Below are 144,179 nucleotides of genomic sequence, written 5' to 3'. Positions count from 1 at the left end.
TCTTTCCACAGGCTTGCTCCTCAAATCATCCACACTAAAATTGTATTGTTTTCTGTTTTGATTCTCCTATGCATCAACTACATTTTGTTTGGCAACCTGGTTGGTAAAATTAATAATAATTTAACCTTGATAAGGTAACATGTGTTGGGGCGACTCACTGTGCAATTCTTTATTAACTGGAACAATATATTGTTTGTTAGTCTTTCAACAAGATTAGTTGACAATGGAGAAACATTACCATCCTCTTCCTGTTGCCGCTAACTGTGGCACTCCTCCCCCCCACCCCCTTTGCATTTACGTTACAACACCACTGTTAAAATCATCTGCCCCCTTAAGTGGTTGCCAGTTCGTGCGCTGGCTAACATTGCTAGCATTAGCTCACAAACAAAATGAACCTTTTAATGCTAACTAGCTTACATTAGGGCAGTACAGCATACTGTATGTAGCCATTCTTACAATCTTTTCCACAAACTGCCAACTACAGAGACTCTTGATCGCTGATGAAACACAGATACATGACACCAACGGCTGACAAACATCAGTAGGAGCTGGGACCAGCCATCAGAATTCTAACACTGGCAACAAAACAATCATTTTGGACCTGAAAAACTGATTCACAATCATAATAATGTTTTTAAAGAAAATAAATAATATTATTCTGCACCTTTCTACAAGCTCTGTTGATGTATTATTTTAGAAAAATAATTTGTCTACATAAAAATGTTATCAGTAAGACATTTAAGTCACCAATTTCTCACAATCAACCCACCTCCACAAAAACACATGCAAGTAAAATCACAATACAAAAAACAAAAACCTATTGATCCGTCACCAATAATTTGCATGTTTGCTTCCATTTTCAAGCAATGACATCAGCGACGCTCAAAGTAAACCTCTACATCTGCACAGCTGCCCTTCATCCATACCCACCCACTCAGACCAGAAATCAAAGCCCCAGTGTATTGCATCATGCTTAATGCAACAGTAAATCAACAGTAAAGCACAAAAGCTGGCTGGCTATACCATCTCTGTGTCATCTGAAATGCACAATATTAATACCTAAAATAATTTTTCTATGGAGGCCATCACAGATCAAATAAAGCTATACAGTAGGGGGCCACCTATGGACTCCGACTCATTGTATATCCAGTTTAAGTCATATGATTAGTTAACTATAATCATACAACGAGTGATTTGGTTATTCACTCTTATGATTTTCGTGTACAGACTGCGCTGAAGGGTTCAAGTTCATCTATGGTAAGTATAGCATAAGGTAAATCAAAAGTCAAACCAAGCTTTAGCAAGCAGCTACATTGTTGTGACTTGCTTGTGTGAACATGTAACATGTTCCTTAAGATTGCTACATGTTTAAACTGCAGAAAAGATAATGGACCTACCCGGTGGTATGTTTGCGAAGTTGTTGCACCTAGTTGGTGATCACTAAAAGTGTCACAGAATGGGCAAGTAACGTGAATATGAATATATTTTTTATGTCTCTCACGGCTAGGAGATGTTTATTGTAACACTATTCCCAGAACCTAGAAGACACATTGATGCTGGTTGTTTGCTGTTTGGAAATAGCAATGGGAATCAACAGAAAGTTCACCTGGCAGCAGATGAAACTCAGCAGCACTGAGGTAGTGAGCATACTTAGATTCTTAGTACTGGTGGCACGTACTCCTTAAATCAACTACACTGACACAATCAGCAATGGTGTCTGGTGGCAAATATCAAGCGTGATGATACAGATGGGACTAGTACCCGACACAATTGTGCACTCAGGAACAGTGGGGCACCGACCTTGTCACAGCAGGGTGGTGAAAGACCCTGCCAACATGTGAATACACATCTGTAGCTCCACAGGAACCAGTCCTGGCTGCTAATGAGCTCCAGCTCTAACTGAGGTGACAAAGCTAGACAGCGCTGGCAATGTCACCTGGACAGGTGCGACCTAACAAACCTGCTAAACATTTCTGTAAAGCATATAAGGCAGTAGACTCAGTCACTATACTTGAGTACAATTTTAAGATATTTCTACTTATGCTGCTTTATGCTTCTACTACAAATATTTAACCTTTCACTCCACAACATTTATCTGATGGACTTATATATTAGATATTTTGGGGATTGTAATTATTAAAAACAAAATGTATTGAATTAATTACTTATGATGAATTATTTCAAATTAAGGTAGTTACACTTACGTAGCCCTACCTTAACAGCTGCAACATTAAACTAAGTTAATGCATCCAAAGAGTATTTCTACTCTGTGGTATTGCTAACTTTACAAATATAAAAGATCTGAGAATTTCCTCAACCACTGGATCAAGGAGAGCATTTCCAGCATACTTTCCACCAACAGATTAATATAATAATCAAACAGTAAGTAAGCCTTCACCTGTTTCAGCTCAATTGGTTTTGGATAGTTTCTCCATTTATTAAACCTGAGAGGACAGCACGTGGCAGGACTGCAGCTTCCTCTCTGTTTTTTCTCCAACCTTTTATGCTGTCCCCCTTTCCTGCTGATCAGGTCCAATCAATGTTGGTGGTACTCTTTGCGTGCCAAGGCAGACATCTGTGCCGGCCAGATCCTCCAAAACCGTCAAATGAAAGCAAACAAATGCTCTCCCAGGAAATAATGTGTATGTGTGTGTGCATGTGTGTGTGTGTACTTATGTATTTGCGTGCCTGAATGGTTAATCAAGTGGCTGGCTGAGGAGAGAAACTACACCAGAGGGACAATGCATCTATCGCTTGTTATACTGCTATACCTGTACTGAGTAATGCTGGTTTTCTGTCCTACTAGCTTGTTTTTTGCAGCTAATCAGGCAGATTACTGGGCAAAACAGAAACCAGCAGGGCTCTGGGTCCTGTAGATACTAAACTGGAAAGCCTTGACAGTTGAGACTGTTGAATATCTGAGCTGTCATTGCACAGAAGCACTGAGACAGATGATCATAAAAGACATAATTAAATAAATACATCATTAGACGCCAAGACACCTCCCCTTATGTATTGTTTACCGTTATTACAAACGCACAGAAAATTCTGTCTATCATTCATAATATATAACGTAGTCAGGCTTTAAGACATAAATTAATTAATCACAAATCTATTGGGGCAAGCAGACAAATCAGCAAGTTATGCTGTGTAATTCATACTTGATGTTCTGATAACCCTTTCTGCACATCATTCTTCCATCCTTGCCCATATTATATCTTGGTCGGAAAAAAAAATGTGAATAGAAATGCAGTATTTCATGACTAATTTAACACAGAATGTCAATGCATCTCCCTCTACAACATCTGTTCATAAATGACTATGTAAGGCGGTGTGTTTCCAGCTTCACATTATCATGTTAGTGATGTAAGTGACTGGCGGCGGCGGTGATGGCGGTGGTGTTATATTCTGCTGGCGTGCAGCTGCCTATCTTTAAATTACGATGACATGCGCAGGAGTGGGAGAGATTGAGATGTGGGAGGGAAATGAGGAGAAAAGAAAATGGGAGGGAGAGGGAGAACGTAGATAGCAAAAGACAAAAGTTGAAAGATGGAGAAAGGCGGAGACGAAAGGAGGGGAAAGCAAAGAGAGAGCCAGGGAAAGGGTAAAATAGAGGTGAAAAGCACTGCTGAAGCCTGAGCTGCAGTAACTTCAAAGCAAATGATGTTCTCCTTTTTATACAATGCAAACACGCACACATACACACGCGCGCACACACACACACACAGACACACTAACATGCATATATGTACACACAGAATTGATTTCTTCCTTCCTCGGAGAAGGAGGGCAGCTGTAACTAGTGCTATTGTTGGTGTTTTGTATGCATTCACAGACAAAACCATGATGAAGCCAGTGTGTCAAAACGGTTCCTCCTCACTGTCGAAAAAATTCAACATCAAAGGGTGAGCAAGTGTTGGGGTTATGGAGCTCTTCATGATTTTGTTAGCATCTTGCAAAAAGAAACATTCCGTCTCCAATATTTCCATAACCACCACTCCCATTCCTGCCTTTGTAGCTGCCTGTCTGTCTGTATACTGTCCCATCAATCTCTATGTGGTCATCCTGCTAATCTGTCTATCTGTAGCTGACTAAAACACTTCCCTGCTGTCTACCTCAATGCCTACTTGCCAGTCTGTTGGCATAATTGTTGGCATGCTCCCCATGGCTTGACAGTGAGTAATGAGTAACACATGATCAAACACTCAAGGAGAAAGTGAAGATTTTGCAATAATTAACAGCTTTTTACCTAAAGTGCAAGAACACTTAATTGGACTTTATGAACTTGAACACCATATGGGATCCATCCACATTAAATTGTGACGCTCCGTGGCCAGATGTTAAGACCATCTGACCACCATGCTGCACAGTGTTTGCCGCATGACGAACCTATTGAAAAAATACAAAGGGATCAACAAAAAGGGCTACTGACATAAAGCCAATGCAGCATCACCAAACAGTCTGTACAAAACAATATGTTGTAGAATAATTTCAAACTAGTGTCATTGGTTTTTGACTTTCAAATTATTGCTTTTTTCATTTTAATGGCATATTTTTAGTTAGTGAAAATGAAACAGAAATCAGACATTCTAAATGCCACAGAGAAACCCTGCAGATTTTATTCTGTTACAGTGTTATTGCGGGAGCACTGTATTTTCTTAAGTGCATCACACACTGGCAGCCTCAGTCGATATTTCTAAAAACACGTATATACAGTACACTGATGTACACAGATGTCATCTTGTCTTATCAATATCTTCCTGTGGTATAATTTTAAGTCATTAGCTTAAGGTTCCCTTTTAATGCTATATTTTATAATGTTGTTCAGAAAAAAAGTCCCATCAGGCAGCTTTATATAATTTTGTGTTTCTGACATCATCATCACAGTCTCTCTATTCATCTTCAGAAGAGGCTTGAACATATATATACATTATGCACAATTTAATATTATGTTTTCTGTGTTAGCATTGATTTTACCTTTCATTTGTATTTCTCTGTGTATTGTGTCTAGAGATTCGTCTGCTGGGTCCCTATGTTCTGCTCTGCGATTATAATGAACAAGTGTTAATGATGAAACGGTGCTCTGGCATAATTGCCGCTTTCTCTTTGATGAAAAGTTCCTGGTCTGACACGCAGTGGGTAGCTTTCTGTCCTCCACAGCGAAGCCATGCGCATTCTCCGTGTGTCTGTCTCAAAATGTCCTTGAGCACAGTGAGGCAGAGCTGAGGTATGAGCTGTGCCCACTGCACCACCAGCAGCAGCAGCAGCAACAGCAGCAGCACTGGCATACAGCCCCCCCTGCCTGTGACAAATAATAGTGCAGGATACTTCACTGCTGCTCTGCACACCTGCACATTATAATTTCTGGTGACAGGTTTGCTAATGCTCATGGGTCTGTATCATGACATGAAGGGCTTCATTTCAAAACATGTTTGAAAGCCGTGATCCAATTCTTATTTGCACAAGGTGTTCATGTGGGAGGGACAAAATAACACGAACAGCTTATGATGTGATGCAATCTTCACAAAATCACCACTAACTACAGAATCAGAAATGACAATCACCAGCCAACTGTTATATATTATATATAAGCTTTACAAAGACAGCATTTACAGTAGATTAGATTGTGAATGTGCTGATTATTGTCTGTCCACTCCTTGCTGCCTGTGTATGTTTGTTAAGTCAGTGATCACTGATTGGTTCTTGATGCCGCAATTCCTAAGGCAGAAATGACAAAAATGAAGGCCTCCTTTGTGCATGACCTGACAACAGTGTGTCCGAGCACATACTGTTTATGTTTCAGTGATGCTTGGGAAATCAAATAAACTGGATAAGCTGTCTTCCTATATTTTTCTTTCTCTTTTCATTTGATTTATCTATATACTTAATTTGTCTAAAGCTACAAAAAACATGGGAAATAAAATAATAAATATCAGCTGTAGTTGGACAATGTGCAGGGAATCCCCAAACACACACAGACACGCATTAGATAGCAGCTGCACTGCAATACTGCATTGCATTATCCAAAGGCGCGTTAACTGACATTGTCTCTGAGGTGAATTGTTATATAACAACCACATGGAGAGCCTCCTTTCAGCCACCATCAGTGCTCTGTAATTGGGTTGAAAGCAGTTGTCATGCTAACTAAGCGCAGCAGACAGACTCTGACGAGGAAAAAGGTTATTTTGGAAACGAATGAAGGAGCTCGAAAAAGGACTGCGGCTCCAACTCATAACAGGAGAAGGGAAAAAAGGAGAGAGAGGGATGAGTCAGAGAGAAGGAGAGAGAGAAAAAGAGACACGTACAAATACGTACATCCATCTGTATGTGTGCTTAGCCTATGTCGGCTTATAGATGGTGAGGGTGGTTTTAAAGAAAAGCCAGGCAACCCCGATAGCTGCAGGGGTTGCTGTGTGTGACTGCAGAGTGTGATCGGTAAGCGAGAAAGTGAGAACTGGTGATGATATGCTATAGCTGTGAGCTGACTGGGTTACAGGATGGAGGACAAGGCACTGAGCGATACACGCCTTTGGTCTAAATAGAGAAGCCCTAATGGACCCCATCTTTCACATCTATGAAAAATCCTTTCCTGAAGAGGACAAGTAGTGCCTAGATCATGTGTTAAGTTGTGCCACTGTGGGCGACTCATCTCTCCCTCACTCTCCTCCGTACTTCCACCTGCCTCCTTTGCCTCTGCAGCACGCAACACCAATTCTGGCTAGAACGCGTATGTCACCTTCCTCTTACTTTGTTAGGTTGCTTAACATTCACCTGCATATCAGCTTGTAATCTGTCTCTTTTCCTTTCAATTAAACATCTTTCTATTAAAAGTGCTTTGATAATTTGCATCAAACAACCACCTTTGATTGTTCTGTCCTTGTTGCTGTCATAAGGAGCTCTGCTGTATTCATGGCCACCTGAATACTTGCCCTGGGTGTAAATGGCATTATACAGCGTAAGCAAGATTGTCAGGCTGTGGAGTTAGATATGGAGAGTGCAATCCTGCCTGGAGCGGCGATGTGGATGCACATTAACAACTGTAACCAAATAAATATGGGCATTTTATAGCCATGCATATTGAAATGTAAGAAGCAAATGTAGCATGAAAGAGTGAAAATTATTGAAAAACTAGCTAACCCAAATGTTGTCAGAACATAATGATCTAGTAATGAATAGTGGTGTAGTGTTAGTTTAATAGTATTGAGGATGCTTTGGTGCTTTAACAGGCTCTGTAGGAGATGATCCTGTAAATGAGGAATAGCAGTTTTGCTATCTGCTGATGAATTCTCCAATCACACTAGACTCCCGGACCAATTCCCCCCCGGCCATGTCATCTAGCTGTCAATCACCACGCACATGAATTTAGGGGAGTGGAACCCTGGTACATGTTAAGATGTGTATATGATGAAAGAATGGCATGAACAATAAACAGTTAGAGACGAAGAAGAATTAAACTTGATATCAGAAACTACAGGATAAAGAGGATGGGTTTATATTTTCAGAAAAAATATCATTAACACTGATCTCCTCTTTGGGGGGAAAAAATCAAATTCTAGGTAGTCGGTATGGTATCACCCAGGTACTGTAAGTCTTTCCTGTAACGAGAGCCAAGGACACAAACAGTTCCAATTTTACTGTTTACACTCCAAACAGTGCAGTAAAGTATTAAAGTACTCATGAATCAGTGCCAAGCACATGACAGGTACAGGGAAACAAGCAGGATGTTTGACTTTTGTTCAGAGAGAACTAAATTGGTGGGACTCCATGCTATCTTCTCTTACAGAATACGGTGCGATAAAACATGACATATGGTATATCTTTTAATATATACTAATTTAGAAAGCTGTATGTTTTTTGAGCCATATTAGCAGATAAAAAGGAATGACGATGTCGGGTTAGGTCAGTTGGTTTTTCAGTGTACTACTTAGGTCTAGAACAAAATATCTCCAGAAAATTTGGTACAGATATTCATGGTGGCCTGAGGAGGATATTTCACCGGATAAGTTATCACTTATCCGGTGAAATACATATCTCTACCTTAGAGCCAGAAAAAAATGTCATCAGCACAATGCCTGGCAGACTCAGTTAAAACACTGCGTACAAAAAACGTAAGAAAAATGCACTAGGGTCTACTTTTTCCCTGTTCCCTTTGTAATAATGACATCTTTCACACCCTTTGAACTCTGTACTCCCATCCAGCCTCTGTATCATAACCACTTGCAACATAGTCAAACCTAAAACCTGAGTCTGTTTTAATCTGTTTCCCCACCACAGTCACTACCTTCAGTGAATAATGCATCAAACAAGTGGATGACAAATGTGCTCATGGGGATTTTACTAATCCACACACAGCGTGACACATGGTGCAGTCCACATGTAATATGGCTCACAGCATAGTAATGGCACTTAGTGTGACACTTGCTTAAGAGGGTTGCTAACCAAGAAAGGTCCTGCAAAACAGACTGAGTCATCATCATTTTCGAGGTTGAATGTTCAAAGCTTGTGTGTAATGAGGCAGAGACTGAATCTCAAGTCCAGGTTTTGGGTTGAATCCATGATATAACAGTAATGGTATGCAAAAGGCTCTGAATACTCATATGAGCATGTGTATTTACACACAGACTGACATTTTGTATTTCTTTCAACACTAATGCCATCTAGGTTTGGAGTAAGCATAGCATGTATATGGGGGATTTAGATGAAAAGTGATTTATGTCAAACCCAGTTAATTTTGTTTCAGTCGTGTTACTTCTGCCACACACTGTCTGTTGTGCAGCTGGAAAAATGGTCAGAAGAGGTAATGAACAGTATGCGCTGATGAAAGGGAGGGGGAGAACTTAACCCACATAGCAAAACTGTACCAGACATCCTCATCCGGCACACTCGAATGATGGCCCAGATTTGGGCCACTTCTGGTTAATTCGGTTCACTCTTGGCTGGTATGTGGCCAGGAGCAGACCACCCAAGTGTGATCATTCCACGTGATATGTGGGCCAGACAAACGTATCTGGTGTGGGCCTGATTTGGCCCGCAACAATTTTGCTATTTGGGAAGCCGTGTTCTTCCCTCTGTAAATGTCACCGAAAAAGAAATCTGCACAGTCACACACAAGAGTGCTGGCGTGCACTAGCCCGCACATTTGCATACAAAACAAAATACGTGTGTGTTTTCAGGCCACATTCAGAAATGTCTCTGATGTCAAGAGCTTGCTAATTATTTATCATAATTATGATGATAATATTTGTGGTTTGGTGAGCACTTATCCACTTACGGTATAACAAGATTACTCATGATGGTTCTACCTACATGTATACTAATTAGCCAGAGCAATTATCTGTGTCAGCAAAAACAAAACCCACTTGTTAAAAACTAAATGAGTTTGACCCCCATCTTCTTCCATTTTGTTTCCCCCTGGGCCAGGATCCTGACCTCAGATTACTTATCTGTTCCTAGAACATGAGCCTTTTTTTCATTTAAGCAGTCTCTTGCTTTTCAGCACGACAAGCTGCTTAATCTGTGTAATCACAAACAAACAAAGAGGTGAAATATCAGTCTGCTCTATTTTTCTACTTTTCCCCCTTTCTAACCCTCAGCTCTCCTTGACTGTTGTCTCCTTTAGGATTTTAATAATTTAAATATCCATTACATCAAGCTGTTAAGACTTGCCCAAAATCAAGTTGTAAAAATCAAATGTTCAAAATAATGTTGATACTCTCAGATGGACTGGAAGGCAAGTGAATAAAGCCTCTAATCCTCAACATTACGAGTTAATTTGTGCCAACTGTCTGACATCGTTCCAAACTAACACCGGCTCTGTCTGATCCTGAACATCAGCCACAATAAGCAAAATGTGGCTAGAATTGGCCTAACAAATCAGATAACATTTACATCATCTGCTTTGGGTTGTAACATCAGTCATACCAGAGGGACAGTCACTAAATCAACACAACATTTTCCACCATTCTTGCTTGATACTTTTGTAGCATTTTTGCCCAATGATCTGTTTGTTTCTGGCCCTCTCTTGCTGTCTGTCTACAATGACTCTACATTTGTTTTCATTTTTACCACTTTCCCTACTTGGATTTAAATAAACAACCCTGCCTGTCTGCCTGCTCTTGCTTTGAACTTCTTGCCTCTGTACGCTTGCCTGCCGCTTTGCCTGCAAGCGGTTCATTATATAATGCCCGATTCTTCCTACGGGGCGACATTTGGATATTGTTAGGATCCTATGCTGGGTGGGGGTTGACATGTTAGTGTTAGGATTTGGTATCAGTAAACTTTCTGTGTGATGGTGCCCCCTAGCATACAGGACTAACCAAACGTCTGGCCCTTGTGAAGAATTTGTGTCATTGTTTTTTGGAGGACAGGCGTTGGTTCAGACATGGGAAGAAAAGAACTGATACTGGTGTTCGAGGTCTCTTTGAAAAATAGGACAACAGGCATGAGGCCTAGAAAGATAAACTAGCTTTCAAATCAGCTGTCTACAGGGAGATAAGGAGGAACTGAAATGGTGTAATATAGGCTGCAGTATGCACACAGTAGAGCATGTCTATCTACTGTTAATAGAACAAAAGAGAGGGCTTACAAAAGACTCACCAGTAGCCATTTTAGTCCACCAGAACACATTTATCCCATTTCATCCTGAATTAGCATCAGCTGCACTCTGTTATTTTTCAGATGTTCCAAACCAGAACTGAATAAGCATATAACAATGTGTCACACAGTTTGAATGTCTTAATTAAGTATCATCCATGTCACAAATTAGACAGTACTGAGGACTGAATGACAGTGAAACTTAACTCTTTTGTCTTTTTAGGGGATTTGGGTATACAAATGAATGCTGTGCATTATATTAAATATTTAAGCCATACATCCACCCATGCATTTGTATCAATGTATTTACTAAGGGAGATCACACATCTCTGATTTTCAATACTAACCCACACACAAACCGACACATGCGCCTGCACACACATTAACTTTCTGCGGCAAGGTCAATGAAAGACAGAAAGAAAAAAAGACTGCTGAGGCCCTCTCCTTGCTCCAGATGAGCCTGTACAAATCATGAGGGAATCATTGGTCTAATTAAATTCAACACATGCAGGTTAAGTCTGCTAGAAGGGGGCTAAAGACACAAGGAGGAGAGGAGAGGAGTACAAAAATTAATTTGAAAGGAGTGAGTAAGTAACTGTAGTCATTTTATATCTTGCCTAGGTGCTCATTAAATAAGACAGCACACTCTGCAAAACAGCCTTAAGATTAATGGTATCATTTTGGTTTGGTATCATTGTATCAGAACAGTATTTTTCATTCCACGTGTCATCATACAATTGTCATATTATCAGCCCATGTTGTATCACAGATTGTTAATATGAAAATGTGTCTACCTTTTTTATCTACCATTTTACATTAAATTACATCCCAGGTGGAAAAATCTCTACTACTGAATAGCAAACAAGTAAAACATTTTTTTAGAAATGTGCAATTTTGGACTGCCGTTCTATAGCATGTGTTGAGATGGGCACAGTACCACAGGTTTGTTTTTATGGCAGTGCAAATATGGCTATGAAGTGTCACATGTTATCAAAGTATGAGCTGGTGATGACATGGTACAAGCTGATATCACTTTTACTGGATTTACCACCTTACTATTGCTCTAGGCAATACCCAAATGCAAACAATGACGCTTAAACGCATGTCAAAACACATCATATATTGTTAAAGTGTAGCACATCCAATTAATAACTAAAAATTAAAACAGGCTGTTAATGCTCAACTCCAACAACCCCTGTATCTCAATAACAATTGTATTTTATGTGCATTTCAATGTTAACAGATGAAAAATGACTATTAAAGTGACAATGGTATGTGATGCTCTTTGAAGATTAATTTGAAATGAATTTCATGATGAAATTGAGAATCTAACTAGCACTATGCCATTTACGCCTGCTCATCAAACATGCCCAATAAGGTTAACCACCCATGTCCTGATTTCCCATCACACTGATGTGAACAGAAAGGAGAAAATGTTTTAAACCAACTTCTACAAAAAAGTAAATGTATTTACCCTCATACACTGAAGAGTATAAATGTGATAAGGAGCAACTCAAACATATAACGACTCTAAAAACCTCTTCAACCATTCGCCAGGTAACACACAAAAAACATAATTCTACAGAACTATTAGTCACTGTCTCTGTGTCACACATGCACAAACACACTCCATGCTGTCAGATTCAGACGTAACAGGTGACTGTGACTCAAAGTCACCTGGATAAATTTAACGAGAAAAACGGAGATGCTTATTATTGTATATTATGGTTAACAACGTGACATTAAACTCAAAGCAAGTGAGTATCAATGTCAATTCCATGCCAACAGTTGCTCACATCCTGCCTTTCAACCCAGCTGAGTTTATCTGAGTTACATTTTCTGAGGTAGTCCCAAAATATTTTATCTCCCCAGAAAAAAGGAAACTCTTTTTGACAGGTTATTTTCAAAATTTCTGAGCATTGAAACTAAAAAAATATTATATAACTTGGTGTTCGTAAGCTGCACATACAGTAAAATAAATATAACATTGGTCCAGCTGTCTCTTGAGGGAGTGCAGGCAATCCACTTTTTAATTCAATACATTAATTTTTACATGAAATGATACATACTTTCAACATTCAAGACTAGGGGGAAATAATAAAGAATGCAAAATCAAAAAAAAAAAAAAACATCTAAAGGTCTATATTAGTAAGCACATTACATTACACCTGAGTCATTTTTAATTAAAAAGCCCATCATCTTACATTTTTCTCAAAGGACTTTGAAATCTGTACAGCACACAACCAGTCATTATCTTTAGTCAATCAGGTCTGTAAAAAAGAATCGCGGTCCACCTCATTGCATTTGAACATTAGGTTGAATTAGGAGTAAGAATTGAATTCAAACAGCATGACAGCCTTCTCCCTCTCAGATGCTAACTATACATTCCCCTCTCCCCCTCCACACCTCTCCTTTTCTTTCCTCTCCTCTGATTTCTACCAATTCCTCCCACTAGTAGACAAGCTAACAAAATCAAAACGAGCTATTTATAATGATACCAAGCATCATCTATCATTCTCATCCTCTCGTCATTTGTTATTACCAACAAGACAAGAAGAAATAAATTAATACTTACTGTATCTGTCCTTGGCTCATGTCTTCTATCTAAAGATTTTTTTGGTGGAAAACTGACTGTCAAGTCTGCCTTAGCACGATGTTTGTCGCTATGCTACACAGAGGTGATGATGACACAGCAAATTTTAATGCACTGCGACGCCAACAGATTCTCTCTTGACAATATGAGATATGACAGAGCAGAGCAAGGTATGGATTTTCTCTGTAGGCTGTTGGTTTTTCATGTTCAAATCTTTTTTTTTTTGTAATGATTGTTTAAAATATCATGACGCATTTCAGGAGCATCAAATACTAGAGACGTATATTTTCATGTGTGTGCATAGTGTGCTTTTGCATGGAAAAAGGGACCTTGGTATTCTAAAACTGCAGGAGGTCAGCTGGTTAAAGTTCACTACAAAGTACTAATACAGTTATACAGCTGAACTGATGGGAAACGTAAACTACAAGTGGTGGCTGTATTACCCATCCTGAGGTTATAAAGAGTACTGGAATATACCACTATCCTATAATACCATAAATGTGTGGTTTACATATGTAAAATTGAGTTAAGGCGTGACGTTTTAGAGGATACTGGGAAAGCTGGTATTTAATTGTTTTCATCTCTTTTTTGCTGCTAATTTCCATCATTCCTCTGTGTGCACTTTAGTGCGTATGAATGTCTTATCACATGTACAGTATATTTTGTGTGCTTTACAATTGGACATAAAGAAACATAGTGAGAGAAAGAGTAATGGACAGAAAGAGGACTGACACACTGCTTCTGAGCTGTCTGGCTGTCTTGGTGCAGTGGAGCTGATGCTTGAGGTCACACAGTCATCCCAGCCCCAACAGAGGCACAATCAATTTCCTATGACAGCCTGTCTAACAGTGTGGCTGACTGACTAAATGTATGACTGACCGACTGAATTGCTGACTGAAGGAATGCATGAATGACTGAACAACTTGGTGGCTAGGTAGATGGCTGACCGGTTGTTTGAGTGACTGCCTACGACTACTCTCTGAATGGATTTCCCCTTTTTTTGCAGGGGGGGTGCACACACTGACTAACTGTCTACTGGACTGACTGAAGTCAGCCAACCAGACAACAAGCCAGTGACCCCGTCAGTCACTTGATGTAATGATCAGTCAGCTGATCGGACATGCACGAAAACAGTCAACTAACCACCCAGTGAAATTAACGATTCATCGTCCGCTGACTGTAATCAGCCAGATAACCAACCAACCAGAAAAGCAGACAGCAGACTGATCAAGGAGGAGAGGTGATAATGTTCCCCATTAATCCAGTCACCATGCCAAGTAGTCAGTTAGCTAATGCGGTGAAGACAGCTAGCCAGCAAACACACATGATCAGTTACGGCAGCGAAGCCTGCTGCTATGACAGAACCAGTCAGTAAGTGTGACAGAGAAGAGCGACCACAGACTTCATGCTGCCAACAGATGGCCCGCCTGAGTGAGGAGGTGTGACATAGAACATCTTCATCTAGAGAAATTACAAGACATGGGGATTCGATTGCTCCCAAAAATCTGTTTTAAATAGAGCATGGACCTACACAACATGCATGATATATATGTGCATGCAGATATACTATTCGGATGTGCAACAATATATCATCTATATGCAGACAGATTCACAGAGATCAAACAGATCTCTCAATATAAATCTATTCTGCAGGAGACTTATTTCTACCACGGATTTCCCTTGTCTCTCCTCTGCCTCTGTGACAGATCAACTGCTTCTCAACTACCTTGCCTGCTGAAAGAAGGTTACAATATCATCCATGTTCTGTATCCATAAAACACAGACACACACGGACCAACCTCACATCACAGCCTCCCGGCATGCAATTAATTTACGCCAACAGAATGAAAAAAACGACTAACAGAACCAGTAAACACATATAAGCTGTTCATTCATTCACACCTTACACAAGAGCAATGTATACTTACATAGCAGCAAGGTTATCACCACCATCACCGTGACGTGAAAATCCTTCCACCTAAAAACGATAATGCAACGGCACATGCAGCAGTGAACCACCACGGCTGTGTGCAGTATGTGTGTGTGTATGTGTGTGTGAGTGAGTGTAGGTGTGCGTGTGTGTGTGGAGACTCGCTAAGCTGCACACTCACTGCTACTGCCTCAGCTGGGGCTGTCTCAATGCACAGCCTGTACCATGTCGGCAGGCAGCAGGGGTGGGCGTGTGTGTGTGTGTGTGTGTGTGTTCCTGTGTGTGCGTATGATCAGTGCTGCATAGCAGAGAGGCTGCTCTTCTTTTGACAAATGCTGTCCCTTGGCTGGATAGAGAGACAGAGATAGAAAGATCGGAGGATAAACTGATGGATGGACTGATGAGGATGGTGAGGGATGAGAGGCTGGCAGCATGAAAGAAAGGAAGGAAGGGACCAGATAGATATTCTCTCCATCTCTCTTTCTCTACGGCTCTCTCTTACTCCCTCTGTGTGACATTTTGCCCTCAGAGCAGAGCAGGAGGTCTGCACATGCACGCAACCTCATTTCAGAAATGAGTGGAGAAGGAAGAGAGGTGGAGAAAAAAGAGGGAGGTAGAGAGATAACATAGATGATGTAGAGGAGGGGGAGATGAAGAGAGGCACTGGAGCAAAAAGGTAAAAGGACTAAGAGAAGGAGAGATAGAAAGGAGAAAACTGGGGAGGCAGCAAAGGCAGAAACAAGAATGAAAGATGTTAAGGTAAAAAGGTAGCAACTGCACGAGGGAAAACGGAGATGGAGGAGAGGAAAGAGGAGGAGGGGAGGGTAACTTTCAAGGACATGGACCGTTGTCAGGCTCATTCTTGTCTTCCGCAGATCGGGATACCCACACGACACACGCAAACTTGCATTTAAGCTCACCCCAGTGGACATGATGGCTGCAGGACATACTGCTTTGGTGTGCTCCTGCATGTGTGTGCAAGTGTCTATGTGTGTGTCTCACTCACGCACAAATGCACCTGTTCTGCCCCAGCCAGTCATCTGGCTATCCAGCAAGCCAGCCACGGCAGAGGAGGATAACAGCTTTGTGTCATGTTGCCGTCACGTCACTACTCCACATTTCATCCTGTCACAGCTTGCAGGGAGAAGAGGGGAAAGGAGGGGAGAAAGAGCCTTACTGTGTCAAAATCTTACCACCCTCTCCCCCTCTCTCTTATTTGTCTTCTGTTTTTTTCTCTCTCTCTTTCATTTGTCAGTGTCTATTTGTTCCGGGTCTTTCTCCCACTCTGTAACACTCTCTCTCCCTCCTGTTGTGTCACAGGTGTATTATGTAAATATCATATTTTGGACAGCACCAGCATCACTAGCAGCACCCCCCACTTGAGGTTATTCCCACTTGGATGAATACATGTTAAACAAAGCTGAGCAGTGCACATCCAGGCTCGGCGGGGACAGCTAATACAACACACAGCATGTGCTGACATACCTACAGTATTGTAGAGGTCTCAGTTTTCTCATGCTGTACAGTAAATGTACCTCTGCAAAAATGTTCTACTTTAAAGGGAGTTCATCCCTGATTATCTGACAAGTTTTGAGTCACAAAATGGAGCATTCAGCAAAATGTTTTCAAATAAGAGAAAAAAAGGGGGCTACTGTGCGGCTGTTCGGATAAAAGACTGGATTCTGTCATGGTTAATATCAAGCTGTCAGGTTTGCCTGCTTAGCAAGCCTCAACTACTGCAAACATCCCATTGTGTCTGGCATTAATCTGAGACACAATGTCTTGCACTGGACTTTAACTGTAGAGGGTCACATTAAAGCAGCTAGGGATTTCCATATTGAAGTACTCATATTAAATTATCGAATTAAATTATTAACGAGTACTCAAGTACTCTTAAAAAACGAACATAAGAATAGGGTCCGAAATGAACAGCCAAGTGAAAGTGTGGGTAGGGGTTAAGGTTAGCGTCACATCTTAAACACCACTGTCACCATTAATAGCTACGTTGTTGGCACTTGCAGATCAACCCTCAATTTCAGTGTGCTTTTCTCCTACATCTGCTCTACTTTCGTAGATTTTGTTCACCGCGATGGTAGCTTGTACTTCTGCTCAACAAACGCCATTACCCTTTTCTACAAAGCTTAACTAGAGCATTTCTAAAGGCATCATTTTCATGATGAGCTGGCTAATCTTCTCTGTCCTGGTGGCATCACAAAAACACGTCCTTATGCTGCTAGCAAATGAGGTGATGAGATTTCCTGTTAACTGTTTCTGCTGTTTTCTCCTTAAGGTTAATGATTGAACAAGTTGTTCTATCATAAGCAAGTTTAGCTAGCACTGCACACTCAGTTTGTTTGGCCCAGGGTTCAATTCCGACCTATGGCCCTTTGCTGTATGTCAAAATGTATGATAAAATAAACAATGAAAAGGCCAAAAAAATTATTTTGCGGGGCACTGTGCACAATTCTGATCCAATCTGATCAGATAAAAACAATCAATTAAATTGGGTTATCTGGACAAAAAAAAATTTATCAAATCAAACATCTTGACTCCAGCATCACCAGGAGAAAGTTGCCACAGCAGCTGCAGCAATGCAGGGGATGGCAGATTGAATAGAGAAGAACTGAACAGAAAAAAAGTGCAGGTGTTTGGCAGGCCAGAAATAAGCCTTTTTTGTTATTGTTGTGAGAAAATAACTTTGTACCAACTTTGCACAATTTAGTTCTTAAGTGTCAATTGTGTTTAGTGAGGAAACCTATTGTGGGGGGGAACAACTGTTACGACCATTTACCTTTGACAGGGTAGGGAAAAGGGGAGAGAGTTTCTGAAGGAGGGGGAGAGAGAGAGAGAAAGAGAAAGAGAAAGAGAAAGAGAGAGAGAGAGAGAGAGAGAGCAGTGATGGGGATCAGAAACAGGCCCTGAATATCAATGCAGCACGTCTGAGAGAATTCAGGGCTGCAGTGCACCAAAACCTGGGAGAAAGAGCACAAGAGGACAATAGCATCACAGGCAGCCAGAGCTGGAGGTACCAGTCCTGCACAGTCAAGACCACCCGTACAAAGACACCATGCTACTCCACCCACATGAATCATACTACCACCATGACATTCCCCTCACCTGGATTTTCAATTTGACTTTCGAATGTAAAATTGTGATTGTTAGTTTAGGTTTTAATAAAAAGTAAGATAGATGGGATAGTTTGTGACCTCAGATGTTTGGAGATATACCGTTGTATAGCATGCTGCTAAAGAGGACAATACCACACCTCGTTTTAGTGGATAAAACTCAAGCCATTTGACTTTTCTCTTTAATATCAAAGTCAGCTTCTCCCCACCCAAATCCTGCAGGTAGACCAATTTCAAATAGATGCTGCAGGCACGCCTTTGCACTCAAGAAAACACACACCCACATGTATCTACTCTAAGAGAAATTGATGCCATCCATCTTAATTAAATGACAGTCATTCAAGAAGCCTATTAGACACATTAGTATAAGGCTACTCATCCTCTTTGTCCTTCTCTCTATAAATGGCCTCTTCCCTTCTTCACATAAAAGCTCCATTTCCTTCCAGAAGGGATCTGTTAACCCATAAAGTCCCATGTTTACCTCGGGTCAATCAGACAACTCATATCCTGGTCACTTGCCACCAGCCAATAACCATTAGCTTTATTAATTGCGGAAGCTTTAGACCTTCTCCTGAGTGCTGTAGTAAAATATGGCTATGGATGGTGTCTGTGTGCAGCCACGCACACAAGCAGTTAATGAGATGAGTCCCAAAGGTCTCTAACCTTTCTCTATGAGAGGTCACCAGCACACACACTCTATCTTATCTAATACATTACTCACACACTGTATGTCTGGACTTCCTTGTAGCAATAATCTTAGACAGTTATGAAACATGAAAGCCCAGTGCCAAGTGGGGGTGGAAATTATAGAGTAACTTACAATGCAATACTGTCACGATACGTTGCCCACTTAAACAATAACATCACGATGTCATCACGACATCACTTGCGCCACCACGTGGAGTCATGAAATAGTGACTCAGGTAAGTCAAATTGGCAAGCAATTAGACCACTGGTAAGTTTAAAGAAAAATATCAATTTTGGGAGCCTGTGTATCGATAACATAGTGCAAGAGGAAGTAAAACGATACATTGCTGTATCGATATTTTGTCCCCTTGAGTCGATATACAACTGTGTGTTAAAAGTTAAAAGAATAAAAAATATTCAAATGCGTACTAGCATCCTGGTATGATTAGCTTTTCTGAAAATTTTCTCGGCATAGAAACATCTTGTCTGTTTCTTCAGTGGTACAGAACAGAACTGGGATACTAGTTTGCATACAAAAGCATCTGAAAGTTGGAGGGATATTTTGGAAACAGGAGGCAATTAATGCGAATGTTATTGCAGCCATAAAAAGTCATGTATTGTGTAATAGAAAAGCTGCTAATCTTGATTGTACAATACACTGATATGACTGAACTGACTGAACACAATAAAGCTGTTGGCACTACCAACAGATCAGGATGCAAACTACATACTCTGAATGTGATTTATTGCATGTCAACCATATAAATCTTGAATGCAATCATATTTTTTGCTCCCCCTTTCTGACCTGCATGATGACATGAGTTGATTTGTGCTCCACAATCATTCATTTGCCCCTGTGCCTTTTGGTGAGCATTGTATACTGCACAGAGAATAAATAAATTTTGAAAAAAAAAGGGGGGAAAGTAAAATAATAAACCATTTATGTTTATGGTTCATCAAAGCCTATATTTAAACTACAATACAGAGATTTTGTTATGGTGATGCACAATCATACTCTACATTACGACCACCAATCTACATACATGTAAGGCCATCGACTAATGATAGTCTTCCAAGGTGACATCTTCAAAAGGTTTTTTGTACGTGAACCACAGTCCAAAACCCAGAGATATTCAGTTTACAATCATGTAGGAGAAATAAATGCAACATATCTCCATGTCTGAGAGGAAAAGATAAATTAAAGAGCCAATTCTGTCGATCAGTTTAAGATCTGCTCTAGATTATGATGCAGTTTTAGCATAAAATATACAAAATTTGTCAGTGAATATTGATAGCACATCCCACTCAGAAATGTATGCGAGAGTCCTGTGTCTACTCACTGCTTTGAAACAGAGAAGACAAACAAAAGAAGCTGGGTGTTTGATATGTGGGCAAGCATACTGTGACTCATACAATCAACCAGCATGACAGGCAATACGCTACTGTGAGGGCCTCATCATACCATCCCATTTTCCTCTCTTATACCTCTCTACACTGCTGTGTCCCTTTTCTCTTTTCTCAGTCCTTGTTCCAAGAGTGATGGAGAGCTTCATCTAACTCCCCAAGGACAACCATAAGCCATAAGACTAATGGAAAAACACACGCAAGCCTGATGGCCGCACAAGAACTCAGACACCTTCATCCACGTACACACACAGAGCTAGCAGACAGGGAGACATCGTCCGACAGTTGGGGTGAACTCAGTCAAATTCTCTTTAGCTAAGCTTCCTGCATACCAAACCTAGAGGCAAGGGTAGGTAGAGGAGAAGGGGACATTACACAATGACAGATAGTGCAGGCAGTACATAAAACAGCAGCATACACTCACTCTGCCTTTTTGAATTGACGCTGTCATTTATAAAGGAGTTCTGTCAGAGAGAAAAAGTTTGAATTTGTCTGCTCAGATGTGCCAGCAATCTATGGTTTCTGCAGCGTAGCACAGCATCCCTGGTCTGAGTCCTATATGAGGCTGTTGTCATGCGATTGCGATCCCTTTTTCCCCTATGTTTGTAGTTTTTCTTTATTGTTAATTCAATTCAATAAATATGTCTTAACAAGCAGCAAAATTCCCTTTAATGCGTTTATGATGAATTAAGATATCAAGTTTTTAACTGCAAGTGTTCAATGTGTGTCCTTACAAACAGATGGCATGCACAGTACCTTGATGACATGACAAGAAAATATGCTTATGATCCAAGGAGACAAGATGACTGTTGGCAACTTGCCTGGCAATCTGACAGGTATCAACTTTCAAATTCATCTGATACACTATTTACACTATGTGATATTCCAATTATATAAGCGCGAGAAAAGTAAAAGACCAGTTATATACATATGTACTGTAGCTCTGATCCTACTAGCAATGCATAAATCTATATATTCAAGCTCTGATGGCAAATCATTAAAAACACTAAATACATGACTACTTAATGTGATTTATTAGATTCTAAATTGCTTTACAGATTAAATTATGTCCTATTTCTTGCATGTCCACTGTCAATATAAGATAAAGTAAATTGAATTCAACTAAAATGTTCCACATTTCTGCCTCAGCAATTTTAGCACATCAGTGACAGGCAGAACTCAAACATCACCAGGCTAATGTAGCTATATAAATGCAATAATTAACTAGTCCTTACTTCACTGGATTCAGTAAGGGCACTTTATTTTATCTCGTCAGTATGTCCCTTGTTAAATCTGAACAAAATGTTCACAGGCTTAAAGGCAGTGCAGAAACCGTGCAGAGAGGTTGGCAGCTCAGCAGTTGTGCTGGTGCTGAAATATTAATGAATTACAACATGGTCCATTCTTAACACCTAACAACAAGTGCAAACGCAGAGGTTTTAGAAGGTTGTAAAAGTCTGGTGAGGAGTAATTGTATGTGTGGGAGGAGGACTAATGCTCACTTTTGAGACATCCATGTCAAACGGAGCTTTTAGTTTTCCTTCGCCCATGTCGGTAATGGACTTCACACAAAGAGCACAGTTAAATTGCACATGGAGGCTGGGATTAGATAAACTAGCTCTCTACTTACACCTGGCATTAAAATTAATTTTAAAAAGTGTTGAGAAAAAAAGAAGTGGATTGGCAAAAAACACAACTTGTAAACCTTTCTTAGTTTTTGGATTGGTCACAAGCCATTGCTGAAGTAGATAAATAATAAGAGCTGTAAAGATTACTCGATTAATCAGTTGGTCGATCAAAATTACTATTTTTGTCATTTTTCAAAGCAAAAATGTGAATCACCTGCTGGCTGTAGCTTCTTAAATGTAAGGATTTGCTGCTCTTCTTTGTCATACATTATAGTAATTAAGAGTAAGAGTTGCTGGGATTAGGATTGTCGGACAGAGATTTTGTAGACCAAATGATTGATCTTTAAAATAATCATCAGAATGATAATGAAAATTATCATTAATTACAGTGCCAAACTATACTCATTAAAACTAAGAGCTCTTACTATTCTAGTCACGAGGAGACAAAAAAAGGAAGGTTTTGTTTTTATTTCTTATTCCACCGTGTACAGTAGGTTTAAATTGAATTCTAATTTCAACCACCCAATCCTTGCAGGGGAAACCCATCAAACCTTGCTGATGGGGGTCTTTGTTCCTGATTGGCTGACCCCTGGGAGCAGAGCTAATTCTTAAAAAAATATATATACACACACACATTGTTGTACTGATAATCTAACAAAGCTGCCTGCCTCTGAAATCTGCTCAGGCGGTTGGAGATTCATTGAGGTACAGACGAGAAAAGCTGGGTGTCCAAAGCCATTAATCTACCCAGGCTTCCTCGTTCCCCCCCCCACCCTTTTACATTTATCTCCTCTCCCTCTCGACACATACACTCCCTCCTAAATAGCCATATATTCAATTCTTATTCCCCCTATTTCCAGGGGAAATTAATGCCTGGTTGAGGTGAGGTGTGAGGATTAAGCTGTGGCAGAGGATTAATCAGTCTTGCATGTCTGTAAGCTGGACAATTCCAGATAGTTTATAAAAAGACTGGAACACGCATATGAATAGATAGAGCCAATTGTGGGTGAATATAGTTCATTCTCAGCTGAACACAATAGTCTTTCCAGCAAGACTGGACGTGTATTTTTTTTTTTTTTATAGCGTACTTTTGTATATTATTTTCATTATAAGGAGTAATTTTCTTGTTCCTTCCATCCTTGTACTTGTGAATTAGTATTAAAACAGGTTGTCAGTTAAGGATATGGACTATTTGCTAAGTAAAGGTGATTATGACTTAAGGGCTCTTAAGAGTAAAAGCAATCATTTCACTTAAAGGCATCAGGTTTAAGGTGTCATCCCACTATATATATAACACAGTTCTGTTCTCCTGAGGTTATCTATGACAGGTTTTCTGAGCCAGTAGCCATATATGTAATCCGAAGACACTATATTATTAGTCAATATTGCATCAAAAGGGCTGTCAGTTTAGCTAGAGACAAGAAAGGAAGGAAGTTACTTTGCAAATATGAGGCAAAGTACATTTTCAAAGTGCATTGGGAAGATAAACCCAATGCTTACACAAGGGGACTCACCAGAATTAAAGCAAACATTAGTCTATTGTCAAGAATTTGAAAATGCCCACAAGCTTTCTATTCATTGGTTTTTCTTTCACCCCTAAGTCATTTACCTCAAACCAGAGTTTAATCCTTCTACCTACAATGTAGCAAATGCACTAAATATTTACCATCTCCTATGTCAGATGCATATAGCCAAAAGTACCCTGGCTTCCCTTTCTGGTTGAGGAGCGAAAACACCACTCCTAAAAAGGTCAGTGAACTCTTGTAGGCAATATAGTCTTAGTATAGTCTTTAGTTCAGTACCTCAGTGAGCTGATGATGATCAGTGCATTGAGCGACAGTTCTCACAGCAATTGAGGTTGGTCCAGACAACTGCTACTACTAGTAAATACTACTAACTACTAGATGGATTGCAGTGAAATTGACATTGTGCCCAGATGATGAATCCTACTGAGTTTGGCCATTGAATACCTTTTCATTTAGTGCCACCAGCAGGTCAAGGATTACACTTATCCAGATAAATATCTCGACATCTACTAGATGGTTCTGCATATTCATGGTCTGAGATTGACATTAGGGGTTTGAGTGTAATGTCATGATGAATTGTTTTGACTTTGGTGATCCCTTGACTTGTCATCAAGTATCTGAGTCTGATCAAAATTTTCATTGGACCAATACTTCGGTTTGAAAAAATACCTGGACAACTGATGACATTCCTACTAGCCTCAGCATCTAGTGCAGATAATCAAATGTTAGAATTTAAACTACTCTGGTGAATGTGGTAAACATCATATATGCTACACATCAGCAGGTTAGCATTGTCATTCTGAGCATGATAGCATGTTGATCTCACCAAAAGACTGCTGTGCCAATCTCCAGCCTCACAGTTCGCTAGCATGGCTGGCTGTAAACTGTTGGTTTCGATGTAATTAAAGTCACAAAAATACTTTTAACTTATAATAAGTGTAGTCATTTATAAATAGAAAGAGCAGTTCAACTCAGTTCGGCTTAGCCAGAACCAAGTCTTTACAAGGACAATTAGATCTTCACTTGGATGTTAAACCATATGCTTCACCAACTAACAATAACTTCTTGGGTTGAGACTATTGCCAAAACAACCACTTGTTATACAGTGTCAACTACTGAGATACAATTTGGCTTGACTCTGTCAACCAGGCCAATGGCAGACAACTACTAAGTATAAACACATGCTTTATTTATGAGGTGATGTGTCTTGAATATGATGCTGAATGCATTTTAGTCTGATGCATTTGCTAAACAGACACCAGAGTGGTTTGGGTTTGTTTAAATAGGGATCAGCATTTTCTAACTCATCTCTAGAGTGTCCTAGTGCTACACACAGTTGACAGCGAGGAGGTTTTAAAGAGTATGTTGAGTACAGACAGAGTACAACACTTTGGAAATGCCTCAACCTCACTGTCCAATACAATTAACAGGAGAACTCACTGTGCTCACTATCGAGTAAACACAAATGCACTTTCACACTTCAAACTCCATCTAAAATTAGTTGCTTTAAAGTGAGGGGAACTTTTCAAGGACCATGTTTTGTTTTTTTAAACAGTCGATTAATCAGAGCCAAGTTGTTACACTGAACGATTGCCAGCTCTCTCCACTGCAGGACAGGACAGCAGAGACAGAGAGGAAGAGGAAGAGGTGGAGGGAAATAAGAGAAGAGAAGGAAAGAGTGCTGACAGAGAAACAACGCTCTCCTTTATGGAACGTCTTCAACCTTGAATCGGAAAGAAGCTGGAGACAGATTATCTGAGTGGATGGAGAAGACAAGTCCAACACATCCAAGCCTCTCTACATGCCTATAAAAGTGTCTTTTGCTTGCGTTCTGACTCTGTGCCTAGAATACATCTACCCACCTTCCAAATGGGTAAGCATGTATTACAGTGGTGAAATAAGCATAAGGCTAGGTTTAGTTTATTTATACGGCACCAAGGCAATTCAAGGTGCTTCAGAGGGACATAGAAATATATTGAAAATAAGACATCAGAACATTTTTAAAATTGCATTAAAAGACATAAAACAAAGCAAAAATTGCAAATAAATAGTTAAAGATTAAAAGAAATTGCATTTAAAAGGCAACAAGAATGGTAGAGAGTAGAACGCAACAGTCCGCTTTTGTACTCACTCATACAGTAGACAGCCACCTAAATACACCTGATGGATCTTTTTACATCAAGATCCATGCATAATTCCCTGTGAAATAAAATATCCAGTGAGATATGTAACACAAATTCTGGCAAATGTTAAACTCTGCCTCCAAACACTGCATTTGGATCAGATCAGAAGTATCCAATATACTGAGCATGACATATAGACAATTAAACAAGCATTGCAGTGCTCCCTTAAGCCAATCAGTGTAATTTAGAGAATGCCAGAAATGAATAATGGCATGCATTACTCCCCAGAGGTGTCTTTAAATTTGATTACCGGCATGTCAGCTTTGTGTGTGACAGATTGATGAGCAGACGAATCAATCTATAGTACCGCCCTCCATTTCAATGTGGGTTCAACTAGATTCTACTGCAGTATATTAATGTGGTGTGCCTTGGTATTGTATTTGGCAGTGGAAAAATGGTTGAAAACCTTAAGTAAAACTGTACACAACATGTCAAGCTTTGAAACATGACTCATATATACCGAAGATGTCAAAACTGTACAATACATCACTGAAATTTACTGGCACTCCTATACATTATCCAAATGAGTATAAAACTATGCCAGTGCAGGTTATGGCCATGCCACATTACCTAAAGTAAGAAATTATCAGTAATGCTCACAGTTATAATACTGGGTGTCCTCATCTGCAAGCTACAAGAGAATGACGTGCAGTTTTGAGAAAAAGCCAATACACCCCTGTACACAGTTTCTCTAAATGTGCTCATTTCACATCATATATATATGATGTGAAATGAACAGTGTTTTATTTGAAATCAAATGACTCATGACTTTTAATTACACTCTGATGTAGGTAGCAGAGTAAAGAGGAGACAGCACTATTTAGGCTGCCGTGCCGCATCCAGCCACTGACAAGAAAGAGATGCCGATATTAGCCACATGTCCATCTTACTGTCAAGTGAATTTGAAGCAAACTTTTGAAATGCAGCAAAAATAGGAAAAAAAGGAAAATGTAAATCCAGCATGTTTCCATGCACTAGTTTGGAGGGAATAAACTAGGCTACACAAAGCATAGTTTGTCAGAAGTTGGCAGTATAGGTTCCATTCTGCATGGCTGCAATAAACAGATTAGAAGTTGTGAAAATGAAACATAATCAGTTGTTGAATTATTGACAATCTTCAATATGCTTCAAAGAAGAAGAAACAAAACTGATTGCTACTACCAACCATGTTTTCGTGCTCCAGTGCCATCAGCAGAAACAGCTTCTTCATTCTTCATAAAAATGATGTAAACGCTGCTTATGTGCCAACGTCCCTGGCCCAGCACTCTGAATTGTTCAGGACATTTGAATTCAAATTAAGCATCTCAGTAAAGTAGACTGATGTTACAAAACCAACACAAACATCTGGTGCAAGGACCAACTACAATAATGTAGTGAAATACTAGATATGTAAGTGAGAGTGAGAATACTAGTTTGGCAGAAAGCAGGTGTTTGGAAAAGATAGAATGAGATGAAAAAAGTATAAACAAAAACTTTTGTTTTAGTTTTTGGTAGAAATAAATTCTTCTGTCTCAGATATTGTGATCCAATGCTTGAGTCCTCCAAACTTCAGTGATGGGAAAACAAACTGTCAAGATTAGAAAAATGAGCGTTTTCTCATCCTGACAGTCGGAACTTGATCGAGAGATATGCCTAGATTTTGATTGTGAATAGAAGAAAAAGGAAAAAAATACAAAACAGCGAGGAAGGAATTATTACACAAGAAACAGCAACAGTTATTCACAGCGACTTACAGAGAGATAAATGTTGCAGCTATGACCCAGAGTCGCATAAACAGCTAACAATGTCAGAAAGCTGTTGAGCAACACAAATACGTTTATAGAAAAATAGAGTCAGGGAAAGAGATGGATATATACTCTAAAATGAGAGTAAGTAGGGTTTTTTTCATGTCTGTAAAAGACTGGCGAGAAAGAGCTTTCATGCTTTCTTTTGTTGTTATCACACTTTGTGATTGCTGGGAACACCCATTTTGAGAATCCTCAATGGCGGTGATGGAAATAAGCCTCCAGTGACAAGTAATTTTTAATGTAACTACTCTAGATACGCAAAGAAGGTTTTCTTTTCACACCCTGCCAAAGGCCCCAAGCACTGTCATGCTAATGAAACACAGGGCAGCATGTCAGAAGCCCTGCAATGTCATTTAGCATATCATCAATTACAGTTGGTCGGTCTCACTAATAAATATTGAAAAGATGAGAATGACAGGAGAATAAACAGGAGGAAAAAGGCAGATAATCTCAAGAAATGAGCTTGTTTAACTGGATTCTGCTCTGACCTCTGGCACCATTCAAAGCACACACATACTGTACACACACACACACACACACACACACACGCACTCCTTACACACAGGTCCTGCTGGGTACGCACTCCACAGGGTCATTAATACCACTACTCACTGCAACCACTTCTGCACAATACAGAAGTGTATTACATACAGGGCATGTACACATTTTAAAGTTATGATATCTGACTGAATTATTTACACTACACTGTGGGCACGATAATGACAATACAAAAAACTTGCAATAAATTGAAGATTATTGGAAATTATTGAATTATTATTAAAGATGATTTAATAACTATAGAAAACTGTGTCTGCAGGTTTCTTTTAAAAAGTTTCATAATCTGTGAAAGTAATTTGCAAGTTGCTGTATCAGCTTGTCTAACTCGTCTGGAAACATGCAGTTCTGTAGTCTAGCCCATTCTTTTATGCAATTTAATTTGTTTTTGCTTTTTATTACCATTACTGCTGCTGCGATAACCTTTAGCTGATACCTTTTTGCTCTTTTAAAATTTGCATGTGTGTGTCTCTCTTTTTTATGTGACTTGTGTTAATATTAAAACTATGTTCCCCTGAGCAATCATGATATGTAAGAACACAGTGCATGGTACAATGCTTAGAGGTCCTATTTGTAAGAAAAGTCTCATTCCAAAATTCGTCAAAAACTGATGGTTTGGAATGGCAGCCGACCTGACCTTCAATCTTAAAGTGTCAGTGTTTAATCAGCTTTTCTTATAGGAAAGGGCCTTTAAATAAGATAAAGTTGGAGTATGATGAAAATGTTTACTCATACACTAAGATGTACACAAATTGAAACAAAACATATCAAACCTTTCCACCCATTGCTGCAGTCAAGAGTGTTCTGTGTATATTCAGCTGCCAAGTATCACTTCAATCACTTGTAGTGCAGAAACTGTGACATTTATGCAAAAATTGCTGCAATTTTGTTTGCATGGTTCTGCTCTCCTCTGCTGGAGTTTGGAGTTCTTGAGGATGCCACATTTTTGGGAAATATACTGTATGTCTAACAGTTTAATATTAAGTGTAATGTCAAAGGAAATGTGTATCATTTTGTTTGTCCTGTGTGATATCTAGGCAATGCATATTAATGACCATTTTCAGCTGTCATGGGATTTGATTTTCAAAGTTAATCTTAAACTAGATCTTCTAATGTATAACTATTTATTTCTTATCTATTTATAGATAATAGCAGTTAGAGCTTAGATAGTTTCTTAAATAACAATCCATATGTGTTATGTAATATTTTAAACTTGGACATGGGAATGTTGGGGTATGCACAGTATGTATCACTCTCTTTCCATTTCTACTGTTCTTGTGCCTGACACATTCCACTGGTGAAAGATTTCCTGCCCTCAAAAAGTTCTTGTTGCTATGCAACTGATCTGCCTGGCACTGAGTAATTTTGCTAGCTCACATAGGCTACACAGAGTGCAACCCTACACACACACACACACACACACACACACACACACAAGCAGCTCTTAGCCTACATCCTGTGCTTGTTAAAAAAGATTAAGCTAACACGAACAAAACATCTTTAATCTGTATTGTTTTTGACTAAATAAGCCTTTTGCATTACAGCTATTTTCTTTCTCTCCTGCTAAATGCTTTAACATTTAGACAGGGTAGAACAAATACAAACAAGGACGTGTTGCACAAATAAAACATACATAACACAGAGTGATTGTTGGCATTAACACAAGATTAGACCTGGCATGATTAAACTACATTTAATTTGGATAATTGCTTAAAAAATTATCGTGTAAGAAATGTTTGCTTTTAACGGGAGTTTCATTTCAGGCATTTTAAGAGGTATATCATATAACATGAGAAACAAGCACACAATTTAAAACAATAATAATAACTATGATTATGCTAATCCACCTTACACTGCAACAATGAAGTTTAAAGAAGTTTCTCAATGTAAAACACATTTTTCTAACTAAGACCATGCAAATCATTGTTCCTTGTGGTCACTCAGTTATGACACAGTCGTGGTCACAGCAGAGAGACACACACAGAGCTAACAGGAAGAATGAAAGGATGAAAAAAGAGACAGAGAGACAGAGGTAATGGCAGGGACAAAGAGAGAGAGGAAGACAGAGGCTAATCTTGAACGACACCTTCAAGGAAGTAATCAGACAAGAGCCCCAATCCTTTTAAGTAATAAAATTTATCACTCTGTCATTAGCCATTTCTATTCAAATGTAAGTCCTCAGGATGAGACTTGAATACTTACTCCTGGCTAAAGACTGTAGCTCAAGACGACTGCCCCTGATATACCGTCTTAATACAATCTATGTTACTGCTTCAGTGCCAGTTTCCAAAAAAAAAGGTCCTTGTAATATCCTCTGGCATCTACATTCTGCCATTTTGATACTGCATTACATTATTAGTCAAAACTGGCCTTAAATCCGTTCCAGTGGACATGGACTCAATGAAGTGAAGCTGTGCTGGTGGCAAGTAACAAAATAAAGTGTCAGTAAATGGAGGGGGAAAAAAAGACATTGCCTGTGAAGCGAGACTAGCTTCTAACTCCCTTCAAAGGAGGAGAGAGAGTCAGATTAGGTGACCAGGAAGCATGTGATGGAGAGTGATGGAGGCAAGAGGAGAGACGAGGTTTGATCTGGCAAGTGTGAGCTTCAGAGGACAGATAGCCTGGGCTACATGTTAACCAGACCTGGTTGAGTTGCAATATGCAAATAACACTGACTGGTGCTGCACAGACACACACACACACATACACACAGACAAACACATATACTTGCACACACACACAGACAGGCTGTGCTTCTTTCACTCTCCATCTCTTAGTATCCAACTATTCGAATACACACACGCACACTTACACACACACACACATGCACAGTGAAAGCAACTTGCTCACTCACTGGCTTGCTACTGCAGAGCTTTAGCCCAGCTCTCTCACGGTCACACCAAGGGCATCCGCTCCCTTGAAACAGTACATCACAGCTCATCAGAGGAGAGGAGAGGAGAGGAGAGGAGAGGAGAGGAGAGGAGAGGAGAGGAGAGGAGAGGAGAGGAGAGGAGAGGAGAGGAGAGGAGAGGGGAGGGGAGGGGAGGGGAGGGGAGGGGAGGGGAGGGGAGGGGAGGAGAGGAGAGGAGAGGAGAGGAGAGGAGAGGAGAGGAGAGGAGAGGAGAGGAGAGGAGAGGAGATCCATTTCATGATGATGATCACATGCATAAGAGAAATATCAAGAACTCTATAAAGACAGAGGTATGAAATGTAATAAAAAAACAATGACAATTAAAGTAAGAGTGGTAGAAATGGTGCAGGTAAAGGAAGGAAGAAGAGAAAACTAAAGGTGGTAAAAAGCAGAGAGAGAGGGCAGGATGTTGCTGGGTAATGGAGATGAGATGTTAATGTGCCTGCTAGTGATGCACTGCAGCAAAGTGAGGGAAGAAGGAAAAGAAGAAGGAAGAGGATGTGGTAGAGGATGGGCAGATTAGAGGAAGAGGGAAGTGAGACAGAAAGGGGGGGGTAAAAAAGTAAAGATGATGATATTGATATGCATTGGAGAAGGAGGGGAAGAGAAAGGGATGAAGAAGGAAAGGGAAGAGGAAGATGGTGAGGTGTGAACTTTGATGAGTCTGATCTGATGATACAGCAAGATGATGCTTGAAGAAACTGAAACTGATGTCTATGATGAATCTATAATGATGCTATTAGGACTGGATTTCAAGGCCAGAGGTATATTTCTAACCAGAGCAGTTTTGATTTTCTACACATTGCTAGGTATGGACTGTTGCATTTATATTCTTGCTGAACTCCGAGTGTCGTCGTCACATTCACATGTCTATCCATCTCATTTCCTCATTTCCATAATTTATCTTAACTCCGACTACAAACACTGGAATTGTGCTTATATTCAAAATGTATGATGATGTAAAAGTATGATTCAAATCTCCTGCTTCCAAATCACATGCCATGTAGTTGCAACATCGTCAGCATGACTCAAGCTAGTAAACAATGTTTCTTCTCCCATCACTACTGCTCACTGTCTAACTATACAAAATTGCTGAAACAATCTTCAAACAAAGTTGCTTGACACAGAGCTTCCTACATCAAGGCATCTTTGATGTTACAGTTTAACTACTGCTGAACGTGCAAAGCGGCAAATCATTTTACATGTGGTTGCTCTCTAAAGACTTCACAAAACAGCAAGGGAAAAAAAATAACAGCGTAATCGTGGAGGAGAAGTAACTATGAAAAAAGCAGATCAGAAGGGAAATGAGAAACATGCCCATTACAATGAGGCAAAACACCTCTAAAGACATACACAGAGACAAAAAAAACACACAATATACACAAATGACAACCACAGATTCTCAATAGGGAATGTGCATGCTCCCAAGAAAGCTATCCACTGTCATAAACTGTTTGGTGTAAAAGTCAGCATGCAGCCTAGCCTTCTGTTTGTTCAGTATGTACTATGCTACTCTGTGTATTAAAATAGAAATATGACATATCCAACGAATTGTTGAAACTAGCTAAAAGCCACCACAAGCATCTGCGATAAACTGTCACATTGTTAGGGCACCTTAGTCCTGATAGCCAATAGGAGATAGTTTTTAAGGCTATAAAATGCAACTTTCACAGGAATTTGTTTCTGAAATGTTGCCTTCAGTGGTATTTAGCTTCTTATGGACCATTGTATGGCTATATATACCTACACACTAATTAGACAGATCTTTTTGAAGAGAAATTAAGCTATACCGCATATTTGGTTGCACAGTTTTGGATATCACAATATCAAAACCACCAACAGGCTTTCCATAGAAATAGATCAATCCCTTAAATATCACAGCAACACTTCACCAGTAGAGTCACATACAAAACTGGACTGGATGCTCTATTTCTTGGATTAAGAGGGTACTCTTCAAAGCCTAGAAGTGTAAAGTCCAGCATAATGAGGAGAGCACTATGAAATATATAAATTATTTAAATACCATGAGTGTCCCATTGCGTGACACATCTTTCATGACCTCATAAAACCAGAACATCATCTCACACCCCAACAAGCAGCAGCTCCCATGTAATGTCAATACTTACAAAGACAGCACACCAACATGCCTTCAATAGGATATATTTATCTTTGCACCATTAGTACGTACAGTGCAGAGGATATGCAGCACATTTATCATATAGTATGAAGGATGTAAGTCTGGCCCAAAGCGAGCACAGCTTTTCATTCAGAGCTTTTAGTATGACTATGACATAAGAGGTAAGGTCTTTGTAGTATGGACCTTTCACATCAAACATGAATGACTAACATCCGAACATGCCTTTGGCTGTAAGGTTTTCTTTTATATGATAAATGTTACTCTTACACAGGGTGAGTTAAGGTGAAAGAAAAATGGCTGCTATCTCACTTCAGTGCCTTTTTTTTTTTTTTTTTTTTTTTGGGTAAAGAATATAAGCACACAGGATCATTGTCTAGCTCGGGTCCAGCAAGGAGTTGCCCCGTGGAACTGAGAAGAGATGAGATATTGGGTTTTTGCTGAATTGCCGGCATTTTCAACTAAATTTGGCCAAAACTCTGATGCCAATACTGATTTATGCACAATGCTTAAAAAAATCTACAAATTCACTGGGTAAAATAAGAATACGTTTCAGTCAACAGCACACAAAGTAGCATCATCTTATCTGCCATATCTGCCTTATCTGCCTGTCATATTGGCACGAATGTTTATTTCAGACTGATTTCATTTTATAGTCTTTATCGACAGATACTGAGCCAATATAATCCCCCTAGCCCTGAGTATGTCGAATTCAACAAGCCACTACAGATACAAACTGTAAAAGGGATAAAGCATGCAAACACTTATATGATCTGAAGAGGAAAATTTGAGAGGATAAAATGACTTCACCATTCTGTGGCAGCACCAGAGGGACAGAGTTTCAAAGCTGACAGAAAATCTGATAAATACTGTATGTGAGACCCATGTTTGCTTATGTTCTTACTAAGGTTGCTGCAGTCATCTGTCAATGCTTTTATTAACTTCATCAGAACCAAAGAGGTCCTGTTTGTTTGTATTCCCACCAAGTGGAATGACGGCTGCTTCATTCTTATGTAAGGATACCATGTCTGAGCCAAGCTCAAAATGGGTCATTCTAGAATTTTCCAGACAAAGTGCAAGAGAGCCCGCTAACACGTGTTAAATATGCAGCAATCCCTCAGGAGATGATAACAATACTGGATTTTCAAGTTCAATGCCAAAATCAATATTTAAGTTTTGAACATCTGATAATGGCACCTCAACCAACAGTCATTTTTTACACGTAAACACATCACATAAGCACACATTTTTGATGAAGGATCACATACATTTGTTACCCCGATATTAACTAACACAGACATTTTACAACTGAGAAATTTTGGTGCTCTGTGGTGGACAAGAAAAAAATGCCCTTCACTATTTTCGAGAGCCCAGGTTAAATCTTTGTCTTGTTTTGTTGGACTTAATGTCCTAAACCTCAGTATAGAATGATTAATGACAAATTATCTAAAAAGAGAAGGTCGAAAGTTGTTGCATTTACCTTCAACTTCACATCTATCACCAACTAAACAACAATGAGCAATGTCCATAGCTATCATTATCCATACACTGTATAAAGTTAAAGAGCACGTGCTCAGTAATCTTTTTTCTTGCCATTAATTACTTCCTCAGTTTGACTTTCACTTAGAAGAACTGAACAACCTGTGGTGTACTGGTGACTAACCTGCTAGCTAATAAGATAGAAAAGTATATTTACATTTGTGACAAAGACAAACTGTTTGCCCCCATTTCTGATCTTTCAGCTGAGCTAAACTAAATACTTCCAAGCACCATCTCCGTACAAACAGAGATTTGCTTATACGGTATTTGACTCTGGGTAAGATGTCAAACATCACATATCCAAGACAGTTGTTTTATTCCCTTTAATAAGAGGATGTTCATTGTTTCCATTGGCACCAAGCTACATATAAAACAGCAATATCATAGGTAAACACTTCATGCTCCTTTGGAACCGAGGCACTGCATCATATCACATCATATATCATATATTACATTCAGTCTGGCAGTGCCTTTTGTCTAATTTAAATAACATGCATTTGATCTTTGAGTGTATGCCTCATGTGTGATCTTTAAGTGTATCATACACACTTGCTCCAGTTGATTCAAAAGAGAGAGAAGGTTCAAAGACAAAAAGGAAAGAGGAACAAACAGGGTAGGAGGCATACAGTATGATGGTGCAAGACCGTGAGGTAGAATGTAAAGATATGAGATAAAAAAGGAGGGACTGACGAATGAGTGGCAACAAATCTTTGATTAGTCGACAGAGCGAGGCAAAACAGAACTAGAGGGAGGAATATATGAAGGGAGAGAATATAGAGTGGGAGGTGGGTAGAGGCTATGTGACATTACATCACATTACATACAGTATACGTAAGCTAGGAAAGAAAACATGAAAAAATATGAAACAATATAGACGATAGAGAATATAGAAGATAGAGAGAAAAATGGATGAGAGGAGGGATGGACGGATGAGAGATCACTGAGGTGAATGATTTAATGATTGGAGGAACAGATAAAAGGGCAGGTAAGAAAGACATACAATGAATGGCTACATACGGAAGATGTTTCTGTTTCCATTCCTGCTTTTTTACATCTTTCTTAAAACTCCAGTGGGTGTTCTGAATAAAGTGCAGAGTACAACTGGATCTATAAAAGTGACTGGAGCAGCATTATGTGTTTTGAAGATAAGACACAGTTTGAAACTATGTGGTAAAGCATCTGTTACCTGCAAAATCTTTGCCATGAATGAAATATAGACAGTGCAACAATCACTGTCACAGAAGACTGACCCGCTGTTTATGTTATGGTGCATAGAAAGCAATGTGCTTAAGGTAGCATGATTTTCACTGTTATACTGGAGAACCAAGTTGGGTTTTTAAGGTTTACAGAGAGGATTTGGTGTACTTCGAGATAAATGTTTAAAATACTCGTTGTGTTCATGTTAGCAGACTTCTTTGTAGGAGGTGATCTTATTTTCTAAAAAAAAAAGCAAATCCGAAGAAGTGACATGCAGAGTTGTTAATAAAATAGTGTCAAACGTATCCTGGTGTGCGTTGGAATATTGATTTATTTGGTCTACTGTGGTCTTATTTTGTTTTCTTTTGCTTTAATTGAGTGTGCCGATAGACATATTGGTCCAATCAACCTTTAATTTTCAGTCTATACCGAATCTAGGTAGTGGCTGCTTGGAGAAGCTAACATTTTTCACAATAAGCAATAATCATGAATTATTTCAGTAAGTTGACTTCTATCATCCAGTACAGCTATGTACGTAGATCTCTTCCACACTCATTTTTGTTCAATTGTTTAACTAAGTACATATGGCTAGGCTGGAAGGTAGAGCCCGACTGATATACAGGTTGGCTAATATCATCAGCTGATATTGGCCTACTGTAGATATATAGGTAGCGGGGTATATGTTTTCCAATGCATATAATATGGTTTGCACTAACTGGGCAATTTTCATACTCATATTTATTATTTATTAATAACAATACACTGCCCACACTGTTTATAATTACACTGTTTATATTTGTACATATTATGTATATACGATTCTATTTTTATTTCTGCTCTAGCTCTTCTTCTTACCTTTTTATTACATTGTTTATTTTTTACTATTATTATTGTTTATTGTTATATTGAACTGTCCTTTGGCTGCTGTGACGCACAAATTTCCCCGTTTGCGGGACTAATAAAGGAATTTCTGATTCTGATTCTTCTTCTGATATAATATTTTTTTCCTTAATTATTATAATGCAGAAAAAGATGCCTGGGGTTATTAGCAATTACTAAATTCCCAGTGGTGTTTGTTCACTGCATTGATGTCATTTTAGATGATCAAGTTTATTGTTTAACTGCAAAATATCTTCCCTCCACTACAAATCTTTGTCACAATGGTTTGACAACCACATTTGAGGGATCAATGCAAGAAAAAAAGGGTCTATCAGCCAATATATCAATATCAGAATTTTTTAATTCTTTAAATCAGTTTTGGCATCAGCCCCAAAAATACAGTCTAGGTCAGGCACTACTGGAAGGTGTTGTCAACATTCTTAATCCCGCCCACAAAGCTCTGATTGGCCGGCTGTGTCGCCAACCAGCTGAAAGTCACTGAAAGTCACTGAAAAGCTTGACCCATTTGAATCGATGAACAAATTGGAGATAAGGCCAGAAATTCTGGGACTGGAACCAGGCATTAAAGTAATGCTTACAGGCATATACACAGTCCTACACTGACACTAAATGTGACAGTGGACCATCTATGAAAAATAATCCATCTCAGTTTTCTCATTTATTAACAATAAGAACTGTGAGTGTAAGAGGGAAAAAATGTATTTTAACTTAATGGAAATGGGATTACCAGCAAGACAATTTGAGTGGAAGTTACAGCCCCTCCAGCACAGAGTCTCAACAATGGTGCATGGAGAAACTGGGCAGGCGTCCAGTATTACCTCTGCAGCAGCATAGGGTGATACATAACTCTCTCTCATACTCTTTCTCTCTTACAAAGACACACACACATCAAAAACACACTATTTCTAAGTATAAATAGCACACACTGCAAAAACATGGGCGGAGTACACATTGCATGGTAACTTGTTTTTTGTAATGCCATGGCCACAGGTGCACTTCACAGTTGGAAAAGGGGCCAGATTAGGAGGAAAGCATTATCAGTATGTGTGACTGGCCTGATTTTAATCATGATAATTAAAATCAAATATTTGTCTTTCCTGCAAAAGGATAGTGTTCTTCACTGTGGTGACTGGCAATCTGATTCTAGAAGAGAACAAGAGGAAACTAATGTCCTCCTGTTGGACGGAGCAGAATCACCACAAGAGAGTACCATAAATAGGATGCTCAGGGCAAATGATGTTGAACTTAGTTGGGAGACAATTAGCAAATTAAGTAATAGTGTGTTACTTAGCAGGACCAGGTTTGGTCATTTGCATGTGAACAAACTCTACTTATATTGAAAAGTAATTGAATTACTAAGTGAATAAAATTAACAAAGCAAACATGCAGATGATGTGAAACATGCTATGTAATTAATTTTAGATTATTGACTTGTTTTAATGTCACTTAGAATTCATTTTTATGAAGCAGAATTTTCCTCAGGGACATGGCCCAATTCATTTACGCTTAATATTCAAATGATGTTAGGTCCCAATTAATTCAGGGTGCATTTGGGAATATGGACCTGCAGTATCTCTGAAAGGCCTTTTGCTGCAACTAAACAGAAGGATTTTGCTCTACTGGCTGCTACCACAGAGTGTATTTCAACTAAGTTTTTCCATGAAGAGATAAGAATGAAAACGTGTCAGAAATTATGCTTGTTCCTGCACTTTTACATTATTTTCTGGGTCTGATTCAACAAATGCTTATTTTGTACTCCTAGGTTGTAAAATGGATTGTTGTTATTTGTAAGGCAGGAACAGGGGGACACTGGCATTCATGTTCTTTAACTGTCAAGTTAAACTGTTAATAATTTGTAATCCCTATTTTATGGAAGCCCTAAAGGGCCATGCATTCATACATTTTATTTCCTCAGTTTTCCCGTGATAACAAGTTAATTTCATTTGTTTTCTCGAGATCTCGAGTTATTATCTCGAAATAACAACTGCCGTTTTCCCGAGATAACGGGATAATTTTCTCGAGATCTCGAGATAACGAAACTTTCTTTTCCTGAGATAACGATATAATTAATTCGAGATCTCGTCATTAACTACATAGCTGGTCAGCTATGTAGTTAATGACAACATCAGGCTCACTTAGATTGCACCGCCGATATAGCTGAGGCCTTGCTAACTGCCTTTTTAGATTATGCACACTAATGTGTATATTATCTGTAATAGCAAGGCATAATGCTATTTCAGCCTGTGTCAGGCCTTGATTGAAAAGATATGTGACGTGGTGATCGATATGCTCCTGCTCCTCTGACACTGCTACACTGAATGATGTTTCCTGCAATGATTTAATATACTACACTATCGTTTTGTTTTCTCAAGATCTCGAGAAAATTATCCCGTTATCTCGGGAAAACGGCAGTTGTTATTTCGAGATAATAACTCGAGATCTCGAGAAAACAAATGAAATTAACTCGTTATCACAGGAAAACGGAGGAAATAAAATGTATGAATGCATGTCTTTACAATTACTTAGTGTCACAAAACATGTCCAGTGGTCTACTCCATGTCAAAAATGGAGGATTTTACAAGAGAGATTAATTGAGTTTTCAAAGTTTACAGGTAGGTTTTGGATAATTCAAAATAAACATACAGATGTATAATTAGAAACAAAAAAAAACTACCTCAACATCTAATCAGAATGGACTTTAAACAAAGGTCAGAGTTCACATTTGTTGGACTTTGTCCCTCAAAATAGACAGTCAATAGAAACAATGTTGTCTTGTGTTTGAACAATGGGATCATTGACTGCAATATCATCATTATTGTACATTTTTGTAACACACGAACAGCAGCATCACTGCCATAGATTGTTTAAAGTTTATAAGCATTCAGCTCAATACTTTGTGACCTCCAGTGAACGACCTGTGTTAGAGGTCAGTTTGGGGCATTTTTATTGGATTGAGGACAAGTCAGACCATCTGAATGGGATTAACATGTTCGCAAACAAATGCCTTCCCGCTCACATTAAGCAACATAATCATCTCTGTACAGATTATTTTTTAGCCATGCACTTGACGATCCAAGAAGATCAAAACAAAATTCATTGGTCTTTTAAACCTAGTTTAATCCATTAATTGCTAAGAAAAATTACACTCCACTGGTCTGTGCCAGATAACTGAATCAGTGGCCAGGTCTTGGTGCCTGGACATATCATTAAGTGAAAAAAAAAACTTAATTCACACATTTTAATATTAACACCAAATAATTAACACCAAATTCTTGGAAATGTGTGCTTTGTAATGTAAAAACTTCCAAAGGTTCACAGCCACATAGCACAGAGGAGGAACTAGCTATCGTGTCAGAGGTAACAACCTCAGTGTTGAAAAGGTTAGAGGCAATGGGTATTACGCTACGCTACGCTATACGTCTTCAGCGAATCCAGTACATCCGCAGATTGTTCTCCAGCCGCAGCCGCGACTCATTCTGAAATTGGATATTTTGCCAGAAATGGCTGATATTGACAATATAAAAAGCAAGGACCAGCGCAAGTAACAGTGTACGAACTTGTCGCTCCATTGTGAAAGTCCAAATTTGCGCTTATTTCTACCGGAAGATGACGAAACGTCATTCAGACCAATTTTGGTCCGTTTGCATGTGTGAACGCGGACCACACCGCAGTCTGTATGCTACAATGTAACAATTTTACTGCCTGGTGCGGACCAAATAATCGAACTAGCGTTGTGAAAGCACCCTTAGGCAGAGTCCCTACTATGCTGAAGATACAATGTTTGAACCTCAGGCTATTTTTAAAGGTGCTATTTATAAGAATTAAAAAATTATAAAATAATTCGGCCACACAGGTCTTGGTCGGGTATTTATGCTCTTTTAGTCTTATAAATTCTATAAAACGTTGTTGAAGGGATGAGCCACAGCACATTTATGGCAGGAAATGTTATGAAATTCCTTGTTTGTGCACATGAACATTTCAAAAGCCTCTTCTCCTCCTTTGCGCTTCCCTAACCTTGCCTCTCGTACCATTCTTTCTTCATATCTTCACTTTCTCCTTCTCGCTGCAATCATTACAAGAAGCTAATTAACTAAGACAAATGAGTGAACTGGCTAACCCCACAAGCGGACTGGGGCAGCTATTTTAGGAATAGTTTGCTGTTAAGGCAGTATAGAGATACCACACATAGAAGGGGCACAATCCCGCAGCCATATCAGAAACAAAGACAGCTGGCAGAAAGAATATGTGTCTTTGTATTTCTGTATGAGCACAGACATGCAGGTAGCTCCTCGCTGTGCTCCGTCCTGCGCTGTTCTTTGGTGCACTGAGTGCGTGGGTTCATTGATTGTATCTCTCTCTTGGCACTTTAATGGTCGTGGTACGCTCGTCTCTGGACCCAGCATTAGCATGGTCAAGTTATTTCCTCTCAGGGGCTATTTCCACTGACCGAACAGGATTTTTCCGTTCACTCCTTCAAACTTGTGTAAGAAAACGGCAAGCTGTGTTTTTCCATTATTTCCTATACACTGCCCGGTGATGCAGGGAGCAAGAAGTGACTGTGCTTTGATGTATTTATCAGTCACATAACAGGCTGTTGCACTTTCAATCTGAAAAAGTGGGTTCTTCCGAATTCTTATCATTGAAGCAGTAAAACCTCTATTTCGTGTCCTATGCACGCAGTCACACACACAGTTTGGATTGTGACTGACAGAAGATTGCAAGTCAGTCAAGATACAAGTGGCTCCTAAATACCTCAATTATAAACAGATCTTCTGTGAACTTCAAGACATCAGAGAGAGTGGTTAAACCAAATTGTACAGGGAGCAGTGATGCATGCATTCAAGCACGGATTGGTATTTGCTATTATATTTCTAAGATTCACCTTGAGACCATCACCATTGAATCATTTTTTTAAACTGCTATTTCATAGGTCAATAATGAACCTTAAAGCTTTATCATTCTTACTGCACTTTCATCCCAGCATATTGATAGTATATGAAGGCAGCGCTAACACTAATCATCAGTCAATAGAAAGGAAGTCCTCACTTTGTTTTCTTGGTGTGTATATACAGTATATAAATGTAGATAAACAGAAAGCTTTCTGCACATTTTATTGTTAACTGAACCATGAGACAGAGGTATCTAGAAAACACCACCAGTAATTTTGTAAACTGACTTGAGTCTCCCACACATGGGGAGAAGAATAGTAAAGAAAAAAGACCCAAGGAGAAGGTGGGAGTGAGGGTAAGTGAAAATAGAAAAACAGGAAGAAAAAGATGGCGAGGGAAAATCCAGGTGGGAGTGCTCCATCAAGCAGCTTTTTCCCCTGCAGTAAAGGATGAGGGGATGACTAACTTGGGGTAGTTCTACACACATGCACGCACAAACACACACTTACCACTGCAGGTAATTGGTTTCATGAAAACTAGCCTGTCAGTCCACCAGAAGGTAGTAGTGCTCTCTTACTACACGACCCCACAACTCACCACATCATCTTCCTGCCCTCCACCCCCATCCCTCGGGGGTATTCTGTGCTGCACTTTTTGAGCTCCCTCAGTCCTTATACTGCACAAATATGCCCTTAACCAGTGATTCTTTACGGCGCTCAATAAGAAAAAATAGGAATCCTAAAAAGGCAACCTGTCTGTCTTCTCCTACACCCTGTTAATGCTGTTTATGTCACTGAAAGAATCCCAGGTAAAAAACACATCTGAAACAGATGCAATTAATTACATTTTGATTAAAGGTAACTCCTGTTGACATTCAGGATCCCCCCTGCAGTATACCACTGGATTACAGTGTAAAACTGCAGTATGCCATTGGATTATAAAGCCTTTAAACAGAACATATAGCCACATGATGTCTCCTAAAAGGCCACAGTAGAGCACAGCAGGTGAGCTGTGCAGAACATTGTGCACGCACTGGCAATGAATGAAGCCCCATATTGCAAAACACATTGCAAGTGCCCATATGGGCCAATATGTGGCTGGCGCACTTAAACTGTATGCCACATTTCACACCTGAGTACCTGAATTAAGCATGGAATGATATGAAAACTTTATGTCACAAATATACCTTACTTTTTTAAGAAACAAATATGCTTTTGCATCACAGACAGGAAATACACCCTTTAAACATCATTTCAAGTGAAAAAAAATATTAAATAAGGTAATCATAAAGCATAATGCTCTCCTGCATAACTCAAGGCAGGCACCTCATCTCCCTGTTGTTCTGTAGTTTGGAATTCATAGTATTTCCATACATCTGATATAACTTCTTTGTGGAGGATACAATAGGCAAGTCAAGCCTTCAGCCATGGGGACAGGCTTGGGATTTAGAATGACTGTAAAGATGCAGGCTCTTCATGTAAAGGCAATTAAAAATAAATCAGGAAATCAACAGGACCGTACATTAGTGAGCTAGACAACTTTTTCAACTCACTCAAATGAGGATATTCACGATAATCCCAATTAATGATTATCCCAATAATGGAAATTTACCACAATCAATTTAGCCTGAGTGTTTTTATTGCGATCCCTGATACAATCTGTTATCCTTTTATCCTTATCCTGAATACAGACGAGGCATAAGTAAAAAGGCACTTCTTCTTCTGGTCATTTAATTGGACCAAAATAAAGCTTTTTGAACATAGACTCAGTTTATCTCCATTAACCAAGGTATTCACACAATCATCCACCTCTGGTCTGTACTTAAATATGTACACGTGTGTGACTATTTGAGTGTGTTCAAGCCTCTCTCAGGAGACTTCCAGACCCTTCATGTTGTCACAGGGTTTGGCACCGGTCTTGTTTCTCCAGATGTTCCCACCATCCTGTCTCTCCCTCTCTGTCTTTTTTTTAACATCTGCCTTCTCTCTGACTTTCCATTTTCAGGGATGAGAAACTCGCTTTTAAACTTTCCATGTCTTGCTGTCTGCTTCCTCTGTCAAATGCAAGCACAACCATGGCCCAAACCCCCCCCCCCCCCAACTGATGAGTAAGAGAAATGTTTTCCCTGCAGAGAAATGTGTGCCTAACTGTAGCATTTCCCTATTTAAACACACTGCAAAGAAGGTGTTAGGTGAACTTGCGAACCTATTCTTGACAACTCAAGAATAGGGATTAAGAAGACAGGCACACTAAAACTATAAATGCCATAATGAATTTTTTTCTCCACAGTCTCAATTAAGCATGTTGGTAATACACGGTTGTGTTATAAACAAAAGCTATCAAGTACAAATTTGATTTTTATACAGACACAAGACCTAAACTTGACTTCCATACATTCACTACACCATAACCAAATATTATTGCTCTCCATACACTACCACCAAGTCAATTACAAGCCAGTAACTTCTCAGTGCTTTTGAACAACAAATAAGGAACTAACATACTAATAAACCACGTTACTTTCCACACTGAACTAGAACAACTAGAGCAGTGCTGATTATTGAGCCCATTTCAAAGAAAGTCTCATACAAGGAGACATACAGTGAAGTTGACTGTTACCACAGTAGTTACAGAAAATCTCAAGTGGAACCGCATTAAAGGATTACAAAAACTGAAGTACTTCTCTATATGTCAAGTGTAGTGTTACTGCTTCCAACTAATCCCTTTGTGCTCTCTCCATAGTGGCAAAATCAGTCTCTCAAATTTAACAGAATGCCATTGTTTTAAAAGGATTTACTTACAGTGAAACAGCAGAGAGAGGAGAATGAGGTGGCAGTGCAAGGTACAGTTTCCCCAGATATCCCTTTTGGTGCTGATGATAGTTGTAGTAGCAGGGTGGCCTGTCCAAGACTAAATATAACCTAGAGAGCTTGTAGCAGGAGCAGACAGCAGGCCGAATCGGGCTTTCCCACGTCGCATGGTCAGTGTATTTGCCATAAGCGAACTCATTCTGAACGGCTGGAAAACTGCACAGCAAGGGAAAGTACAAGAACAAGAAGCTTCACACTAGGGCTCTGTCCCTAGAACAAATGAAAGGAGGGAGGGAGGGAGGGAGGGAGGGAGGGAGGGAGAGATGAAGGGAGAGAGAGAGAGAGAGAAAGAGAGAGAGGGAGGCAGGGAGGGACAGAGCTGGTGTCGTGTATATAGGACCTGCTAGTATGACCTCTTGTAAGGAGAGCACACAATGACACACAAACACAGCCAGAGTCAATCTTAAAAAAAAAAAAACTTAACTGATGAATTGACAGCCATCAACTTTACACTGAAAGGGAAAGGGGTTCCTCTTGCTCTGTAGAAGATTAGTATAGGCTTGGGTATTTTTGCATTCTCTGTGGTTTGTTTTAGTTTTCTATTAATAGCTGAGACAAATATAAAAGTAATGGCTCTAATACACCAAGTGCTGAATTCTGTTTCTTACCATAAGACCCTGTTACCATTAAGCTGACTTCTTCAAAATGATGTTACTACTTGGCCCACTTCCTGTTCCATGTCGTGTGATGTTTTCAAAAGCAACAGAAAGGATAACAGCGACAGTATTATCAACTTGTAACCTTCCTTTGATGTAATCCTTTTAATAACAGCAAGGTAAGATAAAATGATGCTGAGATAGAATCACTGACTGTTGAAAAACAGAGTTTGGCTTTACCATTGACTGTAATTTATGTCTTTTCTTATCAAAATCCAAGTTTTGACAAAGGGTTGGAGCATTGAAGCTAAATGGTTCAGGCAAACAGTGACCCCCACAGCAGTATGCAATAGTATGCAGAACCTGTGAGTCAAGTGAAACAAGCTCTCAGAACTGGTTGGACTCTTAGAAATAGTAGGGTGCCAACCTTCTCACAGCAGGGTGTCAACAATGACTGCCAATTTGTGTTTTCTTGTAATTTGTATTTGGTAAAGTGATGGGAGCCAGTCCCATCTGTTAATGGGCATCTACTCTTACACCCTGTTCAGACAGACACAGTAATGCCGGTCAAACCCACATTGGCAGTCTGTCTGAATGGATCAGCGCACATCAGATGATGCCATGTCATATGCACGTCAACTGTATGAATGGAGTATTAGAGGACCTGCAATCTTAAGACACTTCAGCACTGTTTGCAACTTACAGACAGGTGAGAAATTAAAGGAAAAGCCTGAATAAATGAGTGAAGAAAAATATAAAATGCAGTTGGTTCCACGCGATGCACCACATGGTACAATAAGCAATTATCATCAAATTATACTCTGTGGCATGTGTAAAAATGCTGAGCAGACCCAGTTGAGTCTGATTTTGCATCAAGATGCCAAGAGGAAAAGATCTAAGCGGGTTCATTGTTGGGTCACGCATGGCAGGAGCTTCAGTCACAAAGACTGCTAAACTGATGAATGTTTTAACTGGAGCAATATCTAAAATGACATCTGCCTTTAGATCTATGGTAAAGCCATCAGTAAATAAGGTCGGAAATTGTGGTCAAAAGTGCACATTTGGAGGCCATGATGCTGGTGCATTAGTATGATATGTAAGGGAACAGAATAGAAACTCCTAATCAGGTGACATGAGCAGACTCTGTCAGCAAGAACAGTCTGTTGACAATTGGGGATATTATGGTAGGGTTGCAGTGCATAGACCTGTCATTTCAAAGATGAATGCACTCTAGTTCAGTGGTGCAAAAACCATACCATACTACAGAGATGTGGAAAAAAGTGAAATGGTCAGATGATTCATCCTTCACCATATTCTCAACAAGTGAGTGAGTGCATGTGGGGTGTACACCATGAAAAATGCAACTGCTACAGCAAGGGGATCCAGTTCTGTTATGCTGTGGAGGGCATTTTTCTGGCATGGTTTGAGTCCACTTGTCCCCTTAGAGGGAAGGATCACTGCAAATCAATGCCAATGCTCAATCAATACTGCTCTGAGTGATCATGATGAAACATTTCTATCTTGATGGGAGTGGTCTCCTCCAGGACAACAACAGCCCCATAGGACACAATGGCTCACTGAATGGTTTGAAAATGATGTGAATCATACGCTATGGCCTGCACAGTCACCTGATCTCAACTCAACTGGCTGCCTGTGGGAGATTTTGGATCAATGGTTTAAACAGCGCTCTGCTGACCATCATCAAAACACTAAAGTAAGGAATGCCTTTTGGAAAAATGGCGCTCCATCCAACCAGTAGAGTTCAAGAGACTTGGATTATCAATGCAAAGCTGCATGGAAGCTGTTCTGGCAGCACATGGTGGCACAGTACCTTACCAAGGCTGTATTTTTTCAATTTTAGTGCCATAGCACAATTTTGTTTATATCACAAAATAGGGCTAAAATAATAAGTAGAATAATGATTGGTCAACTAGCAAAAAAATAACTGACAGCAATTACTTCTATTAATAATCTGTTAATTATTTAAGGTATTCATCTGATAAAAACACAAAAGATTGGCTAATAACAGCCTTGATTTGCTTCCTTTTTTAATTATTTATTACAACTAAAACAGCAATGACTAATATAAAAATAATCAACTATTCAACAAATGAAAAGAAAACAATTAGTCACAGTCTTATTGACATCGTAGTAGCACAATGATGTGAATTGCTTACTAGCCTTTTCGTAACTACAGTAGATTAATTAATCTACTCCTTCAAAGCATGTAACTCAGCTTTTTCAGAAGAATGGTCGTGAATGGAGCATTTCAGTTTCAAGTTGCTTGACTGCATGAGAAATACAAGGGTAGGAGTAAGGGAAATGAATGTGAGTTATTCTATGCTCACACCTCTAACACTACAGCTGTGTAGGCTCCCTTGAACATAGCAGGTATACCACAACTGCTCCCATGAGGAAGCCTTGTGGCCAACATAAGCAGAGTGTTGTGCTGGGCATTTGAAGATGTTTAGACACTCAAAGAGCCTCAAGGAGATCCTCAAGTAAAGCTTCATCAATTTCACGACCTGGTGGGGAGTCCCAGGCATTTAAAGGCCTACTAAAAGGGCAAAGCATCTTTAGCTTTTGTAAATGCCATAAGAAAAAGAACTGCAAAAAGTTCAGATTTTTTAAATCTATTCTAGCTATCAGTTATCAAAACATTCACAGTCAGACAGATGAGTGTGAATGTTCAGTTTTGACCTCGTAATTGCAGTTAACAAAAAATAATCTTAACTCAAGGTCCACATACCAGCTTTATTCGGAGCTTTCAGCTGCATTTCATCATACTAAGCCATCCCTACAACAACTGAATAAACTACATTGAAAGCTTTGCAAAAAGCCAGCATGGGAATATCCATGAAAGAACCAGTTAGTGAAGGGCTAACTTAAATGGGAATGAGCAGGGCTTTGCCTAGGCTGTTGCATCCAGTCCTCATTACAGGTCCATGAACATGGCAGACTATGTTGAAGAGGACCCTCTCCCTCGTTCCAAGGTATACTACACTATACACTGACAACATGATTTTGATCCATCTCTGTTAATAGATCCCACTAAATCTGACTAAATTCAACACACTGGACCTGGATACTGGATACTGGATACTGGGTAAGTATATTTTGTGCGGAAAAAAAACTCTAATTTACATTATCAGAAAGATTCCTGAGTGGTTCTTAAAGGTTTTGAAGGCTGTTTTTTGGAAATACCCCAATGCATTTATTTTTCTTGACATAACCTGTGTTGAAAAATTCTTCAATTCAAACGAAAATAAAAGTTTGTTTCTCTATTTGTTTTCTTTTTCTCTAACTCAATCTCTTTCTTTCCTTCTCTGAAAATAATGAGTCACTATCAGTGGACGAGAAACTATTTGTCCTTGTAAACAACCAGCTGTGGGGGAAGCCACAAGGATATTCGTTAGACAATTCCTTTGGAACAGTTGTGTGTGTGCACAAGCATGCAAGAGTGTCATATTCTTTTACTTATGCACTGAGATTATTTTCAGCAACCTTGACATGCACACACAAACGCACACACACACACACACACACACACACACACACACAGTCCTAATAGAAAAAGGATGACACATGAGGCAGAGTGGAGGTCTTCCCATGCCCCTCTGCCCTTTCTGTTGGACTTGGACATCTCCCACAGGCTGAGCTGTAAATAGACAGTACCCCCAAAAACCTCACACACTCTCTTACACACAGATACATACACAAACACATATGCAGGCACACACACAGAACTATACTTAGATGCCTACTCTGGCCTACCACCATATACTCAAACTGCCTCTCCCCACAGTGAGATGGGGCACATCAGCTTGACTCTTTAAACAGAGACAAAACTACATCATCCCTCTCACTGAAACTTGTGAAATGTCTAAAGTGAAAAAGTACAACTTAAGAAAGTCCTACACACACTGGCCTGCTTATATTTGATAAAGTACACTAGCACAGTGAATTTCATCGCGTGCAGTACAGCTTCCAGCCTAGCTGGCAAGCAACTAGAACATCTGTAACCGTTAATGTCCAAACAGATCACAGTGATAGTTTATGATATGTCAGGAGGGGTCTAATAGCCATACTACAGAACAGAAACAAGGTTTTATTGAACCATTTGTCAGGGGTGAACTACTTCAAAGATTGCACAGTAAATTATTGTGTAAAATCACTGATAGGACACCTACAGTACAATACAGTTAAATAATGTAGTTTGAGATATTGCTCTTCAGGGAGGTGTATTTGTTAACAGTGGCTTTAGAACAGGTTCTGTGGAAAGATGTCCACAAATGCATTGACACATACTTAAGCCTAGATTATCCTTTCTATGTCTGCAAGTGCGCAAGGGTCCACTAGTGTCCACGTAATGTAAATTTTGTCATAGAGGGTGTAAGCTTAGACTTTGCTCCATCATCTGCATACTTTAAATTTTTTTGTGACCATGCTGCCACTACGTAATACGGGCAATAACTTCTGCATGCACTGGAAAATCAAAATGGATGCTGAATTTGTAGAGTCTTGTGAAGAGATCCATTAAAACCCGCATCTCGACAATTAATTTTTAAACAATATAAAGACAATCAAATGTGCAACAATTTGTGGAGGGAAGTTTCCCAGAGTGGTAAAAGAACAAAGCATATATCAGCAGAAGTGGAATTATTTAACAGGCCAATTTATGAAGGCACGGAAGAAGCTGAAGGGAAGAAGTGGAGTAGCAGGCGGGAAAGTTTGTGTTCCCCTTGATGTTTCCCCTCTTGAGCTGGCTGTCAGACTTCATGAAACAATGCTGATCAACTGCACAAGTGTGCAACATGTCCCCCAAGCGGACTCCAGAAAGTGGTATTAACAGAACTACTACATGGTCCATGATGTCTGCGTCTGTTTGGGAGTATAATCTAGGCTTAACACAGACGCTGAGAGGTCTTGACATATGATCAGATCCCTGCAGCCAAAAAGCACTCCAAAAATGTTTAGTTTGTTAGTTTAACAGAACAGAACATCAGTGAAACAAAGGCAGAAGAAAAGTAACAGCATGTTGCCTACAGGAGATCAAGAGGCAGTGAAGAAAATAATTTGTCTGCTCTAAGTTGGGGCATGGATGTTATAATAAATTGCTTTCATGCATTACCATCATCATGCATCTATTTACACAGAAGCCACTGTGGCATTTTACTTTTCAAGTAAACTTTAGTAGAAGTCAAAAAGAAGCTTGCAACTACAAAGCTCAACAAACAAACCACTGATTGACAATTGCTTACGTACAAATTCAGAAATATTTATTTATTTCCATAACTGAATAAACAAGCTGTTCTCAGAGGAAAATAAGGTCCCCAGACGGTGTTTGAAGCTAGAAAGGTGACAGGTCTGCCAAATATAAACAAAGTAAAACAGTATGAAATTGTATTGCCCTTTAAGGTTTGTATGTTTTGTTTAGGCATACAAATTCAGTCAATGAAGATCCTTCTCTTCTGATTAAAATTTCTTCCCCAAAACTACATAGCGCACCTTTAACAAGGGCACTGCAGTGCAGCATTTTTTCTGTTGTACTGTGACCTTGCAGGAAAAGTGAGACCATGATGATGGCTTAACCTGCAGCATGTGATTCAAAATAAGATGATTGCATTCAGTATAACAAACAGCAAAACACACAATTTGAATAAACAAAACTACTGATCTGCATCAAATGGATATTGATCAATTAATAGTGAACCACAATAATAAAAATATGATCTTATTTTTTAAGAACAAATGGATCTGAATACGTGATCTTGTGACAATGCACAAGTTACATTTACATGGAGTTTATAGTTACATTATTAATGAGAACCAGCATCAATGGCTAATGGCTAAAGATTATTGAAAACACGGACAGAGATAGAGAGAGAAACTGAAAAAAGATACAAGAGAAACATGATCACCAAGGAGCACTGTGAGCACAGATGGATTTCCGAATCCCTTTCACCCTGCAGGAATCCTGTTGCACAGCTTTAGTGGTATTTAGAGAGTCTATGTCACTCAGTAAGCGTTGGTCCATCAGTAGAGCTTAATGTGATTTAAGAGTAGAAACTACATGTAAGTGAAAGATACAGTTGCTATACAAGTCTCTACACCCAGAATTTATTGTCAAACAATACTACGCAATTTTTTAAAAAGCAACAGCAGTAACGGTACATCAAAATGTTAAAAGTGGTACCGCTATGATAGCTACATTGCGTGTGCTTCAGCTTACTCTGGAATCGCTTTACAACACAAGGACAACTTCAATGCCACAACAATTCCACACAATGACAAATGATCGTGACTCCTGAATGACCTTACTGTTGTACAGTATATCACTGTGAACATCAATGCACACCCCCAGAGTACAGTGTTGTTTTATTCTGGACTCCTACTGCTGATATTTTTGCAAGAGATCAAGGTTCTTCCCACATCCAGTCCTACTTAATAATCTTTAATATGTTAACCCCATGACCTGCAGCATAACACTGACCCAAAATCATTTTTAATATATGTCTTTACTACCAACGTGATACCGTCAACGCCACATAAAACCCCACATCACCATCCCAGTTTATATTACAGGTATAAATGACCCCTAACATCTACAACACATTGGACAACAGGCAGTAAATCCTTTAACCTCATTCTAAACACACCTTTAAGATTACAAGTAACATGATGCTGATACTCAGGCATGGAAAAAACAGTCCATTCAATCCAGATGTTTTATCTATGCTGGCATAGCAAATCAATTCTAAACTCATAGGAAGAAACCAACAGATGTTACACTGTTTACCTACTTTTAATTTTGATGTCTTCACTCACAACTTGTTTTAGGTCACACAACAAAGGCCTTATTTTTCATGCTCATGTTGAAAAAGACAGTTTTCACTCCACCAATTTTACACATTAAAGTATGATTACAGGTCTTGGGGAGTACTACTGCATATGTGAAAAAGTACTATGAAGCTGCATGTACACTAATCTGATAAATTGCATCCAGTGATGTCACTCAGTGGCATCGTTGGTAATGTTGGTGCCAGGTTTTGAAAAGTAGTTCACTGCTCTAGCATTTCAGTCCTGTGAAACTGTTGGATTCATTATGAACAGTTTAAAAACAAATTATCTAAATCGATATACAGCAGAACCAGAGATATCATCTTTTTTATGTCATGCATTCTTTTTCCTTCCTTCAAACCCTGGCGCCTACATTACCTACAATGCAACTAGCCACTGAGTGACATCACTGGACGCAATCTATCAGATTACATGCAGTTTCCTCTGGAGCCACAAAGGGTCTTTGTAATACTTTTTCACGTGTACCCCCCACAACCTGTAAACACACTTCAATGTGTAAAGTTGGCAGAGCAGGTTTTAGTTCTGAACTTCTTTATCTACTATGTAATTATTTACTTAAAACTTTGCATACCATATTTGCATGTCTGCAATTAACTGTAATTGCTGGCAGAAAGTTACAGCAATTGTGTTTCATTTGTGTTAAGCACAGTTTTTTTTCTTATCTCCAACTTTTAACTATCCACCATTTATTTATGAATGAATGAGCACTTTTATCTTAGAGCCATGCACCAAAGAATGCCCAGCCCACATGGGATTATACAACAAGTCCTCTGGTGCAAACAACAAAATAACACCATTTGTGAGTGCCCTCAAGAAAGGAACATTTCAGCATTTTCTGATCTGCTTAAGGTTTGATTAAGTTTAGGCACAAATCAACTTGGCTTGGGAAGGATCATGGTTTGGGAAAAAACTACTACTTGGTTAAAGTTAATGGTGGTTAAGATTGGGGAACAATCGTGACCATGGTTAAAAGACACTAACATTAAGTGTTGGTAGGAAACAGAACGCGAACATTGGTCTGCCATGTTCGACATTTTGTCAGCCCATCATATCTGGACAACCTCCGCCCCCTGAAGACTATGTGGCTCTGTTACAACATTGTATTATTTCCTCGAACACAAGTCATTATTTATATGGCAAATAGAGAGCTCTGTTAAAGTTTTTGGGCCGTGATTGCTGAAACAACTGATATTGTCGTTTTTCTTGGGAGGACAATTTCAGCTTACAATACACTACTGTTACATAAAATCATAATTACAATTGATAAGAAATTTAACTTAGAACATTTTGCAACAAGCCTGATGTTTGCAAATAACAGTGAAGTCTTTCGTTGACAACTCTGGAGTAGGTTTTGTTTCTTAGATACGTTGTGGGAAGGATTTCCACTAAGCACAGGGATTATTCTCAAAGCAGTCACTAAGAACATAATACAGAATACATATTTGTCTCTTTTTAGTTCAACCAACTGCTTCTTTGACTCTTCTGATACCAGAATAAACAGTTATTACTGATTGAAGGTATATGTTGACCTCCATAGTTTTCTTGAAATCAACTATCGTAGCAAGAAAAATCCGACACAGATCAGTAGTTATTTTCCACAAAATAAACAAAAAATCTGCTTGCGGTCTTTTCAGAGTAAAACCGATAGCACAGAGGATTCATCTTCCAGCAACAGCTCACAGGAACTGGTTACATTCTTTTTTCTGGGCCTAATTCGTCTACCATACTCCAAAATAACGATGACATTTCTTCTTGCAGATTCTCTATTTTGAGTGATTCGATTTGTTCCTGTCACTGAGCATTTAGCAATTAGCTATCCCTTTTCACAAACATGATGTGCACTCCCACCGTGCAACTTAAAAAAAACTCCCACTCTTTTCTATTGCCACACAGACAGGCAGACTGAATTCTGGGGGAGTGTAACAGAGAATGGCAAGTCAGCAGGAAGGAACTTAGGTGACCACTGAGGAGGTACCTGCTGTGCCTCATACGTCGCAAGAATTTTAAGCCTAGGGGGTAGGAGTATGAAAGAAAAATCCTAAAAACAATGCAGGTACAAAACATATACAGAAACATATGTTACTAAGAGCATTTGAAAGTGATATATAGACCAATTTCTATTCTATTACAAGTTCGGCAAGTTTGTCACTTACATTGCCGTAATGCGTAATTCCTCGAAAATGAAATCCTGCAAGTTCCTTTCGTCTCACTGAAGGCTTTGTTGAGCAAAAGGTTTGACCTGAATGCACCCAATACAAACGCCCTACTGTAAGCCTTCTAATGTGCGGTTTACCCTGGAGTCTAGATTATTCAGCTACAAGTGCTGAAAGTCCACTTTTGCCAAGACTCAGAGAGTTGACACATCATGGCCAACAATAGCATAATTAGACATTCCTTACATAATAAGGTAAATGGTAACACAAAGCTGAATTGGGTAATAAAAACTAAAAGAGAATATGGCTTTTTAAAGGGTGTACAGCAATCTGGTACTGGCACAATTAAACGCACTGCACCTCAGTATTTGAAGGGAAGGGCACTGTTGGCAAGCAGTGCTATCAGTCCTTCTAGATGGCTATTGGCATAACAGCAGTTGGTTTACAGGTCAAACAGCCAAATATTTTAGAGGCAGTACTGCTAACATTAAAATGGTGGAACAAACACATAACAGTTGTTCGGCTTAGGTGTGTTGTTGATTTAAAAAATGTGTCCTTCACAGGAGAATGGCTGCATTCATCTAGTGAATACTGTGCGTGAGAAAGTCCTGGCCACACCAATGACACAAATTCAGCTGAAGAAGGCTTAAGTCAATGTCAGGTTTTACAAAACAAAAACAGAAAAATAAGCTTAAATTCCCTATCCAGTGCTATAAAGATTATTTTTAAAGGGGAAACTGACATGTGCATATCATAGGACATTAAAAAACACTAAAAAGGTTTAGAATCAGACATTAAATAACTCTGATCTCAAGTTGATAATTGACACATCTAGACAGCCAAAACAACAATCCCATTTATCATTGTGAGATTACACCGTCAACAACATGCATTCAATCAAGCCACTGTACTGAGAGAGATGGAGAGAGTCGTAAGGAGGGAGAACAGAGAGAAAGCACATAAGAAATATAATCAGAGGCTGGTTTTTCAACCATCTGTCCAGAGATCCAGAGATTCTGAGAGGACCATAATGACGGCAATAGTGTTGTTGATTGTTGCAGTGAGAATTGGTCATGGTTAAATTAATTCTAACACTGTGCAACGGTATGCAAATGACAGACAGAGGGAACACTGAATCTGCAGCATTAATTAACCGTCCTAGATGGCTCATTAGAATTCATGATTTTATTAGCTAATCAAGTATTTTATGTGTGGATGCTTGTGTTAATATAATTTTAAAAAATGATTCAGATTTCAACAGCTCATCAATCGTTCAACTAACCTCCATTTGAGAACCACACTACATATTTTGTAGCTATGGCCAAGGTGTTCGCCAGTACTGGACAACTGTCCTGCATGCAAAAATCTCTCAGCCCTTATATATCACGCAGACAATAAAATGTCAACTCATACTGAATTGCAAACACAAACAAAGTAATTATGTATGCATTATTAATTGACAATGTCAAAGGAGCAGCACCACTGTTTGTGAAGAAGATTAATGAGGATGGCAGTCTGCCTTTCAAACTCAGATTTTGATATATACAGTATATATACCCTTTACTTCAAGGAGGATTTTGATGTTCTAACGACCATCTTGCAAAGCAATCACCCAGCCGCGATGCCTGAATACTTTATTATTACGAGACCACACACATCTTCATAGTGGAATTTTCAACTGCGATTTTCCACTACGAATTTTTATCTCAACTACACACCAGTCAAATTTCCTGAATGCATCTTGCACAGTTGTGACGCCATCATGTTGACTCCTCTGTGGTAGTTTCCGCTACAACAGCTGTCTCCAGGACCACATCTTGCCATCATAACACATACACAAAGACTCACAAAATGAAAACATTACCAGCCAGTTTTCATAGTTTAGGCCAATATTCCGGTGGATTATTATTGGATTTCACTCCTCAGTGTCACCGCTGAACATGGCAACACTGGTAGCCACTGCATTACAAAAGAAACAGGCATCTAAAATACATATTTGGAGTTAAATCTAAGAGAGACACACCTGAAACACTGATCATAATTGGCCACTACATTAATGATGTGTACATCTGTCAAAAAACAACTAGTGCAAAAGGTCAAAGTTGAACGACAGTACGAAGTAACTATACAAGGCCTAATAGTTGTTTATAGCAGATAGTTCAGGGAGTAACCTGAACAGCAAGCAGCCAAAAAATTAGAACAGTCTAGGAAATAATTACAATGTCCACCTTGACTGTCCTCTATTATGACTTTAGATAGAATGACAAAGAATTTGTTCTATAACCACTTTCTATAACCTCTGTAGAGTTTTGTTAGTTTGAATGCCTGCCTTAAGGCTTTTTGCTCAGAAAGGAACACAAAAATGAACATGAACAGACTCTAGAGACACTAAAGGTGTAATGGATACACAGTGGATCAGATTTTAAGATTGAGAAGTGAAACAGTGCAACATCTTTAATCTTAACAAAGTGCACAGTCTAATGGAACCAGGAGAACAAGAGAAGAGATGCTTCCTAACATCAAACCCTTCAAGTTGTATTTTGAGATGAACATATTTCTACTTTGTGTGCAGGCTCATTGATGTGGACTGCGTCATCTTGATTTGCATTGGTTCACCTTGGACACTACGACTGCCAACAACTGTAACAATTAACCTTGCACACTAAAGCCCAAATAATCAGTATGAGTGCCACGACTGGTGACAACAGTTCCACCTACAGTATAATAATCATGTCAGGGGCTCTATTATTCACAGGGGTGTGGAGATGGCTATCATCAGAAAGTCTGAAACAATTATCATTAGCATACGGTTAACATAAATTTAAACTATTATAACTTATTACTAACAGAATATACAGCAGGGCTGGGCAATGTGGCCTTAAAATAAAATTGCAATACTTTCAGGCTATATCTTGATATTTTGAAATTTCTTTGAAAACACGCTAGAACTGGGCAACAAAATTAAATATCATAATTTTTTTTTTGCCAAATACCTCCATGTCTCATATCATTTTAACGATATGATTATATTGACAGCTCTAATTTACAGTATATTGAGTCAATGGCAGCCAAAAAGGCAGGTAAATAGCCACTGCATCCCTGATTAAATCTTCAGTTAGGCTACTTAAAGTTGAGCTACAGTTGTGTCTCTCATGCATGCAATCCTCAATGTAACTGTATTACTATTACATTTCAGTGGCACAACTCCCAGCACCCAATTTTCTGAAAAATACCCACTGTCTATACAGGTAACTGGAAATGGCATATATGTTTGCTCACAAGTTTTCATGTCGGACATCATTTAAGTCGATACCAGTATATCTTTGATAGGCCATGCAATATATCGGTCATTTCCAGCCACCGTCTTTGTTAGGTTTAAAGGAAAAGAGGCGCAAATTGATTAAGAGGGTTAAAAATCTTTTATAGCATTGATTTAATATATTCTCATCCAGACAGAAAAGTTTTTCACAGCAGCAGGTAAGTTGCTTTGCTCTCTGATTCAAATGTTATGGTAAAACTGTGGCTGTGGAAAGTATAAAGAACAGAAAATAGGTCGCCCTATTATATCATCAGCCGATCATTATGTATTCAAACTGTATGATATGAAAAAAGAAGACGCACCATGTTGCGAGTGCAGCACACATCCACAAAATAGATGTGTAACGTCAAGAATGTAATTGGCTGCATCCACCCCCTCTGTTGCACTATAGCCTGGTACAATTTTTACATTTTACTTCTTAGCCAAAATGTATGCTGATACCAATATATATCTGCAATACGCAAGTACTGACCTGCCCATTTTATCAGTCGACTCTAATGAGTAGTTCAAGAAAAGCTACAACACATATCATGTAGCATTAAGTAAATCCAATCATGGCAGGATTAATTATATGAAATCATGGTAACATTAAAAGACTCCCTACTCATTGACACAGCATTATAACAAGCTGTTAAAAGAGAAAACAACACTGACGATGTCAATATTTATAACAGAGAGGGATGGGCTAGTGTTGTATGTTAGACAACAAGTAAAGAATTTAGAAAACATGTATATAATTCTTAATAGAGTCATTTTCCAGCCACCGTCTTTGTTTAGTTAAAAGGAAAAGAGCCACAAATTGAGTAACAGGGTTTAAAAATCTTTTTATAGTGCAACAGATCTCATATATTCTCATCCAGACAGAAAAGTTTTTCACAGCAGCAGGTAAGTTGCTTCGCTCTCTGATTCAAACATCATGGTCAAACTGTGGAAAGTATGAAGAACAGAAAATAGGTCGCCCTATTATATCATCAGCCGATCATTATGTATTCAAACTGTATGATATGAAGAAAGAAGACGCACCATGTTGCATGTGCAGCACACATCCACAAAATATATGTGTAACGTCAACAATGTAATTGGCTGCATCCATCCCCTCTGTTCACTGCATACCTGCGGCACAATGCAACTCTGTGGCAACGACAGCACACAGAATGGGTAGCAACAGTGTGTCATTCCTGCCGACGCATCTCACTACGGATGCCAGGGCATCTCCCCATTATCACCGACTCCTCATCGGACAGCAGTCTGCTAACAACCATGACATGGACAAACTAAAAAAGGGACCGCAAAAACACTTGAATGTCAAAGGACCATCTCCCACCCCCACTGACTGGATATGTGGGTGATAAATCTCAGATCGGATGCAGTGTCCTACCTGTTTCTGCTGTTCCAGGAGGGAGGAGAGGAGGAGGAGGAGGAGGAGGAGCAGGCGCATCAGGATGAAGATAGATGCCGCATTTAGAAGATCAGGAGATAAGGGAAATCGAGCTGTAGCGGGGACGTGGTGCTGCTCCTGGGTTCAGTCACGACGCAAGTCCCGATCGCTTTGCGCTCAGTGGCTACTTTTGGCGCACAGCTTCTCCAACATGCAGGCGATTTTCAGAGAACTTGAGAAGCAGTCATGCAATTAAATGAGGGGGAAACCGTGTTGGCAAACAATACATTAAGTGAACTGCAGTGTAAATCCTCCATAAACACCACACTGAACCTTAACTCACCGTGGGTAATGAAGGTTAGCCTAATAAACAATATTAACTGTTAATTAAACGAAGTAGCAAGTAGTTAAAAGTAAGACTGCTGGCTTTACTATTAACAACCTCCCTGTTTTACATTTTAAACTATTTCTTAATGACTTAATTTCAAGAGCAACAAACTGACCATATTTAGCTAGCTAAAACATACATTAGCATTAAGACTTCCTTGCACCTAATTCTTTTGGGGCTCAGTTTTGTCCATTATTGCATGTTTTAATAAAAGTCTTATAATGTAATAAACATACCGTTGTTTTAAATTCCCCTACCTATAATTGTCCTTGGTTTCCCCGGTTTACTCGTCCTGCAAGGCATCGTTTTAACGTTTGTGAGACTTCCCTTATGAGAAATAGTGCTAACGTTAGCTTGCTAGCATCTTCTCAACATTTTTTTTTTTTTCAACAAATAAATCCGAGCTAAACTTAAAAAACGCACACACACGGACATACTGAAGTTTGGAATAAATTTCGAGTTTTCCTCAAAAGGTTTTCCTCTCTCAGGAAAGTGAAAAATATTCTGTGAAGCTCCTTTCCTCCATTGTGACCGTAGTTTCTTAAAGGTAACATTAATAAAGATGGCTGCCGGAGGAGACATAACCGCTAATGCCAGCGGCCAAAAATATCTTAGTGCTGGTTGTGTAGAAGAAGGCAAGACACAGATAAACACAGTAGAAGATAGATAGATACATTTTCCTGATAACAAAACTTAAAATTTTCAGCCCCAATGATTTTTCGAAGGTGATACTGAAACAGATTTTTGTGAATTAAAAAAAAATCCGATAACGAGTATATGTAGGGCGGCCCTGGTCGATCATCTGGCCGATATTCGGTATTTTACTTTCGATATCAGGGATTTTTCTGTCAGATTGACGATAGAATAAATTAATTTAAAACTGTGCTACTTTGGGTCTGATGCAACGTCCTTTTAACGCAACTTCCCACCCACAACAATATCTGATTGACCGGTAAACACTGAATAATCTGAATCTGCAAAGTAATTAAATGTATCAAATAAATGTAGTGGAGAGGAAGTAAAAAATAGCAAAAAAAATGGAAATACTCAAGTAAAATACCTGAAAATTGTACTTAAGAACAGTACTTGAGTAAATTGTACTTTATTTCTTCGCTGGTTGTTCAAAGAGTTTCATTTTAACTGCAAATTAATCGTTTTTCAGTCTCCTTGATTTCTAATAATTGGTCAACCCCTAATTTTTAATCTGAACATTTTAAATTTTTACATCTTTTAAGCCAACATCAAATAATTGATCTAATAGAGAGGTTTTGAAGCAACATTTGGACATTCATGTTATGAGAAAAAAATGCAGGAAACATGGTTAATAATGTAATAGAGAAAGGTGTAAAGAAAAATCTGAATATTTAAGAACAATTTCAAGACTTATGTAGAAGTTAAATGTAAAAATTCAGTGGACTTGCACTTGCTCTCCAGTGGTCAAACTATGTGACAGCAAAACAAAGTGTCCGGTACAATTTTTACATTTTACTTCTCAGCCAAAATATATGCTGATACCAATACATTTCTGCAATACGCAAGTACTGACCTGCCCATTTTATCAGTCGACTCTAATGAGTTGTTCAAGAAAAGCTACAACACATGTCATGTAGCATTAAGTAAATCCAATCATAGCAGGATTAATTATATGAAATCATGGTAACATTAAAAGACTCCCTACTCATTGACACAGACATTCTGGGCATTATAACAAGCTGTTAAAAGAGAAAACACACTGACGATGTCAATACTTATAACAGAGAGGGATGAGCTAGTGTTGTATGTTAAACAACAAGTAAAGAATTTAGTCATCATGTATATAATTCTTAATAGAGTTGAAATGGTGAGAAGTAGGAGAAGAAAACTGAAAAAAAAGAGGTAATAATGACCTGATAAAGAATAATGTATATTCTCCTGACTTCACATTGACAACCACACATTAAAAATGTAGGTTTTCAAGACAGCCCTATTGACACAGCTATTTTATTAAAACGCTATACTCATTGTTACACTTCCATGGCATTTGTTGTCATGTTAATTCACCTCATTTGGCTCGTCACATCACACTCCTTCAACAGCCAAAATAACAAACATGCCTGTGTGTATTTTTTCATCCTCTTACCTATTGAGCCTGGTTGAGGTTGTATTTGCTGCTGTCATTCTGCAGTGGGCAACATGCAGGGCGCTGAAAATTGATTTACTGGCAGAGATTTAGATTTTTCCATTACGCAGCACACATGTTTTGCCAGGGCGGGTGGATTAGAAACAACCCTTACGGGCTTCAGTATTCCTGAAAAACACACCTGTCTTTCTCCTGCACTGTGGCAAAACTTTTGTTCTCTGCAGGCTGTAATGAGTTGTGTTGTCCATTATTAGAGTTAGCTGACAGGGGTCATGTTCACTTCACCCACGCCGCATACTGTATTTCTGTGATGTCGATCAGCAGATGGGTCGCTGACCTGCTCTCTTCGGCGGGCCGGGGTGTGCAGAGGCACAAATGGAGCAGCAGGAGCAGATGGGAGCGAGACGGATGAGAGGAGGATGAGACAGAGCTGTGTGCTTAATATTTAACCAGTGAAGCAGCATGCTGCTCCGCCCAGGAGGGGTGGAGGATAAAATCATCACACTGAAGTGACACTGATTATAGAGACGCTGGAATTCACAGGTGGAAAGTTAAGTAGTTGTTATATTTGCTGTTTTATCTCGTCTTTTTCTATTAGGCAATTTTTGAACTTGTTAAGAAGAAGTTCTATAACAATGAAGTTTAATATTACTATTATAAGTACCAAACTACCCACACCATAGTGTTGGAGAGACTTGACACTCTTATTCTGTACGGTGGTAAAAATATTCCCCCAAATTTTTGAGAATTCTTAAAAAAAAATAATTTCAGCTCAGTGATAGTACATTTAAAGGTGCAATATGTAAGAACTCACCACCTGTTGAATTCATACTTTAAACAGATAGGACCTACCGTCCGTTAGCTAGTTAGCTCAGTTAGCTCAGTCAGCCCTGCCACCAGCAGTCCAGACTGGGAGTTTGGAGCACCGGAGAAGTGATGGTGTTTACACTGCTAGCACAGGAGCTTTGGACCGGGTCAGATCGGTGCTAGCTGGTTAGCACGCTGAACATGCTTTGCAACACATAGCATGTCATAACGTCAAAACTGTTATTCCTTCACAATCTGTTGAAAATTTTGGTTAAGTTTAGAATTTTTTCAGCCAAAACTCTTACATATTGCTCCTCTTAGACTTTGTTTAAAGAGTACTTACTCTCCCTGCCATCCTTCTTTTCTTGTCCTTTATTTCCACCTTGTAGCTGATCTGACAACATGAAAAAGTGTTTGCTGACATTTTGCCATGATACAGTGCATATTCCTTTAACATCTCTGGTTGTATAAGTTGATCATCGCCAATGGTGTAAATCAGGAGGAGTGCATTATGGCAATATGCGATTTCGATCAGATCTTTGTACATCAATTTGTTAAATTCCCTGTATTTGACAGTTATTTGTCTCACTGGATCGACTGGAAAACAGACTTCCTGCCCAGCAGTTTTATACATAAACACTTTCTTATTAGAATTTTTAAAAGAAACTTCACTTTATTACAAAATACATAAAATGTATATGAACCCTACAGTATACAACCACCTACATGATACTGTGTAGAGAATTTTATAAATACTGTATTCTCCACCCTGAAGCAAAACTAAACACGCTTCACCTTTAAGATCACAGAACATTTTACTGCTACTTTTTTTTGTTTTTTACTTCACTATCCTCTGGCAAGAGAGCTGGCCTTGTTAGCCTGACTGATACCCCCACTACACGTCTCTGCCACCTGATGCAATGAGTTACATTAATGCACATTTTTGGGATTATCTCTGTAAATTGCACATATTCTTCATACTTTATACTGTGAACTTTTGCATGTATTTTTCATTGTGTGTTTAGTGCAATACATCAAATTAAAGCTACTGTCTTGTATGTGAACACCTATAACAATAAACCGCATTCTGTTTCCCTAATCCAAGTGCATTTTTGAACTCATGTCTTTTACTTGGAGTATTTTGTTTCACATCTGTGTGGCATTTTGGGTAAAATATCAAAGTGAGGCAACTGATAAAACAGACCGAGGAGGTGGTACTGACGTATTCAGGGTTAATTATTGTGCTTCGCTTTGAGGGAAGAAGCAGTTCAGTATTCTGTGCTGGTGCTAAAGTTGCAGCACTCTGCAGTGAGTGGATGTTTATGAACATTTATAGTGTGCTATAAGATTAATAGTGTACTTATGTGTTTAATTTGGATGCAAATTAGTGGAAACTTTATAGGATGAAAGTCCACAAGGAGAAGAGAGGCTCTGCAGCAGCGCCCCCAACAGATACTTACCTGAACTGCCAACAAGCAGATCTCCCTCCTGGCCACTTCATTAATCAACACACAGAGGTCTGACACACACACACACAGGTCTGACACACATGCACACACACAAACTTCTCACTATATTGGCTGCAAACCAGTGTGAACCAGGTTTCACAGAATTAACACCATGCCTGTGGACATCAGTACCCTATAAACGTCCCCGGGAAAGCCGAGTCGGCCTAAACACTGTTTAATCAGCAGTCAGGCCAGACCTCAAGGTCACCCATGTTATTACAGAATAATGTAATGTTAAACACCAAGTCTAGTCACATTATTAACTGTCTGTTTTAAAGTCTCTGAAATAATTACCACACCTCTGTGTTCTTATCTACAGTGAGAGTTTTTTAAAAAACATTTATAGTTACAAACGACTCAGTGAATCGCTCTCAGAAAGGCTGCTAGAATTAAAAAACTAGGTCTGAGACATCCTTACAATAACAAATGGAGCTTGTGAAATGACCCAGTGGAAGATTAATTCCTCTTTCCGTGGACAGCGAGTTACTGGGTCAGCTGTAGGCAGAACATTTGAGACACTAGCTTTTCATCACTCGAACCACCTAGAAGAGCGCTGTGCCCGTTTATCGTTGACACTAAGAATCCTCAGGTCGCTTAGAATCAGATGGTTCCTACCATGAAAAAGTGTCTCAAAAAAGGCTTGAGTCAGGGCGAAAGGTGTCATCACAGGGTTGTATTTCTAGCCAGAGGAGCCCGATATTTCATTGGGGTTTCGCAACAAAGATGTAGTAACAAACAGTCAAGTGGCCTCATTTTTTTTTACCAGTTGATTACAACTCATCTTCCCATAGTGGCCTCTTTTCAAACATAAAGGTATAATGAACAATTAAAAAGTTCAGTTCAACATTTTGGGATGTAGCTGGGGGTACCGGGATGACATCTGTCTGTTTATTATGGACCTGGAGCCAGTAGCTGGTTAGCTTAGCTTATTATAAAGACTGAAAACAGGAGGATACAGCTTGCCTGGCTCTTTGAAAAGGTAACAAACACCCCCCAAACATCACCTCTAAAGCTCACTAATTAACAATTTATCTTTGAAAATGAAAAATTAAAGTTCAGTCATTATCTACTCACCCTGATGCCCATTAGAAGTTGAAGAAGAAGTTGTGGTTTTATGTGAGACTTTTCATTGTACCTCCACTGGTTGCTTAGTTACTACACCTTTTCAATTAAAGTCTGGCAAATAACCCCCACGACAAACCATTAATTTGACTTTTTTATGCTTATATAAAGTTTTGGTAGACAGGTTTTTATTGTTTTACAGAGCCAGGCTAGCCATTTCCCTGTTTCCAGGCATAATGCTAAGTTAAGCAGCCGCCAGCTTATATACATATATATACATACATATACATATATATATATACATACATATACATATATACATACACATATATATATACAAATATATATATACATATATATACATATATACATATATATACATACATACATACATATATACATATATATACATACATACATATATATACATACATACATACATACATATATATATGTATGTATATATATATATATATTCACAAGACAGATATGAGGCTGGTATCAATCTTCTAATCTGAAACTTTGCAAGAAAGTGAGTAAGCAGACTTACCAAATTCTCAAACCACTCCTTTAAATTCATCTATTTCTGCTTAAGACGTAAGCACCATGTCAGACAAAATGTCTCAGGCAACCACATGAGCAAAGGCAAATAAAATGTTCCCATATCTGCAGGATCCCACAGACCTGATGTTCCTGTCAGACGGAGGTTTGCGTAAGAAGAAAGATTAAAACATGCTGATTCTTAGTCACCTTTGATTTATTCAATTTGTCACCTAAAATAGTACATTATCCATTTGTTGCTCTTTTTCTGACAGAACCCTTTTGTCCTGAAGGTACAGCAGCCTGAAAATCCATTTCACCTCTTAAATGCCTTTACAATTGTCAAAGGATTCCCAATGCAATGAACAGAATAGGTTTATCTGTTAAATTCAAAAATGTGTGTGAGCACAATAGGCCAAATTGGTTTCCCAATTATGAGCCACAGCCATAATTACTCTGGACTAAGCTCACCTCAAATAGCCCCTTGAAGGGAAGTAGCTTGCATAATTTGTATCATTAGCATAATAAAGAAATGACATCCATTGTTAATATTGACAGCTAGACAGGTTAGACAGCTCCCTCTTTATTTCCATGAACAGTTATGAAACATGACTGAAAAAAAAGTCTTTAAATCTGAGGTAAGTCAGCCTTTGGAATTTCTTTCTGGTGTAGTTTGATGTCTGGCGTTCCTTCCACCAGAGAAATCCCACTTTACATGATCAGCCGCACTTTCATACATACAGTATATCCAGCAGGTCTATTCAGCAGTTATGTATGAATAATTATTCTGTTCTTGAAAAGCATCCACTTTTTTCTCTGTCCAGAGTAAACATAGCTTAGCAACACACTGTGCCTTCTGAGAAAACTGTCACATATTATTGGTGACAAATTAGAGACACGAGGGAAAGAAACAGGAGGAACAGCACTGTAAGTTTTGGCTAAACATGATGAATAATTAGAGCTATCATCCCATCAAAATCTCTAGAAACTCTTTAGGTGCCAATTCTGCACTGAAATCGTCTCATGAAATTTAAAGACATGGTGATAAAGACTCGATGGTTTAGCTAGTTGTGGACTGGACAGACAAATCTGCTCTGCATCAAAAGACTGAAACAAATGACGCCACTTCATGTCATGAACTGAACTTCAAAAGGGGATATTGGTGGGATTTCTGTGGTAAAAAACTTCTTTCGGGAGACCTGCGAGGCATCTGAGACATATGTTGATCGACGTCCACGTTAATGTCAAGATCCTTGGATGGCTTCTCTGGATTTATGCTTCGGCGGTTGTTGGAAGAACTCTCACGAAGAGAGTTTTGGTGTCAAGAGATTTTACTGATGAATCAGCTGGGACCTCTGAAAAACAGATGGAGACATTAAATTACTTTCAACATACCTTTTCTTATATTTATGGATACAATTGAATGTGGAAAACCATTTAGGAATCTCAAAAGAACACAGCTTCCAAAAAATCAAGGACCCCAAAAAACATCTACTGTCATTAAGCAATAATCTGTGAATATTCATTCATATTGCACCAATTTCTTGCATTCAATTAGTTCCTTCACATCATAGCCACTCACTGACCTGTTCACTTATGAATAAGTGATCATCTAACCTTCAACTAGCATTTCATTCATTTTAATGCAACTTGTGCTGGAGGCCACAGAAAGATATAGAAGAAAACGTGTTTTTCAATCCTGGTCCTGGGGGCCCCCCGCCCTGCATGTTTAGTTTCCTTGCCCCAACACACCTGATTCAAATAAATGTGTCGTTATCGGGTTTAGCAGAGCTTCATGAGGAGCTAATCATTTGAATCAGGTTGGAAAAATCTTAAACATGCAGGGCAGGGGCCCCCAGGACCAGGATTGAAAAAACACAGCTGTAGCCAATATGAAATCCACTATCTTTCCATCTTACCCTGGGTAAGGTCCTGGTCCAGGTAGAGTCTGAGCCGTCTGCTGCGGAGGCCAAAAACCTTGCCAGCCTCAGACAGCAGGCCTGAGTTGTCGAGTCCATTCTGACCCACTGGGTTCGTCAGCAGGAGGGTGCCCACCTCTCCTGTCTGACACTCTGGAGGAGACAGGACAAGCGTTGAAGAGAATCAAACCAGACAGACTTTACTTCCTTTACAAATTAAGAGATGATTGGCTTGTTAGTAAGGCTTATTCACAAGTCTTAGCAAGGTGTGTGAACAGGCTTACGCTTAACCATGGGAAAGGGAGGAGATGGAAAGAATGATTGAGAGATCAGAAAGAGGATGAGAGAGAGAGCCCAGCTGATCAATTGATAGACGTAGGGTTAGAGGGGCAAGGTGAAAGAGTTGAGTGTGAATGATTTAAAGGATGAGGCTGAATTCCAGTGAATTTTCTTTAGTACACAATCAATGCAGCTGAGTCCAGTGGTGGAAAAAAACTAAATACATTGATACGACAACTGCAGTTTCTAGTTACTGTAAAGATTCTGATTTTATACATCAATAGTTCCACAGTTATTTGCACAAAAAAACACTTTATTTTCTGTACGGTAGATTTGATGCTACAGACAGCCTGTCAGTTAGCCTAGCTTAGCATTAAAACAGTAGAACAGCTAGCCTGACTGTCCAAAGGTTAAAAAAAAAAAAAAATCACTATTAATATGATTTTCTAAATCTGTATAAAAGATCAACATTTAAAAACATTACGTTGTGATTTACGAGGGGCTATATTCTGGATCATTTCTGACAGGGTCAGACTACAGGTTTTCCCGTATTTCTGTTTTTAGTTCATTGTTAAGTTAACTGACTTCCTTCATATATAGTCCACAGGCAGTGTTCCAGGTCTTGTAAGCTAACTCTAAATAAGAAAGCAAAGAAAGTATTAATCGATAAATCAATCTGTAATAGTCCAAAGGGAGAAGTCAGCCTGGAGAACAGTCAGAACATACAGTACATACAACTGGCAAAATGTCAGACTATTCCTTTGAAACTTCGCAAAGTGTTATTGCTAATTTTACTTAAAAAAGATCACAGAACCTTCTCCATTGAGAACCATTGAGTGTCAAAATCAAAGGGTCTGATCTGTTGGAGCCACGATGCTACATGCTTTAAGTCAAAAAAAGCTTCGACTACACAGACAAAACTTGTCAGCAGGAAAAATTTCATTGTTGGTTTTGGTCTCTCCAGGGGATTTGTTGATCATAATTAAAAAAGATTGATGGCTGCCTTTCAACAGTGGGAAGGACTGACTGTTCAGTTATTCATGGATGTATGTAGAGTATGTGTGTGTGTGTGTGTGTGTGTGTGTTTCTCACCGGCTGGTTGTGCGTTGCAGAGCAGCAGGTTCACGTATGGACACAGGAGGGTGTCGGTGGTGGGGGCAGGGCCAGGGGAGGAAGAGCCTGAGGTCACTGTCAAAGTTTTACCGCTCAGAGCCTGGAGGTCCATTTTGCTGGTCAACTCTGTAGTGAACACACGTTTACAGAAACACGCAGAAAAGCTTTAAGATTTCAACTGGGTTATTGTAGAGCACCTAATCAATAAATCGTTTTGTTTGTTAAATAATTAAAATGACGTGTAAAAAATAAATATATAGCTTTATTCTTTACTTTATCCTCCGATCAGCTGGTAAAAAAAGAAAAACCTTTGTATTTTCTTTCCTTCTCATAAAGTCAGACAAACTAAAATGTAGCATTAGCTAGCTAACTTAGATGGGGGTTAGCTTTTACTGCTAAATGCTTTGACTACTGTTACAAGTGTATACTATGATGCTACATTAGTATGCAGCAAATTTTGTGGTTGATTAACACTGGCTGCGATTGCTGGTGTAGTTTTATGACAAAAGTTAGCTGCATAGCTAGCTGAAAAGGCAGGTGTTTAGCTAGAAGTGTTTTCAGCTAAAACTAGCTAGCCACACAGTCCAGGTACACATATACACATTTACGTGTCATTACTATACAGGCATTAGAGCAATTAGAAATATTATTATAATTAATATTATTGTGTGGCAAGAAAAGTGATAATTGAAGATAAACAGGAAATTAAGATCATTGAACCCTCATGTTTTTTTATGTAAAACATTCATATCTATTAACTGACTGGTGATAAAAGAAAAGTATAAAACTTTATATTCATTTAACACACTAATTATTGAATCTTATTCTATTCAGTTCAGTTTTGTCAGTTTAGGGGCTCCATAGTGCTGCAAGAAACAGTAAAAGTAAATTACGTTGTCCTTATATAAGCTAGTAGGTAGTTACAGAATCACCAAAAGCCGCTCATGGGCTAAGAAATGGCAGATATTGTTATTGTAACCAAGAGTCGTTGAGAAGATATGAGAGAGCTACATTTATGTCTCTCTAAGGGGCCAAAACCAGTTCTCACCAGTCCCGCCATTGAAGAATCTGAGCTGGGTGTTATTGGTTCCAAAGATGCTGCTGCTCACTCTCTTCAGCTTGTCCAGGTCTAGTCTGTTATCCCCTTTGGGGTTCTCCAACAGCACCACCCCCTCTGAAGAAGAAACAAGTTAAACAGGATTAATAATGTAGTCAGCAGGCGTGGTACAGATCCTATTATCTCGACAAACAGCAGACTGACAACTTCTAAAATAACCCAAAGCAACTTCTATTGACAGTTTAACGGTTCAACATATTCTTATTAGATCTTTTCTGGCAGGAAGAACAGGCTTCATTTTTGGTCTTCCCATGTGCTACCTTGTTCCTTGTTGTTGACCTTCACCCTGACGTTCACATAGGAGCAAGCTGGTCCATTTAGGGGAGCACGAGGGGCTGAAGATCCCTTTATTATGGTTAACTCCAAGTCTGAGCCCTTCAGCTGTAACAAAGGAAAGAGAAACACGGGTTAGACTTTTTATGTTCTTTACTGAAGTGTCCTTTAAAGTTAAAACTGTACCAAACCACTAATACATTCAGAGAGCATGTAAAGGTAACATGGGAATCACTGAGTGAAATGTGACTGATCACTGATAACTCACATTGTCTGTTAGCAGCATGTTTCATAAATGTTGAAAGGCTGTGATTCACAACAATCTGTCTGTTAAACTACAGTAGCCAATAACCCTGCTTGCCCTCAGGTGTCCTTTCATACCTGAGTCTTTTCTTCTATGATGACACTGGCAGTCTTGGGTACAGGGAAGGGCAACAGTGGAGCCTTGGTGGTAGCCAGGATAAAGTCATTGTGAGCCTGGATCACAGAGTCCAAGTACTCCCCCTCTGGCTGGCAGCGGTAGTGCACAGTTATCTCATCTGATGGCACCAAATGGCCCTGTGAGACATGGGGATGAGAGATAGGTAGTGGGTTTTAGTATGTAAATGAAAACCATGTGAAGCATTTTCAGAAAGTTTCTGCAGTATCAGAAGTGCTTAAAAGGGGCACTGTGTAGTTTTGGAGAAGAAATTCAAACTCAGAATTTTAATATTTACAATATTAATGAGGTAAGAATACAAACTCATAAATATTTATTTTTACCATAACTGAAAAAACAGGCTGTTCTCAGAGGAAAATAAGGTCCTCAGAACACTGTTTGAAGCTAGAAAGGTGGCAGGGTCCGCCAAGTATAAACAAAGTAAAATGGTATGAAATTGTGTTGTCCTTTAAGGTCAGTTTGTTTATTCAGTCCATCGATAAAGATCTTTCTCTTCTGATTAAAATGCCTTCCCCAAAACTACAGGGTTCACCTCTAAGGACACCAGAAACTGCTGTGAGTGACCATAAGTGAGTAAATATGCTAAAAGTACGGTTTCAATAGCTCTTTAAACAACGTACATGTAATAATCTGCAATTTGGTTTAGGAAAACCTGTTATCTGATTCAAATAAACGATTGCAAAGAACACAAAGTATCACAAGTTAAGCTTTTTCCTTCAAAGTTTTCTTCTTCTCAATAAGAAAATGAAGTCTGGAAAAAAAATTAACTGAAAAAATGATGTAACGGGGAGTGGAACAACAAAATGGAAGGGCGGACAAAAGAAGAGAAGGCTGGGATTAAAAAAGCAGAAAACAGACAGTATAGGAACAAATAAAGGCAGGAGGGAACAAGGGGAGGTTTTTTATTGGATGAAAGCCCATCTATTTTGGCACTGTGTGCTGCCAGCTTCCTCTAACCTTGACACATTCAAATACATTGATCTCATCCTAATCTGCAGTGTGCACAGCCGCACACACATATATCGACTGTGTAGTACACATACACACTCCAATTGCAGTATGTGGCTCAAGGGCAGAGGAATAACGTTAGCTAGATACAGAGAAGCAGTCAATCAATGGAGGAAGGTTTATAGGCTTTTCCTGCCAAGTCAAGGTACTGACCCTACCCTGAAGGTGCTGGTACAGTGTGTGTGTGTGTGTGAGTGTGTGTGAGTGTGTGTGTGTGTGTGTGTGTGTGTGTGTGTGTGTGTGTGTGTATGTGTGTGAGAACATATCAGATATAGCTACAGAGATCTCCAGTTTGTGAGCAGTCCAATAAAACAAACAAATAAAAGGAAATGCTGACCCCTGTTTCTCAACCCTCTGTACGCTCACACACAAAACACAAACACCTACGCAAACACGGATAAAAACACACATGCACACCCACAAACTACTACCAAACATGTCAGAAGAATTGTTAAAAATTAATTCCCATCCCCAGGGTGGAAAATTCCTAACAGATCTCAGTTTGAAATAACTGGAGGAATTTAGCCTGGCCGGGAGCCAGTGCACACCACTGCTATAGGGGGACGGAAAAAACTGTTTGTTGCTTGTGAAAACAAGGGGCTGTTGGCTAATCCGTCTTTACTCCCCAGACCACTTCAAAGCTCCAACATTAGAATCTGAAAGGGGCCAGACTGTAATTAAGCTTCCATTAAGCCTGCCTTATGATGGAGAAACTTCTAACTGTGACGCTGCAGTGGAAAGATTTCAAAACTGCCCTGACAAAATTAGCATGGGACATAAAGAGGAAGGGGAAAGGACGGGGCGATCAAAGGGAGGGAAACGTAACAAAAAATATACAGCTAATTTTCTACGCTTGGTGTACATCATCAGGCTGCAACTAATGATTATTGTCACAATCAACTAATCAATGAATAGTTTGATGGCAGTATATTGTGTAATATGTCTCGCAGAGTTCCCTAGAGAGCGAAATGAAGTCATCAAATTAAAATTGTCCCAAAAATGAAAAATTGTAGTAAATCAAGCCTGTTTAATAAAGTAGTAATATTTTTGGAGTGTAAATAGTTATATAAAGCTTTATACTTTATACAAATCAACTTAAATTAAATGACACCTAATTAATTTTACTTTTGTTGTCCTTTACTAGCTCATTTTATTTTCAAACTCTTTCTTCTATTGCATGAAGTATATATAACGGGTAGAACATTTGCCGTGAAGCTCCAGAAATGTTTTGTGGACTATGAAACTTCACCTGACTCTCCATCGGCATGGGGGTGAGTTATGGGGGGAGATTATGACAGAATTTTCATTTTTGGGTGAACTTATCCTTTAATCAATACATTTACAATTTTTGCTTAATAGTGAACTTTTAGCTGTACTATATTGATCAAAATAAATGAGGAGGAAGGGTGGTGGTTTTGAGTGGATTTGTTTTGTATTTCTAACAACTCTGCCAGGGGAGGATGATTCTTTATGTCCTAACGTGCAATGTTTCTAAATGCTTCTCATACATTTCCTCTTCCCTGCTTCACTGTCATTACTCACCACGCAACAGCCTTGAATGGTATTTTGTCTTACAGTACAACTCCGCAAATTGCCTCAGTGGCATATTTTGCTGACCTCGACACAGCAGCCCTGATTACATGTATTGGCACAGCATTTAAAATATGTCACATTGTATTCATTAGACACTGGATTGTAAAATTCACTAGCGGTGTGTTATGTGTCACTCTTGTTTTCAAACTGCCCCACCTTCTTGCGCAGTTTCTGAATGCGGTTGATGACCTCTCGGGCAACGCCTTCGTCCAGCATGGACTGGTCCGGTGAGACATCCAGCAGCACCAGCACCTAAAAGGACAACAGGAAAGTTGAGACACATGTTGAAGTGATCACAGAACTGTTGAGACGTTACCAGAGACTGAAATGGTTTTCAGCTAATTTTGACAATAAAGACAGTTTATTTAAATATAGGGAGATTTTTCTTATTTAAACTGAGTGTGTAAGGATAGTGTCTTAGGCAGCACAGATTTTAAAAAAACTGTGGATTTGCAAGATTTTGGGACACATAAATAAGCTTTTCATAAGCTAATTTTCATAAATAATGTGTGTTATCTTTTGTATGAAATGTTTAAATGTCATATGTATGGATTCTTGACAATGAATCACTAACTATCATTAAAAACATTAAAAATAATCTTTTTTTTTTAATATTATTTTAATCAGGACATCAAGTCTTAATCAGAGGCTGAGTAGGGAAGTTATGCCTTCACCATTGTGAGAAAAAAATTATTGCATACAGCAGTTGGTCCTGATAGTAATTTACTGTAGTCATGTACACACCAGCCAACGTTTCAAGCAACATGCATTTGATAGATTAATAAAAGAGTGACAGAATTTCACATGACATGAAGACATTAAGGTCGTGTTCATCTTCTGATATCATTTATTTACTGTAGGCTGAGTAACAACACTGCTTCAGCTACAGGCTGTACAACTGAGAAGGCAGAGTAAAATCCAGAGACAGCGAGAACGACCTTTCAGCAAAAAAGCCAAAAATGTATAATGTAAAGATTAAAGAAAAAGAAAACAACCAACCAAGTGGCAATAATGACAATATTGTCGTCTGTGTGAGCCACTAAAGTAAAATGAGTGTCATGTTGTGTTGTGTAAGGCTGAGCTGCTGCCAGCCATGAACACTTTACCATGGGAAGAAGGAGGGAAAGAGATGACAGGGTGACAGGGAAAAGTACACAAAGCAAAACAGAGAAACGGTATACATGAGAGAGAGAGAGCGAGAGAGAAAGAGAGAGAGAGCGAGAGAGGGTTGGTGCGAGCGAGCGAGCGAGAGTAAAAGAGAATTAAAACGCCAGCTCAGTAAACTGGTATTAAGGTGCAGCCGTGTGGTGTGTATACGGTTGGAGGAGCACTGATTAGAGTGGGCCTGTGGGAAACGCATACATGCTGGTTTCCACTTGGCCGTGAAATGATTTCATACATCACACTCACAGTAAAGACACATTTACAGTATATGGCAGCGTGGTGCAGGAGCAGAGAAGCATTATTTTCTTTTAGATTCCGGTTATATTACACTTTGTAGCTCAATCTACACAACAACAGTTAGTAAGGAGAGCGAGGTAGTACTCATGTTGGTCGGTATTTCTATACCTTTTCATGTGTGTTAGCAAGTGAAAATTTTACTTTTAAGGAATGGATGGATGGAAAGGTAATTTTGCAAGTCATTCATAATCTGCTGTGTAATAAAATCCCATAATTTCACATACATAACAGTCAGATAATCAATTATAACATTAATATCATTGCACCCCTAGTTGAGAGTTACCAGCCTCGTGTCTGTACTCTATATACAAAGCCACATCCAGGTGATGATTATCTTAGCATGGCAAGGAAACTGGACTATTTCTTGGCTTGGTGCAGTTACTTCCTGAAGACTTCGATGGTTAGTTGGCAATCTTGTGGTCATGAAAATACTCCAAATATAGGTCTTTGTTATTTATTGAGCTTTAGAGGTGCTGGTTGGCAGGTTTTGTTACCTTTGGGCAGAGCCAGGCTAGTTTCCCCCTGTTTTCAATCTTTGTGCTAAGCTAACACGCTGCTAGCGGTAGCTTCATATTTCCAAACAAACACGAAAGTGATATCCATCTCCTCATCTGACTCTCAGCAGCAACGCAAATAAGTCTATTTTAAGTATGTTGAACTATTGCTGAAATAAAAGGACGTTTTTAAAGTCTCTTGGCATTTTAACATAAAATGCACATCAACTACAACTAATTTCTGATGGCCAGTTTTAGACCCCTGCCATTTTCTGTTACAATATGAGCACTCAAACAGAAACTACATTTCCCAGAGCTGCAACGAATATCTATTCATCAATTACTTGTCAACTATTGCCAACTACTTTGATAATTGATTAATTGCTGTGAGTAATTTTCTCAGAAAAAGAAGGTAACAAATTCTGATTCCAGCATCTTAAACGTGAATATTTCCTGGTTTCTTCACTTTTATAGGACAGCACACTAAATCATTGACCGAACATTTTCTAAAACTTTGAAGAGTTCACATAAGATCCAGTGCTTTCATTAAAATAAGAAGCACATCTATTTTAAAGCTGCCTGATGGTAGTCCTGTGACAAGGAGCCCCATGCTATCAAACAACTATACACCTTATTCCTTAGTTTAAACAAGGTCGCTGTTTGTCCATTAAAAAAACAATCAATTCTCAATGCTTTTATTCCTGAAGGTTGTTCAATTTGCTTGCAAAGGTATCAAATGCCCAAATGATGGGTTTCAATTTCAAGCCTACCTGTGCATCAGAGTGTGCTTCATACTGTGCAGCGGAGCCAGAACTCTGGTCAAAGGTGTACATCAGCCTCAGGTCCTCTTCATGAAGCTCATGGCCGTCCACCGTGATGGATCCTTAGATTGAACCACAACACAAATATGTTCAAACCCACAGTTATGGTACTGAACCTAAAAATGAACATCATTATACGGCAGCATACTACATTCATCATTTCATGGAAAAGAAATGAACAATTAAGTAAATATGCTGATCATACAGAACTCACACCAAGGAACCCTACCGTGACTCAGCACCATCAGACCACATTTATGAACGGCAATAAATTATATAGTCGTAACACAATTCACCGGGGGGCATGAAAATGAGTCAAACCATACTTAAAACATGCTCATTAAAAAAAAGTTAGCTACCACAAGTAAAGATTTTCCTCTTGGGGTGGGATAAGAATAATGTAGGCCAGAATTATGTAGCAGGGCGTAAAGAGCCAATCATGAAGAATGTTCCGGTTTCTGGTCAATTTGATGTGGACTGAAAATGTTTTAGCCGCTTTGAAGTGGTAACATTTCAGTCAGATCACTCACATCCATACATAGTAATAAAACCAGATAATAATAATAATAATAACGCAATTCAAACAGACAATTCAACACAATGATTTTTAAATGTTTTCTTGTAAAAATCTAAATGAATGCTTAATTCTCGTTAATAGGAAGATAACAGAAGATGGATCCTTTAACAGAGGAAGAAAATGTGTTGATGCATTTGAGAATGATAGATGATTAAATCAATGCTGGCTACAGACTAGCGAAAATGTGATAAACAATTAGTGTCCCACTATTCTCCTCATTAAATGTGAACAAATTGCAGACAGATTGTGTGAAATCAGTCTTTATTTGGCAGTGTTCATCTCTTGAGAAGGATTCTTGAAAAGGTTTCAATTATACCCAATCCTACTGAATAAATTGCCCTCTTAATTCACATGCAGGCTGAAGCTTTGTGTTGAATTAGCTGGGGTCTACACTGGTATTTGCTTGCATGTTGCAGTCTTGCTGGCCACAACCACAGGAGATCTGAGCTTTTAAAACAGTAAAGCGAACCCAATCTACTCAGGTTTATATCTTCATCTTGCCAGTGGCAGCAATTACCCACGTCTATGTTCTGACTAAAAACCATGACCATGTTTCTCCTCTCCTCTTCACTTCTCCACACCCAGAGGCCAGGTGAAACAGTCACTCCGATTCGCTCTAATCCTAGATTTCCATGCTTTGATTTCCTGTGTCCCTCCCTGCTTCTCTGCTCTGTTCCACCTTTTCTTCCACCCTCTTTAAAACCATGGGATCAAAAGGTACAGGCAAGGAATAATGAGTGATACAACCACCGGCCACGAACACACAATCAGTTTCTGGCCAAATTGCCACCCTTATAGTCTAAATTGGAACAAGGTTTTATTTTACTCATGGATTCAGAGCAAGAAATTGCTAAAGAGGTTAAAAGCAGACCCTCAACTGAAGGTGAGCTGTTAGCTTAACAGACAGTAATGATGTTAAATGTTAATTTTGTTTAGTTAATCCACCTTTGTTCAGTCCATTCTGATTCTGTTAACCTTTGACAAAGCCAGGCTACAGTAGCTGTTTCCCCCTGCAACCAGTCTTTGTGCTCAGCTAATCTAACTGCCTGCTAGCCCTTTTTAAAAAGCAAAAATAAGCCCTGCACATGACCTGTAACTGCCCCTTTGAGCTGGAAAACATTATGGCTCCACATCTTATAGCCTTATATGGTCCAAGTTCAAATTGAATTACAATTTCACTGAAAATGGACACTTAATCCATGTTTTTCCTGAGGAAATATCCAATCACCTGGCATAAAACTACATAAACTTGCATGTTGATGTTCCCTCTGAAGTTATAACGACAGGCGAGCGAATGAAATGCACTGTACCTTGGATTAAATTCCAGATTTTTCTGGGTTTGAACATTGTTGGAAACATTTGGGATAATGTAGGTACACAACTCAACAAACTATCTAATATAGGTCTAGTTGTTTTTAGACATTTTAATAGAGATATGTTGCATATGATGCCTTTAAAAATGGGTTTTGTACACTCAAGCATCACACCTCACCTGTCATCATAAGTCAATGAAATGTTTTGCTGTACACGTTTTCATCTGTGCGTTTCCTCTCTGCATCATTTTTCCACCATCCTCCACCACGTCTATCTCTTCCTTTCCATCACTCATCCTCCGTTTTTCCCTTCCAATTGGCTAGACTTCAAACATCCAAGTGATTGGAAATGTTAAGTTCCCACAGCCCAGCTGACCTCCACTGCCTTCTTCCCCAGAGACTCTGGGGGCTCTCCTCGTCTTTCTATAATTGGAGAGACAAGATACCTTGCACTGCTTTGATCCGTACTCGAGCTCTGATTATAGTTTCAGAAGGGTTAGGGGTTTGCCTTCTGAGGATAAACTGGCTGTCTGTATTTGCCCGACTTCATTGCATCGACTCATAGTTGAGTTTTTGGTGAAATAAATATGATTTAAACACAATTTGTAGCATTTTGGCACACAATTCTAACAGTAACCTACTGCTTTTTGCCAAATCACTTGGTAAACAGAATCACTAATTATTGATCTTTGGTGTGTGTCGTTACTTGTATGGAGAACAGAAGTATATAATAATAATAATTTTAAGATGTAATTTGCATAAACTTTGTCATGTGCAAATGCAAACTAATTAACTTCATCCGGCTGCTGATGTTACACTGCTAGTAAGTCTTAGTTCCTTTGATGCTCCAGTGTGATTTCTAAGTTACGAGTTCAAAGATTTTCTGCCTTTTTACACACACACACACACACACACACACACACACACACACACACACACACACACACACACACACACACACACACACACACACACACACACACACACACACACACACACACACACACACACACACACACACAGATACCTGTCTTCTGGAAGGCTTCTAGCTGTTCGCTAGTGAGCTCCTTGATAGAAGCAGTGACAGCTTTGAAGGCTCCCTTTAGTCTCTTGCCCAGCACCATGTGGTCTGGCTCGGCTCTCAGACGGATGCCGTACTTGTCCTTGTCTGTTGACAGCGTCAACTGTCGCACGTTCAGCTCCTGGAGGATGAAAAAAAAGACACACACTTTGTCTTAGAAAAGGTAAAGTTACTGTCTTGAAGTTGCGCTGTGCTACGAAATATGAAAATATGAAACATGAAAACGTATACAAAAATGTGTACAATGAAATTGTAATATGGACTGCAAAACTAACAAGTGAAATTAAATTATATATAATTCTAATTATAAGGTTTGTTCAGTTTAACCTTTACAAAGCTCATCCTGAACCCAGCATATGTCCAGCCCAACCAAGTGCATTATATAAGACTTGAGATGGAAGAATAAGTTACAATAACGCCTTCGAAAAATGCTAAAGATTATGCCATAAACGAAACTAAAAACTAAAACACACAAGTACACTTAAATTGCAAACTGAACTTTATAGAAAACTAAATTCAATTTAACATATGAAGTAAAAACTTTGAATACCCCGGGCATGTGCTGCCAAGAGCTAATCAATAATTGATTACAGAGAATCATTCACTCAAAGATTAAGCCAGCCATGAAATCAACCAGTAAGTGAGTCAGTGAGCCTGTTCAGTCAATATTTCTGCCTTTCAATACGTTTCATTCTTCAATCTAAATGGAGAGAGAAATCCGTGATCCAGTCGTATCTGCTGAAGCAATAGAGATACTATATTTAGCCACACTGACACTAACCCTGGCCTGCCACGCACGGCTTCTTTCAGTCAATCACGCTGAAAAGTTGACTGAGACTGACTTCGAGCACAGTTGACTTGCTGACAGAGAGCACAGATGAGCTACTGTAGTGGGCTGAGTGATAAACTTAAGGGCAGCGTGCGGTTGAAAATAGATGGAACTTCTGTTTTGAGCCGAGCTTGTTGGTTGAAAATCGGACTGAATCACTGCAAGACTGCACGAAAAGAAACTCTTTCATCGTGAGGGCATGTATAGCTGTGTGTGTTTGTGTCATGCCTTATAAAGTGGCAATAATTCAGAGCGACTGAGCATCTATCTCTGCATACAGAGTAGGCACCAACAAGCTTGTCAGCCAAGCAAAGCGCAAACCTAAATGGCCAGTGACAATCAACAGTCAATTCCATTTTGTATCGACTCTTTTCCCTCCGAGCGTGAAGAGAATTTGTTAAATTCATGATTTGCCTCAAGAAATAGACACTAAAGATCTAATCAGCACCCCTTTAAACACTTTGTGAAGGCAAATGATGGGGATGCACGATATATATATCAGATCGATTAGATTACAGCAGCTATTTATCGGTATGGGTGAAATTCTAGTCGATAAATAGATCTGATAATATGAAGCCAAATTGCTTTCATTGACTTGACAAGTGCAGTTTTTACCACCATCAATACAGTTTGCACCTTGAAGGTTAGTTTCTAAGAAGAAGAGGAAGAAGAAGGAGAAGGGTGGATGTTTTCATAATTTCAGAGGAAGAACACAATTGTAATTTGCAACATTATCCACAGTTCAGTGAGGGGTGGAAGAGTCTTTCAAATAAAAGAGTTTATTCAAATACTAAAATATGACATTATCAGTTATCTTATCTGTATCAGCACTGAGAAACAGCTAATTATCAGTTAATGGTATCAGCTGAAACAAATCCATATCGTTCATCCGTACTCAATACACATATGCACTGATACCTCCCTGATGCTCATTGTGTTGACAAATTTGACCAGACGGTCTAACATTAAAGGCTGTTCCTGTATATATATTCTTGAAAGTTGTAGTTATTTTGTAAGAAGGCAATATTGTTAAACAATTGTTTTTTGTCTATTTAAAAAAATTAAATAAACAAAATGCACTCAGTTTTAGTTCAGATTTAAAAAAAACAAAAAAAAAAAAAACCTCGTAGTACTGGTTCTAGCACTGGGAAATATGTCCTTAAAATAGTATCACAATATCCTTAGACTATATCAGGGTACACAATATATATACATATATATCTTGATTTATTTTTTTATTTAATTTTAAATGTACTTCATAAATGCTAGGACGGGCTGACAAAATCACAATAATTTGGCTCAATATTGATATTGCAACAATATTGTAGGGATGACAATTAGTGCTTTTTGAGTGAGATTTTTGATAATTAATCATCAGAAATCTGGATATAATGACTATTAGAATAATTAAAAGAGTGGTAAATTCAGAAAATTATATCACTGTACTGTAACACAGCCTTTAAAACCATTAAAAGACAACAATATCAAAATTTTCAAAATCTAAGACAATATATAGTCTAATATCACAGTAACAATATCATATCGATATATTGCTCAGCCCGTACTGGTACCAATAGTATCCACTACACGATTCATCAGAAAAGGCAATTCAGAGGGCCAAGCTGAATGCTTTGTTACATTCTGTAGGAGTCACTTCATTACTCCAGACGTGCTGTAGAGGGTTGATTAAAAAATGTAATTCACTCAGAGAGAAAGTCAGCCATGAAATCAAACAGTCTATGAGCCAGTCGACAACAGCAATACTGAACAGTCATTGTAGAGAGGTTTAAAGAGGGCACGGTCCTGGGACAACAGCGCTTATAGAATTGTATAGAGAATTACCAATTAAATAGAAAGTTACAGAATAATAATAAAAAGGAATCAAAGTCAAAGCAACAGTGAAAAGGTGAATCCAGAATTAATCTACCCAACTTTCAAATGCACTGCTCAACTGAAACTACACCACATCAACATCTTCCCTTGGCTGCAGGACCTTTAATTCTGCTCAAATGACCCTTCTTCACTGGAGGGAAGCTACAAGTTGGAAAGGTTAAATGTTTCCCCACCAGAAAAGAAACAGCGAGAGATAAAAAGCAGACCGAACTAAGATGAGGCTTGCAGGATCCAACAGAAAGTTGCAACAGAAGCCCTTTTCACATGAGAAGCATAAGCTGTAAATGTTCTGTCAATTTTTCCTGCTCAGCATCATATGGGAACACGAGTCGGAATTCATTTTCCATCTATGATGCATCAGTCACTTCTCAGCTTGGGACGGGAAGTATTTTAGCGTGGCTTTATTGGGAACAAAAGCAGCAACACTCCTAGGTTGAGACCTTCTTATTTAAGGCGCTCGTGGGGTTATCTGAGTCATCTTTGCGCAACAGTATTGACTTTTCGAGCTTTGTTGGTGGAAAATCAAACCCAAAGACAAAGGGATAATGTCAGGTTAATGGCTCCCTGCACTAAAAGGCTATGACAATTAGTCTGTCTCATGTCTGAGTAGCCATATTTCCATCTGAATGTACCCAACAAACTTCTGCAATTAATCTTCACTTTCCAGTACACGAGCAAAGAAAATGTTGAACACACCTGGAAAGTTAAACTTAAGAGAGCCAGAACAAGAGCTAGAAGAGCTATGACTTTGAAGTACACTAACAGATTAACTGTAAAATAATGTTCACGTATGCTGGAGAGAAAAAAAAACAACCCCAAAACATACTGCTCGTGGTTGTACTCTACACTCTTTGTGTGTGTGGCAATTGGAGTTGATCAAATGTGAAATCATTTTCAGAGGTGTCTGCGCCTCCCTCTTTTCAAATTAACCAGGCACACACATTTTAATTACAGCTAAAGCATGCGAAGATGTACTTCTGCTGTTGTACATCTCCTCTGTAGTGTCAACACATTCTAAATGTAATAGAGCTAATCACAGCACAGTAAACATACACAAAACACTTATAGGAAAGACAAGAAGACAACACACCTCTTGCCATGAAACAGAACACTGGTACAAACGACTGTTTACTTACTTCCAGGATGTATTTCTGCAGGGACTGGATGTCTTTCAGAGCCTCCTGATCCTGATGAATAACTACCACCTCCTTCAGTGGGTACTGAAACACACACCAACATTACACTTGGTCAATAGCTCCAGTACCAAAAACACAAAATTAACATAACAACCATAACTACGCTATACTACAACTAGTGCCCTAATATGAGATTAATTATATGTGCGACATACAAACATTTGATTAGATTATGAACAAATGTAAATCTGTAAAAAATATGAATATGCACATATTCACCTGTATTAATCTTTTTTTTACAAAAAATGCACAAGAAAAACATTTTTGCTATGGCTCCTGTCATGAATTGAACAAGGTAAGCAATGGACATTTTTCAGTTGTTTAATAAACTTTATATTGCTTTCTGGCGGACAACTGTTTTTAAATGACACATCAACAAAAATGTCTTGTTACTTGACCGTCTGACGTGGCTACAACAGATATAAGCCATTACTAGCCGATTAATTGTCTGTTTCCTAGAGTTTTAAATCACTACACCCTCTGACACTGGAGGGGTTGAATGGATTGGGTAGAGTTGATGATTCACCTTGACGGGCAGGGTCTTCCTGTCTCTGATCACTCTGCCGAGCTCGATCACAGACTGCATCTGAGAGACGGCGCTCTCAATGCGCTTGTCAATCACACTCTCCCTGAAAAACAGAAACATGGATAGAGAAAATGTAAGCCTCAACACATCATTATAAGCCTCACAAGGTCATTGTATCATAGACTGGATAATAATTAGTGGATGGAGCAACTGTGATTTGTTTGTGGACAAATGTTTTGAAGCCTTGAATTTGGCATAATGGCTATCGCCATCTTGGTTTTGTTGGAGGATGAAAGTGTCTTGTCCAGCACAAGCTATTTTACTCTAAATGGGACCATATTTTACTAAATGAACATCAACCTTTACTGGAGAAGACTTGAAACTGGCGATTGAGATAATAAACTCATTAGGAAACTGTTTACTGATTGAATAAATCAAGTAAGAAGTAGGGTAATTTTCTCATAAGCTTATATATAATCAGACAGAAACCAGTGGATCCTCTGTCATCCTCTGCTCGCCATTAGAAAGAATGCAGGTTTAAGGCACTTCCGCCTCTATTCAGTGCCTGACGCTTCGTCCACTTATTATACTGTCTACAGATGATATGAACATTTGAATAACCTCTTAACTCAGCAGTTGGGGTCATAATGGAGAGAACTGGGCATTTAAGCTTTTATCTGGGACTCCTCTATCTGAATGGGTGCCACCTAAGCCTGCTGCCGTCTTATTATAAGAGGATGTAGAGAGATGAGAGGAACATCTTTCAAAAACAACCCATCTTATATTCTTAGTAGAATCATTACATGTTATGTAAAATTCTGTCCGACTGAGGTCACAGTTAGGGGACAACGGTGCATTCCTGCAATAACTCCAAGGCAGTATTCGTCATTTTCTGGTTAATGGTGGGTTTGAAATTCAAATTGCTATTCTACTGAGGAAAATGAATACTAGAGCGTGACAAGGTTAGTAGCACACACATCTAAATAAAGATAGAGTTCAGAGCCATCAGCGCCAGAGTTTAACTCAGGAACATCCACTAATAAGGAACACGAAGACTTCCACCTATGAATCCAAATTAGAGCTGCACAGCCACTGATAATCATGCATAATAGTTATATTAGCCCCAACTGTCTGCAGGAACATAGACTGTCTGTGTGTACGTGCACAGTGCTTGTTCATTTACTCCTGCGGTGTGCTTCTCTGTGTGTGTGCACACAACAGTGGAGTAAAATGAGAGAGGAGAGGACGCCGGGGACAGCCAATCATTTAATGAGCTGATTGAGGAGCAGCTGTTCCCTCTGCCTGATTGGTGGCTGACCTTTGGGAGGGGGTGAAGTAGTCCCATTCGGCAGCAGGAAGGACAAGCGGCTAATAAAGCAGCAGCACTGAGTGCTGCCTAAGTGACATGGGGAAATTATATGAACCATTACACAAACTATTTTCCTTTTGCTAAATCAAATGGATATTTAATCATGTCTGAACTTTTTAATAGTTAAAGATGATGCAATTGAGTTTGGGCTATTAGAAATTCCTTCCAGGCATTTCAAAACTGATCAGCCACCAAGGCACACATTTAACTTTCTGAAGTAATTGAACTGAAGTGAATGACATGATCATATTCTGTGAGCAACATCCATTTGCAGGGCTGACAGTAAAAACAGGCCCCATGCAGTTCTGAGTGGGTTTTTTCTAGACCTCTCCACAAACTCCTGTCACTTTCTATAGAAGGCACTGACTGTTTCGCCCTTAAAAAACAGAGTTAGGCTGATTGTAGAGAAGAAAGCAGTGAACTTGAGGGAGGCTGTGCACAAGGATTTCAATGTCTTGAACCTGGTTGTTGGTTGGAGCTGACTTTGTACCGCTGTGGAGATTGCATCATGTATAAATCACGTTTTATCACCCAGTAACAAAAAACCTTGCAGCTGACATAAGCTGACAAAGATTTGCTTTTGAGTAGTTTCTACGCAGATTTTCTACAGAACCAATTGATCCCATAAAATAACACATATAATAAAAAATCTCAAAACGGAAAATTTAATCAGAGTGGTGGAAGATAAAGTACTGCATAGCAGGAATGAGGAGAAAAAGTGGTGAGACAAGAGAACAGCAGCTGCTGTGAAGCCTGACAGCTATCTGGAAACTACTGTGGACTCTCAGGCTTCAAAAGCTTGTACTCTGAGGAGTTCAGAGTGTGATACGGTCGGGGTAAAGTAAGGCCATGAACTCTGGCTGAAACTGATTAGGCTGTGGATCAGCAGTGGATATCCTGTGAGAAAAGGGGCTAACATGAGGGGGATTTGCTGTGCGAGCTGCAGGATGACTGTGTGGTAAGAGCGGCAGTTTTAAAACTCAGTGACCTCGGTTATGTTCATTTTGGTTTCAGGTTTCAGTTAGTTAAAAAAAAGCTGTTGCAGTTCTAAAAAAGAGGCAAATAAAGGTGGATTTCCCCACAAAAGACTTCAAGAAAGAGACTTCCTTCAAGAAATTAGTGCATGGTTTGAACAGCTTTTTAAGAACTAAAATTCAAGCCCACATAATTCCTTGATACTCACAGCAGTCAAATGTATTAAGTTATTTTAACAGTTCATATAAACTTTGTATGTTTTACATGAGTGATTATGAAGATGAAACGCCAAAATATTTTGAAAATCAAGCTCATCGAGCTTCCTCGAATTGAGGGTCTAAGGACAGAGGTTGTCGTACATTGTACAGATTGTTAAGTCCCCTTAGGCAATATGAAAATTAACTTGACTTGAATGCAAAGCATATATACCAAAGGTGTGTTGACTCAGAGGGATCTTGATGATCTCCTGCCATGAACAGTTTACTTTCCAGATTAAATTCAAGTTAGCCATGCTTGTTTTCCCTAAAACGACTATTATTATTGCATCAGCCACATTAAGGATGGATGGATAGCTAAAACTCTCTCACTCTTTGCCAATGAGTGATCATATGTAGTGAAATAATTTGTATTTAATTGCTTTTTATATAAACCAGGTCACATTCTGGTCAACACATGAACTGATACATTTATAAATAAAATAATATCAACAAAAAAAAAAGATAAATATTACTGAAGGGTTTTTCCAACCTGACTTGGGGCAGCATGAGATAGTGAATGCTGCTGGCATCCTTTTCTTCGACAGAGGCGGGGTCGATGAGGTGACGCAGATTTTGGTACATCATCTCTGTAATGAAGGGTGTGAAGGGAGCCTGAAGGGAAGGTGGGAAGAAAGCAAGTGGACATGAAAGAAAAAGGAAGAGAAGATCATTAAATACACTGTACTGTAGTTAATTTACATTTTCTGAAATAAAAGGTCTAAAAGTCAGAAGGAGCAATACAATCAGCATCTAAAACACATTTTTTTTGCTTTTTTTCTCCTCAAATTGTGCAAAAGTTCATACAGAGTTGTGCCGGAGTGAGTTTACTTCTAATGTATTTCTCTTCTCGTTCAACCACAGCTAATTAATTTGTGTAGCTCACTGCTGATCTGTATTGATCTAGGTTAGGCTAACTGGCTCTTAGCGTGCCTCTCGCCTCACATGCAACCATCTTCAATGTGTTATAAATAAAAACTCCTACTGCTCATGCATTATTCATCACCATGCAAGCGCACACACACACACACACACACACACACACACACACACACACACACACACACACACACACACACACACACACACACACACACACACACACACACACACACACACACACACACACACACACACACACACACACACACACACACACACACACACACACACACACACCTCTCTCATACCAGCATTATTTCTTTGTGTCTTGCATGCACAAAAGTAAAACCTAACCACAAGAAATTTCACCCATACAATCTCTCTATTCTCTCTCACACAGGCACGCACACGCACACACACACACACACACACACACACACACAGACAGTATGACTCACCATCAGCCTGCACATGGAGAACAGAACGCTGAAGAGGGTTTCCAGCGCCCACAGGCAGTCCTCTGTGCCACTCTCTCCCTGCAAAGTTCACACATGCATCAATACAGTCAGTCCCCTTGTGAAACAGTGAAGAGATAAATGTGCTCCAGCAGACACCAGTGCGTGTATCCCCCAATCTACAACAACCAAATGTTGAACAGGAGGGCCACAAACTGATCGCTATAAAATGTCCACAGATGGAGGAGATGATGGAGAGTCACTCTTTCCATTCACTGCATTCTCCTTTTATTTAGAGATCGTGTGCACATTTTCAGTTCTCTTTTCTGTGTCATACTTTCATACCCAAACCACGTCCGTGCGGCATAACGAGCTCCTCATTTTGTCTCGGCTGGTCGGAGCCCTTCTCTCATTCTATGTAGCGTTAAGTCTCCTCCACATTTGTTTTGTTACCTTGAGGCATATTTCCTGCCTGCATCCGTGCCGTGCGGAAGAACACGAACTATCGTCCAAATGGTGAAAAATATTGCCATGACAAGTAGAGAACGATTAGCCTATCACAGATATATCGGTATCAGCCTATACATTGTGCAATATCTGTCGATATGTGACCTGTTTTAGAGATTCTACTGTTAAAAAAGATACTTGTGGTAATTTCTAATCTTAAAATTTGCAGTGAAGTTTATTATTTCAGTGCAATGATGTCATCAGGGACAATTAGCATTAGCAATGTTAAAACAAAACAACAATAAAAGGCAAAACAACCATAAAGAAGGATACAGGATGTCAACCTTAAAGGGAAGCATCATCTGTACATATTCACTCATGCATATAATTATGCATTTGACTTATCAGCTCATTCTTCTGCTAGTAATCATCACTTGAGGGACTCCACCCATCTTAGTCATTGGCTATCATTTGCTGTCAAAAACCTGTATCTTCCATCTTCGTTACATCGCAAGCACTGATTCAGAGGTGGTATCTCACCTTCAGGCGGCGTCTGTTGGTCCTGACGTACCAGTTGGTGAGCATGTCCACAAACTTGACCAGGCGAGGCACGACGGTGTACAGGCGGTAAGCTGCAAGAAGAAACTGCTGTCAGTGTGTTTACGCTGAATATAGAAACATGAATAAATTGCAAGATGCGATGGATTTTAAAACATGAGGTGGTTTCATTTGCAGCCACAGTCGATATCAAGAAGACAGAAGAAAAAAATGAGCAGTGTGTGAATTTGTGTCTGCCTCACTGTCCATCTCAGCCTTGAAGAACTGGATGAGGGACTGTGTGAAGGACTGAATCCATTTGTCCATGATGTTGTCACTCTGCTTTGCCGTGTTTTCATTGTACAGGAACTGAATATCCTCCTCCTAACAACACATAAATACACAAACGCACAAAAACAGACGAGGCATTAACACAAGATTTTTAAGTCCTCTGACAATTTGATCGGACACACTATTTTTCATATGAAGCAGCTGAAGCCTAAACCACATATCAGCAAGAATATAAGTCGAACTTGGAGCAGTTTGGATCTGTACATAAGCTGATGAGAGCCATCTACAGGCAAAGAAGGCTACGAACTGACAGTAGAGCCAATACATTCAAAGGTACATGTACAGTTGGCTACACGCTGTCTGGACAATATAGCTGACATGCGCAATGAGTCGCATAGGGGCTTTACCTTAATTTTTGGTAACTCTAAAGTACTCTAGCGTGTTACTTTTCTCAGTAGATAACGCAGTAACGTAACATGTTAATCTTTAATGGCAGTAATCTTGTAACGTAATGAGTTACTTTTAAAGTAACGTTACCCAACACTGGTTATTATATACAGTAGGTGACTGCTTCTCCAGATTATTATCACTTAGGCTTTCTCATCTGATGGTCAATTGCCTGAAATAGTTTGATGTTAAGAGAAGTCATTAACATTCGCAAAGGAAAATAAAAAGTCAGGTCATTTATAATGTTTTCAAAAACTAACATCTTGTGTTTTATTATATTTAAAATATTATTGGGGGTATCTTTATGCCTTTTTATTGCAGACTTGAAAGTAGAGAGATGACAGAGAGTGAGCGCTGAGGCATACGGGAACGACATGCAACAAAGGTCTCAAACTGGAGTTAAACTGGACATGTTGCAGTTCAGGGTCGCTGCCTTAAACCTCTAGGCCACATGGCAGTGCCAACATTTGGCACAGGCCACAAGTTGAATTTTAACTGCCCCTGTAACACTGATTGCCTGCAGGTGGTTGAAGTAGCTGCAGCAGATGTTGCTTTCTTTGTCCATTGGTGGCAACACTGACATGTTTACATTTGCAAATCTAATATGCAGGTTTTACTTCCCTGCAAGAGCTCTCTGCTGCTAAAGCAACATTCTGGCTTCTTTTCTTAAACTGCTCTCACAGGATGGTTTTAATGTGCAGACACAATCTGGAAAAAGAAAAAGGTTTTGGAACCAAATATCCAGCCATCCGTTAACCAATGACAGGGATTTAAGGGGAAGGCATTATTACATCCATAACTACATTATTTAATGGCACTAGCAACAAGCAATTTCCTTTTTGTACCAATGGCTACCTAATAATAATTTGTTCATAATCATAACTGCTGTATTATCAAGCAGTGCTGTTTTTTTAGACCAGGAATAGCAAATGGAACATTGGAGGAGCTGTGGAGGTAATGACTTTCTATTCTGTGCATTACACATGTACCTTCTGTAACCTTTGTACGTTCTGCACCAGGAAGCGGTAGGCATTATACCACGGCAGGAAGACATCCTTCAACACGTCTCGCACGCCCTCCTCTTTGAAACGCAGGTTCTCTGCTCTCACTACGGGAGAGTTGATGAGGTACAATCTACAAAAAGAGACAGTGAAGGAGTTGGTGAGTGTGGCAGGACTGATTATGAGTGAGTGAGAGCATACAGTGTGTACACAGGTGACAACTCAAGTGTGTACATAGGATGTGTTCTGTATGAGTGGGTGAGGCTGTTTGCTGTATGTGTAAGTGGACCAATGCGAAGGAAGTATCTGTGCTCATGCTGAGGACAAACTTTGAAAAATAAAAAAAAACAGGCAGTGTTGCCCCAGTTACTTGTTTACCAAAGTTATTTTAAATACACTGTATAGATGGTACAAGGCGCTGTGACAAGAGTGTTGTGGGAAAACAAAGTTTACACCTAGACAGCTGGTTTAAACTTAAAGAAGATGTATTATGCTCATTTTCATGTTCATATTTTTATTTTAGGTTCCTCTTGGAATAGGTTTAAATGCTTTAGTGTTCAGAAAACAGTTTTCTCATACTGTCCATTGAAGCAGTACTGTATTCAGCCTCTGTTTTAGCTCCTGTCTCCTTCTGCAATGAAGCAAATAATTTTTATGATTTCTATAATAATGATATAGATGCCCCAAGCCATTATGCAAGACACTGTAAGCATCTGGGTCATATTTCAGTATCCATTTCAGTAACCATTAAAGCAGGGATGTGAGGCAGGCTGCATTCTCTTAATGCAAAGCTATTCAGCTGCCAAACATATCTGCACTGGATTAGCTTGACCAATTGGGCTAAATGTCTACCTTGAATATGTTCTGCACAAATTTCTGGGCCAAAAGCTAATTTTACCAACAGCATCTCAGTGCAAACTAATCTCTTCTCTTCATTAAAGCCAAATAAACACACTGTTGACAGGACAACGACAGAAATATCGGAATAATCCACAGAAATATAATAATGTGTGGCAGGCATCAGCACACAGTGTAGACTTTTTAGAAAAGGTTTCAATGATGACTCTGGAAGCAAGCCAACATGATGCAACTTCTTGCAACAGGACATGAGTGAGTTTAATAGCAGCAACTGTACATTTAAAATGTAGAATAGACAGAAGCATCAGCGGATCAAATATTTTCTTCTGGCATCTTAAAATGAGCCAACATGAAGACAGACAACTGTCACTTCAACCAGTTTGACTAAAAAGACTTCACAGCGGAGCTGTATCAAATAGTTCAAAGCTTCATTCATAACGTTGACAATCGAATTCTGACCAACATTTGAATGCTGCACTCCAATACTGCCTTAGGATTTGAACGAAAGTGAAAGCTCGTTTCCATCAATTTTCGATCGATTTGATTGACCCAGCAGATTTGGTCACATTTTCAGAAGATCTATAATAAATTCATTATTGAACCACACTTCATGAATGTTTTTTTTCCCACTTGTTCCATCACAAAGATTGCCATGATATACATGTTCTTTGCAAGTGTATGTAAACCTTTGACCACGACTGTAGATGTAATCATTTCCAAACTTCACAGCATGCTTTTAATCAAACAAAATATTATGCTTCAATCAATATTTATTGGCGTTTAGTCTTTCAAAAAACAAAATTCTCATTGTCGCAGTCAAATAACTGTTTGCTCTCCTGCTTTCTGTGCACAATGGGGGGCACGCACCTGCATTAACATGGCCATCACGCAGCAATCGACAGCACAATTAATTAAATTAATGAAAACACAATAAAAAAATATCTATTTCGGAACGAATGCTTATCAAAATTACTGAAGTTGATGCTCAAAAAGATCATATCATGTGTCTGTGTTCGCTTGGGACGTCATCTCTTTCATACTGATAATGACTGCAGAAAGATGTTGAAGAAAATGCCAGTTTGGTTCATGTGAATTCATTAAAAACAGTAGATTTAATTTCAAGAAGACTCACTCATTTAATCTGATGAATTATTCAAAATGAGGATTTTGTTCAAGGATTTTTTTTTAGGGTGATTACATCATAAAACATGCCGACAGACATTCAAAGCTTTGATCAAAAAATCCTCCATTAAAAAAAAAGAAAAAATGGCATTTGGTACAACGCTTCCTCACAGGCTATACTTCATTCTCTCACTGGTTCAGTTACTATCCAGAGTAACATGAAAGGTGGAGTCATGGCAGTCACATGTATGTATCGTGTAAGTAAAGTTTTAAGGCACAAAAGAGACATATTCTGTTGAAAATCGAAGCCTTATAGACAAAACAGGCCTGAGCCTCTCTCTCTTTATCTCAGCAGCTCACTCTTCATCAGTCTATATATGAGCATATGGCTCAACTGCATAGTGCTTTATTCATTAGGCCATATGGCTATGGCACTCTCACTGCTCAGGGCGAAGGAGCAAATGTATGATGGGAAACAATGTGTATGCATGTGATGTACAGTATTGCGTGTGTGTTTATACTGTATGTAGGACTCAGAAGTTGCCCAGTTAAGCGTGGATAGTGATTCAAACCTTTTAAAACCGTGCCTGCTAATAACATAAGGCCGGTTAACACACAGTATCCTGCCACCGGCACACAGGCATTCATGCTGCAGAAACACACACTCACACTCATTCAAGCGCAGCTCTGACCTGAGGGCATCAGCTCCATAGTTCTGCACTATCAGTCCTGGATCTGGATAGTTCTTCTTGCGCTTGCTCATCTTCTGTCCATCGCTGCGGGAATGAGACAGGCAAAGGCATTAATGCACATACACATACACGCATGCACAAAAGTGCATGTTAGAAACCATGCACTTGGTATTCAAGTTAGTTCTTCCAGGTCAGCAGGCCTGTGAGCACAGTGCTGCTTTTAGACCTCGGGGCTGAGGACAAGTAGCCCTATTGTGGAGCAGCTCTAAGGGCTAAATGTTACAGCACACATAGCCACACTGATCATGAGAAAAGGAAGAAAAACTAGGAGATGAATGGGCAGGTAACGAAAGGAGATGTAATGGAATATAAAAATGGAAGTAAAGAGGAGGGTAAACGGTGGATTACGAGAGGCGGACCAAAAAGAAAATGTCTGCCAGAAATAGCTTGGAAAAATGTTTGAAACTGACTGAAAGAATAAGGCTGCCTTTCAACTAATCCTGTTTAAGATGGAAACCAAAAATGGATCCACAGACCTCCACTGCTGTTCACAAACTATTAAGAACACATCGGTGAGACGGCTAAAAACGATCCTGAAAAAATGAAACATTCACTCCTGTTTGACTCATGTTCAGTACAAACTATTGCGCCCATTGTTTTAGTAAAATTATTTAGCTTTTGTTTTAAATACAACTACATATTTGACATCCGTTTGTGAAGATTTCTCTGTCTCCTCTTATCTTGCCTAAGAATATTTGTCCGTATACCGTCGTAGCAGCCCTAAACAGTGTAACTCACTGAAGGAACTAGAAGACTTGTTTGTTTTGTGTAATGTTGATGTAACGTCCTGTGAAAAAATGATTTCCCGGGGACAATAAAGTCTAACTAACTGCGAGAAAGAATGAGCACAAATGAGTGTAGGGAAACTGCACTAGAGACACATTGTTGGTTTTGATCTTTTGTTGACAATGAGAAAAATCTAGAATAATAGCAGCCTTAATCTTTAATGACAATGAATTTATTTGCAAATTAAAGACATAGGAAGAAGAGCGTTTTGTTGATAAATCAGTGGTCTCACCTGGCGAGTACCAATCCGTTAACAATGACATTCTTGAAGGGCGGTTTGCCAAATAGCGCAGTGGAGAGCACCAGCAGGGTGTAGAACCTACAGCAGGATACAAAAAGATAGTACACACAAACATTGGATTAATTCCTTCTCTGCAGGAGGTTTGAGAAAATCAAATTTACTAATTCAATCTATCCACTTTTAATCAGCCATTGTTTAATACCTATCCTTGGATTATTAAGTCTTTTATGAACACGCTCATCTGCCTGATCCATCCATTCATGCACTGCTCTCTCCGTGTCTCTATTCCTCATCTGTCAACCTCTTTCCATCTATCCATTCATCCACAGCTTACCATCCCCTCGTCTGGTCAATGCCTTCAGCGATGAAGTCTGCGGGGAAACTGTCTTCAAACTCCTTTCTGTTTTCGAAGGGGTAGTGAGACTGGGCGTAAGGCATGCTGCCGCTCTCGAACCAGCAGTCAAACACCTCTGTGACCCTCCGGAGGACGCCCTTACCACACCGTGACGGGATGGTCAGACTGTCAATGCTGGGTAGAGAAAGTGTGGAAAACGGGTACAATTGTGAAGACAAATGGCAGCAATAACAGTTTGACCAGTTTTGTTTTTTTGTTTTGGGCTTTATTATTGTTTTTAAACATTTGTAGACTTTGTGGATTCATGGGTCTATAGGGTTTTTTGGCTGTGGTCCAGAACAACAATTTCATAATGTTTCATTGCTGGGAGCGAGGTTTAAGAAAAGAACAGCGGCGCTCATGTTGTGCTGACACCCACTACAATAAGGTCAGTTATTGCTTTATGCTTCAAGTACATGGATTAATTTACTCCATATACACACTCGCTCAGATACAGACCATGAACAAAATCATTGTTTCTTCAGTGCTTACCTTGAGGAAAACAGATGATACTGGGGTAAAGTAGTCACTGCAAAGTGTCAGCCTCTTTGAGGTGCTCATTAAATGCAGATTAAACCCATATGGAAAGTTATCTTAGTCATATTGTTAGTAAATGAAAAATGTCAACACCATATATCCAGTTGATTAAGTACATTTAATTTCTTTTTCCCTCGAGCAACTACCAATTATTAGCACTCAGGCCTTTAAATTGCAGATTACACCTTTAGTAATCTGTTGTTGGCCACTAAAGCAGCTCTGCCGCAGTACTCTGCTGCTCCTGAGAGCTCTGCTCCTGGGCCTTATTGAAGAAAGGGAGAGTGTGAAGCAGGAATTTTCCAAAAGAAGTGCACTGCTGAGTACATTTTGAGTAGTTTAATATATTTCTATGGTGTTTTATGCATATGATTTTGCTCAAATGTTCACTTTCCTACAATACAGACAAGCCATTATCTCTAGGAGCTGAACACTTCACACCTTATTATGCGAACTGATAACAGTCTGTGCCTTTAGCTGTTAGATATCCATACGACTTTGTATGAATACTTTTCCTGTGCCCATTTTTCCCAGTAAGTCATATACATCAAATGGGTTAAATGATTGTCGTTGACCACTAGCAAGCCGTCATGACAGTGCTGACCTCAGAGGGAACAGAGAAGCAGACTGTGGGACTGAACACAGCAGCAGGTGTACGGTTCTATTGTTCTCTTTAGTAAGGAAAACAGAAGTGAGAATATTTAATTTCTTGACATTTTGCCAACTTCATGCTAACATGCCATCTTCAGTAGACATCTCTGCAACACAATACAAAAGAAGTCTTTGACATAATATCAACGCTATTGTTGCTTCACACTTTGTTGATAATAGTAGTTCTTTTTTATTTCCTTTTTTAGTGTTTTTCTATTTTTTGTGTCCTAAACTTAAATTCTGGCCACATCTTACAAATTGCAAACTGATTGCATATCAGAGCACTTTTCAAAGCTGCTTTTAGATGTCTGCTGTGTAGCTAATGAGTTACTCTTTAATTAGTTTCTTTTTGATCTCAAAGATTGCTTGAATCATTTTCATCGAATCATTACTTTTCCACTCTTTCAGACCTGCACAGGAACATGTTCTGTACAACCGAAACACAGGAGCAGGACGAAGGCGACCTCTCCCTCACCCATTAATTAAAGATGGCCAACCCCATGGAAGTGATTAAAGGTAATTAGCGGATGAAGAGCGGAAGAGTAAAGTGATCTGTGTTCCACAACAGCCGTCTGGTACAGGCAAACAGGTCACATGAAAAAAGAGGCAGAGGACACATTCATACACCAACATCAAAAACTCCACTCATGTACACACACACACACACAAACAACCTGTGTGAATGTGAGGTAATCACACTATCACAACAGAAACACACCCCTGAGTACATGTTCAGGTAGCTGATAATCTCTGTGTTTGATCAGTGACTCACCTCTCCCGATGCAGATCAGTTACTTTGACTCCGGTCAGCTCCTCCAGCTCAGCCATGGACCCGACACACACCACCTGACCAACAAACACACACACAAACGCACAGCACAGCTTGAGGGAGCAATATCACAAAACAGCGTTCACAGTAACAAGTCTCTTGAATATTGCTGAAATGATTAATCAATGAGCTGACCTAAAAGAAGATTAATAACTAACAATTGTGATATTGAACTGTTAAAAAACGTCAAGCAAACATACCCAACATCTGCTAGTTCCAGCTTCTTAAACATGAGGATTTGCCACTTTTCTTTTTTGTTTGACAAAATAAGCAGCTTGCAGACATTAATTTTGTGCTTTTTTCATTCAATTTGCAGTTAACATGTTGTTTTTACATTTTGGTTTTGGTAGGAACGTTAACAAACAAGATAACACATGTTACTTAGTGAGCTTGAGAGGTTTTGGTCAGTGGATTTTGTTACATAGCCATGCTAGGTGTTTCCTATCGTACGCTAAGCTAACTGGCTGCTGGTAGTAGCTTCATATGTATTGGACACACGACTTATTGTTCTTTCCATCTAACTCTTGTTAAAGTTGCTGTAAACGCAGTCGTCATTTGGGCTAACTTCCTGTCTGTTTCGCAGTTAGCAATCCCCTCGCTCCTCTCTACATCACAGTAATCGCCAGACATAGCATGCTCTACGTGTTCACGAGCAGACAGGACAGCCTCTTCATGGACTTCTCTGTCCTGATTGCACAAAGTGGGCAGGGATACCAAAAACAAAAAAAAACATTTTCGCTTTTACTGCATGAGCAGAAGGAGGAGAGACATGTCTTAGCAACCAAATACTCTGTACCGTGATTACTGTTGGACCATAGAGCTAGTTCGCATTTATTGTAATAAAGATACATCACTTACAGCAGCTTTAAGAAAGCATATTTTCAAAAATGTCAAACTATTCCTTTAAACCCAGAAGAATTAAAGGCAGTTGTACTCACTCAAGTTCACCCTAACAGAAGAATTGCATCTGCAAAGGACTATCTCTGGGACTAGCGCTAAACCTCATGATTCTGATGTATTTTTATGCCCGTTTTAGTAATAAATTATCACAGTAGAACACAAGTTAAAAGTAGGCCTACTTCAACACACTTCCTGTGTAACTTTACCTTAGAAAGTATGGTAAAGTGTGTTATCTGGTCTCCTCAGAGAGTTAACCTGTAGGCTCTGCTCTAGTTTTACCACAGCACCAGGTAACATGGCCCAGATACAGCGTGATACACCAGCGTCAGATATAAAAAAAGAAGACGGAATGAGAGAAACACAGAAAAGGGACAGAGAGAGAAGACTGAACAAAAAGAAAAGACACCGAGAGATAGATATTGTGAAACACACTCACACAGACAGACACACAGCTTTAGTTTTGGGTGTGTGTGATATGCCGCTGAGGGGTGTCTGAGGGAGGCACCAGGGAGCACGAGTGCTCTGGAAATGATCACAATGCTATTTCCAGCAAGCAGGTCGCTGGCTGTCCCTCTTTCAGCCAGGGGACCAACACTTCATTTTTCAAACGCTCAAACAACCCAATTCTGACACCTCTATTCAGTTCAGTCTACCTCACGTAGTCAAGCCGCGTTTGGCAATGAACATCCACAACCAGACAAACATTTACAGTTTGGCTGGCTTCTCCGCTGTCTGCTTCTCTTTGCTCTTTCATTTATTCTCCTCCTCCTCTTTTCATCTCTCATTTTCCCCCTTCTTAAGTCTTTCTCTTCCTCATTTTCTTCACAAGCTGATTTATTCTGACCCCCTCCTCCACCTCCTCTTATTCTCCCTGTCTTCCTTCCTTTTCCCCCTCGATCACTGTTTGTCTCAAGGACCTTTGAAGTTGCCTTAACCGACATGAAGAGAGTCCAAACACATTTTGGTTTGTGTTTATTTGCTGTTTACATTAATGAATCATTCATGTGTTGAGTTTACGGAGGCACTCGGTAATGGTGCCTGAGGGGAGCTGACTTTGACTGCAGCATGGAGTCACGCTACACTCTCTAGTTCGACACCATGGTCATGTCACTCTGCCCATGCCAGAAAGTCTCTTCTACACAAGCCTCTACTCATACACTAGAAAAGGGGCCAGATATGTTAAAATATGTGAGTGTCAAAAAGAGGTCAGCGAGAAACATTTTTACCCTGCCAATTTATGTGAAGAGCTGGATTTCTGAAGCCTCGAAGCAGACCAATCTGCCTTTGCAGAGACACAAGACTTTTTCCCCCCATACTCATTTCTATGGTAAATAAAAGCGAGAGTTATGGAGAGTTCAACTTTTCAATTATGCCCTCTCACGCTTAGCCCAGATTGATTTGTGAGTGCTGCCAAGGCTCTCTGAGAGAAGAGTAACTGTCTTGGTATTTGGTCATGACACAGACAAATTGTGTGATCCCTGCCGAGTACAAAGACACATTAGAAGCATTAAGTACTCTATTAAAGCATAGCGAGCGCGTTGTTTGTGCGTTTTGCGTGTTTTCTGACCTCTTCATAGTCATCGCTGACCCAGAGAGGGATCGGCGTGCCCCAGTAACGGTTCCTGGAAATGGCCCAGTCTCGTGCGTCTCTCAGCCAGTTCCCGAAACGCTTCTCACGCACGAACTCTGGAACCCTGTGGAGACAGAAAGATTATGATGTGCGTTCTGGTTGACCACAAGGACAATCAAGTCTGCATGTAGGCTGCATTTAACAGCTATTTACAACCAGCAATTCTCCTCGAAACCATTTAGGTTTCTGCAGGTTCACCACATTAAATTCAAGGTTATATTAAGACCTTTTCAATCCAACCGAACCACAAATTTAATGTTTCATGGTCAACAATTACATTTTCGATAATTGAGTCATTGTTTTGAGCAATTTTTAAGAAATTTTAAAAAGTACAAATTCTCTGATTCCCGCTTCTTAAATGTGAATATATTCATATTGATAAACTCCTCTATGAAAGGAAACTGATTATCTTTGGGTTGTGGACAAACGAGACATTTAAGGACAGCTTTCTGTCGTCTTTGGAAAATACTTTTTAGCTGCAGCCATACTATATAACCTTTCTTCAGTACTTCCAGCAGTATGTGACAGTTATTCCTCAATATATAACAAATCAAATTAATGCCACTGGGACACTGATACGCGACCTAAAATGGATGGATGAATGGATTAACCAATTCGAAGAAAATGCAGCTAAAAATGATTTATTCATTGAAAGTTTTGCTAAAATCGATACTTGCCCATTATGAGTTGGTAACAGTAGTAACAGTGTTTGCTGTCTATCGAAATATAAAGAGCTTCCTGCATGTCGAGACACTGTCAAGATAATCCCACGTTTAGTTATGAGGTGCGTAACATTTTCCTAAAGCCTGCATAAGATAAGAAAACATTATGTAACCAACATTACTGACGATGGGGAGCAAGAGAAACATTTTAAGGGCTTTTGTGGTTTAAAGATTTTTTCAATACCGTCTGTAGCCTTTCAGGAAAGTGAATTCAATGCTTTTAAAACCGAACCAGGACCTGCGGATACCCTTTTAATACATTTCCTCGCAACAAGAGCAAGCATTAGTCATAATGTCTGATATTACGCCTTTATTAAGCTGCCTTCTTTTCCTCTTCTTGCTCATTTTAGCCCTAAAAATAAACTGCACTGCTCTCTCCTCATGAAGCTCCACTGCAAAGGTTAACACTCCCTTCGAGGCATCTTCCTCCTTTGTACCCCTTTTCTGCTCTCCCCTTACCCTATTTTGCCTCGACCGATTTCTAGCTTTAATCCACTATCTCACAGTCTCTCCCTTCTTTCTCTCATTTTTCCTGTCCCTTCTCTCGCTATGCCGGGCCGCGTTGCTCAGGAGAACAGTGCAGTGGGGGTATAAATCGTCGTCAGGATCCATGCGCTAAGCAACGAGTTCATCAATTCCCATTTGTAGGAGGCATTTCTATTTAGGCCCCTAATATATCAATTTAATGATTTTTTTTTTTGTCCCGCTGCTCGCCAACCCCCCTCCAACATACCTCCACCAGTCACCCTCCCTCTCTTGCTTCATGCTAAATGTAGAATTTAAAGTGTGCTGTCTTGTGCTCGAGACGCACAGAAGAGCCATTTAATATGTGCAGGCTTCTATTATAAGTCAGAGACACTGGGGATGGATACGAGAGGGAGACAGAGGGACAGAGGTTGTGGTCGGGTGGAGACCAACTGAGCATGTGCTTGATGGAAAGAAGGTAAAGGAGGTGAGAAAATGAGGAAAACTAAGGGAAGAAAAAGAGAGACAGTAACAGTGCTAAGCCAGGATTGTCCAATCCTGGCTTAGCACTGTAACTACGTATAGCAGGTCTGTTGAGCTTTGGATTTATCCACACGTTCAAGCAGTGTGGACGCTTCTGGATACTACTGTATCAGAGTGGCGGCTAACATTCGCAGCTCTGTCCTTATCAGCTAGGCTCATTGTTCAGTCCAACATTTAACATAGTGTTTAAAATTATGAATGATTTAGCATAAATCTAATTTCTGTCTTGTTTGTCCAAGTGTGTTAGCTAAACAAGGTTATGTTAGAATTAAATAGTCTTATCTTATAATGCTAAAAAAATCAGAAACTCATGTACGTAAGGGGATAAAAGAAAGAAACTACAGGTAGGAAATTTAAGTAAGGGACACAATCACATAAAAGCAAATACCTCCGCCAAGGCCAAACAGTTAATTCAATCAAGCCTAATCCAGTATACCTGAATCCGCTAGATCAAAATTTTTATTAGAATCGGTATCAAATTGTACTCACTCATAGATACCAGCCACCTAAATAAACTAAAAAAATGTCTTATCTCACAACATTTAAAGAGAATGAGAAAAAACTCCTGGATCCGTCCCTTTATCAGCGTCCACACCCAAAGTTAATGGGGTCTTTTCTGGGCCGAGACCCATCCTCCATCCAAGTTTTGTGGAAATCCATTCTGTAATTTTGTGTAATCCTGCTGACAAACCAACTAACCAACCAACAAGCAAACAAATGGACATGGGCGAAGACATGACCTCCTTGGTGGAGAGATCAAATAAGATGCAAATATAAGAGTAGATCTTATATAAGGCACATATGTATGTTGCCATGATGTTTAAATGCATATTTAAGAATCTTTTGGAAACTGCTTCAAACAGCTAATAAAATCTGATGGTAACATTTGTTTCAGCCATCACAACTGACAGTCACTGGCTAGAATTAAAAGCCTACGTGTGTCGACCACTTTCTGAACTCAAGGACCCATTGTTTCAAAGATTACTGAGCATTTCGAGTGGCTTAGGAAACAGCCGAGTTTGACACAAAGAGACAGAGAAAAAGACAAAGACAAGGAAAAGTGAAATGGAGGAGACATTTCCTTCTCCCTTATGGCCAAGAAGCTACATTCTGAGATCAGGCACCAGTGACCGATCTTGTTGCACTTTGAGCCTCAAAAGAGACCAACACCCCTTGCAAGCACTCATTAATTTTGTCCTTAATTTATTCATACTGACAGACATCTGGAGAAATCAGTCTGAAATTTCTCAATAGACACTTAGCCCGAGTCTACACACTGCACTGTGTCAGTAGAGAAAAAATGGACAAATCACTTTGAGAATATGGTAACCTGCACTTTCCTTTCTGAAGGATTCTTTTAAGTCTCTCATCAGTGAGCACCAACTTCATATAGAGGTACTGAACTCTGCGAGGAGTTCACTTTTTTTCTTTAAGATGCTGATGAGCTGGCAGCCCTCACTGGCAGACAGACAATCTTCCAGAGACTAGAACTCAAGTATGAAAGTGGAGTCTAATCAAAAAGTAAAAAAAAATCTTTTAACAAAATCAAATAATTAAGGTTGGAGAATAAGCTTAATTAGAAAGCTGTATAAGAGCATTACCCTCAGTGTGCAGCCCCACAGACACAGGCAGGAAATGTGTGTGCAGACATGCAAGTATAACAGCTAAACGTATCATTACAATTATAGTGAACTCACTGTTATTCTTTGAATACATACAGTCAACATAATTGTTTTATTATGTCTTCAAATTTCCGACAATCAACGACAATCAAGTACACTTTTTGTTTTTAAAAAACAACAAAAGTTCAGTTGTTCAAACTTCACAAATGTGAATATTTGATGTTTTTCTAAAATGTTTGTAATAGCAAAATTAATATATTTGTGTATTTTCTGATATTTTATAGACCAAGTGATTATTTCATAAATTGAAAAATAAATAATAAAGATCATCATTAGCTGTAGCCCCATTCCACTTAAAATAGTGCAAAACACACCCCCACATACTGTAAATGACTTTAACATACATTATCCTGTATTACATGCAACACCAGTACCCCTCAGATAAGGAATGCAGTCTTTAAAGTAGTGTGCGTGTGTGTATGTGTGTGTTTGTGCCGGTCTGTGTACATGTGTGTCTGTGCGTCTTCACCTTCCTCGCAGCTACTCATTCATCTCAGTTTGACAGTCCCATTACCAGAGGCAGCTACTGTGGCTCAGAAAAGAGCATTGGGAGCACCAGGGGTAATACCACTTAGCAAAGCCATCGTGCTGACGCTTACTTTTCCTCCACGTTCTGCCATTACAATTAGCATCATGCTAATGTTTTCCACAAAACATCAGTCCCCTGTGTGTCGTAATAAAATGCCTTGATGAGAATTTTAACCGCATTTCATGAAAAATAAAGAAAAATCTCTGCAACAGCTTCACATTGCAAACTCCTCTGCCCAGTGATAAATACGGGCAGTTGTCCTGCAGGTACAGGCCCATGACTGCGACAAACAACTTGATGAGGTCGCGCAGAATTTCAGCTGTAATTGTTTTGGGACTGTCTGGAAGTTTTTTTAGACCAGGACACTCATAGCTGCCAGTCCACTGTCACCGAGCCCCAAGCTAGTTATCAGTTGTTTCAGAAGACAGCTTACCAGTAGCATTGGTCGTTGTTGTCCAGTAGTTTCTCCACCATGTGCTCCACTCGGACAAACCAGCTGGGGACCGCTTTGTAGATCAGAGGTGTGTCGGACCTAAAAGGGCATAAACACATTACATAAAACATAAGGCTGCAACATATGGACTCAAAAAAGTTTCCAAAGCATTGATGAAAAATGCATTTTTAAAACAAACTGAGGAAGCAAGCCATTCATTTTCAGGTTGGAACTAAGGATTGTTATTTTCATTAATTCTTCATATTGTGTGTTATATATTGTTATATTCTGTCCTGCTGTTGGTCTGCTATATTGATCACTTAATTCCCTTTAGAAACAGGGCTGGTACAGTCAATAATAGACCTTTTTCACGGCAGGTGTAAATAACAGCATTTATGTCATTGACTGAGCATGTCAGCTCACCAGAGCCATGGAACTGGCTCGTCTAAATGGAATGCAGCCATCTTTAATGTTATTTATTACATCTGTGCCTTTCCTGCTTTGACAAGTCAAAATGTCTGCCAGGAGAAGGATCAATTGGTGGCAGTGCTCTTTAACCACAATAGCATGGCTGTTGGAATGGAAATATCATTCGTTTGGTCCGTCCACCACTTTGGTTCAGACTCAAATATCTCAACAACTGTTCAAAAGTTTGCCATGAAACTTTGCACAGACGTTGTCATCAGTTCCAACATCAGGTCAAAATCTAAATTCATCAAATATTTAATTATGTTTTATTACCAAATATCTGCAAAAATAATGATATTCCCATTAGTCTCAATACTACTTCAGCTGGGTTTAGCACTAATTAGGACATTTTTGCATGCTAACACAGTAAACTAAGTTGATGAACAACGTATAGACTTTATATCTGTAAAATATCTTCATGTTAACATCATCATTGTGAACACGTTAACATAAACATTTAGCTCAAAGCTCTTCGGTTCCAATGTACAACCTCATGGAGCCGTTAGCATGGCTGTGGAAAAGCTGGAAAATATGAGCCAAGGTAAATTTAATTGACAAATGTGTTCTGAATGTACATGTGGTGAAAATATCAATCTCAGTTTTTACCATCCTATTTCTATTAACTTGTTTGAATCCTTGCTACCTAATATATCTAATATATTTTAACAGTGTTCCACTACCGTTATCTCTACCACCAATCTGTGGTTTTCTTTTCAAGTTTTGTCTCAAGTGTAGCTCCCTCCGCCATGACTGAGTTCAACCTTACAGGTACTGAGTGGTTAATAACACAACTGTTTCATCTCTCTGAGCCTGTGTCTCCTTGTGGCTCAGAGAGCACATCACTGCATATTTACTGGGTTAATTAATCCTGCTCAGGTCAGCCTGCAGCTGCTCCAAGCGAGAGAGTGATTTAGTCTGCTCAAAAATTAGATTGTGTACGTGTGTGTGTGTGTTAGCTATGATGTGATAATATGGGTCCTTGAGAGGTTACATGTGTGTCACCTCAGTGGCATTGGCTTTATGAATTGATTCTGTGCATAGACCACAAAACCTATATTAACATACTGCACTGATGCTCCTGAGGGAGGCACAGGCACGCGCTGTACTGAACGCTGAACTGAACGCTGAACTGTACAATATGTCGTCTACCACTAAATAAGGCTACCTGTGTAGAAGTCTAAAGTATAATTCATCAGGTGTGGCTATTTTATAATAGTTGTTTTAAGAGGCCACGGTGGAAGACTCAAAGAGAAGCTGTTAATTTAAGTGAGTTGGAAGGAGCCCATTCAACATGACACAGAGGAAACATTAGTTTTATAGTTTGAATTCTGCAGATGTCTCACCTCCAGCAGAAGGGGTAACTATGTTTGAAACTGCTGGCATTGACGAGGCGACCCTTCTCCTTCAGCCACTTGATGATATTCTTGTCAGCATCCTATAAGAGAAAACCAAAACAGTGGACACAATTTATAAACTGAGCTTTAAAGAGCGACTTCATACCAAGCTGAAAAGACAGAGGACAGTATGTCAAATCGAGCCGGGCTGATTTGCACTTCCATTGCTAGTTTTACCGTGCCGAGTTTGGCCACGGCCTCTCCATAGAACATGAAACATGTTTGTCACTGAATTAGTTGAGCTTTGTTAGCCGCTATTCTTTGATAGTCCTGTGGGGTAAAGAGGAAAAGCATTTACAGCCGCTCCTTTGGCCACTACAAGACAAGCACGATATATTAATATCATATTTATTATAAATTTTGCCATAAAATGTAAGCAGTATTTAACACTGCAGTGGAAAAAAAATGTCTGGATTTTATGCATCTGAGAAATGAAGAGATTTTAATGTTTTTAAGGTAATTTAGTTAACTTAAACATTACGCTGTCACATATTATAATGTAAAAGTCACCAGATCAAGACAATATTGTGTATTCATAATGTGCAGTAGCTCAGCTATATATATATATATATATATATATATATATATATATATATATATATATATATATATATATATATATATATATATATATATATATATATAGCTATATAGACAAGTTGATCACCTGTACATATGCTACAACAGCAACCTAGAATAACATGTTTTCCTGGCAAATGGCCATTTTCTTTTCTTTCTTTCTTTATTTATTTCTCATTTAATATGATAACACTCCTGTGCATCAGTGGCAGTGTGTTTCTCCAGCTATGGCGACATTTAAGGCAAATCATTTATCTTACCTTTCCTCTATCACTAGGTTGTCTTGTCTTTTAATTTGAATTTTCTCCTTGAGGTTGAAAAGCTCTGAATCCTTGAACACACAACAGCTTTGTGATTCACTTTGAGAAAACTCAAGGTAAACTCACAGCCAAGGCTATGGTCTGCTCATACAGCTATGATAAATATCACCATAGAGGTAGGGAGAAATTGTCTGTTTTGTCATCCAGCTCACTGTTTATGGCAAACAATCTAATATGCAATCAGCCCTGTGCCTCATCACACACTATTTCACCTCCTCTCTAACCAAGCTCGCAGTGCAATTCACAGCAAGCTCATAAATATGACTTTTCAGTGAGGTGTTTGCCAGTCTGTTGGTCGTGACCTCTTTGTAGAAGAGAGGGCTTTTAAACTTTCTCAGTCAGGAGTAAATTTTGTTATGCCCTGACCCGGGCTCATTAAAACATGAAAGTACACCTGTGATGTGGAGGCTCATTGGATCTCCGCCTGCAACCCACTGAGGATGTGAATAAATCCATTTCACCAGCTGGCCAATTGTGTATAAACAAGAGTGACTAGATATGTTACTAGATTACCAACACATTTTTGTGACTCTTTTAGAATCTCTTCGTCACGAAGCATAAATAATCAGCAGAGCTACCAGTTCCAAAACGTCTTTTTTTTTTTCTTCATTCATTTTTCTTTTGTATAATGGTTTGAACTACCAGACTGAGCCTGCCTGCTGTGAAAAACAACAACCAAAGGCAGCCATTTTATTCCTCAGTGGCACACTTTGAATTTCCGTACAAGATGAAGTATGTAGTTAAATACTTAAATAACTATAATTTACTGGGCTCGACTGCGTAAGAACTGCTTTTCAGCACATTTCCTGTTCTTTAGGTTAAAATGAGGGTGGGAAAAGGTAAAGAGATGGATAGAAAAAGTAGACAGTAAAAAAATACATTGAAGATTAAAAAAGGCACCTCACAGGAGAAAGGAAGAAAGATCAATGCATTATGTTGTATGCACTCACTTCAATCTTTATTAATTAACAGGTCAACATTAGTGTAAGTGGTCAATAGAACATATGGAACAGTCAGGGGGCATTGTAAAGACCAGTAATAACACTGATGATTTTGTTTTTTCTGCTTCGTTTGCATTGAGATGTGACACATCACAGCAGCACTCAAGTGTTTTTTTCTGAAGGAGGTGGGATCCAAAGGTTCAAGAAGCAGTGATGGCAAAAAGTGAGCAGATGTAGCAAAGGGGAGTGACAGAAATGGCGAGAGAGGTCTCAGAGCAGGGTTGATTTAGCAGGAAAAAAGGGAAGGAGGATTTGGCACTAGGAAAAGGAGTAAAGGAAAAGGGTATGAAGAGGAGACCTGAGGGCTGCCATAAATCAAGAATTGGAGGTGACAGAGTTGGTTAGATGCTTTGAAATAATGGCGGAACATTTTAAGAAAGACTGGGAAGAATTGGGAAGCAGGCAGGCATAAGGATAAGGGGGTCAGGGTGTGGCAAGGTAAGTAATGGGGGAAACAGGGCTGGGTATTAAACCATAATACTTCTTGGGTACTGAGTGAAATGTTTCTGTAGCCCCAAGTACCCCTTGTACTTTCAAGTACAGAAAGCTGGCATCAAATCTTTGGTCAGATATGTCATTTGTTTACTTATTTTTAGCTAAGGCACTTTAACAAATTTGGTAAAGCCTCTAAGAGAAGTCTTAATGTACGTCTGCGTGCCAGCATCTCTAAAAGGTCAGAGTCTCCCTCAGTTTTTCAATCAAATCAATTTGGACAAAGTTATTGCCAAAAAACATGTATTCAAAACGTGATATTGTTGTCCTTTGTATTGCTTTACAAACTCAGCTGTCAAATCTCTTCTGGTAATGAAACATTTCAAACAATACTCAGCCCTTAAGGTAAGGAGGATAAAATAGGGAAAATGGGTGAGATAGGGAAGTCTTTTAACAAGAATGAGCTGATCTCTCTGCTGGTCTTCTGTGGCTGCTTTAGACTTGCGGCTCCTCTCATCTCTGACACATTTAGAGCTCTTTAGCAATTCCAAGCCTGCTCTCCTCTCCTTCCAGCAGCTTCCTGTAGGTGGCGATCTCCGCATCCAGCTTGAGCTTAATGTGCAGCAGTTCCTGGTAGTCTTGGAGATACTTGGTCATCTCCAGTTTGGTTTCGCAGAGCTGGGCCTCCAACTGAGCAATGACACCCTCGAAGGTCCCCACCTTATCCATGTGGGACATCTCCATGTCCTCCAGCTGCTGCTCCAGGGCTGCGTTGCGAGCCCTCAGCCCGTCAATCTGGTTCTGCAGGTCTGTCACTTGGTTGTGGAAGGTCGTGATCTCGTCTTTCATGGTCTTCATTTGCTCCTCATTTTTGCCAGCGTGCTGCTTGAGGGTGTCAAACTTGCCCTTGTACCACTTCTCAGCCTCCTGGACGTTGCGGGCAGCGACAGCTTCTATCTCTACACGCATGTTGCGCAGGTAAGCAGCCAGGTCAGGCCGATCACCATCCAGCTCTGAAGAAATCTTTGCGTCCTCAATCTGCTTCATGAGGTCAGCAACCTCTTCATCATGCAGCTTCTTGAGGAACTCTATCTCGGCCACCAGTTGCTCTATACGCTTCTCCAGCTCAGCCTTCTGGAGTGTGGCATTGTCAACATCCTGGCGAAACTCCGTCAGGATCATCTCTGCCTCTTCTTTAAGGGCCAGCTCCTCCTCCAGCTTTAGTTTCCACACTTCAACCTCCTCTTCAATGTAGCCTCGTTCAATATCAGCTGCTCCTTTCTCATTAGTCAGGGTCTCAATCAGGTCCCGCACCTCCTTAAACTTGAGCTCATATTCTTCTCCGATGCCTGCGGGGCCTCCCTTGTAGCGACCCTGCAGGGCATCAAGCTGACCTTGGAGAGCAGCATTTCTCTGCTCTAGCGCCTGGACCTTCTCGATGTATCCTGCAAACTTGACATTGAGTTCCTGCATCTCCTCTTTCTCGTTGGCATGTTGCTGGTGTATCTCAGTGCCCACCTCAACGGCAGTGCCACGATAGCCCAAGCGTCCACGGCTGTCATATGAGGTTCCACGACACCGGGAAGGCGATGGGCTCTGAACCCTTACTCTGCCGCTGGAGCCGCTGACCTGCAGGCTCTTCTGGGTGTAAGACGCAGCTCTCATATTGTTTAAAATACTGGGTTTGTATTGCAGTTAACAGAGGAACAGCTGCTCTCTCAGCCTCTCTTTGTGTAGCAGTGTCACGACTGACGCTCCCTCAGATCACCTCTGAGGTTTTATATGGCAATAAAGAATGTCTCGGACAGTCTTGAAACTCACGCTTGGTTTTAACATATTTCAAAAGTGGACTATGACAGACTTTGAGTGAACTGTTGCTGCATGCTCTTTATTAGCTAACGCTGTACTGCTAGTGGCCAGGCAGGTCAAGTCCACTCCCTGGCCTTTGCGCCAGGATGTGAAATAGTGATCAGATCATATATGACTGTTATTTTCACTCACTATCCACTTATGATGGTAATGAAGTTGGGTGTGACAGGCAAGAAGAGGGCACCCGGTACACTGGTAAACAGTGACAATATGCTTTGGCAGCAGGTTTTTCATCACAACTTTGTGAAACTGCTCTGACGTGGGTCCCTGAACTCCCACATCAATGAACAAGCCATCAAACTACAGAGTAATTCAAAGGTCATATTGATAACATTTTTATGCTGACAAATAATTATTTTTAAATAATCTACACTGCTTGTAAAAATGTGCAGAATAAAAGTATCAACAGTTTCCATTTTCATTGGTAATAGTGGTTAGACCAAGAAGATAGATAACATTTCAACACAACTGTCCAGAATAAAAAAAACAAGAACAATTCAATACATACAGATGTATTTTCCAGATACAAACAATGGAAATGAACCTGCTATTTATCCTGTGTATCATGCCAGTGGCTCTCACCAGGGTAGAATGTCTGAAATGTCTGCTAACCTAATCTACATGTAAATGTCTGATGTGTCACTCACTTTGACATACTGTCCCGCGAAGTCAGTGACCTCTGAAGTGAAGCAGCCCGAGGCGTCCACAGGGCAGATAGGAGCCTGGTCCCTCTGGATGATGTTGAATTCTGTGCACACCCTGTGATCATCCTACGGAGAGAATAATATACAGTTTAAAAGGGTTTTAGTGAGTGAATGTGTTTTCTATATTCCTTCCCAATGTAACTGACTGCAAAATTACAGTTTAACTTGATGCAATGATAAGTCGATTATAGGGTTGCAACCAAAAGATTATTTTTATTATTGATTTATTTGTGACGTCAAGTGACATGAAATGGCTTCTTTTGTCCAACAACATTCCAAAACCCAAAGACTCTTCATTTACCGTCATAAATGACAAAGGAAAGCAGCAAATCCTCACATTTAAGAAGTTGAACAAGCAAAGGTTTGACATTTTTGACAGAAAAATGACTAAAGCGATTAACTGATTATCAAAGTAGTTGGTAATTAATTGTCATTTGATTGAGTAATCGATTAATCAACTAATCGTGGCAGCTATAGTTGATAAACCAATTAGTTGACTTACAGAAAATTAAATGGCAAGAACTGAATTTAGTTCTCCAATATCAAACGCTTAAGTCCATGTTTTAATGGATTTAAGTGCAAAAAAATAAGGTTTGGGACTGTTGAAATCAGTTTAATCAGTAATGAAAATATTTGTTATTTGCAGCCCTCATTATAACAAAGTGATGTACGGTAGCCTATAACACATTTGAAAATGGGTTTACCATTAATTTAATCACTTTATTTTGAAAATATTGTGATACAGTGACACATTTATTTCAATTGTTTCAGTAATTTTATCCAAACAGACCAAACTGTATGTGAAAATAAGTAATTATCAAACCCAGTTTGACCCAGTGATTCAGCCAGTTTGACTAGTTCAAGGATACGTTATGACTCCATATTAAATTCCTTGTTGAGCTGGATACTTTTTGCAGTGTTGAAATAAGCACTTCTGGTATGTGACAGCTATGCATGAAAGAGCTGAGTACTGTCCAGTTGTAATGTATTCTGTATTCAAACACCCTGTCAAGATCCAAGATGGATGGCTCACACTGTCATTTCACATCTAGTCATAACAACATAAAGCTTGAAAAATGTTGTTCTGCAATGCGTATGACCTCACCGTTTATCTTTAGAGGATATATTTGTGTTTCAGATTTTTAATCTCAAAGTGAATGTGGTCACTAGTTAACAAAACTCATCCCAGTTAAAAACAAATTTGAACGAATAAAAAATGTAAATTGTGGTGAGAAAGGTTTAGTTCACAGCCTCACAGGGACTGAGCTCCAGAAAAACAAGCAGAGACTGAGTGTGTCCACAGCTGGCCACAGCCACAGGGACATCCATCTGCCCTTGACAAGGACATTTTACCTATTAGCAATGACCCAATATCTTTGATAGCAATGTAACATTGGCCTCTACACTGTAGGAATACATTGATACTGTAGCCTTAAAATATTAATGAAATATCACAGGTATTTCATTAAATTCTCTTCATTAAGCGGCGAGTCCACACTAAGATAACGACATGGAGGACAGTGCAAGATTCTTAATTAAATGGTTTTACCAAACAGGGTCATAGTTCTCAAGTGGGCCCCGATTAGTCTTGATAAAATGTGGTTCACTTCTTCAGCTCAAGATTTGAACCAACAAATGTATCTATGATTAATAAAAATCTTGTTCACGGGGGAGGGTTAGCACTACATTCTCTTGTAAAGTGACATATAAACCAATGCCTGCATGTGTAAAGCCCACGCATACACACATACAGGAGCTACACTTGCTTAAGGCACTCAAAGTAATCCAACTGGAGAAAACACAAGTGATGGAAACAAGAATAAAAACCCTTCTGCAAATTCAGAAATACAACATAATTTATTCGTCAAGGCAATTATGGACGCAGGTTTTTTACCAAAAGGATGGCAGGGAAACAATCCAGAATTAAACTCAACAAAAGATATCTTGTTTTACTTCATGAGTTTCATCCATACGAGTATCTGCAGCACTGGACAATCAAGCCTAGCCTACTGGAAGCAATGTTACCTCTGCCAATGAGGGTATGTTTTCACCCGTCTCAGTTTCTTTGTTTGATGGTTGGTTTGTCAGCAGGATTACACAAAAAAACTACAAGGATTTCCAGGAAACTTGGATGGAGGATAGGTTACAGCCCAGAAGATCCGGATAAAGCGACAGATCCAGGAATTTTTTTCTCACTTTCTTTAACATTGCAGGATAGGGTGTTTTTCTACATCCTTGTTTTGAATAGAGAAAAATGCATGGATCTTGATGAAAAACATCTTAGGTTTACTTAGGTGTACCTCTCTTCCAAATCACTCAAGGAAGTGAAGTACATTATAATTAAAAGGAGGAGGGCATAGTGAGCAGGATCAGGGCTGCACGCAGGACAAACGAGCAAATGTCTGTTCATGCTCTCAGCCACAACAGTAGACTTCATCTGAGCAATTCTACAATTTAAAGCTAGATTTATATTTTAAACTCTGTTGGTCTTTTCTTCATCAGTACTTGGAAAACCTGCAGTTTCCTACCATAATATTATAAATGTGTGCCCCTGTAGTGGTGCTGAAACAATTAGTTGATTAACTGATTATTGACTGCTACTGAGTAATTCATCAAGTTAAAATGCAAAACATTTCCTAGTCTGTGCTTCTCAAATGGGAGAATTAATAAGAGTAGTAAAGCACACAATGGAAAAAAAGGTAACAAGTTTTGGTTACAACCCAGGCGAAGAAAAAAATATAAGAAAACGTCTCACTCACAGCTCCAAAGTAAGGCGCCTGGTGGACCACTCCTGTACCCTCTTCCTCCCTGACGTAGTTATCAGTCACCACCTGGAACGCTCCTTTCTCCCCACACTGAAGTGAAACGAGAACGGGGTGAATTAAATGAAGGTGGGCGAGCGGTGAGGAAGCAAAAGAAATAGAGCCACAGACAGTAGGAGAGAGATTAAGAGAAAGATTTAGAGTACATAAGCTGAGATGCCAATACGTGGTCAGACAGGTAATTAAGGTGAGTTTTGTGACAAACAATACATAAAACAGCCGAACAGCAACATTAACGAGAACACAGAGTCTACAAACCTCGGCAAAGTACTGGAAAAGGGGCTTGTATTTCTTCCCTTTCAGCGTCTTGCCAGGAAATCTAAAAACACATAAAACACAAAGTCCTTGTTTCAATAACTGTAATTCACCTTTCCTTTATGGAAAAACCTGCAGCCACAACTTCTTACAACATAAAGGCAAGAGTTCAAATAAAGAAAACACTGACCAAAAAGATGTCTTTAGCATTTTAGCAAGCTAACATTTACTAAATATTAGTTAAAGTGTGACAAAACATAATTTAATGAAGGACTGTAGTTTCTGTTGGCAGTCAGTCCCTGTGTATGGGGACATTGTCCTTGTAGAAGAGACACCTGCCACGTAAGACATTTTTCAACATGCCTTCCTTGATTGCCGGTTCATTTGTCCTGTATATGGGGGGGTGGGGGGGTGGGGGGGGGTGGCGGCGGGATATAAATCCTGCCTGAAATGTGCCCATCAGTTTTCAGTACATTCTGTATCCTTTCTTCGCTTGGCCGTTTTCTTTATTTCACCTCACATATTTTTTTTTCCCCCTGCCCTATTCTGCACCTCCCCTTTGCTCCACAATCATGAGGGAGTAAGCACCTAGTACAAAAACAGTAACTACATTAACACTTACAACACTATTACAAGGGTCTGCCATATTAACTTCTATGACAATTAGCATATACAGAGAGCTGAAAATCAGTTCTGTGTACCCTGCGTACGGTTGCTCTTAAGATCTGACAGTAATGAAATAGGACTGAACTGTGTTGTTGAATACTTTCATGTCATTTTGGAGAAATTAATTCCCCTGCAGCTCAGCAAAAGACTGCTGTACACCTACAGGCTGAGGTATTTCAAATTACAGTGAAACAGAAGGTTGAGTGTCCTAAGCTACCGTAATGTCAGTCGAATGTACCAGAATATGTCGTCAGTAGGGATGCACAATATATATATCGACCCGATAGATATTAAGAAATGTATATTTTCCGTTATATAGCGGTATCTGTTTAACTATGCTAATAAATGTAGTTGAATATGAAGCCCAATTGTATTCAATGACCTAACAAGCGCAGCATCTACACACTACAAGCACGTTGTGGACGTGTTTTATACGTTTTAAAAGGAAAATTACACAATTGCAATTTGCAATACATGTTCTGCAAAGGTTTCAAGAGTAGGGGAAAAGATTACCAGTTTTAACACATAAAACCTTATTAGAGCTATGGATTATCAAATCATCATTCTTTGCACACTACATCCTGGCCTTTCTTACCCTCGGGGGGAAACATAAATCGGAGGTTATGAATTTCTTTTTACAATCAAAAATGTGAAATTATCGGTTTACGTATCGGTCTCGAACAGGAGAAGCAGGTATTTATTGGTTATTGGTATTGGCTGAAAAATAATCCATGTCATGCATCCTTAATGGTCAGGGTTTACTTGGGTTTACTTATAAGAGTGATTCAAATAAAATCCTTAAAATCTGATTGGATGATTCAAAGGTGGGTGTGGTTTAGAAAAAACAGCGCAACACAAAGCTGTGTAGATAAAGAGCTGTAGACTACATCTTACCTTTTTTTAAAAAAAAAAACATATTAGCATATGAATGCAAAAACACAAAAATGAACACCTAACACAAAATGTGTTTGTCATTTCTGTGTCTTTATAGTGTTGGCCGCTTGATGTATTTTTTGGGGTCCTGTGTACTTACTTATCCAGGAGAGTGTACTCGCTCTCAGACTTAAACAGAGCTCCCAGCCTGGCCTCCATCATGATGTAGGTCTTGTTTGTGGTGTTATCTGACAGATGGACAGAGAAACACTTGTGAGTGTACTGTTGACCAAGGGTTTTAACACTTTGCTATCAGCCTTGTGTTAATGGAATAAATCTAGACCTATCATTAACCCAAGGATCCCTATATAAAATCATGTACTGCTGTTATATGGAAGCAGACTTTAAAATAACCGAAATGATGATGAAAAATGTGTTCAAACATTGGTATTGGCCCAGAATTTCACACTCAGTGGATTACTTGTCCTGTGTCATAGTAATACAGTCAGCCACAAAGTCAAGGTCAGGTGAGGACCCCAACATGTGGCTACAACCATTCAACCAGCAACTGTGCTCATTGAAAAGTTTCCGCCTCGTGTAGGATGACTGCCTGACATTTTGGGAACGTGAACCCTCCTGGAAAACTGGCCAAATGGGGAATTTAGGAAAAGGCGAGGATGAGAACAGCAGGGACAACAGTTGTAAAGAGGGCAAAAACCAAATGGTCTGAAACGGTGAGACACAAGAAAGAGAGGGAGAGAGAAAGAGAGAGAAGGGGGCTGCATCAATAAAAGATGTTTCTTCTCCCTCAGTGGTGTGACAAATGACTGCACAGCTCAGACCTGCTGCTGCTGCTGCTGACAGCCCTCAACTCAAACAGCGACAAAGGCAGCAGCAAGGGAGAGAGACGGACAAAAAATGAGACAGACCGTCAGAAAATAAGAACAACGAAGAACAAAAACAGGTGGATGTGGAAGCAAAGGGAGCGATAAGAAAACGAGGGGGAACAAAAATTTGGATGAAGATGAAGTGAGAGAGAGGACGGGAGATAAGAAGAGAGACTGAGCCGATACAAAAAAAAAAAGGAAAAAAAAAAAAAAAAGAAATTCATTGGTATTCCAAGGCGGTCTCCCATGCAGCACAGCACAGGCGGTGCAGTCAGCATGACAGACTGTGCTTCAACAGTGCCCCCTGCAGGGTCAACGGGGCTATGACAGACAGGTATAAATCTAGGTCATCCTTTTAAAAACCCACCAGTTTCTCTCACAGGGAACCAAAAAACTACAGCAGGAGGGTGACAGAAAAACACTCGCCACCTCTCTGGAGTATCTTTTTATATATATTTGAACAAGGACAACACTTTTTTAAGCGACCTGATTTGAGGTTCATCCACATTCTCAGGTCTGAACTACACACAAACGTACCTGACACACATGCACATGAATAAAACTGTTGTAAGCTACAGTCACAGGCCTTTTTGTCACATAAGGAAGAGCACAAGGGTTAATAATAAAATCAATAATTCCATTTGCATAAGCTTAGTAGTGTCCAATCGTCACATGATTTACTGGGACTCTGAATAGATCAGAGCCATTGTTATTAACATTGTGCTTTTCCTACCTCAGCTAGTCAAAATGTCTGCTTTAAAAACAAAAAAGGTATGAAAAACATGTCCACATATCTGTCAGTTTCCTGGTGTAAATATATAGTTGATAAATATGCATGCAGTAAGCAAAGAAATTATACATATCTGAATTTCAAGTTTTTGGGAACATAAAGTGAGATCTTACTCTTATCTTATTCTTACTACTTGATCTGAAAAGCTATTAAAAACTCAAAGACATCTAGTTTTCAATTATATAAAACTGAGAACATAGTAGGTGCTAATATTTGCGGAGGTAAAACGTGAAAATGTTTAGCATAAAACCAATTTAAGCACAAAAGAGATTGAAGATTGATTGTTGATATTGTCATCCATCATTTTTTCCAGTCAATCAGCTAATCAATTGTTTGAGCTGTATGATACACTCAGTTGCCAGTTTATTAAGCACACTTTGCTAAAACTAGTAGTCAAATAAAACTACGACTGCAACTAAAGATTTTTTCATTTATTTATTTTATAAAGCCCGCAGTTATTTACTCAATTTATAGATTAATATTTATGTGTAGAAAATAGCTTCAAACAATTCTGTGTAAAAATTCCCATTATGATTTCACACAGCCAGACTTCACGTCTTCAAATGTCTTGTTTTGCCTCTCAAACACTGCAGCTCTAAACACATTTTTTTTTTAAAATGATTGAAAGTGGGGGGAAAAAAAACAGAAACACCCTCAGTGTAATACAGCGTAGTTCAGCAGCACCACAAGCTACAGCTTACAAATTGACCATGAAGTAGAATCAATACCTCTCTATAACAGCTTCAACAAAAAATGATTATTGCCCTAATAAGGGCAGGATTTATTGCAGGGCTGTTGCATCAGACTGAATTACTTTTAGCTCGGTGTACCTAATAAACTGGCAACTGAGTGACAACAGTGTGGTCCTGAAGCATGAATACTTGATGAGAAGCACAATTAACGTTTTTAATATTAGAGGGAATATGATATCTTGAATTTTCTTTGATCTTTAGAATCAAATTTTGTTGATGTATAATGTTTTGTATTTTTAAAAACTTACATACAACAAACATACTTTTACCTGTTGCACCAAAAAAGCACCTAAATTACCTATCAGAGCCCTGCAGCATATGTAGAAATATATTTTGGATCTTTAAAAAGTCATCACTTAAAATTACAAAAACATTTCTTAGTGCAATCTGTATATAGAAAGCATTACCAAATCCAATACAGAACCTCCGACAGGGCCATTTTAACGTGGGTGAATCTACATCTACTTGGAGGACAGATAATGTTTTAATGAGCCTACGTGAACATCAGCTATGCCTTAGCATCAAGTTCTGCTTGAGAGTGTGAAGCGTCTGGTTAGCTGAAGATAAAAACAAAGTTCCAGTCACAGAGAGTCTCTTGTCTTATTTCATCAGCTTACACATAGCCAAAGGCTAGAAAGTCCACTAACACGTTATGCTTCAGACATCCCCTCCTCTGGGTGCAAATTGCCAAGACAGCGCTCCTCCTCTGTTAATTTGTTCTTGTTTGTTCTTTCTGAATAAAAACACCCATCAGCTCATACTGTGGTCCAGAACACTGAACCCGGGAGGGAAACAAGATTTTCGGTCGGACATCTTTGGCCTTAGGCTATAGAATTTAAACAACACTGTTCGACAAAACTACCAATCCTGGTAAGTGAAGTATTCCACAACACAAACAGGGGCAGGATATGCGAGCATATATTGCTTCCTTTCCCTACAATGACTCAACAACAAAATAATGGTGTTTCTTGACCATAATGTCAAAGTATCCTGACCACAGGAGACACTGAGAACACACTGAGACCAGCTTCTATTTGGACAGAACATTTTAGATCAACAAGCTCTGCAGAGAAGCATGCAGTCCCACTCAGCACATCAGTGGGTGTTCATCCCGGCATGGGTGACCAAACCCTGATTTTCAGGAACCTAAGCTCAATTCCACACAACATACCAAATCTGAGCAGGTCTTGAGTATGTAGATAAAAAAAATATTCTCAAAACACTGATATGCATTCTTAAATATAATCTCAATCTTTGAGGTTGCTGTTGTTTTGCTGCACAAAGGGAAAAAAATAAAACTAATTGAGAATGGGAACACTCCCACAATCTACTCTCTACGTTTCATAGAGGTTGTGGTATTAAATGTCCTCTTACTTCTGATTCCAAACTTCACACAACCGTGCTTTGTGAACAAACCAATGGAGTGATGTAGCCATCTAGATGGCTATGCAGATTGGACGAATCACTCCACATGGCTCTTTCTTGGGTGACGATTTGTAAACAATGCAACGTGAATTAAAGGTAGCAACAAGTGGGATGAGGAGCTTGTGCCAAAAAAAGGCTACAGTATTGTCAATGCCATATTGTGTTTTAATGGTGTAAATGTAGAAATATGATATTTCAAGTCTGGCTACAGGGAATTGCAAAAATTGAGAAAAAAAGATCAGAATTTGGAATCGTGAATCGTGACTGTGATTAAAAAGATGGTAATATTATTCCTTTCCCAGATCGCCCACCTCTTTATACCAAATGTTTGAAAGCATTTTGCTGTTTTAGATCAATTAGCAGTAGCACTGTTAAGTCACAGCTCGACTGACATCCAATAGTGGGAATATTATAAAATGTAGTGTTAGTTTAAAGCGGTTAAGTATGTTGATTTCTTGTATACTAAACCCAAAAATTATATACTACAAAGACTCTTATATACTGTATATAGTATTGTGTATTATGTTGTATGGAATTGGGACACAGCACTTGTGTCAAGCTTTATTACCTTTGACTTTGACATACAAGAACTCCGGGTTCACACAGAGGGCCAGGTTGCTTGGCAGTGTCCAGGGTGTGGTCGTCCAGGCGATCAAAGCTACTTCCTCATCCCCAACCAATGGGAAGTTGACGATCACAGATGGGTCCTGAACGTCCTGGAGAAAAAAATATGAAACAAGAGATTAAGCCATTTTTGATATACATCTAAACAGCAGATTTTGTGACTATTGCTGCATTAGACCAGCTGAGGTGTGAGAGGGTCGTGATTTGTGCCAACCTTGTAGTTCTGGTGGGACTCAAAGTTGGACAGGGGGGTGTTGCAGGCAGTGGAGAACGGCATGACTTTGACACCTCTGTAAACCAGACCCTTGTCATACAGCTGACTGAACACCCACCTGAATGAATAAAGACAACAAAAACTTTAAGAAGGAAGTTGAGACACACTGCACACGAGATGACAGACTCGAGACACGGATTAAGTCTTTCTTTGCATCACATTTTTTTATAAAGATTTAAGTGTTTTATTTTAAGTCGATTGTCATTAGTCATCTGTCTTCTCTACTCTTAAATGACCTAAGAGCCTGGCTGCAAATCAAATTTCCCTCAGGATGAAAATCAATTTAAAGTTGAAGACATCATAAAGTGGAGTAGATACTTTAAATCAGAAGAAATCTCTGATGAATATGGCTTAGTGCTATAAGTATATCAAGTAGCAGCGAAAATGAATTCCTCATATATAAGTAAAAAATTTATCTTTGAGCAAAAGCTTGCGTATGTAAGATGATAAATATGACATTCATACCAGACAGACTCCATGAACCATGGGTAGAGAGTCTTGTAGTCGTTCTTGAAGTCAATCCACCTTCCCATTCGCCTCACTGAAGTCTAGGAATAAAAAAAGAGACTTGTAGTAAATCAAAAAAATATTAGAGCTTTAATTAGCATTAAATCTAGCATTTTTTTTTCTCAATTTATCGAGTAGTTGTTAGGTCCCTAAAATGGCAGAAAATTATGAAAAATGTTGATTAGTGTTTCCCAAAGTCCAAGATGTTGTCTTCAAATATTTTGTTTTGTCCATACACCAAAGATATTCAGTTCACTGTCATAGAGGAGGAAAGAAACCAGAAAATATTCACATCTGAAGGGGGAACTGTGAACCACTTTTGGAGCACTGTACATGTATTAATCATTAATGAAGCTGTCTCACTATATATTGTTTTAGAGCAGGTTAACTATGTTATTCTAAGTCAGACAGCATGAAACAAAATACAAACTGGTCCCACAAGTATGGTTAGAGTTCTCTCACACAAACATATTATTCTTCCTGTGGTTTGCTCACCTCCCACTCGTTGGCGTATCTCATGACAATGCCTCTGCACTGCTTGTTGTACTCGGCGATGCCCATCTTGGCCACGTCTTCAGGCCCTTTGATCCCCAAAGTCTTATCAATCTCATACTCCTACAAAAACACAGATCATGAGACCCAATAAATAACCCAGAGATTACTCTGTAAATATACACAGACCTTTCAGTAAAATTTTAACAGTGTTCATGACGACACATTCTTACCACAGGCAGGCCGTGACAGTCCCAGCCAAATCGCCGGTCCACATGGAAGCCGCTCTGGTGAGCAAAGCGAGTAACAACGTCCTTGATGGTGCCGGCTAGAATGTGCCCATAGTGCGGAAGACCCGTGGCAAAAGGAGGGCCATCATAGAAGGTGTACCTGGTTGGGAAATGGGCAGTAAATATTTTTAAGGGTCTGGACAGTATTTCCTCACTGATAAAATAAATAAACAAATAGGTGGGTATAAGACAAGACGAGATGACTAGTCTGGAAACACCTTAAATGAGTGTATGTATGGTTGCTGCATGCAGGGAAAAAAGTGTCTTCACAGCATCTGTCCAACAAACAGTGAGTGTGGAAGAAAGCGGAAAAACAGTAACAATGGTTGCACATTGACCCTCATGCTGATATCTGGCCAGTGGTTTGTTGTGTTTACCATATGAAGTTTAGGCTGTTTCTTTTTTTGTTGTCACTCTCACTGGTGTTGGGTTGATTCTATGGTCATTTCAGAAAGGATAACTTGGTAGCGTTGTTTATCAAACCTCCTAATAAATATCTGTCAGTCAGTGTTAATGAAGGTCTGCTTGTTACCGTAGTTACTACTTACGTTTGCTTTGTTAATCTTTTGTTGGCCAAAAAAAGAAAAACTTTGGTATTAAAAGGTAACTGACGTACAAATTCTACAATTTCAACCTAAGTAAGACATACAGTACAATAAAGAGAATATACACAACGTTTTAGATTATTTTTGTTACATGTTATTTAAGGTCTGCGCTAGCTGACTTAACAGGTGGTAACATTGCTATTAACACATTAAACTTAATTAAGTTGTCTTTTTTTCTCTTGCTACATGATGGACAAGTACTAATACTGACTAGGATCAGGTTATGACAGTTTATAATGGGCGTCCCACAACAACTGGTTAGCCAGGAAATGCCACTTCTGTACTTGGCAGTGCAACAGCTGGAATGACATCATCATTAATCCAAACCCAGCATTAAAAGATCAGATCACTGTGTTACTGTTCTTGTAAACCATTTTGAAAAGTATTCACATTAATTTCTTGCCAAAAATTATCAGAAAGCATTTTCCTAAGTAGGCTGAAAGGAGTCATGTTAAAGTGCTGAAGTTTCAAACTAAACTGTCTATAACATTTCCAATTGTGTATTTTATCACAAAACACATACACAGACAAATTGATTTAAGCTGTCTTGCATGAAAGGATAATTTGACAAAATTTCCACCTCATCTCGTGCTTCGACAGTATGTCACAGGAATATCTTATACATAACATTTGCATTTACTTGGGCCTGTTCTTGGACTGTTTGAGGCACTCCTGGAAGCAGCCCTTTTCTTGCCACAGCTGCAGAATCTTCTCCTCCTCAGAGGGAAAGTTGATGGACTCAGAGACCGGTTCCACCATGATGTCTGCCAACAAACAGACCAATATAAAATTGACTCAACAGACTTGTGGAGGAGGAAGACAAGTAAATAAAACGCAGTGTACATGTCACAAAGATCACATGATATATGTTTCATTTTTACCAACTTAGGGCCATTAAAATATCCATTATTGTCCCTTATACAAACTACTGAGCTTTAATGAATTAAATCTCACTTTCAGTACACATCCATTGACCCACAGTGCTTCATTCAATAGTATATGTAAAGTGAAGTAAGCATTGGAAATTGTCTTCCTCTATGAATGTGTCCCACCCTCCACAGACCACTTTAGCATCTTATTAATAGCCAACCTGTCAAATCATGTCACTTGTCGATAGTTTCTCAACAGAACATGCAGTCCCTTTAAACATTTTAAGCGTAAAGTCAAGCCTATTTAAAGTGTCATTTTCACGTCGAGCTTCTAATTGCACAAATGTTGTCCAAGCTTGTCATTTAACATCCCAAAACTCACTTTTCCACAGCAGTTACTTGACAAGAATGACGCCTCCTTGTTGTTAGCTAGCGATCTAAGCTAGCCGGTGAACGCTTCAGTTAGTTAGCCTGTTGCTAAACGGACTACAAAGTTTGTTCAAGGCGACGTTTTAAACGCTCACACACACTAGCAGCTATACAGAGAGGTATGACTGTGATCAAATCCTTACACTGTGATTACTGAGTCTGAATGGATGTACTCACATGTTGTCTGCCCCCGGCTGCCAAGAGAGACAAGAAATGATGCAAGTTGAACATCAGCGTGAGCGGAAGTGACGACATGACGCACGCTGATGCGTAACATCAAAATAAAATGCAAAACCCCAGTTCAATTTGTTATTTCATTACATGTCACATATTCAACAAAATTGGAGGTCTTTCCCTACTTTTGAAATGTCTTTTTTTTGCCAAATAGATTACTTATCAAATTATCAAAATCTCATCAGCATGCCCTTTTAGCTTGGAAGCTGACTTTTGACCATCATTTCTCACCTCACAAAGCCTTCCTTATCTGGAGCAAATCTTTATTCTTTCATACATGAGAAATATATAAAACACATTTGCTATCTCTTTCATGATTCTGGCAATATGCTGTCTTATGTCAAGATATTTTTTTATTCAAGCATGGTGATGTAATATAAACACATGACATGAGCATACATACATCTACAAGAGTAGACAGATATACACAAAATTAGATGGCATCATGCTTCGTTTTCTTGAATATATATGTATAAAAAATAAGACATAGCAGCTATGTGGCAATATGCTGTTTTATGAAGAGTTTCTGAATCTCTGTGCACAGTTTTCCAATTCCTCTCAGAGAATTTAATTCTTTAACTTGGGTTATTCCAAATGAAGTGATTCAACTTGTGAGGAAACACTTAAGTTATGGTGAGAATGATAGCTAATAGGATTTAACTTAACGTAATCTCTGTGGTAAATCGGCATGTTGGCAGTGCGACTGGAGAGGTGAAAATGAGAGTAGGTTCATCATCAGGCTCATCAGGTGGGGACCCTCTTTTATTGACGTTTCATTGACAGGCCTATGACGTCTCCAGAGGGCTCAACGGTGACACTTGGCATCCCAGGTACACCCTCCTCAGGTCCATACCCTCCTGTCTTCACCTTGCTGCCGAGTTGTTGCCTTTCCCTTTAATCCAAAGTCAATTGCTGTTTTTTTTCTGCTGCATTTGACAATGATTTGATTCTTGAAGTGATTTAGATGAATGATGACCTCTCACCCCCATTTTCTTCAACAGACCGGTCGTAGATGTAGCAACAAAACCCCTGCACCCAGGGCCGGTGGAGTGCCGAGAAGAGACTACTTGCCGAAAAACGACTGCCCCCGACGGGAACGCGCATCAGTTCAGAGGAAGTGGGCGTAGGTCTACTACGGGTCAGCTGGCAGACGCAGCACCGAGAGAAATGTTTTTTTTACTGTGCAGTCCTGTAGCCCAAGTGAAGAGGCTACGGAAAAAGAACGGCGCAGATAAAAAAAAGTAACCTGATGTTTCCATAATGTAGGCTAGTTGTCAACAATTGATGAGGGTAGATGCTTTACCTTGCCACTTTTATTGTTGTTGTTGTTGTTATCGTTGTTGCAATGTGATTTTACACCGCTTTGATCTATAAATAAAGTCATAATTCAATATCCCTGTTTCAGTGATTTTATAACGAGGATTAGGAAATCAATGCAGAAAAGAATGCAGGAGTGTTTCCACGTCACATTAGATAGCAATCATATAACACATACTGAGAAATTACATTTACTTAAGTAACTTTTTGGATAACTTGTACTTTTAAGAGCATAATTATGAATACAATAATGCAGTATATATAGAACTGTAGGCTAACTGTAACGGATTGCCTTTACATTCTGCATAACATTCTCTGTGTTTGCCAGGTGCATGTACAGTGAATTTGGTCAATATCACTGTGTCACTGTAACTGTAACCCTGTAACTCTGGATAGGGAGGGGTTACATTCTCTGTCTTTTCAGCATTAATAGTAGAGGAAACCAGGTGCATGTACAGTGAATTTGGTCAATATCACTCCTTGCAATAAGGATTTACAGGGTGCAGTCACTTTTCGGAAGGGCCTGCCGAAAAGTGACTGCACCCTGTAACTCTGGATTGGGAGGGGTTACATTCTCTGTCTTTTCAGCATTAATAGTAGAGGAAACCAGGTGCATGTACAGTGAATTTGGTCAATATCACTGTGTCACTGTGCAGTCACTTTTCGGCAGGGCCTGCCGAAAAGTGACTGCACCCTGTAACTCTGGATTGGGAGGGGTTACATTCTCTGTCTTTTCAGCATTAATAGTAGAGGAAACCAGGTGCATGTACAGTGAATTTGGTCAATATCACTGTGTCACTGTAACTGTAACCCTGTAACTCTGGATAGGGAGGGGTTACATTCTCTGTCTTTTCAGCATTAATAGTAGAGGAAACCAGGTGCATGTACAGTGAATTTGGTCAATATCACTCCTTGCAATAAGGATTTACAGGGTGCAGTCACTTTTCGGAAGGGCCTGCCGAAAAGTGACTGCACCCTGTAACTCTGGATTGGGAGGGGTTACATTCTCTGTCTTTTCAGCATTAATAGTAGAGGAAACCAGGTGCATGTACAGTGAATTTGGTCAATATCACTGTGTCACTGTGCAGTCACTTTTCGGCAGGGCCTGCCGAAAAGTGACTGCACCCTGTAACTCTGGATTGGGAGGGGTTACATTCTCTGTCTTTTCAGCATTAATAGTAGAGGAAACCAGGTGCATGTACAGTGAATTTGGTCAATATCACTCCTTGCAATCCAGAGTTACAGGGTGCAGTCACTTTTCGGCAGGCCCCGCCGAAAAGTGACTGCACCCTGTAACTCTGGATTGGGAGGGGTTACATTCTCTGTCTTTTCAGCATTAATAGTAGAGGAAACCAGGTGCATGTACAGTGAATTTGGTCAATATCACTCCTTGCATTAAGGACTTACATGGTGCAGTCACTTTTCGGCAGGGCCTGCCGAAAAGTGACTGCACCCTGTAACTCTGGATTGGGAGGGGTTACATTCTCTGTCTTTTCAGCATTAATAGTAGAGGAAACCAGGTGCATGTACAGTGAATTTGGTCAATATCACTCCTTGCAATCCAGAGTTACAGGGTGCAGTCACTTTTCGGCAGGCCCCGCCGAAAAGTGACTGCACCCTGTAACTCTGGATTGGGAGGGGTTACATTCTCTGTCTTTTCAGCATTAATAGTAGAGGAAACCAGGTGCATGTACAGTGAATTTGGTCAATATCACTCCTTGCATTAAGGACTTACATGGTGCAGTCACTTTTCGGCAGGGCCTGCCGAAAAGTGACTGCACCCTGTAACTCTGGATTGGGAGGGGTTACATTCTCTGTCTTTTCAGCATTAATAGTAGAGGAAACCAGGTGCATGTACAGTGAATTTGGTCAATATCACTCCTTGCATTAAGGACTTACATGGTGTAAGTCCCTGTAACTCTGGATTGGGAGGGGTTACATTCTCTGTCTTTTCAGCATTAATAGTAGAGGAAACCAGGTGCATGTACAGTGAATTTGGTCAATATCACTGTGTCACTGTGCAGTCACTTTTCGGCAGGGCCTGCCGAAAAGTGACTGCACCCTGTAACTCTGGATTGGGAGGGGTTACATTCTCTGTCTTTTCAGCATTAATAGTAGAGGAAACCAGGTGCATGTACAGTGAATTTGGTCAATATCACTCCTTGCAATCTAGAGTTACAGGGTGCAGTCACTTTTCGGCAGGGCTTGCCGAAAAGTGACTGCACCCTGTAACTCTGGATTGGGAGGGGTTACATTCTCTGTCTTTTCAGCATTAATAGTAGAGGAAACCAGGTGCATGTACAGTGACTTTGGTCAATATCACTGTGTCACTGTGCAGTCACTTTTCGGCAGGGCCTGCCGAAAAGTGACTGCACCCTGTAACTCTGGATTGGGAGGGGTTACATTCTCTGTCTTTTCAGCATTAATAGTAGAGGAAACCAGGTGCATGTACAGTGAATTTGGTCAATATCACTCCTTGCATTAAGGACTTACATGGTGTAAGTCCCTGTAACTCTGGATTGGGAGGGGTTACATTCTCTGTCTTTTCAGCATTAATAGTAGAGGAAACCAGGTGCATGTACAGTGAATTTGGTCAATATCACTGTGTCACTGTGCAGTCACTTTTCGGCAGGGCCTGCCGAAAAGTGACTGCACCCTGTAACTCTGGATTGGGAGGGGTTACATTCTCTGTCTTTTCAGCATTAATAGTAGAGGAAACCAGGTGCATGTACAGTGAATTTGGTCAATATCACTCCTTGCAATCTAGAGTTACAGGGTGCAGTCACTTTTCGGCAGGGCTTGCCGAAAAGTGACTGCACCCTGTAACTCTGGATTGGGAGGGGTTACATTCTCTGTCTTTTCAGCATTAATAGTAGAGGAAACCAGGTGCATGTACAGTGACTTTGGTCAATATCACTGTGTCACTGTGCAGTCACTTTTCGGCAGGGCCTGCCGAAAAGTGACTGCACCCTCTAACTCTGGATTGGGAGGGGTTACATTCTCTGTCTTTTCAGCATTAATAGTAGAGGAAACCAGGTGCATGTACAGTGAATTTGGTCAATATCACTCCTTGCATTCTAGAGTTACAGGGTGCAGTCACTTTTCGGCAGGGCTTGCCGAAAAGTGACTGCACCCTGTAACTCTGGATTGGGAGGGGTTACATTCTCTGTCTTTTCAGCATTAATAGTAGAGGAAACCAGGTGCACGTACAGTGAATTTGGTCAATATCACTCCTTGCAATCTAGAGTTACAGGGTGCAGTCACTTTTCGGCAGGGCTTGCCGAAAAGAAAAAAACAATAATAATTTTCGATGCCCATTGGCGCCCTCCCTTCGTGTTCTGTCTCGAAAATAATAAATATTAACAACGTAAAGAAACAGATAAACAATTACATGTTTCTCACTTGTGGTGCTGAGTCACGTGACGTGTAGTCATTGGCTGCGCACCTCAGAGGGTCAGATAGGTGTCACGTCTATTGTTTTGCGAGATGAAACAGCTGTCAAAGCCCTCGGGTGCGCAATACCGAAAGAGAAGAAAAGAGGAGGAGAAGAAGTCCCAATATAAAGGTAACATTATGTCATCTTTTTTTAAATGCCGTTTTGTGTGAAGACGTTTCATTTGTATTAGCTTGCTAGCTACGTTGAAATAAAGCAATTGGCTTAACACGCTATACATTGACACTGATAGCTACTAAGAAGGATAAATGAATCATGAATCAAAGTAGAGGCCGCAGGTTGTACTCTGTGTTGTTTATTGTGAAATATTATCTGAATCTTTTATTATAAGGTAATTATATATGTTATGTTGAACAAACCACTTATGCAAATAACTGCTGCAAGCTGCAACAGTTGTTTGTCCTATTCTGTCTGCTGTAGTTTTTCTTCTTTGTACAGTAATAAGTGAATCTACTCTATATCTGTCTAGATGCGCTCAAAAAATATTTCCAGACGCCCCTAACAGCTGCTGGAGGGGGGCCTTCTGATGCAACATCCACACCACTCTCTGAAGCATGTAAGTTTAGCCAATTGTTTGTGGTCTCTTATGCACTGCTATGTTGTTGTTATTATTGTTGTTGTTATGATTATTATTATCATCATTATTGTTGTTGTTGTTGTGACTAAATGGTACAAGCTTGTTAGCAATTACAGTAAATTTAGGTTTTAGGCACATAAAATAAAGTTTATTTGTACAGTACCTACTTTATATCAAACCTTAATTAATTTATTAAATGAAGTAGAATGACACAACAATCTTAACAGTATGGATGTACTGTATGTTTGAATACAGCTACAAGTCAGGTGTCATGCAGCAACAGCGCTACCACATCAACCACACCACCCACCTCTGAAAGTCAGCTTGAAGCAGGTGAGTTATGTAATTGCATGTTACAGCTGCAGTCACATTACTGAACAATACTATGGTTATTCATAATTTATGCTTCAGATGTGTTTATTGCCTGATGTGCTGTTATTTGTAAATTAGTTGAAACACATGCTTGAAAGAGTGACTTGAAAGTTCATTGTTGTTGTTCAAATAAAACTGTTGTGAGTGTTCAGATGGTTCAGATGTTGTCATTCAATTGTATGATGGGGTTGGGGGGGGGGGGGAATCTTGCCTAGGGCACCAAATGGGCTAGAGCCGGCCCTGCCTGCATCCCCTTTCTACTTGGAATAACATGTTGCAACCTATACTGATGTTGGATGGTCTTGAACTAACAGATATAAATTGTAACAAGCATATTGGCCAGATTTTTTAAAGGAATAATAAAAGTGATCCTAGAGGACATTTTTTTTGGAGATCGAAGCTTGAGAACGCAAACAGGAGAAGAGCTTGGCTTCAACCTTACAGACACTGTATTTCAAACAAGGCTAAGGAAGTACATTTCAAAATTTTACATAAAACATATCCTGTTCACTGTCTTGTTGCTAAGTTTACAGATGTTGACAGGTATGATCTGTCTACTCTCTTAACCTTAACGATATTACCATAATAATCGATCACAATTGAGAATGTGATCAACTTCATCAAGCTATATGCAAAAGGGTTACCTGTCTGATATCTATATTGATCCATATACAGTATGTACCCATCTGTCTGTCTCCCTACTTCATTTTTCTGTTTATTTTCATCTTATGTTATGATTTGTACATACATTTATTAATACAAGAGTTAAATCTACAAAGCATATCCAAAGGGACTTCTTTGGCAATTACCTTTTGAGGCTTTCCCTCCTTGTGGAGGGTGTCAACGATGGTTTTCTGCTGTCAGGTCAGCAGTCTTCCCCATGATTGTGAATTCTACTGAACCAGACTGAGAGACCATTAAAGGCTCAGGAACCCTTTGCAGGTGTTTTGGATTAATTAGCTGATTAGAGTGTGACACTTTGAGCCTACAATATTGAACCTTTTCACAATATTCTAATTTTCTGAGATTTTGAATTTGGGGTTTTCATAAGCTGTAAGCCATAATCATCAAAATTATAACAAATAAAGGCTTGAAATATCTCGCTTTGCATGTAATGAGTCTATATATTAGTTTCACCTTTTAAGTTGAATTACTGAGATAAATGAACTTTTGCACGATATTCTAATTTTTTGACTTTCACCTGTATGTCCTCTGTCTCTTTTCTGTAATAAGAGAAAGGTGGATGCTTGAGAAACGTAACAGTAGTTTTCATAGCACTCTCCTAGGCCAGTAGGATAATTTTAGAATAAAGATTTCAGTTCGAGGTCCATCACCTTCCCAAAACAATGGCAACTCTCAATTTACTGAATCTTTTTTTTTTTTTTTAACCTGAATCTTTGAATTTTTTTCTTTCCATCAAGTTTGACATTTGGCACACAGCAGCCTGTGAAACTTAATATTGTACTCCACATTCCCATTAGTGATTTAGATAAATGATGAACTGTGACAGTCAACCTCAACTTGGAGGAAATACCAGGCAACAAATAGTGATTAATTCATTATGGTTGGACTGAGGAAGTTACAATAAGAGGAAAAACACAGATGTTGGTTTGTTAACAAAGCATAGCTTTATTGTGATGGTAGAAACATGGAACTGACAGATATGGAGGTGACCGCAAGACAGCTTATTACGGCTTAGCTGCTGCCGCTGCCTTCCGCACTGCCTTCATGCCCTTCTTGTTGTGCTTCTTGGCAAAGCGCATGTTCCTCAGGAACTTAGGGTCGACCTGCAGCAAAGACGGAAAACAGACAATGAAGTGAGCAGGTTGGATCAAAGTATGCAGGTGGTGCACAATTCCAAGATCTATTCTTTGAAAGCTACAGTACTGTAGAGCAAAAAGACACAAGGGTTCAAGTAGTTAGATATCCAGGTTTGTGGTTTAACGAGGGGGGAAGAAAAACTAGATGGGAACAGAACTACTTCACCAGTACCTGGCTTATACAAATCAAAAATGTGTGGCAGAAGGCCAAGGTACAAAAGTAAAATTAATAAAAATTAGTATCATTTCCCAGATATTGCTGTATGTAATTGATATAAATTACATGAAAATAAATCAGTTTCCTGTAATTGAAAGCATAGTCGATTGAAATCAGAACTGCTTCCTACTTTTAACTTAACATTTAATATCTTGACAGTATGTGTATGGGGTTTGTACTTGTTGCAAAAATGTTGCAGGGTCAGTTGAGCAAAACTGCACTGCACAAAGTCTTGATAAACCTGCCAGCCGGTTAGACTTAAAACTGAGCCAAACCACACACAATACAATAAACAAATACCAACAGGAGGACGAATTACGCTTTTAGAATTTTTGACATCCGGCTCTTGTCAAATTTTCGGCTGCCCGGGTAGCAAGACATTTTATATACTTTAAAAATTAGAAATCACGTAAGTCTAAAAGTTCAGTCCCAACGCCTGGACGATGCCATTGACACTGTGGACATCATCATATGGCAAATCCGGTAGACATCACCCAACTCAAGGGAACAGCTCTACATCACGGGTCGACATGTAACGCAAGACTTGATATTTATTCAATCGTCTCGCTCAATGCAAAAGAGGGTGAGGATATCCAAAAACTGTTTCCGTTGTCGCAACAACAGTGAAAGAAACCACATTACCAAGACAGGATAAGTGTTCTACTCTACTTTAAACAAAGATCTCAAACTGGCACACAGTAGCCCTCATAAAGCTGTGTATGCCGGTTTCTACAATTCAACCTTTCCAGGCAAAATTGTGCTCAAGGGGGACAAATATGTGTGCTGACTGCAACATTACTCAAAACGCTTCGACACAAAAACAGGTTATAACATACATTACTCAAAATTAGTTAGGGATATTGGTGCATATGTGCATGGATATGCAATATAAGTCAAATGAGATATGCTGCATTTTTGGGGACTGATAATATTTCAAAAATGATGTTGCAGAATAAACAGTCAAGTCAAACAGAAAAAAATCATCAACATCACCAACTCATTTTGAGGAGTGTGTGCGCATAAGATAAGAAACCAGGGACCAAAAAGAGGAATGTAGTAGGTAGATATACATTCCTGCATGTACACATTGATTTTGCCATGTTGTTACCATGCATGCCAAATAGTCTGTATGATTCCCTGTGCAGCCTGAATTTTTTTCGTGCATGCAGACAGACCAATCAAACAACACACAACTGCAGCTGCATACATACCCCCTTCAGTGACTCGTAGCGTTGAGACCTGGGCTTCTTGATGCCATTCCTGTGGGCTTTACGAGCTGTTCAGACAGAAGGAAATACCATTTAGCACAAGTAAGTCCATCTGCAGCACGTGCAAAGCACACCTTAATATACTATACACTTTCATTAACATGCTTGCACAATTGACACCTGATATTTAGCTGTTCGACAGTTTGCCACTAGCTTAAAAGTTTACTCCACAGAGAGGAGCTAAACTTCAACTGTTACTAATCGCTAACTGCAGTTGTACTTACACTGGTTGTGAGTTGTGTGGTTCTTGGACTTGGCCATTTCGACACTGGTTAATCTGAAGAGGAGACAAATTAGACAGCATAAGACTTCAACTTTAATTTAGCATCACTGTTAGCTTCATTCACTGGCATGTTAGCTTGTGTGTCAGTCGCTAGCCAGCAATGTAAACAGATGCTTAAAACGGCAATTTTATAATGAACAAAAAGCAGCTTCAACCCGATCTAAATGTACCTGTCAGACTAAAGAAATACACAATGATAAATGATAAATGAAGTGAATCGTGTATGGTTGTAAAACGAACAACTCCATGGCTGTTAGCCGATGTGACGCTAATGCTACACTCGGGGCAGCGTTAGCATTTCTCAAATGCAACTTTCTCCTTTTAATGAGCATCGTTTTTAAAACATATTGCTGTGAAAATAAGCCCAGTGGAGTGATTAATCAAAGCCAGTAGATGTTTATGTGCGGGGATGTAAAATACACGCAGATTGATTAAGATTTTAAAAGTCTGACTGGGTGGGAAAAGTGGGTACCTGCCACACGAACAGACGACAACCGGAAGAGAAAGAAAGTTGAACCCGGCAGAGGAGAAGAAGAAGAGTCGGGACAAGAGAGGAAGTGAGCGGGGAGAGAGGCCGGTGTGTTTATAACACTGCCCCCCTGCTGGTGGTGTCTGGTATGACAGCAGAGAGCACAAGTGTGGCCACATGATGGCACCCTCTGCTTAATACATGACAGGACCCCAAAATTCATGTTGTGTTCGTCTCCATTATGAAAAAGGAGAAGTGACACGACTTCCACATTTATTGGAAAACCAAATTATGTTTATTAATTTTCTGTTTTGGACTGTTTTCATTTATTTTAAGCAGTAAGTTAATTTACTGAAACATGATATTTATCTTTTGGGTGTTAGCTGTTCTATACAGTCTTGTAGGGAGGTTGTATTTTTGTAGGCTAACCTTCGAAGTTAGCATCGCCCTGGTTCCCTCGACAAAAAGCAGATGAGATTTTTTAATTAGATTTTTAAATACCGCCGAAAGTAAGCTCTATGGCGAACACAAGTTTATGAAACTCACATGTTTTGTTCAGCAAGATAATCTTCACAGATGAACACCACTTTTTTGATTTTCAAAGCGTAAATTAAATCGCTTGAGGTAAAAAGCTAATGTCAGGCTATAAACAGACTGCACTGCGGTCGCATGGTTCAAACGTCACCACCGCTAAGCGTCTTACTGCACAGTTACTATACACGTTTTCTGCACATTGATAAATCTTAAAGTTAGAATAGTTTGAAACTAAAGGCGACCTGTAAAGATGGACTGGGGAGTAGATGAGTCCTCGTGTTCGGTGTGGTGACGTTTAATGTCCGTGACAACTTCTTCAGTCTCATTTAGCCATTTGTTAGCAACCACCTTTTCTAAGACACGTAAGCGCTTTATAATTCAATTGTGGGACATTTAATGATGTATTTTATGTCGTAGAATAAAACGTGTAAATATCTTAAGCCTGAGGTAACAACAGACCTTATTTCAGGCATTTTAAGGAAAACCAATTTAAAAAAATCGAGACTTTGAGACGAGGGAGCCGGAGGTGCAAAAATGCTAACTGATTTCGGGGTTTTAGGACTACAAACTACACCACTCTATTTTATGCAACTTTAAAAACATTTCTCATAACTTGACCACACTCTATTTATCTATATTATATATTTTTTTATCCACTCCATTTATTTCATGACTAAACTTAGTTACTTCGCTCATTAAGATTGAAAAAATACAAATGTATTTTTATGGATTAAACCAGTAGTTCCCAACATTTTTGGCTTGTGACTGAGCTCCTTATCACAGTTCAGATATCATTAACCTCTTTCAGTCATGCGCTGTTGTGAATCTTTTGGCCCAGACATGAAACAGACTTTCACCTGCCCGCTCCCCACGTAATCTGATTGTCTGGAGAATTTGCGAGTGGATACAGTACGTGATGAAGTTGATGACGGGTGCAGCTGCTTTGTGCTCTTTTCTGCTCGCCCGTGTCGCTTTTCATTCTTCCGTTGATATTGTGGATACATGTCGTTTTGATATCAGGGCAAAAACAGTCGTCATTGTGGACGAGTCCTTCTGGTAAGCGAGAACACATCTGACACGGACGGTTTCCTGTTGTGTGCTACGTGTGAATGGGCAACTTTGAAAATGTCCAGAGAGTGAAGCCTGGACTGACTCTAGGTTATGTTTCGTGCCACCTTTATATTCATTTTTGTGAAGTCCCTTTTTTTTAGATTAGTAAGTTAGGTCTTTTGTTCCTGCTTTTGCTTTCAGAGGAAAGGATTAGTCATGCCTTGGTTTGTTATATTGATTTCTGTTTGTTTGGCATGACCACCTTGTCCCATCCTCCCCCACATTTTGAGAACCTTTGTTGTGTTTCCAAGTATTGCGTTGAACAGAAAATAAATCACCTTCCTTTTGACTTCTACTTTGACTCCTTCAAATCCTTTGGTTGTCATGTGGGATGTAACGGTTGCAGTTTTACCAAAAAGGTAGGCTATCTCTCTTCTAAACTTCTCAGATGAATTCCCTTAAATAACTGTCCAAGGCCATAACTGAAAAAAAAGCAGAGAAACAAAAGCAAAGAGAAGACAAAAAATAAATGATATAAGACATGTAAAGTTTGTCTTTTATTATAATTTTTTGTTTGTTTTGGTTTTTGTTTCAGTTGTCTTCTTACGTTTTAAAGCAGGTCCACATCCACTTCAGGTTTTTAGGAGAACGCTGCAGCTGTTTTGCTCCAGGCACGTTTTCTGCACTACTAAACTTCACGCGACCTTCTATCGGCATTTGAGTAGATAACGACCAAATTCAAATTTTTGGGGTGAACTTCAATATCCTTTAATATCTCATCAGTTTGATTACACTTGGGTCATCATTTAGCAGGTGTTGATTTGTGAAGATTTGCCTTTTCAACAGTTTCGACACAGCTTGAATTTCTCCTGAGCCCCGTGAACAAGAAAACCTGTTCTTGGGACTCAGTGTTCGCACTTCAATCCAAGACAAGCACTCAGCACCAGAGTGGAAGATGGATGTCTGGCCTCTGAAGGCAGCGTGAGGTAATTGCAGATGGGGTAATTCATGACTATGGCTACGACTGTTAGCCCATCTCATTTTCATTCCCATTTCTGCAGAAAATTAAAAAAATGAAAAGTTAGCGATGAAAATCTACTCATTGTGAGTCACAATTATGCAATTGTTGAGGTGTCGACATGTCATGATTTAAGTCTCATTAGTCACACGAGCAGCATTGATGGAAAAGTCGGTCCGTCCGCCACTATGGAAATTTCTCAAAATCTACTCGATGGATTGCCACATATTTCGTAGATATTCCCCGAAGTCCTTCACACTGATCCTTTAAACAATAACATTTTACTTTGCTTCTCATAGATTTAACTTCCTATTGTTGACTTAGTGGTTCATAATTGCAGTCCAACTCCCTGGCGTATCCTGTATGTGATTATTAAAGCAAAATAATCCATCTTACACTCTCTGTGGGTGATAAAATATAACTAATGGAGGACCACAGTGGAAAATGTCAGTTGGATTAGTTGTCAAAAATCTGAATGAACTCTGGTGGAGCTGATATGCGATTTCTCTCTGACACACTTGGCAACGATGCTGATTAAGTGTCACTCGTGATGCTTTTCATGGGTCGACTGCTGTTTTTTTTTTTTTCAGTCACTTTCCACTGAGGCCACAACGTCAACGTTGCAACCAGCAGCACAGTGAGATGATGGACAGATTGTAAAGCAGCCAGCATTTATAGACAGATCCACAGAGATTACAGCGCTGCTGGCCCTCCCCTATGTTGTGATGGATGTGAAAGGATGCACAGCCATGTGACTGAGCTTACATCTCTCTCTCTCTCTCTCTCTCTCTCTCTCTCACACACACACACAATCACACACTGACAGAACCAAAAGATCTCTCTAAACATGGCCCTAACTTCTCGTCTGCCTTGTCTTTCTTTTCCTTTCCTCTCCCTTTTAATCTCTCCTCTCATTCTCAGCTGAGGTTGGGTGATTCCCTGCTCAAGCAGAAGAAATCATGCAGCAGCATCCTATATTTAGACCCCTGTTTGATCATACGAGCCTCTCCGCTCCACTCTGCGACACTCGGCTCTGCTCAGTCAATTACAGATTTGGGTGTGTGTGTTTTTTTCTTCTTCATGCATTCTCCTCGATCTGATAGTGGTCAGAAGGAGGACCGGTTTTTCATTTCCTGTGAGATTTTTCACACATGGTAGCTTTGCTGGTGTGGGAGTGTGAGTTTAAACTGCAAAAGCGAACACATCTCTGTGCATATTTTGTCAGTATTACCAGTGTGAAGTCTTTATTAATGAATTAGTTCACTGGAATTCACAATTGCCATAGCTTGCTCTGATGAAGCTAGAAAAATTCCTTAAACAAGCGGCATCGGATAATAGAAACTTGTTTTCAAGAGGTGAATGAGCTCATTGTTGCCCCTTGTGGTCATTCACCAAAACTGTGGTTCAAACATCTCCCAACTACAGTTCAGATCTGTGGGTATGGATGGTTTCTAAGGTTTAGGCAGGTTTCAACACAAAACAACTTGGTTTAGGTTTAGGGAAAATCATAGTTTAAATTAAAAGTACTTCTTTGTTCAGGTTAGGGGGGGCTCCGTTATTATGGTTACAATAATGAACAGGTGGTAAAAGCAACATTATGTAACCTTAAAATAACAGCCTCAAAATGATTTAATGTTACAGTGAACTTTGGTGAGCGGGTAGCATCACACACAGCACCAATCATCACAAGTTTTTATGAAACTGGAACTATTTTTTGGTCTAGTTTGCCCTCCAGCTGCTCTGCTTTCCTCAACTGTCTGTGATTTACAGAGTTTCCTGAAAGCAACCTGTAACTGTACTGTGTACTGTAGCTGCAAGTAAACTCTGCTAGCTGACTCTGAGGAGTGTGGCGTTTGCATCACTATCACAGGAGCTTTGGACTGCTGGGAGGGAAGAAGATTTCAAGTCCTGGGCAGTGAGCAACTGAACCGGGCTCAGTAGCTTCTTCGGACCTCATGACAGAGGTTAAGAGACCGAAGTGGACGTTACAGAAGGTAAAGGAGTCATTGGTTATTGTTATTGGTCTTGTGTTGTTGAGCTAGCTTGATGTTTGGCTGTGTTAGCAAAGTTGTCACCTCGCTCGTTTTTGATCAAAAGGCAAGTTGGCCATTTCGTCAGAGGTTTAGCTGGTAGCATGTTGTAGCCGGGTGTTTTGGCTTGGCATTACTGTTGTGCTAAAACCTGTGTGCAAACTTTGCCTGCCGTGCAAGAAATAAACTTTCAAGAAACGACACTGTTATGACGTGCAGAGTTTTGTTAGTAGTCAGCATGTAATGTTACATTACACCTGACTAACTGTTAGAAATACCTGAGATTTGTATTTAAGACAGTTGTGTCGCACCCACAAATGGTGGGGGCCATCAAATGGCAGATACAAGTTTCTACATAATGTTGCTTTAAATGTAAGAATTTGCCACTTGTCAATTCATACTCAACACAAGAAGGGGGCAGCATATTACCAGAGTGATGCTAATTGCTGCTAACCATAGCTATGGTTAGCCAGTTAGCTCAGTTAGCCATGCAGCTAGAAGTCCAGATGGAGAGCTTGGAGTACCGGGGAAGTGTTGGTGCTTACACTGCTAGCACGGGAGCTTTGGACCGGGATAGGCCAGAGCTAGCTGGTTACCATGCTAACTTAAGTACATATCTGTTCAACATAATACACACATATGTTATTTCCTCACATTCTGTTGATCATTCTAGTTAATTAAATTTTTGAATGTTCTCAACTGAAATTCGTACACATTGCACCTTTAAGGTTTGGGAACCAATGTGTTGGAAACAGGAAACAAACAGCGGTCCCCCGTCCAGTATTTAGTGAGCCCAACCATCCAATCTGACCTCATTTTGTCAGCCTCAACATTGTGACCTGACTTCCTCCTTTGCTCCAGTCATACTGTGGCCGCTAGTCACTCAAATGTAACACAAGTCCTCTCGGGGCTCTATTGGAAAGGACACCACTTATCCTAGAGCCCATGTAGTAAAATCTTTTATGCAATTATGTGTTTCACAAAGAGGTTAACCTCACCCTGTTCTCTCTTGTAAATGACTCAGCCTTTCATGGAGGGGCATCCATACCCAAATATGATACTATCACGTTTCCAATGAACCTGTTTACCTGTGGAATGTTCCAAACAGGTGTTTTTGAGCATTCACCAACTTTCCCAGTCATTTTTTGCGCCTGTCCCAACCTGTTTGATACCTGTTGCTGCCTGTTGCGATGAAGTTGATGAGGTATCTATCTAGACTTTTCTGCTTTATACACACACCCACACACACACTTTCAGTTCTTTCAGACCAATCTAATTGAATGACACAATATGAGGGGCTTGTGTGCCGTCTAAACTAATATTAAATATTAGATCTTATCTGAGATTCTGATTGTAAACGATTTTCCATATGAGGGAGAAAAAAAAAAATCGACACACATGCACATCCCTAATTTAAGTTTAATAAACATTTTGCTATATTGCTTCCCTGATATTGCAGTGCCCATTTCATAGCACAGAAAAATTCAATTACTTTAGCATTTTCATTTGATGTCATGATGCATTTGTTTACCTTTTTTCTCAGGGTAAAAAGGTTTAAAGCCCTTTAAAGTATGATCTAAAGTCAGAAAAATGATATTATTTAACATCAAAATAGCTACAGTATAGACGGTACGATGATGATTTTTCAGAATGAGCATCTTCAGAGATGCTGTACAAGAAACCCCACCTATAATAAGCCACCAGCACTGCTTTGTTATTGTTAACCGTTTCCCTTTAAGAGGACAAGAGACATCACATGCTGCTGTCACTGCTGCCTTGCTCTCTGTGGCATTGTTTCTGTTTCTGTAATTCTCCGGGTTTCATTCTTTCTCTTTCACAATGTTATTTGTTTCACTCTGTGCGCTCGTGTGTGTCTCAACTATGAAAGGTGCAGTGAGCGATTCTGGGAAAAGGTAATTGAATGCTGAGCCTCACTCCCAGATATCAAATAGAGATATCCCAGACTGTCGCTATTTGAAGACCAGGGAATGACATTCAACAATCAACTAGCTTTCTCCAGAATCGCTGACTGCACCTTTAGCAAGAGGTGGAAAGTGAATTTAGTTAAGATCTGTACTTAAGGACAATTTTAAATTACTTTATTTGATTTTTTGCATTTGCTGCATGAGGGAAATAAAGTACTGCTGCTACACTATTTGACGGCTAGTGGTTACTTTCCAGATGATGTAAGATTTTACACATCCCAGATAGCAAAATTTACCAGACACCCTCATCCGGCCCATATACCCCGTGGAATGACAAAGTAGCCATAGCCAGATGTCAGCCAAGAACGAACCAAATAAACCAAAACTGGCCCACATTGGGTCAGATCCAGCCCACCAGAACAGAATGAGCTGTGACCCAAATTTAAGCCAGATCTAGTTCCTTCGGTTCGCTCTTGGCTGACCTCTGGCCATGATATGGCCCGCTTGTGGCAGCGGACCACCCAAGTGCCGTCACTCCATGTGGTATGTGGGCTGGATGGTGTGGGCCAGAACTGGGCTGCAACAATTTTGCTATCTGGGATGGCAAAGTGGCCACACACTTGTATAACGAATGTAATCCAATACAACAACCCTGCTTTAACATCTACAGTATCTTAAGGACGTTCCGCTTTCTGGTGCAGTGTTTCGCACACATAGACTTTACCTGTAGGGCAGCCCAGGTATATTTGGTGACCCATTTTAGCATTTCTTTGAGAGCGGGTGGAGTAGGCCAGGTAACTGCAGAGTTGATGAGGGAAGTGAGGACAAGTGTATAATTGGGTGTGACAGTCAAGTGAACAGGTGAGGAGAGAAAGTGTAGCGAGATCTGGTGGACAAGAGGGGGGTGGCTGTGTTTGAGGAGGTGGGAATGTGACTGGAGGGAGGGATCTTGTTGTACAAGGTCGTTCAGTGGGAAACACTGCTGGGAAAGGGCTGATGTACGTTAAGAGGTGCCTGTATACCTGTAGAGGCCACAGTGGCTGGTGGTACCATAGCCCACAGATTGTTTGTTTTTAAAAAAGGCTCCATTATCATCCTGCAAACCTTCTCCTCTACCATCGCTCCTATCGCAAATTAAATGACATACGATATACATCTGTCTTGTGCCTTGGTGGTGCTATCACCAGAACTAAAACAAAAGCCATAGGTATCTCCAGAAGGACTCCTACAGTATTAACCCCCTCCGTTGACCATAAATCCAGCTCAGCTCAAACTCTTGGGTTGCCAGGTTGTACAAAAATCCAAGTACATTTAGCTGATAAGGCTTTTTTTCACTTTAAAATGATCAATACAAGACTTTTACATTGTTGTACTACTTCCTCCACCACTGCTGTTATCTCACCACTTATCTCTCTAACCTCCCCTCTGCTTTACTTGCCTTCACTTTCATCCACCCTCTTTCTCCTGCTCCTCTTTCTCTCGTAGTTCAACTCTGCCTTTTACTTTTCCCCCCTCTTCGCACATCTCTCTCAGTTTTACCCCTGAACTCCCTCTCTTACTCCCCCTCTTGCTCTCTCTTTTGCGCTGCTCCCCACCCACTTCGGTTTCCTTTTCATCTGTAAGAGGAAATCTCGTCTTTGAGCGGCGCAGAGTCAATCCCTCGGGGACTCACTTCACCTCAACACATGAAAGAGGCTGCTTATTATGTCTCTGGATTATGGAAGCTTTATAGGCAGGCACATCCAAACAAAATGGAAGATCCATTAAAGTGTCATACACAGTGCAAATTAATAAGTAGAAAATAACAGGATACTGAAGACTGGAGGAGTGGTAGTAGTTATGAATATGTAATGTGTTCTTTGTTTGGCTTTAAATTAAAAACTTTTACAAGCTCATACACCAATGGTTTGTATTTTTGTGTGAGATTTTGTATCAGCAGGATTTTCCCTACACAGGAAGCCAGTGTAGGGAGGCGAGAATGGGACTAATGTGCGCCCTCTTTTCTTGACCTTGTAAGGAGTCGGGCTGCTGCATTTATGGACTAGAAACTGGACTGAGTGATACCAAAATATAACAAGTTACAACAGTCTAAGCGTAACGATATCAACCAAATGTAAGTCAACAAATAGACGCAGCAGATGTGAAGGTAGAATAACTCTTTTCAAATGGCACAGCCCTCTAAAATAGCAGAAGTGACAATAGCCTCTGCAGTAGTGCCCTTGAGCAACATGGTGAATCACTGATTGCTCAAGTTTCCTCCGGCACCGGGTGCTACGTATTTGATTGTCTTCCTGCCTGTTTAACATGATAAATGACTACCACTGTAACGCCCTCCTATTTGCACAACAAAACACTGACCGTCTCCGCTTGTTCATCAAACTTGTAAAGTCTCTCCATTTCCTCTTCGAGCGATTCTCTCACTCTTGCTGTGTTTATATGTGTGTGTAGCTTGTGTTTTGTCCTGGATATGCTTCATCCCCTGAATGCTCAAAGGTGGATATGGTGCTCTGGGTTTCTGTTTGTCTGACCCTACAGCACGGACAATAATCCAACGCACATAATCTCTCTCCTGCTCTGTCTATCTATCCATCTCTGTTGTCCCTGACTCTTTGTTTGCTTTGCTGCACTGACTTCATTCATCGTGGTCAAAGGACGGGCATCAGTATTCGAGAATGAAAGCGAGAATGAACGAATAAGAGAGCAGAGTAGGGAAGCAGAGTGTGCGTATTGGTGCTGGTAGAAGACAAGTGGGCGGTCTTTGCTAATATCGAGCTTTCCTACTGGTTGATGGGAGCGGATGAATGAAAGGATGCTGATCTAAATAAAGGCCATCAGCATATAAAGAACCGCTGGCATGACAGGAGGGAGGGAAGAGAGATGGAGGGAGGATGTAGAAGTATGAGTCATTCTCTCCCTCTCTTTGTCCGACCATCCATCTATCGGACTGTCTATCCATTCGTCTCTTCTCCCTCTATCCTCTGCGTCCCTGTGGCTCAGCTGGCACACACACACATCTGTACAAGTTGCAGAACAGAGCAGCAGATGTGTATGAAATCAGAATTAGAGTTAAAGAGACAAACTTTGGCAAACAAGTGATTTTATTTTATTAGAGAACAACCATATCAGTTCGAGAAATACTGAAGTCATGAATCCAAGGCCTCCCAATAAAGCTTTCAACAGAGCACAATACTTGAACAGACACTTAAAAATGAACTTCTGTGACAGCTCTTGATACCTCACATTTATAAATACACATTTTTTCTCGAAAAGATTATAAAATATTAGCCAATGTTTTCAAATGTTAAATGTCATCCCAACACACACACTCTCAGAGCCCACTGGCTATTGTCTGACAACGATTCTGCCTCTGGGGCGAAAACCACTGATAACGCATATCGGGGCGAAGACTTCCTCTTCCGTGCACAGGTGATTTTTTAAGTAGGATTAGCAACTTGAGACCTGAGAATGGAGTTAAAGCTGAGAGATGACGTATATAACCAGATAGTGTATCAAGCTGAGATTGCGGGCCATTGTAGTTCACCTCTTTTGCACTCCACATGGACTGTCTGGTGCATGCAACAAAAATGATCATAAGCAACCCTACACTGTAAATTTTAAGAGTTGATTACCTCAGAATTACCAAGTAAAGTAGACTATTCAATTGAAGTTGTACAAGCTAGTTTCAGTTTCCACAATTTTATTTTTTCTATAAGATCACTGACAGATTTAAGAACACTTTGCTGTTGACACCTTTCGTGATAAAAATGTGTTCATATTTACATTACAACAGCATATATCAATCTTAGATTCCACATTTGTTTTACACGTTTATTTGCTGTCTTTGGCCTTGACTTTGCACACCAGTCTTGTTTGACTTTACCCTTCATATTTGACTTTGCGAATCCATTTGCTTCTGGCAAATGAACACAACAACAAACGTCAGTCCGCATTAAACACTCAGTCAGAACATCAGACAGATGTAAAGGCCACTTAATACAGCAACAACAACAAAAACAGAAACTCGTAGAAATCAAACAGGAGAAATGGTCAGCTTCATCACAGAGGAGATCCAGGAACAAACATGAAAAACAACATATTAAATGCCATAAAATCCAATAACATTTACATTAACACATTTTTGGCATAAACATAACCCCAACTGATTTTGACTACTTATGCTTTTGAAATACAAACTTTTTCTCTGAAAATGATATCAACGTGTTCTCCAACACATCAAGTATCCTTAAAAATGTACCCAAGATACAGCTTTTTCTCTACTTGAATGACCTAGAAAAACGGAGACACGCTGTTATTTCTTCCAGTATTAATTACTGTAATGTACTCGTCTCCAGCGTCCCCGCTCCGCTCTCAATCAAACTAATTTAAACCTCAGCAGCCAGAAAATGAATGTGAGTCAGTAAATATGATTACATTGTCCCAGTCTCTGTTCATGGACTCATTGTGAATGCACATATTGATTGTACTGTAAGTTTTGTTTCTAACTAACAAAGCATTACGCTCCCTGGCTACACAATAATATATCACTACAGCTCTGCTCACACAATATGATTTCATTGTTATTTTTGAGAGAGGCAGCTCGGGGAAGAAGCTTTTCTACTGTAGCTTGGCGGGATGGGCGGGATCCCTCTTACAGTAACCATAGACATGTCAAAGATGTCTGCTACACAGACAAGAGAAAAGTAGCAAATTAACATTATGCACAAGCCTGATGACAAAATTATTGATTGATTATAGACATAAACGAAGAATATGGAGACGCAGAAATCGTTTGACTTCCCACCACCACTACAAGGTTTTCTACTGATGTCGTTTTGGGGTTCTTGCTGAAAGGACTGATGATGTCGTTCTCTCAAGGACTGAGTCTCCTTATCAAAGACAGATTAATGTAAAGCGATTCACTGGTTGAATAACTGACCAAAAAGCTGAAGCAAACAAACTGCATTAATCACATTCTGGTGACTCACTTCACAGCCACACTCACTCACATTCACACAGTGCACACACACACATTTATTGCACATACAGTACACACAGTATATGTGTTTTCACAACACACCTACGCACACACTTGGACACAGTGCAGCTCAGCATTGGGTATTTTTGAACGCAGTGTTGTTGGGTAGCCTGTTATACAATATGTGTCTCAGGGACAGCCAGTCTTACTCTGACCTGCTTTCTGTCTCAGTGGGAAGAGACTGGCCTCACAAACAGGCACGACTCGCTATTGTCCTCCCAGATAGAGAGAGAGAAAGGGAGAGGGATGAAGATTAAAAGTTACCATCTATGCCACGAGGCATTTCAACTGATTTATACTGACAAGATACCAGAACATACATAAAATTAGCCACTGGAGTAAGAAAACACTGAGGGGGCGTTGAGATGTGAGGTGATATGATAATGTAATTTCAATGAATTGATGC

At 39.5% G+C, this 144,179-nt stretch overlaps 2 protein-coding genes and 1 pseudogene across 3 annotated transcripts; all 3 read right to left on the bottom strand.

The window, feature by feature from the left end:
* Positions 1-65,745: 65,745 nt before the first annotated feature.
* On the bottom strand, positions 65,746-122,398 carry iars1 (isoleucyl-tRNA synthetase 1). Of its 2 annotated transcripts, none has more exons than XM_073468144.1 (34): positions 122,348-122,398; positions 121,513-121,636; positions 120,211-120,367; positions 119,981-120,100; positions 119,444-119,526; positions 118,919-119,036; positions 118,649-118,796; positions 114,387-114,474; positions 112,691-112,751; positions 112,370-112,465; positions 109,554-109,676; positions 104,655-104,746; positions 102,844-102,942; positions 98,407-98,533; positions 95,883-95,956; positions 93,866-94,060; positions 93,523-93,609; positions 92,445-92,528; positions 89,761-89,905; positions 88,297-88,417; positions 88,037-88,128; positions 87,053-87,130; positions 86,206-86,327; positions 83,115-83,217; positions 82,529-82,612; positions 78,617-78,791; positions 75,649-75,761; positions 73,080-73,175; positions 70,265-70,441; positions 69,871-69,991; positions 69,542-69,667; positions 68,473-68,619; positions 67,102-67,254; positions 65,746-66,537 (listed from the first exon to the last, which is right to left on the bottom strand). In XM_073468144.1, the coding sequence occupies exons 2-34, from the start codon at positions 121,629-121,631 to the stop codon at positions 66,455-66,457; spliced, it is 3,807 nt and encodes a 1,268-aa protein (XP_073324245.1). In that variant the 5' UTR covers positions 121,632-121,636; positions 122,348-122,398; the 3' UTR covers positions 65,746-66,454. The 2 variants fall into 2 exon arrangements, with proteins under 2 accessions (XP_073324245.1, XP_073324246.1); XM_073468145.1 differs by lacking the exon at positions 122,348-122,398 and adding an exon at positions 122,124-122,185.
* LOC140998027 (desmin pseudogene) lies at positions 107,566-108,702 on the bottom strand (annotated as a pseudogene).
* Positions 122,399-129,729: 7,331 nt separating the features above from the next.
* rpl29 (ribosomal protein L29) lies at positions 129,730-132,210 on the bottom strand. Its single transcript, XM_073469245.1, has 4 exons — positions 132,185-132,210; positions 131,654-131,706; positions 131,373-131,437; positions 129,730-129,911 (listed from the first exon to the last, which is right to left on the bottom strand). The coding sequence occupies exons 2-4, from the start codon at positions 131,688-131,690 to the stop codon at positions 129,813-129,815; spliced, it is 201 nt and encodes a 66-aa protein (XP_073325346.1). The 5' UTR covers positions 131,691-131,706; positions 132,185-132,210; the 3' UTR covers positions 129,730-129,812.
* Positions 132,211-144,179: the final 11,969 nt, after the last annotated feature.

The sequence above is a fragment of the Pagrus major genome, chromosome 6, assembly GCF_040436345.1.
Source record: "Pagrus major chromosome 6, Pma_NU_1.0".
Lineage (NCBI taxonomy): Eukaryota > Metazoa > Chordata > Actinopteri > Spariformes > Sparidae > Pagrus > Pagrus major.
The sequence above is the reverse complement of the archived record's forward strand: the minus strand, read 5'-3'. Positions and strand labels throughout refer to the sequence as shown.

Coding starts and splice junctions, on each gene's coding strand:
- iars1 (XM_073468144.1), bottom strand. CDS start 121,631: ATGGTGGAACCGGTCTCTGAGTCCATCAACTTTCCCTCTGAGGAGGAG. Junction 120,368..121,512: donor CAGTCCAAGAACAGGCCCAA/GTAAATGCAAAT, acceptor TTTCCCAACCAG/GTACACCTTCTATGATGGCC. Junction 92,529..93,522: donor AACGGATTGGTACTCGCCAG/GTGAGACCACTG, acceptor TCATTCCCGCAG/CGATGGACAGAAGATGAGCA.
- rpl29 (XM_073469245.1), bottom strand. CDS start 131,690: ATGGCCAAGTCCAAGAACCACACAACTCACAACCAGT. Junction 131,438..131,653: donor CCACACAACTCACAACCAGT/GTAAGTACAACT, acceptor CTGTCTGAACAG/CTCGTAAAGCCCACAGGAAT. Junction 129,912..131,372: donor GCTACGAGTCACTGAAGGGG/GTATGTATGCAG, acceptor TCTTTGCTGCAG/GTCGACCCTAAGTTCCTGAG.